We start from the raw sequence: 144,179 nt of genomic DNA, 5'->3' as shown, positions 1-144,179 counted from the left end.
TTCCTTCTGCGTGGCAAACTCCTACTCATACCTCAAAGCCAGGTTCATCTGCTTGAAGTTGTTTCTGACTCTAGGCAGTTATCCATTTCCCTTCTCATGTTCCCACAGCAGTTTATTCATATCATTATCATTGAACTTATCAGATGGAATAGAAGTTATTTCTTTACGCTTCCCCCTTCTACTCGCTGTTCCACTAGATTGTAGAGAGCTGGTCTTTACCAAATACATTTTTCCTCTTTCCTTCTGTTGGTAATGTGGTGCATACACTTAACTGAGTCAGTGCTAAAAAGCAAGACAAAACAAGACATTTTCCTGACAAGATGGAGACTTTTGGATTCATAAGTAGCCAAGAGTGACATTCAAAGATGGCTTAGTGGATGACGGGGACCATGCTACCTGCATTCCTTCTTTTCTTTCTCCAGATTTCTATCTATCCTCATTCATCCTTTCCAACATCCTCTCAGATTAGAAAAGTATCCCACTTCCTTTCCAGAGTTAACCCTTGTATCTGCACTTTCGATCTGTATCCTTCCATTTTCTTTGGGAAACTTCCATGTTGACTTCATGTTTTCTCCTTCCATCCTTGCCCCCACCCCCAATGGGATACTCCCTCGTTCCCACGCTCATCAGTCACACGTTCAACAGGAAAGTGATGCTCTCAATGCTAAGGTGATGGAAGAGAGCATCACACCACATCTGAAGGTCAAGAAGAGGACAAATACTAGGAAAATCGTGTAAGAAACGCCAGTGAGAACTTGTTTTTTCAGGAAAGTTAACTTTTATAGTATAGACTCTGCATTGTTTTCACTGCTGTTGTTACTGTTGTTGTTATGAAGCTCTTGGGGAGAAATTGCCCATCCCTGCTCCACCTTGGAACGCTCCTTTTCATCATGAAAGGCTAGATATAGATGGAGGAGAGAAGGACTATGATTTCATAACCCACCCCAGATGCTGAAAACATTTGCAAGATTTAAGAATAAGCTGAATATTTCCACTGGGGGTAAATAGAGCAGCTTCGACACAGGAGGACAAAAGAGAGTTCCGAGAAGAAACAAAGGGTTAAAAAGGCTGAAGGGAGCAGCTGGGAGGAGAAGGGCTGCCCTGTGCAGAGAGAGCAGGAAGAGGCCCAGTGGTGGTCCTGGAGCTGCCTGGCTGATGGGGACTCCTGGAAGTCCCGGCTGATGCCCTAAGTTTTCACATTGCAGTGACATCCACTAGCTGGATGAGGGTCACAACACCCAAGGCCAAACTTAAACAACAAAAAATAACCCCAAAACTGTCTTAATGTGGTAAAATAGTTATAAGTTGAAATGTGTCATTTTAACCATTTTTATGTGCACGATTTAGTGGCGTTGATTACTCTGCCATATTATGCAATCATCACCACTGTCTGTTTCCAAAACCTCTCCATCACCCCAAACAGCACCTTTGTAGCCATTAAACAACGGCTCCCTATTCTCTTTCCAGTGCCTGGTGGGCTCCCATCCTGTCTCTACGGATGTGTCGATTCTAGGGACTTCCCGTAAGTGAATTGTGTATTTGTCCTTTTTTCTTTGGCTAATTTCACTTAGTATAATATTTTCAAGGCTCATCACATTGTAGTCTATGTCAGACCTTCCCTTTTTTTGGCTTTTTAGGGCCGCACCCACGTCATATGGAGTTTCCCAGGCTAGGGGTCAGATTGGAGCTTCAGCTGCTGGCCTACACCACAGCCACGGCAACGCAGGATCCAAGCCACCTCTGCGACCTGCACCACAGCTCACAGCAACACCAGATCCTTAACCCGCTGAGTGAGGCCAGGGATCGAACCCATGTCCTCCTGGATGCTTAGGTTTGTTACTGCTGAGCCACAGCGGGAACTCCAGAACTTCCTTTTCTAAAGACTGAATTCTATCCCACTGTATGGATGGAGCACATTTCCCCATTCATCTGCTGCCCAGTGGTCAACTTTTTAACTCCCTCAGAGTTTGTATTTTATTACTGGGATCTTGGAGGAAAGAACGATTTGAGCCTGTGGAGTGAAAGAGTGAAACGGTGTTTGTATGAGGGTTTAGGATTTAGTACAAGGAGATGCTGTCCCTGTGCCCTGCCCCCGTTTCAGTGTGGGTGAGGGACAGCAGAGTGGCAGGCCACTCACGAAGGTCACCTGACCAGAATCCCAGTTTGATAGATAACCTGCCTTCCCTGTGGCAAGAACCTATATTCTGGGTCTTTCAAAACTATGCTGCAAGAAAACTATATAGTTTTGGAAAAGTCACCTCTAGGTGGAAACCAATGAAAATCCCTCACCCTCTACCGTGCTTTGTGCTTTTAATTGATGCTGGGGCTGGAGGGCTTACACCTTGGCCTTGCATGTGGCTGTGCGAGCGCCCCAGCTGTAGGCGCTGACCGCTGTCTCTTGCAGACTCACTCTCTCTGCCTTTGTCCCCAAATCCCAGGGACTGTGGACCTTCAGGCTGCAGGCTCTATTCCCAGAAAATGTTCTGGCAAAGTTGGGATAGCTTTAGTCGAGATTCCTGTAGAAAGAATACTTGCATTAAGTGGAAAGTTTTCACTAAGTCACCCCGAAGCTCCTCACCAGCTCTAAGAATCGGAGATTTTATAGGATAAAATGTTTACTGTTTTCATATATGGCTGTATTCCCTCGACTTAGCTGAAAGTCTTTATCGTTTACATATGCGTTCTAGGCGGATGTTAAATTTTCTTTATGGATTTGTTTGAAATCAATGGGTCGTTACTTGCAGCTTGGATAGTTTTCAGCTTATATGGATTATCCTGGCTTCCCTGTTTGTTTTGGCAGCGAAAAACTCCTGATTAGCAGAAACTGTTGGGTTTTCTCGACTACTATTCTCGGTTCTTGGTAGAAAGAGCATTTGTGACTGGATACTGAGCAGACTCTCTGACCTTCCAGGCTGCTTGGAGTTGGGAATGACTGAGTTCTAAATATAAGAGAAGCATGATCTGAGAAACTTCCTTGTCCTTAAGGGGATGTGGCTTGCCATCCATCCTTGCTTTTTCCTTTCTCTGATGGCAACGCAGATCCTGTGACAAGGTGTATTGGACTTCAGAGCAAGTGCAATACTCCAGGGTGGGTGAGTGACAGCTAGATGTGTTATAAGCTTCAAGTCCCCTTCAAGGAGATTAAACCCCAAACCCTCTGGCCACGTCTCATTGTAATGTCCCTTCCTCCACCTCGACCAGCTGGGGCTGCTCACTCCCTTCTAGGGAAGGGATGTGGCCCATTCCTCACTCCGCCTCTATGGAAGGTATCCTGTGATAAGGTATCCTGCTCGAAACCAAACAGAACGTCAAATATGCCCCATACAAAGATCAAACACAGAGTACGGGGCTGGGGCAGGAGAAATTAGGTCTCCACTCATGGCAATAGAAAAACCACTGTAAAGTGAGGTGGGCCTTTTTTTTTAACCCAAGCATGTGCACGTATATGCACACATGCTCCCTCTCTCTCTCTCTCTGAAAATGTCCTTTTGCTTTAATAACTTTGTAAAATGCCCACCGTTTCAATGTTTTGTTACAGCAGGGCAGGGACTGAGGACATTGCAATTTTATCTTTCTGGAACAAACTCTATCAGAAGGAGCCTGGGTGCCCACAAGAGACACTCCTACCAGATGCGCCCAGTTTGTGAGACAAAAAACTTCAACCTTATTTAAGCCACTGTTATTTTGGATTTTCATCTTTTTAAGTAAAATTGTATCCTAAAAAAACATAACAGTTTTGTCTTTTTTCTTTTTCATAATCCTATAGCTAAAACCTTATCTCCCGTGCATCATGTTGGTAACTGCTGTTTAGATATGTAAAGCAATAGAGCTACATATCAGAAGTAAATTCAGCTGATGGGCCCTGGGTCCTGGACAAAGATTACAGAATGAAGGAGCCAGGCATGGGGACTAGGAGAGAAGAAAGGGGAGCGAGCATTTATTGAGCATCTACTATACACCAAGTATCTTGTCGGGGGCTTTGCATACAGCACCTATTTCATCCCCGACTTAAGCATTGTTATTCCTGATACCTTCACAGTTTCCTCTGTCCCTGTCTTGCTGTAGCAAAGCCTTGGAATGGTGGATGTTTTACGAATTTTTAAAGTGAACACACATTTTCAGAGAGAGAGAGAAGTGCTCAGGTGAAAAAAGAGGGCCTGATTCGGAGTTCCCGTCATGGCTCAGTGGTTAACGAACCCGACGAGTATCCATGAAGACGAGGGTTCGATCCCTGGCCTTGCTCAGTGGGTTAAGGATCTGGTGTTGGTGTGAGCCGATGTGTAGGTCACAGAGGCGGCTCTGATCTGAGGTTGCTGTGTCTGTGGTATAGGCCGGCGGCTGCAGCTCTGATTCGACCCCTAGCCTGGGAACCTCCACAGACTGCAGGTGTGGCCCTAAAATGACAAAAGACAAAAAAGAAAAAAGAAAAAAAAAAAAAGAGGGCCTGACTCACTCTGCAATTGTCTTTATTCCCCACAGTGCGGAGCTGAGTGGAGACACAGTTTGATCTACTGATTGGTCTTGGGCAGGATACCTTATTTGCATGGGGAACAGGTTAGATGGTGGCCAGGTGAGGAATGAGGACTTTCCTTGTCTAGCAGGGAGTGAGCAGCCCAGGCTGGTCAAGGCGGGGGAAGGGGCATTACAGTGAGACTTGGCCAGAGGCTTTGGGGTTTAATCTCCTTGAAGGGGACATGAAGCCTATAATGCCCCCATTTTGTATCTGAGGTCCCTGAGCCTTAGCAGGAGCGTTTGGCTACTGACTGGTAAGGGCAGGGCTAGAGTTTAGCCGCAGATCTGACCTCAAAGCCTGGTCTTCTCCTCTGTGCTGGGGGAGGAGGTGTGAGAGTTATGGATGTGATGGATACCTGGAGTGGGGGCATCACCCAGGCTTGCCAGGGGGTGCTCTTTATGTGAAGGGCTCTTGGGGAAAATGACTCAAGAGTGGACCTTGAGATGCTGTACTCCCTCCAGCCGGACCCAGAACATTTGCTTTAGGTTAGGAGAGTCAAGGCCCAGGACTCTGTTCTTAGGTCCTGTTTCCTGTTTCATGGAGATCAGGCGCTTTTAAGTGTAATGAAGGCTGAAGAAGCTCAAGAGTTCTAAAACATTTTCTTATCCAGGTCTTTGGAGGAATGGGTGATAAAAACAGAGAGAAAGGGCTGAATTTGGGGATTTAATGAGGAGCAATATTCACTCTAAAGCCAGATTGAGGGAGAAGCCCTCCTGCAACTCTGAAGACCCTACAGGGAGCCTCATTTTTTAATCCCAGGGCAGCGAAGAAGCTGCCGGAGAACAGTGCCACCATGTGGTAGAGGGAAGAATAGCAACAACTGAGAAAAACAAAAAACCAAAAAACGCCAAAACACAGCAAACAGGAGTGATCAGCAGGTTGCCTGAGACATTGGGAACTGTGGAGGAAAGGAGGCCGTCTGGACGTGAAAACAGGGTGGACAAAGGCTCATTTTCTCAGTGAAGTCCTGAAGAAGGGTCAGTGAAGCCTGGGAAAGTAAGGATTATATTGAGATGGTTACTTTAGCCTTCAATTATTTCCAAACCTAAGAAAGCTAGAAAAGATACAAATTAGAGATTGTACAAAAAATTCTCTAGACGGTCAGGAAGACTTCAGTTGTTTCCCCGAGTGAGATGCATGGACCATAATCAACCTTCTCCGATGGCTCAGGAGGTTTGGCAGAGATTTGCCTTGAGTCAGGGGAGAAGGGAGGGCTGAGGTGAAGAAGGCACTCAGCCCTGGAGTCTCCAGTTTCCAGAGACACCATCCCTGGCTGAACTAGACCACGTGGGCCCAGCAGTAGCTCCACTGCAGTGGTACCCACGGCCTGGCTCACTGCCTTCGGCCCTGAGGAGATACCCTGGGTTGGAGGGGGAGATTAGGAAATCATTTTTCACTGAGTATATGGAGAGTGTCTAGGAGGAGGCTGAAACTATAACGGTGTCAAGGGCCGATGTGGGCCTCTTAGTCCCCTTAATCTTTAGGAAGTGCCCATTCTTTGGTAAGGACAATTAAAACAGTGTTGTGTATCTCTTTAGAAAAATGTGCCATTTAAAAAACTGACGTGGAACATATCCTCCAACCCCAAACTGTGTACTTTCCATGCAAAGGTATCTTCAAGGCCCGTTCTTTAGCTTCCTTTTAAAGTAGATGGCAGCCACTAAAGCCCTTCCATATGGAAATTCAGGTGCTTACATGTGATGCCGGCAGAGGGGTTATTTCAATAGTGAATGAAAAGATAAGCAATCTGAGAGGGAATTTCAGGAGTTTCCTGATGATGGGCCCTTCTTGCTCTGGGCCCAGGCTGGTACTCGAAGATCAGGGGAGCTGCCTGGGTAGAGGCTGTAGAAGGAGACTGCCCCGAGTCCCTCCTTAAAAGGAAGGGAGCAGACCTGCCTGAAGCGAAAATACAGTGTAATCATAAGAGGGGGAGTTCCCATCATGGCTCAGTGGTAACAAACAAAACCTGTCCACAATGACGCAGGTTCAATCCCTGGCCTCGCTCAGTGGGTTAAGGATCTGACGTAGCCCTGGGTTGTGGTGTAGGTCACAAATGAGGCTCAGATCTGGTATTGCTGTGGCTGTGGCTAGGGAGGCAGCCGCAGCTCCAATTTGACCCCTACTCTGGGAACTTCTATATGCTGCAGGTGCAGCCCTAAAAAGACCAAGAAAAAAAAAAATCATAAGAGGAAACTGTCCAGATAGCGGCAAGAGACTACAAGGAGATGGAGAGATACGGAAGGGACCGTCCCTGTGGCTCTTCCTCCTCCAGCTCTCCTAACTTCACCACCGTGATGCCCTCAGACCCCTACCTACCATCGTGCACAGCAGTGTCTTATGTTTCGTGGCCAGCTTCGTCCAGTGAAGGGCTTCCAGCACGGGAACTTTTGTAGGGGAACTGATAGAAGTTAGATGAGAGGAAAAAGCACCGTAAATCCCTCAACATTTGGGAAGACTTTCTGCCTCGGTTCAGAGGGGGCTGTAAGGAGCCTGAGAGGAAACTTAGAGAAGGGAGGATGTCGGGAGGAGGGAGCCTGGGGGCGAGGCCAGAACATAAAAGCCCTGGTGAGGAGGTGAGTTTTATTTATTTATTTATTTATTTAATTTTATTTTATTTGTCTTTTTGCCATTTCTTGGGCCACTCCCGCAGCATATGGAGGTTCCCAGGCTAGGGGTCTAATCGGAGCTGTAGCTGCTGGCCTATGGCAGAGCCACAGCCATGCAGGATCTGAGCCGTGTCTACGGCCTACACCACAGCTCACGGCAATGCGGGATCCTTAACCCACTGAGCAAGGCCAGGGATTGAACCCGCAACCTCATGGTTCTTAATCGGATTCGTTAACCACTGCGCCATGACAGGAACTCCGAAGAGGTGAGTTTTAGAAGACTGGAACTGACCAAGACAAAAAGCAGCTGTTGGTCCTGAGTGTGAGCTGGTGGTGGAATAGTTAGGTGGAGGTGGCGGAACATCAAAGCCACAGTGGGGCTGCCAGAGGCTGAGAGCCTGCGCTCAGAAACCCAGTTTGGAGAGAGGTGGCTTTGTGCTGTGCAGCTTTCTGCAGTCTGAGGGCTGCCCCTGGGCTTTAGCTTGTTCTCCTGGGAACTACACTTCCCTCCTACTGTGCTAGGAATTTAAAAAATGGATAAAAAGGGAGCAAAGCAGTCTCTGATTTAAAAATAAAAAAAGGCAAACGATCAACTGTTTTTGAAGTGTGCAACTCCCTAGGTGGGATAGCTGGAATATTAAGACATATCCGGCGCTGCTTCCTGTGGATTTCGTGCTCACCTGGATTGGGCTTCCAGGTGCCAAACCTGCAGGAGTCATTCCGCTTATATAGAACAGGACTCCGAAGTAGATAAAAGTATACTTTTAGTCTCGGGACATCTTTTCCTCTGGTGATGAAGACAGGCCACTGTTGGGAGTGCCCATGGTGGCGCAGCAGAAACCAGTCCAAATAGTATCCGCGAGGAAGTGGGTTCGATCCCTGGCGTCATTCAGTGGGTTAAGGATCCAGCATTGCCGTGAGCTGTGATGTTGGTGGCTGTTGTCAGGTATCCAGTATTACTAAATAGAAGTAGTTGGATCTAATGGGTCCTGTCTTTAAGAACGAGAAGAACTGACTTCCTGGTAGGTAAGGGCATTAGAGGTTGAGGGGTCAATTTTAACTCTTGTGTGAATATTATCCAGTGGTATTTTGGGAATGGATTTCTCTGTGGTTTGAGATACGCTTAGGAAGTTACCAGGAGACAGGCTGCGTAGGTAAGATGGGAGGGTCCTCTGTGACCTCTTTTCGAAAGGTAGTTTGTTGAACTTGAGTTAGCATGCAATGAGAGTTACTTGATCTGAAAATTTCAGAAGGTAGGACCCGGTGACCTAGACGGGAATGTTCGGTAACATCCAGAATTCCAAACTGGAAGAGCACCATGATTTTATAAAGGTGTGAGGCACCGATGTACACAGTCACGGCTGTGGACTGTGGCCCTGGACACGGGGACCGGGGAGAAGGGAGCCTGCGAGGGAAGACAGACCTCATGGACAGAAATCAAATACACCAGCGCACTTGTGCTGTTTGGAATCCGCCTCTCTTTGGACTGGTTTATTTTCTTTCTTTCCTTTTTTTTTTTTTTTTCTTTTTAGGCCCACACCTGCAGTATGTGGAGGTTCCCAGGCTAGGTGTCGAATTGGAGCTGTAGCTTCTGGCCTAGCCACAGCCACAGCAATGCCAGATCCAAGCTGTGTCTGTGACCTACACCACAGCTCACAGCAACGCCGGATCCCTGACCCACTGAGTGAGACCAAGGATCAAACCTGCATCCTTGTGGATACTAGGGGGCTTCGTTTCCACTGCACCACAATGGGAACTCCTTGGTCTATTTTCAATGACATTGGGGAAACCAAGGATCACACAGCATGTGCTTCTGTATTTTGTGTGAGGTCAATTGTATTAATTAGAATATAGCTCTGAATATCCCTTTTAGGTTTTTCTACAGGAAAGCCTTGCTGGCATTTATTAGAGGACAAGTTAATGACCTGTCATTTTCTAGGCAGGAAAAAAATTTTTCAGGGCTGATGAAATTTTGCCAGTGAGAAAATCTTGTTCTGCCTAACTAGACACCATCTTTGAATAAGAGTTGATGGTTTGCTTTGAAAGTTAGGGAGGTGCTTAAAGGTGCTCTTTCCGTGAATCATAAAGAAACATCCTGGGGAGTTCCCGTCGTGGCTCAGTGGTTAACAAAATCCTACTAGGAACCATGAGGTTGCGGGTTCAATCCCTGGCCTTGCTCAGTGGGTTAAGGATCCCGCGTTGCGGTGAGCTGTGGTGTAGGTTGCAGATGCAGCTCGGATCCCACGTTGCTGTGGCTGTGGTGTAGGCCAGCAACTACAGCTCTGACTGGACCCCTAGCCTGGGAACCTCCATATGCTGAGGGAGTGGCCCTAGAAAAGGCAAAAAGGCAAAAAGACAAAAATAAAAAAAACATCCTGGAAATGTTAGCAAGACATCGGGGGCATTGAACCTTCAGTAAGTGACAAAGGCTAGGTGCTCTAGTCATTGGGACATCCCAGTTCTGGATGAATGGGAGTCTGAGCTTTGGAATTTGATTTCAAACAGTACTGATGGTACAGATGCACACGGCTCAAAGCTTCATAGAAGAGGGGCCATTCTCCCCTCTAGCTACTTGGTTTAGGGACCAGTACTGCCCCATGCCCCTTGCACATGAAATTACTGTATGTTTACTGCCCCCTAAGAATCACACAACAGCAAAGTCTTGTTATATAAAGGCTGTGGGATGTGGCTCATTGAAAAGCATACAGGGAGTCCCCTTGTGGCACAGTGGGTTAAGGTTCTGGCCTTGTCACTACAGTGGCTTGGGTTGATACTGTGGCTCGGGAACTTCCACATGTCCTGGGTGCGGCCAAAAACGAAGAAAAAGAAAAAGAAAAGGAAAAAGAAAAGCACACAGGCACACAGAGAAGGAGCTGAGACTAGGGCACGGGTCTGTCTGACTCCAAAATCCATCACGACGCTCAGCTGGCCATTTTTCATATCTCTTTTGCAGTTCTCTAACCAGGTCCGTCTCTGGCCTCAATGCAACAAGAATCATGCTAGAATGGAGAGAGAAAAAGCACTCATTTGTTCCTGGAGAAGCCCACAGGGCAAAATAACAGGGGAATAGAGTTCACTTTTACGTGCTGGACAGAGGACACAGACTGGGGACACCCGGTGGCCCATTTTGAACTTTGAAGGGGTGGCTCTGCGGGGCTTCTCTTGCTGTTCTGGCCTGTGAGCTTTCCGTGGTGTGTGATGGACTCGGCGTGTGAGAGCGTTTAGTATTCACCATGGAAATGAAGTCCAAGGCTGGGTGACAGATGTTCCTTTTTGCCTTGAAGGAAGACAAACACTTCGTGTAATAGACCAGAACGCACACATTGGATTCTTCAGAAGGGAAGCATATGGGTACATCCGCCCCCCTCCAAAGAGATCTTGTTTATCTAAAGCCTGGCTTGCGGGTGCCATTAATTGCAGGTGACAGCCTTTCCCCTTCCCAGCCCTGCTGACTGGCAGCTGCTGCAGCCCCTTAACCTGAAGCCCCTGCCAGTCCAGGGCCCGGAGTCAGACGTGACCATGGAGCTGGGTCATCAGGAGGCAGGCTTGCTCTGGTGGGCGTGCTCTCTTTGGAGGAGGCGAGGTATGTGGGAATCTTCCAGGCCTAAGGTTGCCTTCACCTCCCCCAGCCGTGTGGCCTGTCTGTGGACTGCACGCCAGGACCCACTCTGGGGCTGACACTCCACCTGGACTCGGGAGAGCCTGGACCTGCCTACTATATTCTCAAAGCCTGATTGGGTCTTGCTCTGAAATCTAACAAATCGACTCGAAACATCATTTCTCTACCTTTCATCATCCCTCTGCCCCAAACCACCCATCAGATTGAACCCCTTTGGGCTCCGAGTTTGATCTGAAGAATGACTCTGTGATTTGGACTGCTAGCCGCCGTGGCCTTGTGTGGTCGGCTCAGGTAGTTGTTTCAACTCTCCTTTGTGTCTTTCCTGGCTTCTCTTTCATCTTTTTGGTTCTTGCCCTATTGTGGTAATAGTCCAGCCCATCTCTTATTTCAATCTTGCATGACTCAATCATCTATCACTTATTTTTGAGAGCATCACACATGGTGCTAGGCCTGATGGAGCAAAGATGAGCAGGTCACAGGTCTTCACAAGACCTCTAAGTCTAAGGGAACAGTTAGATTCCCAAATGGATGATTGCATATAATCTGGGAAGCACAGGGAGAGATGTGTGTACAAATAGAAAACTACAAGTGGGGTAGGGGGAGGTGAGCTGATAGCTCAGAAGCGCATACAGCACAAGAAAGACTTTAGGGTATTGAAGGATGCGAGGGAGGTCATGGAAAGGAGATTCCAGGCAGAAAGGAAGCGTGAGCAAAGATTTGGAAGTAAAAATAGCATTCTGTGTGTAAGCAATTTGAGGATCTTTGTTATGCCGGAGAATAAAGATGGATCAGTGGAAAGGTAGGCAGGGGGCATGTCATGAAGAGCTTTCTTTCCTTTTTTTTATTGTCTTTTGTCTTTTGTCTTTTTAGGGCCTTGCCTGCCGCATATGGAGGTTCCCAGGCTAGGGGTCTAATTGGAACTCTAGCCACTGGCCTACACCACAGCCACAGCAACGTGGGATCCGAGCCGGGTCTTCAACCTACACCACAGCTCACGGCAACACTGGATCCTTAACCCACTGAGCGAGGCCAGGGATTGAACCCGAAACCTCGGGGCTCCTGGTTGGATTCGTTTCCACTCTGCCATGACGGGAACTCCATGAAGAGCTTTCTAAGGGGGGGGGGGTGACCATATAATGTTTAAAACCCAGGCACTTTTGAGAGCAAAGGAAGTCCCAATACTTATTCTAAAATTCTAAAATTAAACATGAGACCATCTCAGAAAAACTGGGACTCACCCTCTCCTTACTTCCGTGACAGGTAAGGGACTTGAACTTAGGCTGCAGGCAACCGGGTTGGCGGCCCTCGGTGTCCGCGGCGCATCCTGTTTCTGAAGATGTCCCCACCCCACAGCTACCCTCCCCGTCCCAGTCAGGCGTGTGACCCGGACTCTGCCAAAGGGATGCTTGGGTCTGGGACTTTGAATCTGGAGCGTGAAAAGAGACTGAGCCCACCTGCGTGGCGGTGAGAGGAGCTGGGCCACCGCCCCAGGATGAGGGGCCAAGAACAGGGTTCCGAGCCCACCGCGTCTGTATTCCCGGCTTGGCTGTTCTTTGCCTCCCTCCATCCATGTCTGCTTTCTGAGTCAGGTTCTCCAAAGGCAGCATATTGCTCCTCTGACCTCTGTGTCCTCCTTCCAGAACATTCTTTGTCTAATTAAGGAAACTAGTTGGTGTCTGTTTTGTGTAACTGAAAACATTTGTTTATAAGGTGACATCATGGGCTTGTTTGGGGTGGGTCACGCTGGCCACTGTTGGCCACTGCGCGAGGGTGAAAATGAGGGGTTCAGGTGAATGCACTGCCATCACAGGGGTGGGGTGGTCCTTCTGCCATGTTCTGAGAACTGTTGTCCTTTTGCCACATTCTGAGAACTGTTAAGACCACTCACGAAATGCTGAACAATCATCTTCCTCACTGAGCCAAGCAGAAAGAGACCAAGGCCTCCGGTTAATGTCCTTCTCGGAGGCTTGAGTGACCACAGAAAGTGACAAAGGGGAGAGGTGACCCGAGCTGGCCCTCCATCGCTGCTGTCGGCCACGCTGACAACACCGAGCAGGGAGTCGGATTGAGGACTGCAGGGATATTTGGCTTGAACCTTTCCAAGCCTGCATTCTGCTGGCCGTAAAGACAAGACACAGCAACCCTGAGGTGTCCAGGGCCGTTCCTTATGTGGGTAGTAAATTGCCTTCAAGAAGATGGGATGGAAAGCTGCATTGGGCAAATCATAAATAAAGAGGCCATTTTTATCCCATCTTTAAGGGCTGGGATTTAAAAAAATTCAGTGCATGTTTTTTGAACTTGCCTTAATTAGGAGAGTCCCTAAAACTGTGTTTCCCATAACTTTCCTTGTGGCTTGTGCATTGCCTTTGTAACCCATTAAATTTTATGGCATCAGCAGGGATTTGAAGCACCAGATTTAATCAATAGTCATTTCTCCCGCATCAGCACTTTTGCACAGTGCCCTGGATATCAAGCAGTATTTTAGAGCCTTGTCTGACCTTTAGCTCTTAGACTGTACTTTCTAATTATAACGTCTTCTGTTTGAGGGTGATATACCTCTAAGGTCAAAGGCTATTAATAGCACTTGTGAATTTCCCCCAAAGGCTCACAAAAAAATGTCCCCTTGTATGGAAATCAGGATTGTCCACCGGTTTGGATCTGGGTAGAATCTGGGCTGGTTGTCTGTGCCTCCTGATTCAGCAATCTTTTTTTGTTTGTTTGTTTTTTTAATGTTACACCATCCCAAATATGCTCTTTGGGATTATGACTCATCAAGTTTTGGACATGCTAAGCCCTCTGATTTGAGGAAAATCAGTTGGTATCTCTCCCCACTCACATTTTCCCACTGCCCCCCCTGAGCTGGCAGCCCATGCTGCCGCCCTCATTGAGAAAAACGGGCTTCTAATGGCAGAAGTCAAGCCTCGGGGACCCACTGTGTTCCCTCAGGGACAGCTTCTTGTCATTGCCCCCAGTGCCACCAATCATCAAATTTTAATTACAGCCATGATTTATTCTTCTCGCCCACCATGTAGCATATTAAATGCTGAAAAGAAGAAGTAATTAGGGTTTTAAGTTTCTGTCGGTACTCTAGTATTTCACTATGAACTAGTAAAATGGATTCCTTGCCATGCTACTGTGAGAGGTCTGAGATCATTAAAATGGCTAAAAGGGTCGACCTTGAGAGAGAGGAAAATGAAAAATATAAATAACACACAAACCGGATAAGCAGGTCTAGAATAAATTGAAGGTTGATGTACGTGCAGGAACAGTATTCTTACTTTTCCCATGGCAATTTACCAGAATTCATGAGCATTTCGCAACAACAAATGTTCACCAAATCACCCTTGGGCATAAATCTACTAACTTCTGAAATTAAAATCTCGAAGGAACAGTCAGGAGTCATATTCAGCCGATTGCTTGAGTCTGGTCAACCTTTGACGTTGTCTGGCTGGGGGTTAGGAAGGAGTCTCGGTGGATGGTGGAGGGTCACTGGGTTGGGGGTGGGTGCTGGGTGCTGAAGAGGGGAGGGAGAGGGAGGGCTCTGCGGGTTTCTCCCCACAGGTGTCTCCTCTGTTCCTGGGAAGGTCTTTCTGTCTTCTGGCCCAGCCCTCTCTGCAACTCAGGAAGGATGCTGCTTGCTGAATACCTCGCAGAATTGGGTCATGGCTGTGGGTAGGCAGCATAGCAGGCAGGGTGATATTAGGATCTCAGATTTTGAATTCATGCGGTCACACTACTGGGCCGATGGCTGTCAGTTTGGTTAGCTATTTGGGAGGTCTCCGAGGCAAGCAATGAATAAAAAAGGAATAATGTGCTGCGTACCACCTGCTGTTCTTTAAACTATAGTTAAAATCCCCCTGATAATGTCATTTCCATTCATGTTTTTTTTTTCCTTCTGTTAGGATATCTTTGAAAAATTGCTGACTTGGCAGCTGAAAACGTTTTCTTAGCAAGTCCTTGGAGAGTGTAATTGTATTTAAGTGCCTTTTTCTTATCTTTGCCTTTAAAATGGTTCTTCCCCCCCCCCCCCCCCGTTGGAGGAAGAAGAACAAAAACAAATGGTGCATCTTTACTTTCCGCTCATCATTATTTTTGAACCTTTGGAGACCAGCGACCTTCTCCACGGCGTGGGATTTTAACCTTAAATCAACAGCATGTCAGCACTCATCAGCGAGGCGCGGCGTGACGCGCGTGTACGCGGATGGGTCTGATGACTTCTGCATTGTTATCAAGCAGACATGAGCTGGCAGCCAATAAGTTCCAGGAAGAAGAGTGTTTAGTTACCCCCAGCCCCCTTCCTATCCATTTAGGCTCCAGGGACACAAATACTATATGTATTTTGCTAACACTTTCTGACCTCAGTTTATCAAGAAATCCGAAATTACATGTTTGATGTTTTTTGTGGAACCACTATTTCCAAAGTGATTTTTTTAGGCAATGGTTACTCATGATTCTCTTTGCCTCTGGGGAGAATTGGAGGTTAGGAAGAGCAGTGTATTTCTCTGGGATAAATAGGAAGAAAATAGAATGCCGATTTCTGGTTGGCCTCCAGTTCTCTTCGAGGCCTTTGGACACACTTTCGCTCTCCTCTCCAGGGCTCATGCTTGGCCCACAGTCCTGCAGGAGAGAATTACAAAATTGCAGAACTGCAAGTAGCCTGCCCTCACTTGTACTTCGTTCGTGATTCAGGACAAGAGGCGTTAGCTCTTGAGGGAGCCCAAGGAAATGATCTGGTGTTTTTCTCAGGCCTCCGTGCTCAGGCCCACAGAGAAGCAATTTTCCCCTCCTGCCCCTGGTACCTGATGGGAGCATCCACAGCAGAGCAGGAGCCCAGGAAAAATCCACCAGAGCTGGCATTTGTTACAACATACTGAAGCGTTAAGTGCCAAATGAGATGGCTGCCATTTCCTGCCCTCTGGCTGACAAGCAACAAATGCACCGTCAAATAGAGGGTGGACATTAGAATCCGGGAGGTGGAGTGAGGTGGCCATTGAAGATTCTGCATCAAAGAGCAGGGGGCCAACCCTGGGGCAGTGGGCATCTAGGGCAAGTCACCCAAGTGAATGGCAAAGTTTTTTTTTTTATTTTTTTATTCTACTCTATATTCTTGTGCAGTTATTTAGCTAAAAAGAATGTCAGGGAACACCTGGGTTTAGGTCTTATCACTGCCTTGTTAGCTGGGCAGCCTTGGGCAAATTACTTAACCATTCTGTTTCTTTCTCTCTTTTTTGAATATATATATATATATATATATATATATATATATATATATATTCACATATTATACGTATATTATTTTTTAATTACTCAATGAATTTTATTACATTTATAGTTGTACAACAATCACCACAACCTAATTTTATAGTATTTTCATCCCAAATCCTCATTGCATTCCCCCCACTCCCCAACCTGTCTCATTTGGAAACCATAAGTTTTACAAAATCTGTGAGTCAGTATCTGTTCTCCAAAGGAGTTCACTGTGTCCTTTTTTTAGATTCTACATGTAAGTGATAGCATTTGATGTTGGTGTCTCATTGTCTGGCTGACTTCACTTAGCATGATAATTTCTAGGTCCACCCATGTTGCTGCAAATGCCGTGATTTCTTTCCTTTTAATGGCTGAGTAATATTCCATTGTGCGTATGTACATCTTCTTTATCTACTCCTCTGTTGATGGGCATTTAGGTTGTTTCCAAGTCTTGGCTATTGTATATAGTGCTGCAGTGAACATTGGAGTACATGTGCCTTTTCGTTTCTTCATCTGTGAAGAAAAAAATGATACTTTACAAGATCATTTAGGGATAAAATACATGTTTATGTAATGCTTCTGGTACATAGTAGATGCTCAATTAGCATCTCCACGCTTTCTTTTCTTATGTTTTAAGGCCAATCACATTAGCCTTGCTGGACTGGTCGTCCAGAGACCATTCTCTACCCCAGTTAGAACGGGGCACCAAAATTACTGCTCTGGGTTTCGTAAGAACTACTAGCTTCTGTGCCAGACTGCTAGCTATTTCAAGTAATAAAAAAAGATAGGAGGTAGGTTTTTGGAAATGAGGTGTTGTCTCAGTGCTAGGGGATAGGAAGTGAGACCTGGCAAGTTACATAAAGACAGGGTAGACCTTGTTTTTTAGGGAAGAATGCAACGGTGTGTGATAGAATAGAACCAGGTGAAGTAAGCTAATGAGTGCAATTTTTGGTGACCAAAGTGGGGCAGGCTCAGTCCTGATGAAGGTAGACTGGAAAAAGTTGCCTTACATCTCCTTTCTGATTCTGGATCTTTTTTTTTTTTTAAGGGCCACACATGTGGCATATGGAGGTTCCCAGGCTAGGTGTTCAATTGGAGCTGTAGCCGCTGGCCTACGCCACAGCCATAGCAACACCAGATCTGAGCCACATCTGCAACCTACACCACAGCTCACGGCAATGCTGGATCCTTAACCCACTGAGCGAGGCCAGGAATCAAACCTGTGTCCTTATGGATACCAGTCAGATTCGTTTCTGATGAGCCATGACAGGAACTCCTGTTTCTGGATCTTGACTTCTTGTTGATCAGTTTGTAAACTGAGGTGGGATGTGTATTTACTGAAAACATGCACACGTACTAAAGGAGGAATCCTGTCCTTTGAGTTTGGAAAGAGCACGGCAGGTGTAGAATTTGCAAGAGACCTTAATAGATCGACCTTTTACATTTAGTATTTTAGAATCGTAAACACATATCTCTTGGTCTAATTCTCGTAGAATCTAGAATCCTTCCTGTATTACTTTCTTTCCACTGCTATAACACATTATCGGAAATTCAGAAGTCCAAAAAGGATCTTAGGAGCCAGGGTCAAGGAATCAACAGAATTGCATTTCTCCTGGAGGCTTCAGGGGAGAATCTGTTTCTTCGCCTTTTTCAGCTGCCTGCATTCCTTTTTTCACGGCCCTTCGTCCATCTTCAAACCATTATTTCAACGTTTGCATCTATCATCCCATCTCCTTCTCTGACTCTGACTCTTATTGCCCCCCCTTAGATGGACCCACACAGATAACCCCAGATAACCTCCCCATCTCCAACGTTGTAATCACACCTGCAATGCACAGCCTTCCCCCACCCTTTTCCATGTAAAGCCATGAATTCATAGGTTCTGGAGTTTGGAGTGTGGACATCATTAGGGGACCATTATTTTCGTCTGCCATACCTCCCTGAACCACCTCTTCCTTGTGGCGGTGGATGCACCTCTCTTTTGAATTCCTTCTGAGGCAACCCCTTCTATTTTGTAACTTTAACATTACCTCACTCTCTTTTACTAGTTCAGTGAAGGAATGAGTGGATGGAAGAAGCCATGTCCTCTTTTCTTCCTCTTCTCTGGCCAGCACAGAATAGCTGGGAATAACATTAGGAAGGTTTGCTAGAGTTGGGGTCATTACCTTGAGTTTGACAGGCTGGTTTCCAAAAGAATAGTAGCTTGGCTAACCCCAAGTCCAGAGGGCCATGCAAGCTTACAAATACACTGATTTTACTTCTGTGGAAGTAACCAGGCATCATTATCCCTAAGAACAACTTCTGTGATTAATTGTAATGCTTGTACATACAACTGGGTAGCCTACATACACATTCTTCCATCGTCATTGCAAGGGACAGCACCAACATTGCCTTGAGCCAGTTCGGATAAACACCAATAAGGAGTAATTTATTTATTCATTTACGTGCTGCAGAATCAGTGGGGAGGCTTTTTCAACCCAAGGCTGTCCATTTTCAAAGAGGTAATGGTACAATCAGTGGAGGATCCCTGAGGCTCTGACAAAGCCTGTGTTCTTTTCATCGTTTGGTTTTGTTATAGACTTATTACTATTCAAACAGTTTCAGAAAGCTCTTGCCTGTTGACCGTGTCTCCAGGTAGCTCTCAAGTCTATTCCTCTGATGTACAAGGTATGCCTAAAATATAATGTTGTCCTATGTAAAATCTATTTTCCCCCAAACGTGTAGAATTGACTTTCTCACACAGTACCTTACACCTTCTCGTAGGAAAACTTCTTGTCATTGAAAGCCTGACCTATGAGACTGGTCCTGATAACAATCCCAGAGTCTGTGCAGCTACGCTAAGTGGTCACAGACTGTGACCCTTGCTGCTGCCACCTGCAGCCACTGGACAGGCTCAGCCCCTGGTCCTGCTGCTCTGGCTGTGGCCCCCATCTCAGTCTGATGGTATTCCACATGCATTTTCCCCCGAATTTTATTACTCCCCATGTCCTTATGTGTGTGTGTGTCTTTTTGTCTTTTTAGGGCCTCACCCATGGCATATGGAGGTTTCCAGGCTAGGGATCCAGTTGGAGCTGAAGTTGTTGGTCTACGCCACAGCCACAGCCACGCAGGATTCAAGCCGCTTCTGCGACCTACACTACAGCTCATGGCGATGCTGGATCCTTAACCCACTGAGCAAGGCCAAGGATTGAACCCACATCCTCATGGATGCTAGTTGGGTTCATTAACTGCTGAGCCACGACAGGAACTCACCCTTGTCTTTTTAACATCAATTTCACTGAGTTATTGTATACCTAGAATGTGTATATCAGTGTAACCATCACCACAACTAAGATACAGAACATTTCATTATTGCAATAAATTTCCTCCTTTCCTTTTGCAATCAATTCTTTACCACCCTCCAGCCCCCAACAACCACTGATTTGCTTCCTGTCACTATATATTAGTTTGCCTTTTCTAGAATTTTATGTAAATGGTATTATATTGGATATACTCTCCTGTGTTTGGCTTAAAAAAAAAAAAAAAAAAAAAAACAGGAGTTCCCATCGTGGTGCAGCGGAAACGAATCTGATCAGGAACTGTAAGGTTGTGGGTTCGATCCCTGGCCTTGCTCAGCAGGTTAAGGACCTGGCGTTGCTGTGGCTCTGGCATAGGCCGGCAGCCCTAGCTCCGATTAGACCCATAGCCTGGGAACCTCCATATGCCACATGCGCGGCCCTCAAAAAGACAAAAGACAAAAAACGAAAACAAAAACAAAAAAACAGTGTAATGTTTTTGAGATTCACTCATATTGTTGTGTTTATCAGCAGTTTGTAGTTTGCTACTTTTTATTGCTGAGGGGTATTCTATGGTATGAATTTAGCACATTTTGTCTGCCTGTGCATCTGCTGATGTATATTTGGGGTGTTTCCACTTTGAGGCTATTATGAATAAAACTACTGTGACTATTTGTATACATATGGTTTTTTTTCTTGTTTTCTGTTGTGGTCATTTTTCAGTAAATACCAAGGAGTGGAATTTCTGGATCACAGGTAAATAGGCATTTGACTTTATATGAAATTGACAAACCGTTTTCCAAAGTGGTTGTATCATTTTATATCCTATAAGCATCATCTAAAAGTTCCAGTTGTTCCACATGTTCACTGGCAGTTGGTATAATCTTTTACCTTTTAGCCATTCAGATGAGTGTGCAGTAAGACCTCATCCTGGTTTTAACTTTCCTTTCCCATAACTAATCATTCAGACATCTTTTCACATGTTTATGGCCATTCCGTTATCCTCTGTGAAGAATTGTTAACATTTTTTCACCTGTTTTTACATTGGGTGATATTATTATCGAGTTGCAAGATATCTACATGTATTCTGGGTGCGTCTTGTTAGATATATGCATTATAACTGTTCATCCCAGTCCGTAGCTTGACATCTTATTTTCTTGACATGGAGTCTTAATTTTGATGCTGTTTAATGTTTTACTTTCCTTCCTATTGCTCTTATAACAAGTTACCATAACCTTAGCGTCTTAATCCAACACAAATTTATTATTTTAAAGTTCTGGATGTCAGAACTGCAGACCACGTTGGCAGGGTTGTGACCCCTCCTGTCACTGTATACTGACTGACCCAGATTCCCTCTGGATTCTGCAGGGGAGAACTTGCCCCATTCCCACTTCTAGAAGCTGCCCGCACATTTTGCCTGGTCCTGCCGCATCCCTCTTTCTTCTGCTTCCGTCCTCACTTTGCCTGCTCTGACTCTGAGTTGCTTACCCACCTCTCAGAAGGATCCTTGTGATTGTATTAGACCCTTGTGGACCATCTAGGGTCGTGGCCCCTTTCAGGATCCTTAATGTAATTGATCACACCAGCAAAGTCCCTTTTGCCATGTAAGGTATCATAGTCACAGATCCCAGAGATCAGCATCCAACACGTTCTTCTGATCCATGAGTAACAATGAACCTTCTGTCACATAGCGCGGGGCTCTCCTTACAATGGTGCTGCAGACTGATAGGCATGCAACTACATTCACCTGCGAAGCAGGGATCCGATGAAAGAAAGACGGTAAAGAGCCTGTTTTTTTAGTTGGGCAAAATGCCTAATGAAGTCTTGCTATACTATTAGCCACAGCAGAGTCTTGGTAGGTGAATTTTAGTATCTTATAGGTTACCCTTAACAGTCTCCCATCATAACTGGAGAATAAGTAGCCTGATTAATAAAATATTCTGGGGAGTTCCCATCGTGGCTCAGCGGAAACGAACCCGCCTAGTATCCATGAGGACGAAGGTTCGATTCCTGGCCTCACTCAGTGGGTTAAGGATCTGGGGTTGCCGTGAGCTGGGGTGTAGGCCAGCGGCTACAGCTCCGATTGGACCCCTAGCCTGAGAACCTCCATAAGCCGCAGGTGTGGCCCTTAAAAGACAAAAAGAAAAAAAAAATTCTGGTCAGTAAAGATCCTTGCTTACATTTCGAATTTAAGAAGGGTAAAGCAGGGGAAGGAACCAGTGATTATTTAGTGTGTCCAAGGTACTTTTTACTGAACTATGTACTTTACAAATGTCCTCTAGTTAAATCTCCAGAACAATCCGGGGATGTTAGGATGAGAATTGACAGTTCCCAGAGAAGTAATACAAGTTCCTTATAATCACATAGTTAATGGAGGAGCCGGTATTTAAACTTAGGGTTATCTTACACTAAAGTTTGTACACTTTCTCTCTCCTTAAGAAAATGACTAAACTCTCTTATTACTAAAACTTATCTCAACTTCCTTAGCTCATTCACATAGACGCTATGATCTTGTCATAGCCTGGGGGTGTGACTGAACGTGAGTTGCTATTTTACTTGAAAGGGGTAGAGAGGTGAGTTGATGTGGATAGAATTTCCCAATATACTTTAGATGTGTGGTATCCTGTTAATATAAAACTTGTGTTGGCAATTGTCGGGATTTTCGAATGGTTCTTAGATATTGTTATCGACAAGGATTTCAGGAAAGCCCCAGATCAGACTGCAAGGTGTAGTCACCCCTCCCCGTGCATGAATACGCTGTGAATATTCCCGAAGGAATTACATGCGAAAGGAAGCGTGACCAAGGGAAGCAGGATGTGACAGTCCTGTTAGCTTTGCCCACAACTCTCAAAGCAGAACTATGTGGAAGATATGGTTGTGGGGCCCTAATGGGGCTGGGGAATTCCTCTATTTTTGTATTCTTTTAGTTCTTAAAACAAATTTTTAAATCCATAAAGCCAAGACAGTTTGTTGTTTTGTTTTTTTTTCTTCTTTCTTTCTTTTTTTTGTCTTTTTAGGGCTGCACCTGCAGCATATGGAAGCTGCCAGGCTAAGGGTCAAATTGGAGCTGCAGCTGCCAGCCTAGGCCACAGCCACAGTAATGCAGGATCCGAGCTGCGTCTGTGACCGACACCATAGCTCACGGCAACGCCGGATCCTCAATCACTGAGTAAGGCCAGGGATCGAATCTGAGTTTTCATGGATACTAGTCAGGTTCGCTACCTCTGAGTCATAACGGGAACTCAGAGACAAGCCAGTTTCGATACAGTTATTTTTTGGAGGAACCGCCCATCATAGCATCAGAGAACCCATCTCACAGTTTCCCACCAAAGGTGACCCTATTCATGTTACCCTGAAGCCATTGATGGCGTTTCAGCTGAAGTCGTAATGCCTGCTGATGTCATGCCCCACAGTTTCTGAAGTGGTTCAAAACACGGCATGAGTTATTTCCAAGGCCACTTTGCAGATTTAGTTAAAATTCTTTCTCTTTCCCATGTCAAATTATACCCAGCTCCAGTGTCCAGCCTAGCTTAGCAGAGAGGTTTACAAAGTGCATGTGGCAAAATTCTCCAAGTAATGGGATGCCAAAATTAGAAAATGCCCCAAATTGGAACAAAATGTAATTTTCTCCTCTTGTTGCCAAGCGAAATTAAGGCCCCTCAATGGAAGCACTTTTTATGGGGGGAAATTAAAAGTTCGTGTATTTCTCAATGGAAGATACTTGAGCGTCTATGTGGGGTTTGGGTTCTTGGGTATAATCTGGTTTATTCTCCAGTGAGGATGGTATAATCTTACAGCATCTCCATAGTTGGGTCAACCCAACATGTACTGTCTTGTATGTTCTACTTTTCCCAAATCATAAAATATGAAATAAAAATGTGACCATGATTTCTATATTGATAATACTTGTTGGTCATCTAAAAGACAAAGGAATAATTTAAAACGTATAAAGGCACTTGGAGAAAAACATAAGAAACTTGAGAAGAGATACATGAGTACTACACAAATTTGGGGGGATTGAGGAAGCCAGGCAAAAGTCTAATAAATTCCTCAGAGGCAAATTGGTAAAAATGAGCCAGGATGGGGGTTTTGTCCAGGCAGAGATAGGAGTCTGAGTGCAATGGACCAAAAAATGCTGGGCAGAATCCAGAGGAGACTTGATCTGAAATTAGATGCCTTCGAGAACATTTTTTTTAAATGGGAAATTATAGGTTATAGCTATAAATGCCAAACTGGTTTAAAAAAATAAGAAAATACATTATCTCACAGAACTAGACATTCAGAGGTGAGAGAGATGGTTGACCCACAAGCATTGCTATCTGGAGCTGGAACTTGTTGATATTTCTGAGAATCTGGGGTCTTTCTGGCTCTCTGCTCTGTTGTTTTCAGTGAGTGTGTCATCCTAAAGGTGTCATCCTCTTATCATAACAAGACAGCTTTTGTTGGCAACAAGGGCTGCTTGCATTCTTGTTCATTCCAGCAGAAAAGAAAGAGGAAAACCTCATTCTTAAGCAAGGTATATAATTCGTCCCCTTAACATGATTGAACAAACAGGTCACACATCCTTACAGTGGTCAAAGCTATCCCTGGGTCATAGGCTGATTGGCACATGGGATGATCTATAATATTCTCTGAAAGTAAAGATGGGGTGGATATCTGAGCAGCAATGGGACTCTGTTGAGAAGGGAAAGGAAAGACTGGGTGTCAGGTAGACCAGAGTGTCCAATGATTAAGAACCAAGTAGCCCAGGGATCAAGTTCAAGAATTCTCAAGCAGAAGTCAGTGAAACAGAGCACCTGGGTACCCCACTGGGTGTCCAAGGGCACTCACCAGAGCGGATGCCACTGGGACCTGCTCTGAGATGTATAGGAAGTAGATATTTTAACCAGCCATGTGGCGATCAGAGAGGGGTGGATACAGAAGTATAAGGCCAGAGAGTCTGAGTGTCAGGCAAAGGCTGTAGAGCCTAAGCCACCAGGTCAGAATCTGGGAGAACTGAGAACAGCTTAGAGGCTGGTGAGAGGTGAGTTCATGAGACGGGTTGAATACTCAGGATAAAATCCTGAATATGTTAGAGGCTGGCTTTTCCATGGTGTTGGAAAGGTGGAGCCGACCGGAAAAATTTCAAGATCGGGATGGTTGGGAGTATGGTTTCTCAGAGTGCATCAGAATCGTCCAGAGGGCTTGTTAAAAGTCAGATTGCTGGGCTCCACCTCCAGTGTCCTGTAGATCTAGGATAAAGTTCAATCATTTGCATTTCTAACAAGTTGCCAAGTGCTCCTGGTGCTTGCTAGTCTGGGGGGTCTCAACTTGAGAATGGTTGGGTTACAGGAATTGCCTGCGTCAAGAGTTGTTCAACTGGTGTTTCTCCATGTGCGGACGAGGGTCGTCTATGTGAGTCACCGGTAGAGCTTGTTAAAGATGCTGGTTATACAGGCCCCACTTCCAAAGGTTGGGATTGGTCTCTTTGGAGAAGAACCTAGAAATCCATTTTTTTTGTCTTTTTTGCCATTTCTTGGGCGGATCCTGTGGCATATGGAAGTTCCCAGGCTAGGGGTCCAATCGGAGCTGTAGCCGCCAGCCTACGTCAGAGCCACAGGCAATGCAGGATCCGAGCCTCGTCTGTGACCTACACCACAGCTCTCGGCAGCCGGATCCTTAACCCACTGAGCAAGGCCAGAGATTGAACCCACAACCTCATGGTTCCCAGTCAGATTCGTTAACCACTGCGCCACGATGGGAACTCCCCTAGAAATCTGTTTTACGCAAATGCCCCAGGAGAGTCTTAGGTCAGTAAGGTTTGCAAACCACTCTGCCAAACTCTGTAAAGCTCTTTCCAAAGCCTGACCCACCCCGGGGTGCTCTGCGTAGTGAGCAGGCAGTCGCAGTGTCCTATCTTTACTCTCCATGGGTATCCCTATGGTAACAGAGTTATGCCCTGGGATTTTTGGAACTTGACAGTGAAGGGTTCAGGTGTGGCATGTCCCCATTGTCTGGGGTCACTTTCCATGTGGGGGACCCCAGACAATGGGACTCAACCATTTGGGGCTTTAGGCCCAACTTTGTAAAATGGAATGATGAGACAAGTATTACCTAATAGTCACTTAAGAGAATATCTGATGCTTAGTAAGTAAGCCATCAGTAAACAATAGCTCCTCTCTTAGTTCCTCCTATTTCTCATTCCCAGGAGTGTTATATGCTGATTGACTCACCAGACTCAGCTCTTCCAGGGTAGGGGAAACTGTCTTCCCAGTTTTCTCTGCCCATTGACCTGAATATAGGAAGGCATCAGCGGGAGAAATACCAGAGGAAAAGATGAAAAGGACTTTGGGACCTAACAGCAGAGAGAGAGAAAAAAAGAAACTAACAAACTCTACTCTGGGGAGCACTAGTGACGAGTGAGTACAAGAGGGGATTCCTTTTGGAAAGCTGTTTATTGCCTGTTTGGTGACAACTCCTGTCCTCGTTCACAATGCCAGACACAGCCCCCTGTTGCACCCTTCAGGACTCTGTGTACAATAGATGTTTGTGTGCACATACTTAGAGGAAAAAAGGAAAAGGTAGTCAGGAAAATGAGGAAAACTCTTTTTTCCAAAGGGAAGTTTTATTTATTTTTTTATTTTTTTGGGACTTTGTAGGGCTGCACCTGCAGCACATGGAGGTTCTCAGGCCAGGGGTCGAATCAGAGCTGTAGCTGCCAGCCTAGGCCACGGCCACAGCATCGCCAGATCCAAGCCGTGTCTGTGACCTATACCACAGTTTGCAGCAAAGCTGGATCCCTAACCCACCAAGTGAGGCCAGGGACCGAACCTGCATCTTCATGGATTCTGGTCAGATTTGTTTTCACTGAGCCACAACGGAAGTCCAGGAAAACTCTTCTGAAACTCCAAACAGACCATAAAGCCTGGAGCTATTTTCCATGTGGCCTAAAACCCTGGCACTGTTTCTTTGACTTGTTTTATTTCCCCGCATCTGTCTGGTCATACGCATGAGAAGGGATAATATTTTCTCCTGAGTTCTTGCAGCCCAAGGCCAAGTAGGTGGACTCTGTAAGGAGAGTAAGTGAATGTTTTGGTCTCCTCTTTTCAACTCATCAAATAGGCTTTCTCACAGAGCCATTATTTTCTCTTGTCCCTTTAGATTCCTTTTGTGAGTGTCTTCATGTCAAAATGTGCTTGCAATTTAAAGGACAAGATATCCTGCTACTTTGGGCTTCAAAAAAATCTTCTCTAGCTCTTATCTTGCTTGTGCTGAGGTTGTTTATTATACATATAATATCTTCTCTTTATGAGCTCTGATCATTCATAATTCCAAATAAACCTGAGACAACAGGACTAAAATTCAAAACAAAATAAAAACAAAAAACAAGCCTTCTATTTTCTACTCACATACACTGGCATTTCTGACCAGAAATCCAAAATCATTATATTTTCAAACTTGAAGGAAATTAAAGTTCAAGAAACAGAGGCTCAGAGTATTTGTTATACAATAGTGTGGCTCATTTAGTGGGTGTCAGGAAACAGTGAACGCACAACCCCATAGCTAATTAAAACCCTGGAAGGATTCAAAAACCCACACCTGTGATAATGATTATACCAAAACCTAATTCAAATCTATTCCACTTCTGTGGAAATATATATCATTTTACAAGGTGGCAAAATAATTGATCAGAATAAGTGTTTCATTGATGAGGACCCTGCTTCCCCAGCGTGGGGCAGGATAATGAAAGGCCCACCGTGCATGGCTTCTTTCCTAAGCATGGGAATGGCTTCATTGTGACTTGCTTGAGGCCATGCCTCCTGCCATGGACGAAGGCAGACATTTGTAATCACTTTTGCTCCATGTATTTGGCACTTTCCAAATTCCTGGAGAGAATAAACCTGAGCTAGACATTTTCCAAGTATTAGGGTTTTTTTTTAAACAACATTAAAATTTTAGGGTTTTTGTTTGTTTGTTTCCACTCAAGTTTTTTGGCTCTTACTTAAAAATGTTGTACAATGCACATAGCAAATGATAAAGGACAGTCTTCTGCCCTGCCTCTCCCCACCCCCAAGTGAAACCCTTTTAACTCTTTTTTGCCCTCTTTTCTGGTATTAACCTTAATATACTCGTATTACTTGATTCCTAAGTTTTAGAGATTTTTCTCCTGATTTCTTCTTATGATAGCTGAGGATTTGGCTTTCCACTACCCTCCTTATTTCTTCCCTTCCTTTTTCTTGCTACAAGTAATAAGACCACAATTTCGGTGAAGTCAAAATTCAGCATTTACATTCTTATAATGATGTAAGTAAATATATTTTACCGAATAACCTACTATTATACTATGATTATATTTTCCTTCCTATTTTGTTACAGTATTTCCTTGGAATTTAAATGTGCTTTTGAAAATGTGCTTCTTGTATTGTACTACATGTCTTGTTAGGATATGATGTTCAGTGGGAAAACTGTTTTGTTTCGTTAAGAACTGTACAAATTTGATGGCAAAGGACTCACTGTGTCCATCAATGCGTCCTTATATTGCTCAGTTAACTTTAATAGAGTAGAGATAGCAATTTTTGTATCTCAAACCAGTTTCTGATGGAACATCTGGTAACTAGAAATTGTGCCTATGAATTAACACGTGGGCCTTCATAAAACTGTAAATCCCATATTAGTATTTTTATTTGGGTGTTCTTAACTTCATTATTGAAAACATTATTCTTTTTGCATTTTCTGAATGGCAGTAACAGAATAGCTGAAATTAATTTGGTGTAAATACCTCAGAAATACTGATAAAAGTCTCTACCTTGTCATTTTCTTACATACGGCTCCATTCTCCATGAAGTCTTTTTTTTTTTTTTTTTTGCCATTTTCTTGGGCCGCTCCTGCGGCACATGCAGGTTCCCAGGCTAGGGGTCCAATCGGAGCTATAGCCACCAGCCTACGCCAGAGCCACAGCAATGCGGGATCCGAGCCGCATCTGCAACCTACCCCACAGCTCACAGCAATGCCGGATCGTTAACCCACTAAGCAAGGGCAGGGATCGAACCCGCAACCTCACGGTTCTTAGTCGGATTCGTTCACCACTGCGCCACGATGGGAACTCCTCCATGAAGTTTTTGCCTTGTACAGAACCCAGAAACTTGCAGCTTTTTGAATAAATAACTTCATTTGTAGCCCTATTTTCTCTTCTTATATCTTTATCCCCAGCAGGTAAGGAAATTAGGTTTATCATGAAAAATTCATCAGTGTATTTGTAGGAAAGCCTTCGCATTAATCTTATTTAAGCTGTACTTCACATGTTTTTGGTCATCATCTTCCGAAAGGCCATGCAAAAAAAGCTTTGTGTATCAGAGATTAGTGAATTTATTCATATAAGTGCTTATTAATAGACAGGTTAAAGTGACATAAAGATGAGTAAAATGCTTTCTCCTAATGACAAGGAAAATCATAATAATAACTCAATTTAATATATTTTATAAAGATTTTAATTTTTTTCCATTATAGTTGGTATCAGTTTAACACTAATCATCTCAAATCTTACCAGTAGGTTGGGTGAAAATATTGAACTAAGTAGCTATTTTAATGAGGGCAGTCATAATTTTTACCTCGCAGGGATTTTGACATAATCCTTACCAGCTCATTTTACCAGCCTCCTAGGCCTGGCTGTGGCAAGGTTGTATTTTCCAAAGATGACTAGATGTATAACCCATTCTCCATGTGCTTTTTTGAAGGGAGACACTCCTTGCACCAAGAGAGGCGGTGTGTTCTCTCTCCTTTTGACTGTTTTTTGTCAAGGGGGTAGCACCTGCCTCTTGGGCTAAGAGTGTACAGCAGAAGTGATGCTGCAGAGCATCTGAGCCTAGCCCATAAATTGGATGCAACTTGGTCAGATCTTGCTGTCTCTTGGGCTAGGCCCCTTGGAAGTCCCTAATGGTCAGCTTCTCCGAAGCCACCATGCTGGAGAGACCATGTGGATAGACCAAAGGGAGATAGAGAGAAATACCAGAGGATGCCCAGAGGTTCCAGTGTTCCCAGCCGGGGTACCAGACATATGAATGAAAAGTTAGCCCAGGGAGTACCTGCCCAGTCAAATTCGAAAAGTATGTGAGAAAACATTAAATCTGGTTGTTGTTTTGCAGCACGAAGTTTTGGGGGTAATTGTGCAGCCACAGTAAATAGAATACTGGCCCTGCTCCATGGTTCCCTCATTCAGAGAACAGTATCATCGTTCATGTGGAAGTTCCCAAATTTTCCTTTCACATTATTTCAGATTTCTCTGAGATCCAGATGGGGCGCTCCAATTGCATATGCAGATTTCCTCTGTCTCAAATGCACCCATTGGGAGATAGTGCAAATCATATAGCAATAGGCTGTAATGTGAGCTCTCCGTTCAGGGAGCGGAGCCAATAGCAGGCAACAATAAAGCAGTCTGCCACCATCCCCAAAGCTGTGCGAGTCTATTAATGCCATAGGAAGGGAAGTGTTTTCTCTATGTCCACGCTGCGACACAGAAAAAGAATTAAAAGATACCCATCGAAATATTAGCCATCCACTGGCATGAGGCTAGAAATGTAAAACAGATGAAGGAACACATCGGGTCTTAAGCCTCTATAGTGTTTGAATCTTTTACAATCCAACTCCAAGCAACTGAGGGAGACAGAGGCTGAGAGGTGCTGCCTGCCACCTACAAGGTCATTCAGCAAAGTCACAGACCTAATTCAGAATTGCCTGCAAGGTGTTTGGTCTAGTACTTGCCTTCGCCCATCTGTATGTGCCATGCATATTTTCCTACTGTCATCTGAGCATGTACAAAAAAGAATGACATAGGGACGGTATTTCCGGCTGTTTTCCTTTAATCCTGGGCTCTGTATATGAGGCCATGTTTACTTCCGTTTTCCGGTTTACTCATGTCCTCCTGCAGGTTATTGACAAAGTGTTGATGCCCAGAAGATTATAAAGCTCTTGGGTGTTACCCAGGGAAAAGCAGCTGTATGCCAGCTAGAATTCACCCACGGTCTTTTCAAAGAAATTGGCACAAGCAATAGATTTCCTGTTTTCCTTCATAGAAAAGTCTATTTCCAGGATTGTAAAAATGTCTGTGGATTTGTAGTGGACATACCTTGGTTGTAACTGAAACTGTCGATTTGACTGTCATTAATTTGCAAATTGTCTCAAGATATTCCTTGTCTTTCTTAGTTCTTATAGTTACAAAACGAAAAGAAAAATACAGACGTAACCACTTAAAAAAGAATTCATATTCAAAATGGGGAATTTACCAAAGAGGTAAGTTCCAGAGTTAGCCTGTATCGTTCCTTGCTTTCTAAAAGGTTTTCTCCAAGAATTCTGCTGAATGGAGTGAATCCAATGTACATAGGATTTTATTTATTGATCACAAGGAAATAGGAAGTGGTGATGGTGGAGAAGAGAAGGCAGAGAAAAGACAAAATGTTTTAAGAAATCATAGTGATTAAAGATCAATACGAAATGAAACACAATTTGGAAAAGAGTTAAGCCAAGAGAAAGATGTTAAATTCATAATAAGTTTTGGGAAAATGTGATGCAAAATGAAAATGTTTGCTGTTTGTAAGATGGAAAGCGCCCTTTCCTTTGTAATAAAAGCTATCTCTTTAGAGGTATGATAGCGTTCTTTGCGGAAACGACCCGCCGTGAATGATGAGACTGATGAAGGGCTCGATTTCAGCCAGTCACAGGCAGAAAACAAAGCCCCAGACGACTGGAGAGAGCCTCGGTATTGTTGCAGGCAGGATATGGCTTCACTATTCTACCGTGCACGTTGAAATCTACACGTCATTGCCAAAGCACAAAAGGTGATCTATGCATTTGTATGCTGAATAGGCTGCATTCGGAATGCCTTTTGGTGACTTTGTTGGAAGAGCGTATTTAGCGCCTGCTTTCATTTTTACTACTGAAGCCAATTAAACCATCTATAAGGCCCTAAACAGCCAAAGCTCTTCTTTTCTCTTTATTTGTCAGTCAGCACTAGCCAGGCTCCCGCTGTCTACTGCGGCCCCTCTGTTTTGCTGGGATGGCAGCAGCAGCACAGGCCATATAGGAAATACTGGGCTATGAATTAGAGAGAAACAGATTCAGGAATCTAGGGAGTCAAATTTCTAGCTTTTTACATAGCCTGGGAATCTGGCCATAGACTCAAATCTGACATAGAGAGACATAAACTCAATCAGCTCCACCATACTGTGTTAGAAAAATCTGCCTTCCCTCTTTCCCAAATGGCAACATCCTTATTGCTATTCTCCCCCAAATGTAGGAATAATATATATTCTTTGGGGAAAAGTGACTATGTATAAAATAGAGGGTGAAATTCTCTCTCTTTCTCCCCCAGTGTCATCACCTCCTAGACCTAACCCTTTGTTAATATTTTGTTACAAGTATTCCAAATATTTTCTGTAAGTGGGAACACAATTTTGTTTTTCTTTTCTTTTCTCTTTTGTGCTTTGTAGGGCTGTACCCGCAGCATATGGACGTTCCCAGGCTAGGGATCCAATCAGAACTGCAGCTGCCAGTCTACACCATAGCTATAGCAATGCCAGATCTGAGCTGAGTCTGAGACCTACGCCACAGATCACGGCAACGCCAGATCCTTAACCCACTGAGCAAAGCCAGGGATGGAACACGCATCGTCATGGATACTAGTCAGGTTCGTAACTTGCTGAGCCACAATGGGAACACACTTTTGTTTTCCTGAAATGAAAAAAAATACAATACTTTTTGTTGTGCGGTGTCATCTTTTACCTTAATACCATGCATTGGGCATCTCTCTGGGTTGATATCAACAGACCTACAGTTCACTCTATAAACAGCAGTGTTGTTACTTATTTACCAGATCCTTTAGTGAGGGGCATTGCCCCGTTATAAATGGGGCCACCAGGACTATTTTTTCACGTACAACTTTCCACAATTATCCTTTTGTCTCCTATATAAACCCCCCCCCCACCCCCATGTGGAACCTTGGGATCAAGAGTATGCATGATTTACATTGCTGTGCAGGTTGCCACTGGCCCTGGAGAAATGCTGTACTAAATACACTCTCAGCAGATGGGTACAAAAGTGTTACATCTCCCACCGCTTTGCCCAAACTGGATATTGTCAACATTTTTAATGACAGATAGGCAAAGACCAATAGCTAATTTTTCTGTAATTTAATACAAGAACAGTCTTCCCCCTTACCCCCCCCCCCCCAAACCTAGATCTGGGTGTGTTTTCTGCAGGAAAAGGCTCTGTCCTTTAGTTCTGGGACCCCTCCCCCACTCCCATCCTCTGCCCTGTCCCGATCATTCGTGCACTGGTGGTCCTTGTTGGACTCTTGCTGAGCTCTCTTCCCCCAGCTAAGCAGAGGGGTAGTTGCTTTCTGTCTCTGCCCTAGCGTCTCATATGTATACACACACAATCACAAATCGCAGTCGTGGTCATTCCACAACATACGCATACACACAATCTCTCTCTCTCACACACACACCACATCACACACAAACTCATATGTGCAATCATATCATACACACCACATCATATGATAACTGTGTCATTAGGCAATCAACATGAAGTCAGTTTCCTGACTAGTTCAGAGGTCTGTCACATTCCTGGGACAATTCAAACGCTTCCAGCGGCCTTTGCTGGATGTCATCCTCGTCCTCTCAGGTCTCTGGTATCTTGCTCCTGGAGCTGAGCGCTCTTTCCTCCCGCTGGGCACATTTGCACTCTCACAGCACAAAGGCCGCTGGTAGGAAGGTGAGAACTAAAGTTCTTGGGCACCAACTGAAATTGACAAGGAATGGCTTAAATCTGTTCTCTCTCTCGCCCAAACCAACATATGTTATTTCCCCTTAAATCTTGTCCCAGAGATTTTGAGGAATGAAATTGAGGAAAGGCCTAAGCAGACCCAGTTTTGTCTGGTTTCTGCTTAAAACATACTGGTTTACCATTAGCCCAGTGTTTCTTTCCTAATGCACAATTTTCTTTATTGATTTTTTCCCCCTCTGTCACCAGCATTGCTCAAAACGGAACGGCAAAAATATGCTGACCTGTTTTCTTTCCTCAAAGGTTCTTAGCAATGAGACTCACACAGAACACATCCATCAAATCTACTACTTAATTAAAATACAATGTTAGGCTGGGGAAGTATAAATAATCGAGCTTGGAAGGAATTTGTGTAGGAATACTCCTTCTCCCTCTAGTCTTCTGTATTTGAGCCTGGATCTAACTCTTTGGAAGGGAGTTTGCATAACACAGTTATGGGCCAAATGGACCTAGGTTTGCATTCTACACCCGTGTGAACTCAGGATAATTTTCCTTTCTGAGCTTCAATTTTTATTTTTTTTTTAGGTGTTTAAAATGGGGTTGGAGTTCCCGTCATGGCTCAGTGGAAATGAATCTGACTAGTATCCATGGGGACATAGGTTCGATCCCTGGCCTCACTCAGTGTGTTAAGGATTTGTCAGTGTCGCAAGCTGTGGTGGAGGTCTCAGATGTGGCTCAGATCTAACATTGCTGTGGCTGGGGCGTAGGCCAGCAGCTCTGCTGCCGGTGCAGCCCTCAAAATAAAAAAAAAAGACAAATAAAATAAAATAAAATAGAATAAAATAAAATAAAATGAGGTTAATAGAAGTACCACTAGCATAAGGATTAAATGAGTACTTCGTGAAATATAAGACTTCCCTAAATGTAACAATAGTATTAGGGTAATTACAATATTATTCATTCAAAATTGTTTATTGGGCATCTCCTGTGTACCAATACTGTATAAGGAATTAGGGAGAATATGGTGATTAAATTTACTGCCAAAGAACACAGTTGCTGCTCTCCAGAAGCTTTCTCTGTGATGAGGAAGAGAATCTAACACACATTTTCTTTCTTCTTCTTCTTTTTTTTTGTCTTTTTGTACTTTTAGGGCCGTACCTGCAGCATATGGAGGTTCCCAGGCTAGGGGTCAAATCAAAGGTAGCTGCCGGCCTTTGCCACAGCCATAGCCAACGCCAGATCCGAGCCGTGTCTGCAACCTACACCACAGCTCACAGCAACACCAGATCCTTAACCCACTCAGTGAGGCCAGAGATCAAACCCACAACCTCATGATTCCTAGTCGGATTTGCTTCCTCTGTGCCACTATGGGAACTCCATAACAAACGTTGTCAATAAATGATAAGGAGAAAAGAAAGTGCAGCGTGTATATGGGGTGCTCATAACATCTCATAGCTCTGGCTAGGACACATCTGGGAGGACTTCCTGGAGGGAGTGGCACTGGGTTTTCCTTAGGTTACAGGGCATCTAGAGAGATGTGTTTGGATGCGCATTTTAATTTTCTTCTATGGAATACCTGACTTCATCAATATCGAATTAATCAACATTCATGGACCCCCTAATGTTAACTAGGCTCGAAGAGAACCCAGACATGGGTCCCACTCTCAAGGATTCTGTCATTTCCCTTGGGACATAAAAAGTGTGTATTGTGTGTACATCATGACAGTAATCACTGCTAACATTTATGGTCAGTGTGCTGCATGTTAAGCTCTAAGTACTTTGCAGGGATTGGTTCATTTCATCTCCACAGTGAGATCCATGAGGAACACGCCATTGTTCCACCCATTCTCTGGATGATGAAACTGAGGCAGGTGGACTTAAGGACTTCTCCAAGTTCGCACTGTGAGGGAGAGGTAGGATGAGGTACATGAACTGTGGAGGTGTGAGGATAGGAGGGAGGAAGCGAGTCCTAGAAGAAAAAATCCCCTCGCATTCTTCCTTTCCTCTTTAATATGTGATTTCCAACACAGCCGTCTTCATTCTTTTGGTTTTAGTCACAGAAGGGGTTTTCCTCTTGTTAACATGCAAATACCAGAGAATGGTGTTAACCTATAGGAGTTAAACCTCATTCTGGAAAGTTCATCAGCTCTTTAAGGTGGTGAGGAATCAGGAGAGAATCTGAGACCCTGGATGAGAGGGAGGATCCCTGGACCGTGACAACGTGGGTTCAATCCCTGGCATTGCTCAGTGGGTTAAGGATCTCTAGTTGCTGCTTGCTGCAGTGTAGGTCACAGATGCGGCTTGGATCTGGCATTGATGTGGCTGTGGTGTAGACCTCAGCTGCAGCTCTCATTTGCCCCCTAGCCTGGGAACTTACGCCGTGGGTATGGCCATAGAAAGAAGAAACAAACAAAAATTATGAGTTAAAAAAAAAACACAATGTAGTATTTATATTTGCATGTATATATGTATGCATAATTATACTTGTATGTATATATGAAATATATGTGTATGTACATATAAATATTATATATAATTTTGCGTGGGTAGAAGAGGATTTTGTTAAGATTCAGTCCTTGTGCACCAGTCATTTCAATCAGCCCAAGTCTATTGACTTCCGTATCGAATGTCTGTCATCACGGTTGTGTTTTAATCTAAATTGACCACTTGGGCATCTGTTAACCTTTGAACATTGCTTTGTGATACAGGTCCAATCTCCAATCTTTCCCAGTTCAGTCTTGTAAGCTTGTGCTTTTCCTGACATCATTCTAATGTGCTAGAATGCGGGAGGTCTCTCTTTTCTCCCGCATTGCAGGCATCTCTGTCTCTTATGTGCATCTATTACACAGCCCCGCTCTGTGCTCTTTCATCCTGCTGCCTGCTCAATACCGTATTAAGGAACTGAAACTCTAAGAAGGCACATCAGGGCAGAAATGGAGAAGCCACTGGAAAAGTACCATTGTCTGGGGGTGAGATAAATACCCTTTCTCAGAGAATTCATTATAAATGATGCTGCCTTCCTGAGGGAAGATTGATTTGCTCAACGGAATGGAGGGAAAATGACAAAGAAACACTGGGAAGCCGAGGGAGTGGTGGGAGCAGGATGAGAGGCTACTTCAGAAAATTTAGACTCTGTGTTTAGGCCAATGACTCCAGGGTTTTAGAAGAGGGACTAAAATTAAATCAAGAATCTTTGCCCTGTTCTCCTGAACGCTTCATGTGATTGCTTTGGAGTAAAGGATACTATGCGAAGCAGCTGGAACTATTGGGAAGAATTATTTATCAAGAACTCTTTTTTTTATTGTAGGGAGTTTTACCCCCGTCTCTAAAAAAAAATTTACCATCGCAGTTAATGTGCAGTCCTCTCAGAACTATAAAATAAGGCAAATGGGAGAGCCTACATTCCTGTGGCGATAACTGGAGTTGAAACATTTCATATGCTCCGGAGGAGAAAATTCAGGAACTAAATTGTACACAAAGGACAAAGGAAGATACGCAGCATGTCACCCTTCCCTCTGTGCTGACTTCGATCCCAGTCTTTGAGCTGAAATTAAGCTTTGCCATAGAAACACTAGAGTAAGGGATTCTTTAGGCTAAAACCATATTGCCAGAGAAAATAGGGGATGATCTGAAGTGGGAAGGAGTGTTTGGTGAGGGTTGGAAGAAATGCATTTTCCTTTATTATTATTATTTTTTTCTTTTTCAGCTGCACCTGTGGCATATGGAAGTTCCTGGCTAGGGGTTGAATCTGAGCTGAAGCTGTGACCTACACCACCGCTGAGGCACCAGATCCCTCACCCGCTATGCCGGGCTGGGGATCAGACTCATGCTGTCAGAGATAATGCCTTATCCTTAACCTGCTGCACCACAGCAGGAACGCAAGAAATGTATTTTAACAGGAAGAATTCTGAGATGAAAACTCAGATTCTTTCAAATCCCTGGTGAGCCCTTGTGACAAATGCATCTTTGACACCATGTCCTAACTCTCTCATACTTAAACTCTTCTGATATGTTGACGGGGGCCGGGGGAGAGGGGGTGTCCCAGGGCTCTTCCTTTGCTTAGGCAAAAGGTTCCGTCCCCAAACACCCATTGTCCCTTGTACAGTGGAGAACTGTTTAACCTTGTCTGTTATAATGATTGGTGTCAATACCTAGCTCAGGGTTCAGGCTATGGTCAAATTCAGTCCACCGACTTTTTCATCAATGAAGTTTTGTTTGCTTGTTTGGAATTCAGCCAGCCATCCCTTCCTTTTTGCAGTGTCTGTGGTTGCTTTTGCATCATAAAAGGAGAATTTAGTTTTGACAGCAGTAGGACGCCCACAAAACTAATCGTATTCACTATCTGACCCTTTAATAGGAAAAGTTCGCTAAACGGTGCTGGTTGATTAGAACATGGTGAGGCCAAAGTTTTAGGTTTTAATTTGCATTTCTTACTTCCAGCCCTAGAAAGCTGCCCTGTCAGTGCTTGTGGCTGGTCACATGACGGTGCCTGCTACCTCTGACCAGGTATCCACAGTGGTTCTACTGATGGCCTAGCAGGGGAGGACTAAGATAATTTTTTTAAAAATAGTGGGTTGAAAGTTTTTTGTTTGTTTGTTTTCTTTTTAGGGCCGCACCTGTGGCATATGGAAGTTCCTGGGTTAGGGGTCAAATCAGAGCTGTGGCTGCTGGCCTACACCACAGGCACAGCAACACCAGATCCGAGGTGTATCTGCGACTTATACCATGGCTTGTGGCAATGCCGGATCCTTAACCCACTGAGCAAGGCCAGGGATCAAACCTACCTACGTCCTCACAGATGCTAGTTGGGTTCTTAACCTGCAGAGCCACAACAGGAACTCCTGAAAGTTTTTATAGACACTTTACTTGCATTTTGAATGAAAACTCTGAAATACATTTGGTGCTTCAAAGAGGACAATAAGGTATTTGGGAGATGATTGAATCTTGATTACATTGGAAAGTGAATTAATTATTCACTACGTAGGTAAAATAAAGCACTTTCCAAATAAGCATAATCATTTCCACTGCACTTTTCTCAACAAAAAAGACTGATTGCACGTTTTCAAAATACAAGGCCACTCCCATCCCATGCTAAGTAGATGTGGTCATATAACTGCAACACAGCTGAATAATTACACACAGAAATGCACAGTTTATAGATAAACAACTTCACAGAAGATGTTGCTAATTAATTGTGTCAATTGTATTAGAGGCATCATTCTCCAGCCTCCAAAATGGGACCTGCCTTTTGGCCCTTAGGGGGTCAGTGTGGTGAGTATAAGGGAAATGATAATTTTTTAGAGTATACATATCTTCAGTGAACTGTCCTCTAAATCACTGAGGACCTGGTTGCCATTTTCACATCCCGGAAAAGTGGCTGGGGCCCAAGGGGTTTCAGCGTTTGGGGGTGACATATTCTGTAGCACAGAATATTATGCTTCGTTTGAGGTGAGTATCTCCAATGGCTCTCTTTAGCTTTCAGTACAAAGTGTTCCACAACTCCGTTCTCTCTCTTGAGCCCCAGTGATCCCATCCTTGCTCCACCGTAGATCCTTTCTTGCTTGCCTTGTGGGCTCTGGGTCTCTGATTCTTTGTCCTCTGTGGTTCAAAGCCCTTGCATTTCACATAGGTCTCATTTAGCACTTCCTGTGTTCCTACTGACACTGTATGTTCTGAGTGCAAAGGCTGTCTTCCATCTGCCTTGCAGACCAAGCAAGAAGCATAGCGTCCTACATACAATAAGCTCTCAGGGAACTGCTGCTGTCGAGGGCACCATGTTTAAAGGTTTTCCATTTTGCTTATTCTGAGGGTCTTATTCTCTCCCGATTTATCTCTGGATCAAATGGCTGAACCTAGTCATGTTGCCTTTTGTCTGTGTTCCCTCCCTTTTTATGCCCTGTTGGCACCCAATGTGTCAGCATCATTCTTTCCTCTGCCAGAAGCAAGCCCTACCATGCCTTTCTTTGTCCCTTGATTGTCCAGTCTTCCTCCAGGAAACCTTCATGGATTTCCTCTCGTCATTTGCACCTTGTCAGCACCATCTAGGGGTGAAATTTATCTCCAGAACAATCCTGTAATTATAGCTTATTCTTATTTTGGCGGGTGGAGGAGGGGCAGTGCTCATGTTTGTGGTTGTGGCCGAAAAGTGAAGGTTGGACAAACAATTCCTTTGTCATCGTGCTGCTTCCTGTGGGTCCCAAGTACTCCTCACCTGTAGCTCTGTTTGGACACTTCTTTACTCTGCATTATATTATAGTTGCTCATCTCTCCACCCTGACTGGACTTTCAGGATTTTGGAAAGAGAGAGGGTGGGTACATCTATGGTACACCAGTTTGGCAATGGGGCTTAGCTCATCGTAGGTACTCAGTGGCTATTTGGAGTTGAAATAACACAGTCTTTTCTGCCCTGGAGCTGAGTTTCTCTTGTGATTAAGGACTATTTCTACAAGGCAAAGCACTGCTGTTCTCAAATAGAATAAAACCATCATCTGGATTCACTGCCAGCCCAAAGCCTTCTTCAAAACGATCAATTTCATTCCTGATTTCTTAAAGCATATGCTCCTAAATCGTTAGCAAGATAATTGCTCAGTAATACTAAATGCTTCAACAAATGTGTAATGTGCTTCACATAGTGAAAAAATAGTTATAGGAAAGTTTATAATTTAGTCGTATCCTTTAGCCAGGTTAACCTCTCTATGGTGGTTTTTTTATTCTGTAAAATGAGGTTGAGAATGGTGGACAAATATTAGGGTCCTTTTTATTTTCGGTAATTCCTCGTGGTTCTCCCTCTTGCCACGGCTCTCCTCTACCCACTATACATGTGGTCTAATATTTCCACAATTCACAGAATTCTCCAGAAGATTTCCTTTATGCATGGGGACAGCTCCTACAGCAAGAAATGGCAAAATTCATGCGGGAGAAGACCTTTAGCTGGCCTTATCCACATGTCCTCTGCATGCTTTCATTGCAATCAGGATAAAAATGGGAAAATCAGGGTGATGGAACAATGATTTTCGTGGCAATTTAAGTCATTTTTTTTTAAACAAAAGATGCTAATTGAAGCCCAAGATGTAACTGTATAAACTTCCCTTTGCTGAATGAGATGTGCCCATCAGAAGTATCCATCTCAGGTTTCCCTAAACAGAGTACTCACTTGAGGTCTCTACCCTGGATCACCGCAGAGCAAGACTCAAAACTGGGCTGTTCAAGAGAAGGTGATTTTCTAGGAGCTCCTTGTGGGGGTGGCATTTCCTGGGGCAAGTTCTTGGAAGTGAGCAAGGGCCAGCACCATTAATGAAGCAGACCCTGCAGGTGCAAGCCCTGTGGGTTTCAGTTCAGTTTCACCCTTGAGAGGTCAGTGACAGCCACCCTAGGGGCACATCTGCAGGCCTCTGGGAAAGACATCGGGTTTAGACTACGTGGGAAAGAAAAGAAGTTCAGTTCGAAAGTTGACTTCATTACCTTCGCTGCTTTCAGAGAGCTTCCTCTTTGCTCTTCTCACCTTGTTTTTTACCCACGCTGCTGACCAATTTTGGCATTTGATTCTTCCACAAACTACTGGTTCCCAGTTTCACTTTCTGTACCTAGCTGAGAAATACAAATGGGGTTAGATCTCGTTGAGAAATATAGGAAAATTCTCTCTGGTTTGGAGTCTTGCCAGACTCGGCCGATAGTTTCCATGAGGGCAAGGCTGCTGCTGTTTGTTTCTGTGTCTCTGTCTGGGCAGCTCAAAGAACTTGATACAGACTGTCACATGCATTTCACCCAAGGCAGGTTGGAGGCTTGCATTATTGTAAAAGTTTCTTTAAAGCTCTATTTTTTTTTTTTCTTTTTACGGCCTCACCCATTGCATATGGAGGTTCCTAGGCTAGGGGTTGAGTTGGAGCTATAGCTGCTTGCCTACACCACAGCCACAGCAACTTGGGATCCGAGCTGAGTCTGCAACCTACACCACAGTTCATGGCAACACCAGATCCTTAACTCACTGAGCAAGGCCTGGGATCCAACACACAACTGCATGGTTCCTAGTTGGACTCATTTCCACTGCACCACCAGGGGAACTCCAGCATTTAGTTTAAAGAGGACCATGTTATAGAGGCACAGCCATTTGACACATCCTGGGAGATTGGGCCCTGACTTAAAACCTCTCCAAACTGATTGGACGAATAGCTTCAGGTTTTGCTGATTCCATTCTTTTGTTCTTGGCTCCTCGCATTTTCATTTTTTGTTTTTCAACGTCATTAGAGACACTATAGAACCTTAAACAGTCATGCTACTGCTTCTCCTGCCACCTAATAAGAATATTGTGTTAAGAATTAATAAATCTAAATTATTTCCTTGCTCTGCTGTTGGGACTCTTCACTGGGTGCAATAGTAGGCATCTCTAGGCCTGAGTTTCTTCACCCACACAATGAAAATGAGGAACCATATCACCTCCAAGACACCTTCCAGCTCTGCCATTTACAGAAGAACACAACATGTTTGATCACTTGCTGTGCAGGAAAAAACATGCAAAGACTATCGGAGTTTCTTTGTCTGAATCTCCCTTGCAGGCCCTCTCTCTCTGTCTTAAAATCTTAGCTACAATTTAAAAAATCTTGTTCAAAACTCCACATGCTTGTGGTACAGAAGAGTTAGGAAATATAGATAAACAAAAATACTAAAAATTATGTCATATCACCACTCTTGGATAACTACTAACCCTGTGATATATATTCCTTCTGACATTTCCCCAGACTTTTCTGAAAACACACACACACAGACCCTTTAGTCATGTAAGTGACATCTTGAAGGTTATTAAGGTTGAGATGCATTAAGAAACCATCACCACTAGGTGTTTGAGATACATCCAGAGATTGGAGGAGGAACAGAATGGTCCTTGGCTTCTTTTTTGGGGTCATGTGTCAGTTCATCCAGTTTTACCTCAGATGGGCTTCCTCTGGCTGCCTTCTCCTTTTTTTTTTTGTTTGTATTTTTTTATATTCTACATATGAGTGGTATTATACAGCATTTATCTTTCATGGTCTGACTCATTTCATTTAGAACAAAGCCTTCCAAGTCTATCCATGTTGCTGTAAATGGCAACATCTCATTCGTGTTTATGGCTGAGGAGTTTTTTTTTTAGTTCATTGTGTGTATGTACACACACACATAATCTTTTTTTCTTTTAGGGCTACACCCACGGCACATGGAGATTCCCAGGCTAGGGGTTGAATCGGAGCTGCAGCTGCTGGCCTACACTGCAGCCACAGCAATGCAGAATCTGAGTTGCATCTGTGACCTATACCACCGCTCAGGGCAATGCTGGATCCTTAACCCACTAGGCGAGGCCAGGAATCGAACCTGCACCCTCATGGATGCTAGTCAGATTCATTTCCACTGAGCCACGATGGGAATTCCACACAATCTTTTTTATCCATTTAATTCTTGATGGATAAAAGCTGCTTCTGTATCTTTGGTCTTCTTTTTGTCTTAGACTTTTCACCTTCTTTCCCCATCTCCTAGTTTATTCCTTTAATTTATTTCCTTTCCTGGAGAGGTGGTAGCAGCACCATTCATCCTGTGCCTCTTGGATAGGACTTTTGTTTATTCAGAGCTGAGCATTTACAGAGTTGGTTATAGTGATGCCTTTTATGGCATAAATTCAGTACCTTACTAAGTTAACAGGTGCTCTGCCTCTTTAAAAAGACACAAACAAAACAACACGGAATAAGAGAATAACTACAACAACAATAATGGCAGAATAACAAAACTCCTCCCAGAAAGGACGCGAAGAGAAAGAAAAACACAAGGTGAGGAAGGAAGAAAACTCTGACTTGCTTTGTATTTACATTTGTAAATACTTTCGCAACATACTTTCTGTCTCAACAATCTTTTTATTTATTTTTTATTACTCAATGAACTTATTACATTTGTAGTTATACCATGATCATCACAATCCAATTTGATAGGATTTATTTACATTCGTAAATACCTTCGCAACATACTTTCTGTCTCAGCAATCTTTTTAAAACTGTGACCACACTTTATACGGTTTGAAATCCACTTTTTCATGCAATAAAGCCACCGTCTACATCTCTCCGCATCATCTAATAAATACCTAAATTATATATTTAGTGGTCGAATATTCTTGCAATGAGGAGAGATAAATTACCTAACTTACCTCCATTTCTGTTTTTGCTGATATAAACAACGATCACATTGGATGAACAAACGAGGGTAGTGGTTTCGTTATTCATGTCAGAATCCTTTATGTTCATGATCAGTGTATGCCACTATGCGCCCACAGTCCTGGCAGACATCACAAGAGACTACGACCCTGCAGCTGGGCTCACAGCACAGTGCCCCAGCGATCCACAAGTCATTGATGGCAGATGACAAGCAAGATGAAATCTAGGTCACTCGACTTCTCTGAGTCCCCACATTGCCCAAAGCAGGAATGAAGTAGCATTAGAATCTATCTCCTGTTGATGAGCATAGTAAATTCTTTTATATTAGCATGTTTATATGAATCCTTCTAAGCTGGCCATAGGCAGAAAGAGATAGGTTAGTGTTATGGACTGAATGCCCCTCCAATTTATATGTGGAAGTGCCAACCCCCAGTATGACTCTATTGGGGGATGAAGCCTTTACGACATAAATAAAGGTTAAATGAGGTCATAAGGGGGAGGGGGGGCTGATCCAATAGGACTGGTATCTTCATATAAAGAGACAGGAGAGAGCTCTCTTTCAATTTCAGTCTCTCTCTCTGTCTCTCTCTCTCTTCTAAATGAGGACATAGGGTGAAAGTGGCTGTCTACAAGCCAGGGAGGGAATTCCCTGGGAACTGAATATGTCAGTACCTTGATCAGGGACTTCTAGCCTCCAGAACTGTCAGAAAGTTATATATCTGTGGCTCAAGCCACTCAGTCTATGGTATTCTGTTCTGGGCGCCCAAGCAATTTAAGACAGTTGATACACTATTACAAAGTACTACTAAGTTAAGGAGAAAACATCAGGTTTTCCCCTGAAAGATGTAATTCCTTTGGCTAAACAGGCAAACATGTTTCCATTCGTGAATCAGAAATTTTGAAATGTGATTAACTCGATGCATCACCTGAACAAATCACAGAGTCCGTAGGATTGAACCGGTGAGAGAGAAACGTACCTGCTCGGTTCAGCCTCCCACGAATACAGTAATAACTTTTCCAAATGTTGTGTAGACCTCCCTGGAGAACCCTGATAATACACCAGGGATTCTGATTTTCGGACTGTGAATTTTCACACTCTGTGTTTTCATTTAATGATAATCTTGCAAACGAAGTGTTCGTATGCAGGATCACTTGAATGTTCCTTTCCTATCAGATGGCCATCGTGTAACTTCAGTGTTGGAATGTATGATAGGGTGATGATGTCAGAGCCAGTTGAGTGTCTCAAGTGACAGCATTTAGTTTTTAGGATATTCTTGAAGCTTGAGTACAGACTTCTACGTAGGGTTACCAGAAAAAAATGCAGGAGGCCCAGTCAAATCTGAATTTTAGATAGGCAACAAGTAATATTTTAGCAGAACGACCTTCTAAATATTTCATGGAGCACAATGCTTTGTTTTATATCTGACATCCAAATGTAACTGGAGATACTGGTTTTTATTGGCTGAATCTGGCAATCCAGATGTTGAGGGTGTATTTCCTGTGGCCCAAGACTTCTCAGGTTTGAGGGTGTCGTTGGCATTTACTTGTGCATGTGACTGTGTGTGTATTTTAGGCAGATAGGCCGTGCTTCTTGGTTGCTCTATTTTTTTCACAGTTACTTGTACTTCACCTTTCTGCATCCTCTGTTTCATCAATCTGGGAGTTTTTTTTTTTTTTTTTTTTTTAAACGTTAACCAAACTCTCAAGAGACCTCTTTGTAATTCAGAAAGTTGATGTTGATTTACATTATAATCGAGGTTTCTCTGTGGCTGGATTCACTTAGGAAACCACATGGCCTAAGAAAATGGAGCTTGAGCAATTCAGGTTTACAGCAAAGGAAATGGACCTTTAGGAATAAGTGTGATTGATATATATTAGCTTGACAAAATCTCTTTTTCTTTTTCCCTAGACTCTTGGATTGTCTCATAATTTGGATTAAAAAAAATAGACTATTTCTTTTACTGGACATGACTGAGGCACAGAGCTAAATACTTTCTTCCAACTCTCCTTTCTGTAGTCTCTGCACGGGCCCCAAACTCAACTTCTACTTCAGTTTTCTACCTCACTGAAATACCTTCCAAACATCTTTACAATGTCAACATCCAATTTTACAGTGACTACCTTTTCAATGGACTGTCTCCTAATTGCTTCTGGGATGTTTTCTAGGTGCCAACGGCTCTTACTCATTTTATGTGAATTACTTTTGGTCTCAGAGAGTGTGTCCTTTTTATGTCCTTGCTCTTTCCACCTGTTCTCTAATTTTTAATGTCCGGAGTTAAGAAAATAATAGAGGATATTTTAGTTTCAGACCATAAGTGGTCACTGTCCATTCTCCAAATGAAGTGTCATATATATTCTTCTTAAAGCTGGCATTATCATTATATGCTCATTTCACATAACCATTGCAATTGTCTTATAACCCATAATGTAGGCTCATAAGTGAATTTTGATTCTATATCCACAGGAAAAGAATTCTTTTCTGTAGCATATGCATTAAAAACCACATGACTTTTTAATTTCATTCTTTTCTTTTCTAAGTGCTCCCATTTACTATAAAATCTAATCTAGGTGGTGATTTAGAAGAATGGAAACTATTAAAGTAAAACCAACCAAAAATTAAAATTATTTTATAGAGGAGGAGTAAGAATCCCATTATAGTTTCTTAGTATAAGTACACTCTTAGAATAATTCACAATGCAACATATAAAGGTAAAGAATGACAGTGGTTTTCCCAAATACTTTAATATATAAATATTGTATTTCATTCTAGAAAATGAATTTTCTTCCAGAGTTCAGATTTAAAACTGATATATTTCCTTTAACACTCAATCTGAATTCATGCAACTGATTGGAAACCTTAAAAAAATAAGTGAGCGCCATTAAAGTAATTGCCATCTGAAGTCTTGTTTGGCCCAACTTATCTCTAATATTGTCATAAATACACACATACACACACACATGGATACGCACACATCTTTAGATGCCCAGATTTTCATTTAGGTTTATTTAATATTTATTAAACAAATAAAATAAATAAATAATATTTAATTTTATTTAATAAAGATACTTAGGACACATAACCCGTCCAATCATGACACTATTTCTCATTTTTAATAATTATACTTTATTTAAGCAAGTACTTGGGCATTTAGAAGATGCCTAATAATAGGCGTCGGGCAGATATAACTGGATTTTATTTCCATTTTCTAGGTGAAAAAAGTGAGGTTCACAGAAGTTAGGTTCTTTGTGTACCTGAACAGTGACAGGATAGGAACTAAAAGGCTAGTTCTTTTAACTCCAAATTCTGTTCTCCTTTCAATATGGTAAGAGTTGTCACGAGCTTTATAAGAGCGAATGAGTGAAAAACACTTTAGGGTATTAGCTGGTATAATATATTCTCCAACTTACTGTTGCCACACCTGCCTTCGTATCAGATTCCCTTGAGAATCTATACTTGAAAAAATATTCCCCAAGCGATTCTGATGATCAGCTAGAGTGGAGAACAACTTAGGTCAAGTCCTCAGCACCCTGTGGGTTGTATGTTTCATCTGAACATGTTTCCTACTGCCTACCTTCAAGTTGTAAAATCTCATTCTCCTCGTAGGAGGACGTCATGCCATTAGAAAATGTTATCTTTGCTTTTACACCTTCGCAGGTAGGTGATGTATTAGATGCTGTTGGCATTATTCAAATATGAGGGAGGTAATGTTATCACTGTCTTACAGACTAGGAGGCTGAGGTGCAGGGAGAATAAGTTCCAAAGGAGCTTCCATTGGACAAGTTGATTATTAGTTCATTAAGGATAATGATCTGGAGTAAGTGAAGCATCTTCAAGTTCTGTCATCAAAAGTTATCTTTCAAAAAGAAAGGCACATAGCCTTTTTCATTTAAACAGTTTCCCTTAAAATATTTCCAAAAATCCCTCTTTCTTATAACTAACACACACACACACACACACACACACTCACAGTCATTTAGGAAAAAAAATCTGAAACCTGGTGGTTTTAAAAATTTTCTTCAATAGAATAATTTATCTATGTAATTGAATAACAACTTTAAAGAATTTTCCCAGATCATATTTTCTTTAAACCATAAATATTTTAGTTCATCGTGGGAAGAAGCATTTACTTTTGATAAAGTCTGATGGTTTGAGTAACATACTTTGCTTTGATCCCATTTTCTGCCTAGGGAAGAATATGTCTTATTCATCATTCCATGTGTAAAGTTTTATTGCTACTCCAGAGTTAGAGGAGGAGCAAAATAACCAAGGACAACAGCAATTTGAGGGCGTACCCAAGGGCAGGGAAGAAGACATGGGATGATTCTAGACTTAAAAATTGTATTTTATGTGCAGAGTATCTTCTAGATATTATGAATTTGTTTACACACTTAGCTGAAAGGAGAACCTTAAATCAAGAAAATCAAGGGAGTTCCTGTTGTAGCTCAGAGATAACAAAACCAACTAGCATACCTGAGGATGTGGGTTTGGTCCCTGGCCTCGCTCAGTGGATTAAGGATCCAGTGTTGTCGTGGGCTGTGGTGCAGGTTGCAGGTTGGCTGGGACCTGCGTTGCTGTGGCCATCGTAGGCCAGCAGCTCTAGCTAGGATTTGACCCTTAGCCTGGGAACTTCCATATGCTGCAGGTGTAGCCCTAAAAAGACCAAAAAAAAAAAAAAAAGAAAATCAAGAAAATGGTTTTAACCGTATTGTGCTGAGTTCAAAGCCATTTCTTGGATTCAACTATAATTTGAGCAAAACAGTAATAGTTACAGCAGATGCAGCTGTCCTTCAGCCTGTCCTGAGTCTTACTGTGCACAAGTTACTGAATCAGTCTTGTCCATAAGACCAGTCATCCTTGTCTCACGATAGAAATTACAAAAATCAATGTGTCACACCTCGCTTCCCAGGAGAGCAGTGCTGAGGATCTTATCCATCAACAGCAACTACAACAGATACCATTCATGTCCCCTGCCCTTTCTCCTTTGTCCCCTCCATCTCCTCCATCTCTCACAGGCTAAAGAGGAGAAGCCTGGTGGCTGGCCCCTCAATGGGCCTCGCTTATCCGACAACAGTCAATTAGCATTTATTGGACCTTCATGATGAGCCTGGCCATGAGCCAGGTGTTGGCTCCCATCTTACGAGCCTTTGCAGTAGTTATTCCCTCTGCCTGGAATGTTCAGTTCATCAGTCTTCACCCGACGGGGTGCATCTTATCACTCAAAATCTGAAATTTTCAATTTCACCACTCCAAAAAGATCGTCTTTCAATCCGAAGTAAACATCAAGTCACATTCTGTCATGCCGTCCTCTTTTAATTCTCTGCATAGCACTTATTATTATCTTCTTTTTTTAAAAAGCATATTTGTCATTGTCAATCTCCTATGTCAACCACAATTTGTGGAAACATCTCTGTCTTTGTTGTTACTGTGTCCTCAGCACCTAGAATATAGTCCCGATACATAAATATTTGTTAAATGAGTGAGAAACTTGGGATACATGGTGGGGCAGAAGTAGACACAGTTCCTGATGTGGTGGGGCTGCTTGTAGTTTAGAGAGGGCAATAGACGTTAATCAAAGAATCCTGCAACTTACACAAATGCACAGCTCTCATTATTGTGGAGAGGGAGCCATTCTAGGAAGACTTAGAAATGAGGCAACTACAGCAATATAGAGGTCACATTAGCATCCCTGAGAAAGGGCAACAAGGTGAGATAAAATCTGAAAGAAGAGGTGAAAGGAAGATGAGATGAGTAGGGAAATTGAGACTAAAGAATCTGTCTGTTCCAGCTTCCATGGCTGGAGGGATCTGCCCTTTCAAAAAGCCAGTGTGCTTGGCTTACAGAGGGGAAGTGGAAGGACGGTTTTGAGATGAAGCCGGGCAGGCAAGTAGGATCCAGGCCTAGGCAGAATCTTGTGAGGGATGCTAAGAATTTGTATCTTTAGCCTAGAATTGATGCGGAGCCTCTGATGAGTCTTAGATAAAAGTGGAATGATGTGATCAGGTTTTCAATTTGAAAAAAAAAAAATCACTCTGTCTTGTAGAGAATAGTCTGCTTCGTGGTGGTGTAGTTGGGAAAAGTAATGCCATGATTGAAGCAGGAGCTGTGGGCAGTTTGGATCGGGATTCTACCGAAGAGATAGAGTGCATAAACAGATCCATGAGATAGTTTGGAAGTCATATCAATAAGGCATAGCTTTGGGGTAGATATGGGGATGAAAGAGAAGGAGGTGTTAAGATGATTCTTAAATTCCTGACTGACTTATCAGAATCGAAGCTCATGTCATTCACTGATAATGATCCCTGCAGAAACACCAAGAAGTGGGGTATGAAGCCAGAAACAATAAATTGGATTTTGTGTTATGTTCTGTTTTGAAGTGCCTTCGAGATATCCAGGTAGACATGTTTAATTGGTTATGTGAGTCTGGAATGCCAAAGGAAGCTCTGCACCTGAGGAATATTCACACATTTTTGAGAAACGTGTGAATAGGTGAAAGTCGAAGTTGTTGATATGGATATAATAGCCTGAATATAGAAATTGGAAAGATAGAAAAGCTAAGATAGAGATATGAGGAAGGGCCATCATTTAATATCATTTAATTATTGGATAGAGAGGGACGGTTGTACAAAGCAGAGAGAAGAGGAAGTGCCAGAGAACAGGCATATACAAGGAGAGAGTTGTGTGATGGAAACCAAGGGTGGATTCATCTGTGTCAAAAGTTTCATAGAGTTCCCTAGTGGCTCAGTGGGTTAAGGATCCACTGTTGTCACTGTGTGGCTCAGGTCACTGCTATGGCTCAGGTCGCTGCTGTGGCATGGGTTAAATCCCTGGCTTGGAAACTTCTGCATACCACAGGAATGGCCAAAAAAGCTGTGTAGAAGCTGAAAAAATGTTTTGTCTATTTCCCATACTGTCTCATACACTTATGTTCATTGCTGTACCCAGAGAAACTAACAGCTTTGGCCTGTGGAAGGCTTTGAACAGATACTTTTTTAAATTGTTACTTTGTTTTATTGAAGTATAGTTGATTTATAATATTGTATAAGTTTTGGGTACAAAGCAAAGTGATTCAGTTCCAAATATATAAACTTCAGATTCTTTTCCATTATAGGTTATTACAAGATATTGAATGTAGTTAGCTTCCTGTGCTATACAGTACATCCTTATTGTTTATCTATTTTATATATAGTAGTGTGTATCTATTCATCCTCTACTGCTAATTAATCCCCACTTTCCTCTTTGGTAACCATAAATTTGCTTTTTATGTCTGTGCATCTGTTTCTGTTTTATACATCAATTTGTATTATTTTTTTTGAGATTCCACATGTAAGTTATATTATATAGTATTTGTCTTTCTCTGTCTGACTGACGTCATTTAGTAAGATAATTTCTAGGTCCATCCATGTTGGTGCAAATGGCATTATTCCATTCTTTTTAGTGGCTGAGTAGTATTCCATTGTGTGTGTGTGTGTGTGTGTGTGTGTGTGTGTGTGTGTGGTGTATGATATCTACTTTATCCATTCATTTGTTGATGGACACTTAGCTTGCTTCCATGTCATGGCTCTTGTAAACAGTGTGCTAGGAACATTGGAATTGGGGGGTGCATGTGTCTTTTCAAATTAAAATTTTTGTTTTGAACAAATAATTTTTTAATCCGTGAATGAATACTGACAAGACGTGTGACATCTTCAAGGAAAACAGATATAGGGAATTAAGGGAAAATGAGAAATTCATGACAAAAGGTGTGACTGAGGAGAGACGTAGAGATTTCTGCAAACATCCACCATGATGTTTGTGGCCAAGGATTAGGTTTAGACTTAAAGACTCTAAGTAGACTGCCTTTCCATCTGCTAAGCATTGTATGGTTATAATGGCAAATTCCAGAAGGGACAACCTGGTAAAGAGGAGCAGGGAGAGCCTGTGTCATCCGGGAGGGCCCACAGAGAAAACAAACTGGAAGTGTCTTTGGCTGATAATTCCTGGAACACCCTTTGATCTTTAGGGGATTCCATAGCTGCTGCTCTGTAGCCATTTTAGGGGTAGGCTTCAGAACTTGCTATGAAACATTGCTTCTTTGGCTAAATATGCATTTATTTTATGCATTTATTTTAATCACTGTGGTAAAGACTTAGATTATACATGGTGCTGTCTGTGACAACCCCCAAGCCTCACCAGCTTAACCGGTGGAGTTTGTCTCATTCATACCATGTTTTTGTGTAGATGTGTGGTAGAGCGGGTGGCCTTCCCTAAGTTGATGTACGAACTTGGGTCCTTCTCTCTTGCAAATCCACTGTCCCTTAAAGCCATGGAGGCCTCTGCTGAACCCTCTGCTTGCAGCTGGCTGGTGTGAGAAGAGTGAGCATTTTGACAGAGGGTTTTTTAATGGGCTGGACTGAAAGAAGCATCCACCTAGCTCACATATCCAGGGTCAGAACTCAGTCCTGGGGCCACACTCTACTACCAGAGAGGCTGGGCTGTGTATTCAAGTGAAAAGGAAAGCAGACTTGGTAAACCTGTCCATCTCCTTCCTAAGGGCCTTTTTTTTTTTTTTTTTTTCACATGTTCTGTTATTTTGAGAACCTAGTTAAATCCTAGTATCATTCTTACCTGAGAGTTATCTTTCTTCCACATATTTTCTTTAAACAATTTCTGGTGCCAGCCTCCACTTTTACTTAAATGTCTTCTCTCCTCAAGAGAGAAAAATATTTAGGAATGATTTGCCTCAGTTGTCCAATGATTATTTTCCAGCCCAAAAGAACCCACCTCTGGCAATCTGTCTCCAAAATTACTTTTCTCTGATTTACATTTGAGGGTTTTTTTTTTTTTAATACTTTTATGAGGTTCTATTTCAAAAAGATTTTGGGGGAAGGGTTTACAGTTTGGCTTTTTTCTAAAGCAGTGGTTCTTAAACTTTCAGAATTACCTGGAAGGCTGGTCCATGCCCAGAAGTTCTGATTTTCTAGGTCTAGGGTCAGGGCTGAGAATTTGCATTTCAGACTAAAAGATTCTCAAGCTGCTCATTCAGAAACCATACTTTGAGAACCACTTTTCTAAAATAAACTGCTTTTTATGTTTTCAAGAGGACATCCTGCTTTCCATAACACAATAGGAAAATACATTTTAAAATCAGAAAAAAAGCTTAGAGGTAGAAAATCTTAATCCTTATTTTGGACCCGCCACTTTTCGGTGTGTAGTAGGCAGGTCCTTCTACCTCTCAGCTTTTCCATTTCTTTATTTATAAAATGATGATAATAACTTCTACTTTGCCTGGAACAAGAGATTTTTGCCCCAGGCTAATCAAAAGCAGAACAGCCAGGAAGGTGGCTTGTTTCTACAGAAAAAAGATTTACAGCCCTTTAGAGACCTTCCAGGGGTTGGGGGAGGGGGGGGGTCACTGATTGCCCATAGGGAAAACGATTATGTAGCGTCCACAAATGAGGCTACCTTCATTTTCTGGAAGGCAGTACACACCCAGCCTTTGGACTGAATTTCAAGGCAATATGCCAGCATCAGCAATGGTGCTGAAAGGTCAATGCAGCCTTCCTGTGATGTCCCACACAGCTCTGTGACTGAATCACTGTGTAACTTTGGAAGAGATACCCAGGCCCTGGTCTGTCTCATTCAGAGGGTGGCGGGGAGGCTGGGTGTCCAAAGGTTGAGAACCTTCCTGAGGGGAAGAGACTGGCTCTGTCCTGCTGAGCGAACTGGAGAGCCCTGTGTTGTCCAGTGTACAGACGATGCACAGCAAAGTGTGATTGCATTGGGCTATTACATTCCCATGCAGTGAGCACTCTATCACAGGACAAATGAAAACATCAGAGCAGGCTTTTTAAGGCCCTGTGTTATGATGTTGAATGATAAATGGCTTGCAGGTGATTAAACTGCCTCTATAAGTTTAGGCCCTCACGTCTTTTGCTTTTCAGGTGATGTCATCTATCTTTGCATTTTTTTTTTTTTCCCACCAGAGAGAAAGCACACATGTTGAAGTACTGCAGAACGGTCCAGATAGAGAAGTAGGTTGAATAAGATGCTTCATACTTGATTTTCCTGGTCATTTAGAACAGGATCAAATCTAACGTAACCATGCCATAAGAAATGGGGCAGCTATAGGAGTTCCCTGGTGGCTCAGCAAGTTAAGGATCCAGTGTTGCCTGAGGCTTGTGTCACTGCTGGGGTGCAAGTTTGATCCCGGGCCTGAAAATTTGCCCATGCCATGGGCATGGCCCCCCAAAAGAAATTGGGCAGCTATAAATAATCTTGGGTTTTAATACCTGATTTTGAGGTTTTGGTTTGGCTTTTTACCACTAGGATAGAGGCAAGTAGGATGGTAATTGCGAGAAGGAAGTGAAACAGGCTAGGTATGAGATTCAAAATGCTGCTATGGCCTTTGCTGCTTTCTCTGTATATGTCCCTTGGGTTTCTATTGTTTCAGCAGAAAAACGGGCAAAAACCAGGTTGTTTATATGACAAAACATTGCCTAACATTGCTCCCTGAGCTCTCCATGTTTACAATTTTGAGAAGCTATTGTTAACATACTGACATTAAAATAATTCAGCCTAAGTAACATTTATCCCAGAATAATTTTTGTTTGGCTTGTACATAACCACTGGATGACTTCAGTGATTTCAGAAAGAGGCAGTTTAAAAACCCACAAACTGTGGAGCTTCTGAGGAACTGAATTTCATAGCTGAACAAGCACCTTTGGACCAAGACCTGTGATTTTCTTCAAATGCATTGATAAGGAAAGAGCAACTGTGAATTGCTGTTATTTTGATAATTTTTACTATCTGGAAATGATGAAAAATTTTCATCAGATGCTGTGATCAATGTTTTCCAATACTTCTCTTCTCCTAGAAACTTCTTTTCTGATTGCCTCTTGTCTATGCCTTTTGGATGACCTAGGTTTGGCTTAGGTGATTGCTTCTGGAAAAACTGTGTTAGCATCCCTGTGGTGGTATGGAGGCCCCTGAGGAGAGAGGTGGGACAGGATTCTAGTTCAAGTCACTGCAGTTAGTGGGAACCTAGGCTTAGAACCGAAGAGATGAAGTATCCCCGAAGTGTGACAGAATGCCCAGGACAGAACTGGCCTTAGACTCAGGACAAGGCTAAAACAACTTATGCCAAGTGAGGGTACCTTCCCCAGGTTCCAGCCGTCCGTGATAAGAGACTGATAGGAGAGCCACACGTGGGGTTCCCAAGCCTGGGGCAGGGTCTTGGGCTCTGGCAACAAAGGTGGGCACCATACTGCATTATATTGGAAATTCACTAGAGGCTTCAATTTTTATTGTTTTACTGCCAGGAGGAGAGGAGACAAAATAGGTTCACCTCAGCTGGATGCAAACTGAAAATGCGAAAGATTGGCTTGTTGAAGATAACAGTCCTTTCTCTCTCTTTTTTAGGTGTTGGTGAAGAGACAAGAGAGGGAGAACCCCCTTCTGTTCTTTAGGAATTCTTTTAAAAGTATCTCGTTCTCTGTCTTCGATCAAGACTGAAGATATGGCTCCACACATCATCATCATCATCTTCTGCCCTTGAAATACAGACTCCAGAACTGGGTGCGGCATGGCGTGAGTTTGCTGTCTAATCAGCCCCAGAATTCTATGTTAAACCCCACCCTGCGTGTCCCCTGGCTTGACGTCAGTCCACCATTGCCTCTGATTGTCAGCAGGAGTCTAATTATTTGGGCCAAAGCATTTTGCCTGGAGTTTACATTTGTGTTCAAAGAGAACTTCAGTGGAAGGAAAAGAAAGCCTTCTTGGTATTTTTCTTTGGGGTCAGCATCTCTCCAAATGAACCCTCTCTAACGCCTCACACTTCTCCACTAGGTACATGGTCTTAAACTTTAGTAACTAACAAGAATGGGAGTGATAGACCTTTAATTAGCTTTCTAGAGATAGAAAAAGTCATAGCTCTTAAACCCAAGCTGTGTCTCATGTAGAATTTCAACCTAAAGAACAGCTCTAAGGATGCTGCCTTTCACACAGTGAAACTTAAGGGAAGCCCTGGTTTTACAACGGCTGGTTATTGATGAAACAACTAGACAGTTTTGATGCTGATTATTTCTGTTGTTGCACTCATCATCTTAGGTTTGGAAGAGTTATTAAAGAAATTAATGCTTTTGGAGTGGTTTAAGGTCACTGGCCAGTACCCTCACCCTCCCAGCCCTGGCACCATCTTTACAACGTCTCCCCCAAGTGGTTGTCTTGCCCATGATAGAACCTACTTAATGACAGTGGGGAGAAAACAGACTCCGGCATCCAGCAGACCGTTAGATTTTGGAGTTATTCCTTAATATGGTTTACTCAAAACTGTACTGCATGCCAGCTTAGGAGAGCACCTAAATATATAAAGAGATAACTTGATATAAAATGTGATGAATGCTTTGATGCAGGCATAGATAAGTTGTTTAGAAATAACTACGTGCATGGGAGAATATGGGAAAGAATTTGTCTTGAAGGATAAGTACATCTGCTTGTGCACTCGTGCTTGGGTGTGTCTGAGTGGTGTGTGTGGGTATGTGTGTGTAGTGTGGGAAAAGATCTCCAAAGAAAGGATAAAGGTGAAAAGAAAGATATGGAATCTAGGAAAGGCTGAGTTAAGACATGTTTAAGATTTTGGGGAGTTCCTGCTGTGGCATAGTAGGTTAAGGATCTGGCATCATCACAGCTGTGCTCAGATTCGATCCCTGGACTGGGACCTTCCATATGCTGCTGGTGTGGCAAAAAAAAAAAAAAAAAAAAAGACATGGTAAGATGTTCCGAATGGCTGGACAGACGGGTTTATGAGGAAGAACAGTGAAAGAGATGTCTTGAGCCAGGCTATTTGGAGCTTTGCTTGCTTGATCCAGAAGTTTAGATTTTATCCTGTATGAAAAGGAGAGATTTTAATAGGCTTAAAGCATGGGAATGGCTTGATCAATTTCAGTTTTATGAAGATAACCCCAGTGGCAATTTTGAGGACTCATTTGATGGAAGAGAGCAGCCTTCCAAGTGGATACAAAGCCCTCTGCCTTGCTGGCAGCCTATGCGTCCTATTTTTGGTTCAGAAACAAGGTCACTGTATATACAGCCAGCCTGAACTGGTTGTGGTGAATTAGTGTAAAATGTTATGTCTAATGTTGTCTGAATACCCACAAAGTGAAATAGGAAATTGGCATTGGGCAGGGAAATAAAAATTGACTGGAAATACTCTCTTAAAGAATTTGGAGAGGAGACATGGTGAGGTCACTGAGCAAAGTTTTTTTCCCACGAAATATTCAACTTTAATTTGGCTGGACAGAGTCTGAGGCACATTCTCAGTAATTTGATAATTTCATCAGTATGTTATTCTGTGACATCCTTATGGACCCCAAAGTCATTAATAAGACAAAATGAAATCACATAAGTATTGCATTTTGAAAGAAAAGTTCAAAATAACATTAGGAGAGGCATCGGCAATTTGTTATGTATTTAACGATGTGTGTTCTATCAGCTGGAATGTGGGGATTCCGACTCTCAAACCAGCATAGAGGATGCATTTTTGATCATCTTTCATTTACTTCTGTCATATGAGGTTTCCTGGATTGCTGGCTAACCAGTGACCATTCTCCACAGGTCATAAACAAATACTCCTGAGATAGGTAACGTCACACACAGAAATCCATCTGTTTCAGAAAAAGATGAAGGGGAATATGCTTGGATTAAAGCCATGAAACAAATCCGCAAATATCCTCACTAATTGAACATGAAAAACAGGCTTGCGATGTTTATTTTTATTCACTTTACATGTTTATTGAGTAACATCTCTGTACAGGGGGACGTCAATCTGTTACCAACAGACAGCAGAGTTCAGGCTGGACCCGGTTGTCTTCCCTGCAGGGCGGGTTGGCTCCCGTGCTCTGTCATCGCCCAGAGGTTTCCGGATAAAGAAATGGATGCTAATGAGAATTCATCTCTGGCATTATGTCAGTGGCACCCATGATTTGGCCCACATGAGCACGTTTTCCTGCAACTGGTCTGTGGCCACATCCTATCATTTTATATTTGCTGCCTGCTCCATCAGGCTAATAAAGCAGCTGTTCCTTATGCATGCCATGCTCTGTAGTGTGACTGACGGATAATGGCAGCATTTGAAGACGTGTGAGAGATTCTCCATTATGCTGTCAGCCTCTCTGCCATATTCTATAAAAACGTTTCCCATGGAGGACGATCCAAAACAAAAGTAAGTTGTTTTAGGGTCAGAGCCAATCTGAACCCTGTAAAGATGAGAAGGCAGGGGGAGACGAGGAGAAGCTGTTTAGAAGAAGACGTGCTTATGGGCATCAAACGTACGCACAAAAGATACCTTTATGGGGGGCATAGCCCTGCATACATGGATGTAGATTGAGAATCTTGCGGAGCCTGTGATTCAGTCTGAGCTGGAAGAGTCCTTTCCAGGAGGTCTGGAGACTGGTTAGAAGAAAGACAAGGACAGATGGCTGACATACTCTGTGTCCAGGGCTTTGCTATGACCTACTGCCTGCTTTAGGTCACTGGTTCTCAAGTAACCCTGAGAAGCAGGGATTTCTATTTCCGTTTGTGGGGGGGTACATGGGAGAAACAAGCTCTGAGAAACTGTGTAACTCTCGTCTGTCTCCCAACGAGGACAGTTCTGTGGCCTTTCCACGACCCTATTCATGCTCCCAGCTGGATGGCTCCCCAGGGAAAAGTTCTTCCTCTATCCAGCTCTGGAGACTCTCAGAGGGGACTGGACAGGGCTCCAACAATTTGCTCTTTGAGGTTTCAGTGGTTCAATGGCTGGAGACTGTTCATTCCCAAAATACAAAAGCAGACGTCAGTGTAGTTTCTTCCTATTAATAAATTACATACCCCGGTTTATAGTAGCAAATCATGTGGCAATTTAAAAATCATGTTTATCATCATTATTATTTCTTAGGCTTCTTAGAACACAATCTGATAACTTCAAGCTTAGCATATTCCAATAAAGGTATTAACTGCGTTGGCAAGTGTGTCTCCTTATTGCTTCTTACGTTGAACTCTTGATCTCCTTCCACTGACTCAAGGCCATTCATTAGCTCCAGGGAAGGTTTTTAGAGCATGGTTTGCAACAAGAGTGAATTTCTTGGCTTGTGAGTTGCAAGAATCTGGAATTTGAGCATCAGAGGGCCTTAGTCCTGAGATCAGTGGGCAGAATTTATATAATAGATTTGGAAGATTGTACTTTGAGTCAGAGGCACTTTTTCTGATACCCAGACAGATGAAGCTTCTGTGTGATGATGAGACAGAGGAGACAAATCAGAAGGGATACAGGGCATTACTGATGGGTTTCCTGAGAAGGATCCAACTCTCTTTCCAGACTCTTGGGACTTCATAATTTTAAAATGTATTTTTAAACAAAAATTGTTTAAAAATCTTTAAAATATATATCATGATTTGATATCTATATAGTGAAATTATTATAGTCAAGCTAATCAACAAGCTATCTCCTCACATAGTTGTGTGTGTGTGAGAGATAAGAGCCCCTGAAATCTATTGAAAAAGACAATGACAGGCTTTTCTGTAACTTATGAAATATACAGATTCAAAAACTGCAATCCTAAGGATGATAACTAAAAGGAAATCCTCACTAGACATATCAGAGTGAAACCTCAGAAAATCAAGGACGGGGAGTTCCCGTCGTGGCTCAGCGGTTAACAAATCCCACTAGGAACCATGAGGTTGCTGGTTCGATCCCTGTCCTTGCTCAGTGGGTTAAGGATCTGGCGTTGCCGTGAGCTGTGGTGTAGGTCGCAGACGTGGCTTGGATCCTGCGTTGCTGTGGCTCTGGCGTAGGCTGGTGGCTACAGCTCCGATTCGAACCCTAGCCTGGGAACCTCCATATGCCGCGGGAGTGGCCCTAGAAAAGGCAAAAAGACAAAAAAAAAAAGAAAAGAAAAGAAAAAAAAATCAAGGACAAAAAATATTTTTAAATAATAAAAACAGAGAAAAAAAAAGACAAATTTCCTTAAAAACATCTAGAAGACTTGACTGAGAGATGACTTTACAGGATTAATGGAAACTAGAAGACTATAAAATTATATATTTAATGTGCTGGAATGTCAGCCAACTAAAAATTCTATTTTATTGAAAATGTCCTTAATAATGATTTGAAATAAAGATACAGATATAGGAATACTTGGAGTAAAAGAAATTAGAGACTGTTAATTATCTCTAAGATAATGTTAATTTTTTATAAGAAAATAAATTATAGATAGAAAGCCGGAGATGAAGGGAAAAGTAAAAACAATAAAAGGGCAAGTATTTGGTAAGTCTGAATGGATATTGGCTGAATAAAATGATAAAATATCTTGTGAGATTTAAAATTACATATATAATGTGTATAAAATATATAATATGCATATAACATATAGCAACATAATTTATATATTTAATATGCAATTAATACATGTGTATATTAACATATTCTATTTAATAATAAAAATTATATATGATGGTAATATACTATAAATGGGGAAGGGGTAAATGTTTTCATGTATTCCAATGTTCTTGCATTATGTATGTGGGGAGAAGGGAAAAGTTCATTTAATATTCAGTTTTGGTGAGTAAATAAAATGTGTGGTTTTTTTGGTCTTTTTTTTTTTTTTTTTTTTTAGGGCCATACCTATGGCCTATAGAGGTTCCCAGGCTAGCGGTTGAATTGGAGCTGTAGTCTCTGGCCTATGCCACAGCCACAGCAATGCCAGATCCAAGCCACGTCTGTGACCTACACCACAGCTCCCAGCAACACCGGATCCTTAACCCACTGAGTGAGGCCAGGGATTGAACCTGCATCCTCAGGGATGCTAGTCAGATTTGTTTCTGCTGAGCCATGACAGGAAATCCCAAAATATGTTATAATTTCCACAAAATAATAGAAAAAGGGTATAAAATTTTCAGGGCGGTAGAGAGGAAAATGGACTAATAAAAAATTCTCAAACAATCCAAAGGAAAGTGAGACAGGAGACAACAGGAACTTTGATAGGAGGCACAAATAGTACATAATAAGATGTTAGGTTTAAACTTAAATACGTTTTTAATATAATATAAGTGGACTAAATCTCTTAGTTTAAAGATGAAGGTTGGCAAGTCATATAAGAAACAAATTAACATAACGTACATAACAAATGAACTTATTTACAAAACAGAAGCAGACTCATAGACTTTGGGAAAAACTTATGGTTACCAAAGGGGACAGGTGGGGTTGGGGGGAGGGGTGGACTGGGGGGATGGGATTGGCATATGCACCCTGCGGTATATGGAATGATTGGCCAATGGGGACCTGCTGCTTGGCACAGAGACCTCTACCCAATATTCTGTGATAATCTATGTGGCAAAAGAATCTAAATGAGAATGGATATACGTCCATGTACAACTGAATCCTTCTGCTGTACAGCAGGAGTTATCACAACCTTGTAAATCAACTATACTTCAATAAAACTTTAAAAAAATGGAAAAAAATCCTGAAATAACATAACATGATTTGGGAAACATCTAAGTATTAAAGCTACAGAAAGGCTGAAAACCATTATCAGAAGCAGAGATCTCACAAAATGATAAAAAGTCAATTCACTAGAAAGAGAAAAGAATTCTAGATTATGTTTGTCTAACATCATGGCCCTAAAACATGCAAAACAAAAACTGACATTATTATAAAAGGAAATGTACAAATTTACATTCAGAACAGGACACTTTAATATACCTCGCGGTAACTGATAGACCATGAAGATGAAAAATCTTGCAAGATTGTAGAAAATTTGAATAACAAATTATCAGATTTGACCACTTATATATAACAAATATAAAAATATACAATATATGGATAGAATGTAAAACATAAAATATAACATATAGTATATATTTATTTAAAACATACTGACTACATATAATATATATCATTTAGTTACTTAACATGTTTTATGTACTTTATAATTACATATGATATTTAATCTATTTAATGCACATAATAGAGCAAGTTTCCTAAATTTGTTATTCAAAATTTTTACTGACATATTAGATATAATAATATTGGTTAATTTTATTTGCTAAGTTTGTAAATATATATGCATGACACAGGCCAAGTTTACTAATATATGTACATATACACATACATGAAAATCCCTGTAAGTTTCTTAATTTCGTGAGATCATTTTGTTGCCATGATGTTATGTTACACCAAAATTTGTGTTTGTATTACCACCATAAACCAAATATTTAAAATCATCCTGAATTTTAAACTGAGTTGACAATAGCATTCACAATTAGATCATTCTTCTGCAACACAGTGATCTACCAAAAACTTAACTCTAATTTCTTCAATTGGATGAGAAAATCAAATCATTATTGGAATTAACTTTTTTCCTCTTTAAAGTATCAGGAAATAGTATTAGGAAACTGGCATCATTTAACAGTCTGCAAAGTCCTGGGGCTGCTAATCGAGCAAATCCGCTCCCAGCATTGCTTCACTTCTTGTGCCCATGAAAGCTTCAAATCAGAACAAGTGATGTTCATTTATTTAGAAGGATAGGCATTTGCTCTAAATGGAAAGATAAGCTTCACAGAGGCTTGTCTTGTGTAAAAGCACCTTCTTCAGCAGCACATGTTGACTTGTTATTTTCTGACTCAGTTTTCTTAGCTGTTTTGGAAACAGAAGCTGAGAATTCCTCACAGATTTGTGCCTTTGTATGTATCCAGTGATACCACTACAACCTTCATGGTGGTTGGTAAATGTTGACAGTTTTTGCAAGTTCCATGGTCATCATTAACTTTCTCAGAGATAAGTATGTAGCACTAATTTTTCATTCTTTTGAACTCATGCCTGCTCACAGGATTATTATAAAGTGAAAAGTGATGAAAAATAATAAAACAAACAGCGATGAATTTATGTTACATTGAAAAAATGACAAAAATCGTGGTAGCTGGTGTGTTGAGACGACTCTCCTTTTGCTTTATGGCAGGAGTGCTCATCATCTATTTTCTGGGCACACTTCATGGAGACCTAACTTGTCACTGTCCATTTTCCACTGACTCTGCTGATGGAGAGCCTGTGACTTCACGCATGTCACCAGCACAAGGTTTGGCCTCATTAGCCGGTGGGCCAGACTGTTGTCAAGGGCATCAGTGTTCCTATTTGAGTGCAGTTGTTTTATCAGTAAACACCTGCACATTTTCCTTGAGAGGATAATGTTCTGTTGCGTATGAGAAAGACTTGGAAAAAGAGAAAGGGCTTAATGCTAACCATGTGTTAGAGTTTATGGCGCATGTCTCATACACAAGATGAGATCATGGCAGAAATTGGAAATACACAATAGAGGTCTATCGAACCCACTAAACACCATGCCCTGTAGGTGTTTATTAGACATGTTGCATCAAATTAAGGAAATTCCATTCAATTCTTTGTCCCACTTTTTACTCTCTTTTCTTTTCTTTTGGCCACACCTGTGGCATATGGAAGTTCCCAGGCTAGGGGCCAAATCAGAGCTGCAGCTGAGGCCCGCGCCACAGCTACAGCAACACTGGACCTGAGCCATATCTGTGACCTACAGTGCAGCTTGTGGCAGCACCAGATCCTTAACCGGCTGAGCGAGGCCAGGGAATAAACCTGCATCCTCCCGGACACTGTGTCAGGCGCTTAACTTCCTGAGCCACAATGGGAGCTCTGGTCCCACTTTTTATTTTTCCAAGCCTGATCAAGAAAAAGAGTCAAAACATGAATAATAATAATCAGGAATAAGAAATAGGACTTTACAGTGTATCCTGTAGTAATGGAAAAAATAACATAGGATAGTATGTACACCTTTATGACAAAATCTGAAAATTTGAATGAAGTGGAGACACGCCTGGAAAATTATCCTTTACTGCAATGGACATAAAAAGAAATAGAAAATATGATTGGTTATGTAACCATTAACAGAATTAAAAATCTAATTTTAAAACTTTCCACAGAGAAAATTTCATGCCGAGATGGCTTAATTATTGAGTTCCAGCAAACTTTTGGGACACAAGTAACTTCTCTCTTTCACAAAACTTTTCCAGATAGTTCAAAGACTAGTCTCCCTGTTCATTTTATGAGGCTGTCATATCTTTAATAACAAATAGAAAGGATAGTATAAGAAAATAAAAGGGTAGGCAAATATCTCCTACAAGTATAGATGAACATATCATAAACAAAATATTAGTAAATGTAATACACACAAAAATAATAAAATGACAATAAAGAAAAGGGAGGAGTTCTCATTGTGACTCAGCCATAACGAACCCAACTAATATCCATGAGGATGCGGGTTTGATCTCTGGCCTGGCTCAGTGAATTAAGAATTCCACATTGTTGTGGCTGTGGTATAGGCCAGCAGCTATAGCTCCGATTCCACCCCTTGCCTGCGAACTTCCATATGCCGCGGGTGTGGCCCTGAAAAGACAAATAAATAAATAAATAAATAAAATAAATAAAAGGGATAGTATACTAAGCCAAGTTGAATTTATTCTAGTATGAAGTTGACATAGAAAATTAACAAAATTTATTGTATTTTCATAGTAAAAATGAGAAAATTGGAGTTCCTGTTGTGGCACAGTGGAAACGAATCCCACTAGGAACCATGAGGTTGCGGGTTCAGTCCCTGGCCTTGCTCAGTGGGTTAAGGATCGGCGTTGCCCTGAGCTGTGGTGTAGGTTGCAGACGCAGCTCAGATCTGATGTTGCTGTGGCTGTGGCATGGGCCAGCAGATGTAGCTCTGATTCAACACCTAGCCTAGGAACCTCCACATGCCACGGGTGCGGCCCTAAAAAGCCAAAAAAAAAAAAAAAGAGAGAGAGAGAGAGAGAAAGAAAATATCCTGTGGTAATTTTAATAGGTGAACAGAGACATTTGTCAAAATTCATTATCTTCATTAAATCTTAAACTCAGCAATGCAGAAATGAATGGGGGTAGGAGACCATACTTGAAATAATTTTAACCAATTTCTTTTTTAACCAAAAAGAATTGGTACAAAACATTTAAAAAAAGAAAAAAGAAATGCTGCCCACTCAATAGATGAGGAAATCTAAATGATCAACGTATGTTTTAAATGGTATTTAACCTCAATGGGAATCAGAAAAATCCCATCAAAACTTCAGTGAGAAACCATTGCTTACCTGCTAGACTGCAGAATATTTTAAAGTAGGACAATTCTTGGGCGAGAACATGAAGCAATAGAAACTTTCAAAAACTGGTGGCTGTGAACATTGGTGCCAACTTTTGGGAAAATGCCTTGGCACTATCCAGCAATGTGCAGATGTGCATATCTGGAAATTCTTCTCTCAGAGATATACTCTGTTACTGAAATGCATACTTATGTGCGCTGTGGTACACCTGACAGGAATGTGCAATATTGCTTATAATAGCCTTAAATGGGATCCTGCCCAAACACCTATCTACAATAAAATGCATAGACAAACTGTTTATTCATCTAATGGAATAACATTTAGTAGTGAAAATTTAAAAACTACAGCTGGGTGCAACATAACAGCAACAGAAGAAACAAGACACAGACAAAAGTAACTCACGTTGATTAGGGATTCCTGCTTATGTGGCAAAGCTATGAAACAAATCAGGGACAAATTATCATAATAGTCAGGAGAGTGGTTACCCCAGGGGAGCCAGTTTGAGATCAGGGAGGACATGGTGGGGAGTTACTTACCCTCCTGAATTCGGCCCCAACAAGGGTCCTTCTGGCTGGTATTGCTTGAGCTGATAGAACAAGAGTTCAGTTCAGAAGCAAAAGAAATCTTTATTCTTTGATCAGAGAATGGGTGCCTGCTCTATTCTAGAGTGTCCTTTCTCCAGGAAGGCTGTGGGAGGGGACGCTTGGTAGGGGTCTCATCAGCGAGGAGGGGGCGGAGTTCTGGAGGGGCAGGGGGCGGGGTTCTGGAGGGGCAGGGGGCGGGGTTCTGGAGGGGCAGGGGGCGGGGTTCTGGAGGGGCAGGGGGCGGGGTTCTGGAGGGGCAGGTGCAGCAGCGCTGCTTCCGGCTCCAGGTGGCAGTGCTGGGAGCAGAGTCTCTGCACTCAGCCCGCTGCCGCCGCAGCCGCTGCAGCCGTCACCGCCATCTTGAACTGAGGTGTCCTGCGCCACTTCTGCAGGTGTTCCGCCAGCCGAGGTGTTGGGGAAGCCTTCTCCGCCCTAGGAACCCTGGTCGGAAGCCCCAGGAGCTAAGCCTCTGCACTAGCCCTCTGTGAGCAAGTGAAACAAGATTAAGCACAAAGGAAAAGGAAAAAAAAAAAAAGGTTAGACTTTATTACTTAAATTTGTTTTTACCTATTTTTGTTTTTATTTCCTGGGAATTATTAATGGGCTTGTGACAGTGGCATTCTCTGATGTTGGTGCTGTTAAGTATTTTGACCTTGATGAGTTTACACAGGGATCCACGTTGCTCTAATTTGTTAAAGCAACAACAAAGTATAGCTTGTTATACTTTGACAAGCTGTACAGTAACATTTATACAGTTTTCTGCCTGTCATATTTCATAATTAAAAAATGTTTAAGTAGGAATTCCCGTCGTGGCACAGTGGCAATGAACCCACATGAGGTTGCAGGTTCCATCCCTGGCCTTGCTCAGTGGGTTAAGGATCCAGCGTTGCTGTGGCTGTGGTGTAGGTTGCAGACGTGGCTCAGATCTGATGATGCTGTGGCTGTGATGTAGGCTGGCAGCTGTAGCTCCGATTGGACCCCTAACCTGAGAACGTCCATATGCCGAGGGCGCGGCCCTAAAAAGCAAAAAAGCAAAAAAAAAAAAAAAGTTTAAGTATACGCAGGGTATAGAGGGAATACAAAGAAGGAAGGAGTCAGTTCTCTGGGAGAGAGTAAGTCTTCTAAGGGGGTTTCCCTTGAGAGATTTGGAAGTGGCTCAAGGAGCAGGAGGGTCCCCTCAGCATTTAATCCAAGCCACAAATGCCTACTGGTTTGTTAGAGTGTCCATACCAGGAAGACTGTTTGAACTTGGCTAAACCTGGGAGTGTGGCTGGGAATAGAAAGATGTTGGTGATGAATACACTGGCCAAAAAAATCAACCCAATTAAGGTCCATAGGCAATGGATAGAGTGTAGTTTAGTGCTGTCCTGGGCAATATGGTTTAGCTGTGCGACATCACTGGTTCATTTATTTAATAATTAATCCAGGGGAATTCCTGTTGTGGCACAGCAGAAATGAATCTGGCTGGTATCCATGAAGACACAGGTTTGATCCCTGGCCTTGCGCAGTGGGTTAAGGATCCAGAGTTGCCATGAGCTGTGGTGTAGGTTGCAGGCGTGGCTCAGATATGGCGTGGCTGTGGCTGTGGTGTAGGCTGGGGCTACAGATCCGATTTAACCCCTAGCCTGGGAACCTCCATATGCCCTGGGTGCGGCCCTAAAAGAGACAAAAAAAAAAATCCATTCACTTAAATATTTTCTGAGGATCTGCTGTGTGTTGTGCACTTTTCAGGGTTATGGGGAAACAAGAGCATTTAAGACTAAAGCATTTTCACTGCTTATGGTTAGCATGGGGGTATTAAAGGCATCTGCTTACTTCCTAGAGTAGGTTGAGTGATTTGTGATCCTGGATTCATTGGAGTCCCTGTAGAATAGATGTTTGTTTCTGGATCTCCTCTAAAAAGGCCACACCAAATGTGTTCTTCAATGTAAGGTCTATTAGAATATGTGGGTTTTCCTCAGCCGTACCCATGCCATCTGGGGCTTTACCTTGTCCCAGGTTTTCACCCAAAGGGCTCAGGTGAATTTGGCCAATTTTTCAGTTTGGAAAAATAAGACGGTTTTCATTTACGTAAGTACTTATGTGTTTCCACCGTTGCTGATTCCTTCAGATTTTAATTTTACCTTCAGCAGAGCTTGCTGAGACCACAGAGGAGGGGAAAAAATGTGTTTGTAATAGTTTTCTTTATAGGAGACAATTTCAAAAAATAATGAGAGCTAAAATGAAACTAATCTTAAGAGTATCTCTGAACTAAATATGGTTGCAAACTCTAGACTTTGGATTACTTTTTATTCTAGAAGTTGTAAAGTGTTTGAATTGTCTTTTTCTTGAGAAATTTCACCCTCCAATAATATAACATTTGTTGCCTGGTGAATTTCACTGGCTAGATCCAATTCAACCCCTAGCCTGGGAACCTCCATATGCCAAGGGTGCAGCCCTACAAAGCCAAAAATAAACAAATGAAAAGGCGACTTGAAAAAAGATTCAGGAAGAAAAATTTGTGTGTATTTTCTGCTTTAGATAGATTGGTATATTGAAAGAGGAAAATTAGAAAAGAGAATGTGGAACAAGTTCTGACGACAAGATCTGATCTTTCTCCAAGTTAAGAACCATTAACACACAATGTCATGGTATCGGCTCGGGCAGAGAGACCTAAACCCATGCATGTTCTAAATGGGTGTCCTAAGATGATATTTCCCATCAGAAAACATAGAAAATACCGAGGTCATTTGTGAAGGCTTAGAAGCCACAAAACCATGTACAAGCCCTGCGATATCCAGCTCATCTGGTTAAGTCTGGAAAGAATGAAATGTGTGATTCTTATTTTGAATAAGCGCTTGACATTGCTATTCGATAAAATTACAAGCTAGAATTCCGTACCAAGTCACATTGTAATTAAGCTGTTCTAATTGAAGACTTTATCTTTTTTAATAGTTACCCGTGCCTTTGGTTTATTAGTAAACATTATCTAATGAAATACTCTATTGTTTAGGGAAGCTTGAGTAAAAGGGAAATTGTTTAGGGAAATGAGTAAGCAATGAATAGAATCTGCAATAAAATGTTGTCTCCTAGCAGCCAGGCAATTATGTGCCTTCGCAGAATAAGTGCTGAGTCACAATTTTGTGCACGTAGAGGGCATCTCTAGTGATTCTGAGGAGATTGGCCATTGGTGGTGCTTTCTGGTTCCCTGTGAAACACTTCATTGAAGAGATTCATGCGCACAACGTTAAAGAATAAAATGGTTTAGTTTCCACTACTGGTCATGAGATGATGCTGGGTGCACAGGTTGCTACTTTGGCTGCTGTGGTTTCTGGCCTTAGGGAAACTATCCTGAGGTCAGTTTTACCATGTTGGGCTTGATGGGCCTTTCTGGAAGGGCCGTAGCCCAACCCTGATTACAAGGACTTGCTGGCTGAGTGTACATATCCAAAAAAGTGCTTAGCTCCCAAGAGAGTGCTCTCCGCTTCCATCCAAGGGGTCACACAAACAAAACCAGGGTGTGTGTTTTGAAAAGTAAGGATGTGCTTAATATTATAAATAGGAATTGCTGTATATTAGTTACATATTGCCATGTAGCATGTTACCCTGAAATTTAGTGGCTTACAATCAGCATTGGGAGTTCCTGTTGTGGCTCAGTGATAACGAACCTGACTAGTATCCATGAGGATGCAGGTTTGATCCCTGGCCTCCATCAGCGGACTAAGGATCTGGCATTGCCCTGAGCTGTGGTATAGGTCACAAACGAGGCTCAGATCTGGCGTTGGCTGGCTGTGGCTGTGGCCCTAAAAAAACAACAAAAAAAAGCAAGCATTAATTGTCTTACAGTCTCTGTGGGTTAGGAATCTGGTGTGGCTTAGCTGAGTGCCCCTGGCTCGGGATCTCTCACAAGTCTGGAATCCAGGTGGCCAGGGTTGAAGTTATATCAAGGCTCTAGCAGCGGTGGATCTTCGAAGCTCACTCAAGTGGTTGTTGGCTCAGCTTGGCTCCTAGTGGGCTCTTGGACTGCAGGCCTGAGCTCCTTGGCACAGGAGGCTGTCCTGAGGACAGCTCACGCCATGGCCCCTGGCTTTCTTCAGAGTGAACATGCAAGAGAGGGAGGGAGGACAGCCTCAAAGGGAAGCCACGAGCTCTTTGTAACCTAATCCCAGAAGCCACATCCCATTGCTTGTACCCTCTCCTACTTGTTACAAACAGTCACTAGGCCCAGCCCACACGTGGGGTGGGGGTGGGGGTGGGGAGGGGACTTCACCAGGGCCTGGATACCAGGTGGTGAGGATCCCTGGGGGCTGCTTCAGAGGCTACCACCGCAAACTGGGATTCTTGGCAAGTGTGAGTGATTTAAGACCCTCTTAGCCAAATTCCTGCAGCCGAGAGTCTGGATATTCTTTCTTCATTGGGATGCTTGTCCCAAATCTCCCAATTTCTTCATTTTTCATGGATTCGCTACCCACCCACCCACCGCCCGGAACACTCTCTTTGAACATTTGTTCTGTAAAGACATTAGCCATGGCCTTGAATTAGAATGGGAATGTGATCTCAGACAAGGGCACACTAGCAGTAGCCTGTGTTCTCTTGACCTCTGATTTTGAGGGGTAGAAAATCTTTAGAACCACCTTAGAATAGGTACGCATTTATTATCAATTTTAAATGCAGGAGACTTGGAGTCTAGTTAAGACCCCAGGCCAAAAAATTTGGAAGATTTAACCTTTGGCTTCATTTGACTTGTAGGCAAAACTCATTATCCTTCAGCCACACATTCCCATTGTTCTTGGAACCTGCTTTGTGGGCGATGGCACATGAAGGGGAAAATATCTCCATCTCGCTACCACCCAGCTGCTCTATCTTTCTGACAAATGTCAGGCTGCAGTCAGTTGTGGACATTTCCCTCATTAAGTTTGGATAATTCATTGCTGAGTCTTGCTGCTTTCTTTTGAGAAAGGTAGTTTATAAAATACATTTTGTAAATAAAGATACATCTGCTTCATCTGCTTTAAGAACACATGCTCAAGTTCAGGGCTGCAATTTGGCAATGTGTTTTACATTTGTCTACTTTCGTAGGAATAGAGCAAGGTCAACAGTTTAATTAGTTCAGCATTTATCAAGCACCAAGTGCTGCCAAGCTTGGGGCCAGGGCCCAGGAGTACAAGGATGAATTATACACATTTCTGCACTTGCAGAGTTCTCAGTCTTTTGGGAGAAACAATCAGGTAAACCAATTACAACAACATAATGTGATAAAATAGAGCTGCCTATGGATTGCAAAGAGGGTACTGGGAAGGGGGTGTCTAACTCTGCCTGGGAATTTGTATTCTACAGCATCCTGTAGAATACAGACCTTAGGAGTTCCCGTCATGGCTCAGTGGTTAACGAATCCGACTAGGAATCATGAGGTTGCGGGTTTGATCCCTGGCCTTGCTCAGTGGGTTAAGGATCCAGCGTTGCTGTGAGCTGTGGTGTAGGTAGCAGATTCAGCTCGGATCCTGCGTTGCTGTGGCTCTGGCGTAGGCTGGCGGCTACAGCTCCAATTAGACCCCTAGCCTGGGAACCTCCATATGCCATGGGAGCAGCCCAAGAAATGGCAAAAAGAAAAAAAAAATAGAATACAGACCTTAGAATGTGTGATGTGTTCAGGAGGAGAAGCAGGTATGCTTGTAAGCTATGCAATGTTTTTTTCAACTGCTCTATCCCCAGAGGGAAAAGAGAATTATGTCTTCACTGAATTTTAAAGTTTTTTTTTAAATAATTACTGAAGTATTATCTTTAGAAAATGGAACATAGTTTAATTTTACCGGTGTAATGCCCTTTGAACAAATCACCTTCTGAATGTCAAATTGTCTTTCCTAATAAACTGTTTAGCCAGGACATCCTTTCCCAAGGAAATGATCTGTTTACATCTCTGGAGGTGATTCTAAAGGAGTAGAGTGTATGCATTTGTAACTTAAACCCAGAAGTGACATTTGTGCTTAGCAGCATGTACAGTGATGTAAACGTTCAATTTAATACATTCACTTTTGCATATAATGTTGTTTTGACTTTAATGAAAAATACCAGCAATACTAGCATATTAATTTTCTAGGGCTGCCATGAAAGTACCACAAAAAGTGTCAGCGGAGCCATACTTCCTTAGGAGACTCTAGGGGAGAATCCTTCCTGCCTCTTCCAGGTTCTAGTGGCCCCAGATGTCCCTTATTTGTAGTAGCATCTCTCTAATCTGGCTCTGTCTTTCCATGGTCTTTTCTGCCTGTGTCTCCTGTATGCTCTGCTCTTGTTACGCAGACACAGGCCATTGGACGTAGGGCCCCCTCGAAATCCAGGATGACTGCATCTTGAGGTCGTGAACTAATCTTACATTTGCAAAGACCTTATTCCTAGCCGGACGAGATCAGGCACATTCAGGGTGGGATGGCCGTAGATCGCAAAGGCCTTATTTCAAAACGAGTTCACATTCTAGGTTCTGCGTGGACATGAATCCGGGGGAACACTTTTCCACTCACTACAGTTAGATTTACCAAAATAGTAAAAGATATGTTTGCAGCTCAAGGATACAAGCTTTATCTTTCACATTAAAAAGATATTCTTTATATTATTTTATACTTAGTGGTAGAAAGAAAAAGAAGTGGGGGAGTTCTCGTCGTGGCTCAGTGGTTAACGAATCCGACTAGGAACCATGAGGTTGTGGGTTTGATCCCTGGCCTTCCTCAGTGGGTTAAGGATCTGGCGTTGCCGTGAGCTGTGGTGTAGTTCGCAGACGTGGCTCAGATCCTGCGTTGCTGTGGCTGTGGTGTAGGCTGGTGGCTACAGCTCCGATTGGCCCCCTAGCCTGGGAACCTCCATAAGCTGCGGGAAGCGGCCCTAGAAAAGGCAAAAAGACACACAAAAAAAGAAAAAAAGAAAAAGGGAAGTGGGGAACAGGCAGACTTTAAGGACAGTTAGGGAAGATCCAATAGCAGCAAGGAGATTCAACGTGCAGAAAAATGTGAAATGCTTAGGACCAAAATGTAAAGCAGGAAGTGCTGTGATAGCCTAAATTCCCCAACATAGTTCATCCAAAAATGGTTACAGGTATTTATTTATTTTATTTATTTATTTTTTGGCTACACCCATGGCAAGTAGAAGGTCCCAAGCCAAGGGCTGAAAAGGAGCCACAGCTACGGCAACGCCTGATCCTTTAGCTCACTGCACCAAGCCAGGGACTGAAGCCACACCTTCGCAGCGACCTGAGCTGCTGCAGTTGGGTTCTTAACCCACTGCACCACAGAGGGAACTCTGGTTACAGATATTTAGATTGGAAGTCAGTAACTTGATTCAAAATAGGTAAGTTAGTTTACCGAGTGGTGGAAGGGAAGGAACCATTGATAAGTCCTAAACCCTTGAAACGCTAAGCTTTGACTTGGCAGTTTGAAAGTCTGCCCATTTTTTTCTGAGATACATGTCTGATAAGCCACCAGCTCAGTCTTCTCTATACCTATGTTTAATTAAATGAGTCAAATCAATAATTATTGAAAAACTATTTACAGGGGAAGATGCTGTATTGTACATAATGAGATACTAAACTCAGCCCTTTCTTTGAGCAACTTAGTTGTTAAGACAATTTGAATACAAATGAAAGGATAACAGGCTAAGCAGTAAAGGGCTGGGTTAAGGCTTTCTCGAAATTCTGAGGGGGTGAAAGCTGCTGTGGGTATTTTGAGTAATGGGTTTAATGCAGGGACTCAGAGGATTATGCAGATGTTGGAAGGGCAGGGAGTGCTGGCTTTTAGGGTACCTGAAAGTGCAGAGGTCGCCAGGAAGCTGTCACCGATGAGTTCAGACGTTTGCAACACTAGGCTGATTCTCAGATCATGTTTCTTCCATGAAGCGCTCGGTCCGCTGGGGGAGATAATCAGGTAAACGAATAATCAAAATACAGTGCCATCAATGATGTGGTACAGAGTGCAGAAAGGGCATGGAGCAGGGCGTGTCCCTGGCCAAACCTCCTCACATTGCCATCTGAGAGAGCCCACTCGCCTGCCTGCTGATGCTGCAGGGAAGTGGTGACTTGTCCACTCCTGGCTTCTGGTTCAGTCCCTTATAGGTAGACTCCGATGAGCCCTGCTGAAAAGAGCCACCTTCTGAATGTCCAAGTGTCATTTCTTGCATGCATCCCCTCCTGTGCAGGAGTGGGCTTGAAAGGCAGTGACCTTGCTGAGAAATCAAAGGCCAAGTGAAGCCACTCAAAAGAGCTGTAACGTGGGTCCTGAAGAAAAGTGAGATTTGGATTAAAAAGCAAGAATGACAGTATTTATTCCAGGTGGAACTAGGGTTTAGGAGATCCTGAAATGTGTTCAGGGTTCAGGGATTGTAGCAAATTGACTGAAGTCAAGTGGAAAGTCAATGACGGATAAAGCTTTAAAGATAGGGTCAGATTGTGGAAAGCTCATTGCTGGGTTTAAGGGATGGGAATTGATTTTAGATTAGTGAATCCTAACTTGTGGGCCTAAGGCTTCTGGGGGCCCCGGTGTTACTATTGTAAGGGACTCTCTGGTCTGTACACATACCAGACATAGCTCATACGTGGAGCAGATAGGCCTGTCACATGTGTATGAGCTACTGTTTGGACTTGACTGTAGGTGATGTGACTTAGCAAAAAACAAACTAATTGCGTATGTCAAAATTTTTATAGCATTTTATCATCTATTTTTTCAATTAAAGTGTTCTAATAGTAAGACTACTATCATGTGGTGATCTGTACAGAATTGTTGACATTGTAACGGGGTTTTCATACTAGTTTAGGATCTAGTTTAGGATCACTAGATCTAGGCCATCTGAGTCCTCTGAAGGCTTCTGAGCAGCATAAAGACAAAGTGAAATGATGGTTTAGGGAAATCAATCTGATAGGGCTCTATAGGTTTAAACATGGAGACTAAAGGCAGCTAAACCCGTAAGAAACCTCTTGCGGAAATTAAGTTTGAGCAAAACCAGTGCACTGAGAATAAGAAAACCTAAAGCAGGATGTGATGTGTGACAGTGGGTCCAAATAAAGAATTGTGCACCAGCTATGGCCTTATGCCTCTCGGCTCCAAATCCACACTTGGATGCCTGCTTTGTGAGAGTGGAGCTGGGCTCTCTTTGCCAGCTGACAAGCTGTTATGATTTGTAAGTGCTGTACTGTGGGGACACTGGAGGAAGGATTTTCTTTTTCTGAACCCCATGTGCACCTCTCTCTGGATTCCTGTAGCACACGTGGCTTCTCCAAACTCTGGCTTTTGTCATCTGTGCAAGTTCTCAAGCACCCGATTCCTGTAGCATCAGTGCAGCGTCTCCTGGCACCTGTTCAGGTGGCTTTGCTCACAGCCACGAGTGAAGGACCATCTTGTGGATGGATGGCTTCCTCCAGGTCCCCAGAGGGCAATTTGCCAGCAGGTTCTGCTGGCACAGCACCTCAGTAACTTCTCTTCTATGCAATGAGCCAAGCTGCTCCCTCTCCAGTGAGAGAGAGGTTCAGCCCTTGTGGGGAAGACTTTTTTGTGAGGCAGTAGTCCAGCCCTAAGGGCAGTGGCTGCTCCTTTATCTGCAGTTTCTGTATTGGCGTTTTCTTTGCTTCTCACTAGCCAATCCCTTGTTGAATTTAATAAACACTTACATTAAACATTGCCCATAAGTTCCTGTATAATCTTTGTCTCCTGATAGGACCCTGACTGATAGAAATAGTATCTAATTTTGTTGGACATTCATAATTACGCAGTCTCTTCCACATTGTTCTTTATATCAAGATATAAAAAGCTATCTGTTCTAGTCCATAGGGACATGTTATTACCCATATTTTTCTTGCTGCCCCCCCCCCCGGGGGGGGGCAGTGAAAGCAACATCATAGAAGCATTTTGAAGGCTGCGAACATAATGCGTTCCTTGAAGAAGTTCTTTATAAATAGAAAGTAATAAATTAATATTGTTTTTGAAATCTTTCCTGCAGTTGATAACATGGTGATAGAAATCTTATTTATTAATTCTTCTAGTCATTCATTCAAGTCTTCTCTGTTAGAAAGTGGCACTTTTTACATTATTGATGAAATCCATCTGGGATTATGACACTCAGAATTTCATCATTAAAACATATGTTTATAAACCCTTTAAGAATTTTAGCAACAAAATATCAGTTGCTGTATTTTCATATTATTTAGACCTCCAGGTTTAGGAAGGCCAAAAGTCTTTTGAGTGTAACTTATTTTGTTCACCAATGCATGCTTAAATATATCCCTTGGCTTGAAAATTATTGTGTAGCTGAGGTTTGGATAGATTGACAAATACTACACATGAGTATGTATTAAGATATCAGTAAGTTGGAGTTCCTGTTATGGTGCAGCAGAAAGGAATCGGACTAGGAACCATGAGGTTGGGGGTTTCGATCCCCGCCCTTGCTCAATGGGTTAAGGATCCGGCATTGCCGTGAGCTGTGGTGTAGTTCGTGTCTGCAGACGTGGCTCGGATCTGATGTTGCTATGGCTCTGGCGTAAGCCGGCAGCTATAGCTCCAATTAGACCTTTAGCCTGGGAACCTCCATATATGGCAGGTGTGACCCTAAAAAAAAAATCAGTCAGTCAAAGGCTGTGTGTGTGTGTGTGTGTGTGTGTGTGTGTGTGCGCGTGCGTGTGCACGTGTTGAGTGGGAAGCTGGGAATGTTTTTTTTTTTTATTTAATGACTGAAAACAGCCCATATTACAAATTAGTAAATTTAGCAACATAATGCTTTTATTAAGAAAATGATATTAATGTTCTTGTGAGAGTGAAGGCATTTATATATTATCAAATTTATAGTTAAGTGAAGTCATATATTATCAAATGTATGACACCTTCTATACTAGGCCTGATGAAATTGAAGTTTTTTTTTCTCTTACCTTTTAAAGGGCTATATACCAAGTTCAGAACTATAGAAAGTCTATAGAGAATGCTTATGTGGGGTTTCCAAGGTTGACAGTCAGTGTAGAACTCAAGGACACCTAACCTTGCTTTGTTAGATGTATTAGAGAATGTTCATGCTGTTACCCATCATGTTTGCTAGATGGCGCTAGAGTTCATATCTCTTACCTAGATTTCACACACCTCCTCTGTCTAAATGTTTTTGGAGAGCAGTCCCTTATTTTCAGAGTCATTATTATTGGATTTAAAAATCTTACTACCTTATTAAGTGTCCACAGAGTGGAGTTCCCATTGTGGCTCAGCAGTAACAAATCGGAGTAGTATCCATGAGGATGTGGGTTTGATCCCTGGCCCAGCTCCATGGGTTAAGGATCCAGCGTTGCTGTGGCTGTGGTGTAGGCCAGTGGCTACAGCTTGCATTGGACCCCTAGACTGGGAACATGCATATGCAGAGGCTGTGGCCCTAAAGAAAAGTATCCAGAGTGTTACTTTGTCTACCATCGTTTAAGATGTCATTTTCCTCTAGCCAGTACAAGAAGAGATCTGACAACACAATATAAAAATGTTTCCTTTGAATATTCATATTTAGAGAGAAGAAGACTAAACTTGTGCAGAAGGAGAATTTTCAGAAGAAAAATTCTTAGTGAAAATTGAGTTTTCGATATGTGTCTATACTTGAAAATTGAGTAGGCGAATGCAATAATTACATGCTTATTTTAAGCTTTAAAAACATCTTTGTCTCAATTATTTCTGTGTTTTAGTTAAAGGGCCTCTGTGACCTGTATGTGCACATAAACACAGTCTCTATTAGCTAGGAGAGGGATTTGAAATGAAGGAAAAAAATTGCCTAGAAGGATAGTTTTTACTTAACAGTCATAATAAGAAAATGTTACATTTTTGAAGATGTGATAGCTTGCATTTGTTAGTTTCTTCATTTGTTTCAGTTAAAAATCATATTATAAAGATGCATATATTTACATATAGCAAAAGTCCTCCTGACCATATGTTCTGCTATCCATCGTCTAGTTTGACAGTGTAAAAGTTTCTGCTGTTAACAGGTTGATGTCTATTCTTCAATAGATTTTCCTAAACGTGAAACATAAGCATATGTTTTCATACTTGTAGATTATCTCCCTTTATCTTTACATGTTATCTTCTGATCTGTCAATAATACAGGTCTTTGTATAACCAGCTGTCCCTTGATCTATTTACATGAGAAGAAAAACCATCTAGAGTCCAAGAAAATAACTAACTGTAATATGAATCTTATTTCAGTGTTGCACAAAAATATCCAAAATGGGAAAACATTTGCAATGCATCACAGAATTTTTTTCAAAAACTTCTTTCCCCAAGTCCTTATTGTCAATATTGTTCACACCAATAGGAATGATTGCTTTCAAGATTCACTCCTTTCTCACTCCAAGCTTTCTAAGTTTTCCACCTAATTCAATGCAGACCAACCATCTTGTCTTCTCTTTTCATCTCTCTCTGGTGTAGTTTTTTAGTAATCAATCTTTTTTTTTTTCTCTTCAATTTCTCAGATTCTGCAAAACAAAGTAGGATCTTGCAGCTGCCTTGAAAAATAAGTCAGCTTCATCTCTCTTTGTGATGGAGATGGAGAGGGAAGAAGATGGTAAACATCATATGACATCTTTTCTTTTTATCCCTCTGAAAACATACACATGCACACACACACTCTCACATGTGCAGATTCTCTTTCCCTTTTTTAGCTGCATAAATGGAAAGTCATACTGTAACTATGTATGTATTGTTCTGTATCTTGCTTTTTCTGCTCAACAATTTATCACGGACAGTTTTTCGTACCCATACACATCCATGCACTTCCTTAAAAAAAACACCCACACTCACACATTGTTGTAATCTGTGCATTGATGAGTATGTATGTACTTTATACATAACTGTTTCCCTACTGATATTTGGTTAATTTCTAATTTTCTGTTATTATTCTAAGAATACTCTGGTAGATGCATTTGTGTATTTCTGAAAACACTTAGAATTGAAATAACTGATGTGTGAATTTAAAATTTAATTGGCAATACCGTATTGCTTTTCTAGGGTCCTGATTTATGAGCCCATCAGTAATTCATGAGTGTGCCCATTTGCCTATTATCTTGCGAGTACTGCTTACTATCAATCTTTAACGTTTTCCAATCTGAATATTCAAATGATTAAATATCTTCACAATTTTTATCAAATCAATGAATGTGTATTGTTTATAAAGTAGAAGCATACATTTATATTTAAAAAACCAACACTTTTTTTTAGTGTTCTTGCTCTGAAATTCCTAGTTAGTCGAATGTTGAATGTCCTGAATTGATTCTTGTATCGGACAGGTTTGGCTGTGATAAATTTCTGTTGTGAATTTTCAGTACTAAACCCCAGAATTGTTTGCCTCATAGTCATGTTCAGAATGAGTTGTGTGAGTTTACTTCTGCTCCACATGGTCACACAGGTACCCAGCTGATGGAGGCATCACCATTTGTTGCAAAGCCTGTTACCAAACAAGGAAGCGAGTGGAGAATTTTCTCTATCTCAGCCTGGAGGTAACACATGTCTTTTCTGCTCACATTTCATTGGCCATAACTAGTCAGATGATGCTGAGAAACAGTGCAACATTTGGTAAGTATAACTATCTTTACTGCCAACCTATAGGGCCCTCATTTTCCCACATCTGGTATTTTGTTTTATTTCTTAGAGTATACTCATAATTTAGTCTTTCAGTCTTTAAAATGTCAATCCTTTTAAATTTTGCTGTCACATTTTTAATTTCTAAGAGTTCTTTTCTTTTCTTTTCTTTTCTTTTCTTTCTTTGCTTTTTAGGGCTGCACTTGTGGCATATGGAAGTTCTCAGGCTAGGGGTTGAATTGGAGCTACAACTGCCAGCCTATGCCACAGCCATAGCAACATGGAATCAGAGCCATGTCTGTGTCCTACATCACAGCTCACAGCAACGCTAGATGCTTAACCCACTGAGTGAGGCCAGGGTCGAACCCACATCCTTATGGATACCAGCCAGATTTGTAACCCACTGAGCCACAGTGGGGACACCCCATGGTCTGTTAAAAAATATTTATTTTCCTGTGGTTTCATGAATTCAACATATATTCTTATTTCTGAGAAGGTATTAATTTAAATTTTAACTTGTTTTCTTTTTGCCACATACTAATGCATTGCCATTGTTTTTTCAGATTTCCCCTTTCTGTTTATTTTTCTTGGTCTTTTTCTTTCCTATTTGAGGCTCCCCTAAAGTGTCTAGTGATTCTTGGCTCCTTTTTTATATTCAAGACACTAGAAAGGTGATTGAAATCTTTTTTGCAGCTAGGCGGGAGGGGTAGGGAAGAGCTTCTCAAATGAGATGCAGAGTGGTCAGATGTGGGAAGTGTGTGGGAATCCCTGACTATTAAATATCTGTATTTGTGTATTTTTTCTGTTGGATGCTCCCTTCCTCCAGAAGAAGGAACTGAGTATTTGGGAGTGAATAAGCCTGCTGTCGGGGCTCTGGTAGTCAACTGGGGCAGGGGAAGGAGTGTGGGAGCTTACCATCCAGTGTGGACAGAGTCTCTTAGCTGTGAGTATTTGGGAATGAATCAGCCTGCTGTCAGGATTCTGGTAGTCACTGGGGCAGGGGAAGGAGTGCGGGAGCTTACCATCCAGTGTGGACAGAGTCTCTTAGCCACCCTGTTCTGTCTGGGGTTGTGGCACAGTGGGTAGCTTTCCACTGGCATCATGCTTCTGCATCCATTGCATATGTGCTTATAGAAGCAATTTCCCAGCCAGAGCCTATATAGTCCAGTCCCCCTTATATCGAGGTGTCTGCAGGTGCCTAGTCCATATATCTTTGCATGAGAAAGGCTTTATATGCTTTCTTTTTTTCAGCTGGTTGTAATAGAGATAAACTTTAGGCAAAATTTTGAATTTACATTTTGAAGATCCTAGATTTTCAGTTTGAATGCCTAGCTGACTCTGTACTGATGAGTTTTCTATTGCTGCTATAACAAATTACCACAAACTTAGTGACTTAAGATTTGTTATTGTACTGTTCTGAAGGTCGGAAGTCTAAAATGGGTCAGCAGGGCTGTGTGCCTTTTGGAGGTTCTGGGGAGACTCTGTTTCCTTGCTTTTCCCAGCTTCCAGAGGTAACTTGAACTTCCTGGCTCGCGGCTCCTTGCTCTCATCATTCTGACCTCAGTTTCTATAGTCACATCTCCTTCTCTTACCCTGACCTTCTTGCCTCCCTCTCAATACCCTTGCGATTACATCGGGCCCATCTGGATACCCATGGTAATCTCTCCATTTCAAGATCTCTAAATGGATATCATCTGTAAAGTCCCTTTTGCTGTATAAGGTAATATATTCATAGGTTTTGGGGGTCAGGACATGGGCATGTTTGAGAGGCCTTATTCCACCCATCACAGAATAGGACTGTCCCCTCCACCTGTTATGTACTCACTGCTGTTATCTGAGCAAGAAAAGCTCCAAACAGCTATCCTGCAAAAGCAATGAAATCTGCTATAACTCAAAGTATTGTTAATGCAGAGTTGAAATGGGGTTATGCCATAACAAGAATTTAAAATGGTGACATTGAGCTGGATGTTAAATAGTGAATGGTGAGAAAACATACATGAAAGGCTATAAAAATTGGCCTCAGATTTTATAAAATTCTTGTTTGGGATAACATGGAGGGCAGACAGACCGAGTTCATACTGAATCCCCATAACTTTAGTGAACGTGTCTGGGAAGAGCAAGCATATTAGTGGGTATTGATTGTTCATTGTTGCATGAGCAAAATATTTAAAAAGAAAAAAAAGTTCTGTGCAAGCAGAATTAAAGAGATGAGAGAAAGTTCAGAAATTGGTCACCTTACAGAGTTGGGAGAGCCAGCTACTTCTAGACACCAAACTTTAGGAGACAAAGATACCAGAGACTTTGAATGGCAAACAACCGTTAAGAGTTTTCAGTTAAACACATGACTCATCCAACAGCAAACATCACACGAAGGATGTCATTACCTTTTCAAGCTATTGTTTCAGAAGGCCCCAAAGTAAATCCCAGTCAGTTGGTAGAGGAAGTCTTGAGAAGCACCAAGTTATGGAAAGCTTGGATTTGTGACTTTGGAGGTGATTATGGCCACCAGGGAGTGACTGGTAGCAAATAGATCAGAAGCCTATGAAGATTTTGGGAGAATTGTATAACTTAAAAAACTATGTACTTGGCCTAGAAAAAGCATGTGATGGTAAAAATAACCATCAAACCCACAAGATTTTACTCTCAACTGAGAAACTGATGCCCGGACTGCATAATCCTTAGAAGCTCTGTTTGCATTCATTTTCCTTTGCATGCATGGTACCAGTTCCAGTTAGTTTCCCGAGAAAGAAGATTCAACCCACTAAACAACTTTTCATAGGGAAAAAAAATCACAACAGGCCAGACAGCCAGAACTCTAAAATCCTAAATCTCATTATACTTAAAAAGGAAGGCTAGTCTCCCCAAAGAAATTACACCTGGAGTCTTTTAAAAGGAGCTAGAGTTTGCCGCAGAACTTTCTTGGAAAAGAGCTGGAGAACAGATGGCATGTATTCTGAGGCTGTCACAGTTTTTCAGACCTTATAAGAAACACATGCCCGTTAGGACAGTCCTCAGCATATTTGCTTTAGATTTATCTGATGGTCTCTGTATGACAGATTTTATCAGCTGGCATAGGGCCATTCTCGATGAGTTGTACTAAAGCACTGAGATACCGTATGACAATCTCATGAGTCACTGTGGCCCCAAAATAGATCAGTGGTTGGTTCCTAGTGACTGGGATTGGACTGTGTCACAAAAGATGACTGACTGTCCCCACAAATATTGTAGAGACCCCTTATCATGGTGATCTGATGACTACCTTCAGAATAGTCCCTGATATTACACAAGGTCCATATTGGCCCATCAATTTCTCTTCTCAGAAAGAGGAATTACTTAATTAAATTCAAGAATTAGAAACACTGGGTCCCGATTTACATTCAAACATTTAATCAGTGAAAGAGAATTTTGGACAGCTTTCCTCTGCCCCTAAGTTTCTTCAATTTATGCTTTACAAAAGCCCCCAACATGTAGATAATCCTACATGCAATGGTTCAGTGTATGTAGGAGAGCTGGACAGTGTCACTGAGGTCATGGAACTTACAGGAGAGGTTTCTGAAATTAGGTAGGTGATAGTTCAAAATGTTTCGGATTCTGGCATCTGCAGCTAGAATGTGTATTGTCTCAGGAGAAGAGAAGAATATTGTGCTTACATCCTTGTAGACCTTTCAGGATCTTTTATATGAATAAAAATACCCAGGAAACAAAGACATGATGAAATTAGGTGATTTGACCTATATCCCCATATCTGGTTTTGCAAGCTCTTTGGTTTGGGATGGGGTCTTTTCTCTTGGTTCCTATATTATGTCTGGATGACAAAGTATGACTACTATTCTTTAGTTAGTATTTATCTGGTTTTCAGTGCCAAAATGTATGGTTTTCAGAGCCTTGAATGCTGTGAAGAGGTCATTTTTCTTATCAATGATCCAATTAATGAACATTTCACAAAAAATAAAGAAAACCTGATACTTATTAACGTTGGCGTGACTGCCAGCGGAAGCTTTATACTCAACCATCATCCAGCAGCGCAGAATGGGATTGATCACTCGTTCACAGGATAATGGTCTAACCCTTCATTGTAGGAGGAAGACTGACCTGTTCTCTATTGCTGTGTGACATTGTCCCCCCAAACCCTACCCAGTGTTCTGTGATAATCTATATGGGAAAAGAATCTGAAAAAGAATGGGTGTGTGTATATGAATAGCTGAATCACTTTGCCGTACAGCCAAAATGGTCATAGCATTGTAAATCAACTCTACTTCAATAAAACTTCAAAAAAAACCTTAGATGCTGAAAACAACAGATATTTATGATCTCACAGTGTTTGTGGGAAAGGACTCTGAAATGGAGTAGCCGAGTCCTCTGCTTCAGGGTCTCACAACGCCATGGTCAAGGGTGGGACTCTAGTCTCATCCGAGGCTTTCCTGTGGCAGGACCTGCTTCTAAGGGCATGTGATTATCAGCAGCTTTCAGCTCCTTGTGGGTGGTTGGCATAAAGACTTCAGTTTCTTATTCTCTATCAGCTGGAGTCCACGCTCAGGTTCTTGTCCAGTGGGCCCTCTCCACCTGCTTCTTTAAAGCCAGAGAGGGAGAAAATAGAGCAAGAGGGATGCTATAATCTTATGTAACATAATCACATACCTCCTGTTACCTTTGCAGTATTCATTTGGTTAAGAGCAAGCCATGCCTTGCCTGGGCCCCGGGGTGCCCAGATATTTGGTTACATGTTATTTGGGTTTGTCTATGAGGGTGTTCATGAAAGGAACATTTGAATCCGTACACTGAGTAGAGCAGATCCCCCCTCCCCCCCAGGTGGGTGGACCCCATCCAATATGTTGAAGGTCTAATAGGATAAAACCGGACTCTTTGAGTCTGGAGTTCTCAGTTTTCACAATCATGTGAGCCAGTTACTTCTAATAAATTATAGATATCTATCTATTCAGACTACCCTGACTAATGTCATTACAACTGATCTCTGGGTTTTGCAGCTCAACTGGTACCAGAAATGCTACAAAGGAAGCTTTGTCCTTTTCGTTCCTTGGATTTCAGACATCCAGGATTCTTGTCTTGAGATCATGTCTATAAAAATGCTTAATAAGCTAAAAGTCTGCTGTAAACACTATTATTTTTCATGTCACCTTAGTAGGAATTTCTTTTTTTAAGAAAGCACTATCTAATGAACAATAAAATAACTTTTATAATGAGGTAAATAGTAGCTGAAAATTAAAGGTAGATAGCTTTTCTAATATCACATGAGATGGTCAGTCAGCTACGTAAAAACCTACTAAAATTCATAACTATCTCCACTGGTCAGTTAGCTGAAGAATTATCAAATCTCTATTTCATTTTAGACGTATGAAAAAGGTCTGAATTGCAGGAATTGGAGAAGATGTCAACAGCTAAAATACTTACTGCTCTCAGGTAACCTTTTCTCTGCATCTTTCCCAAGAAATGGCTCAGTTTTGGGTGCCAAATTTGGTTCATCCATGGCCAAGAAAATTATGGACAAACACCAAGAAATCTCAAGACACCAACGATACATGTGGTGATTTTAAAGACCTGTTTACCCATTTTCTCGGTACTCTTCACTTTAAGAAAAGAAGCCCCCTTTCCCTTGAATGTAGGCTAGACTTAGTGACTTGCCTTGAACAGATGGAATGCAGCAGAAATAATGGTTTGTCCCTTCTGAGTTTAGGTATTAAAAGCCTACAGCTTCCATTCTGGGTCTCTTTCTCTCTTCCTTTCTCTCATTTCACTCTGGGGGATGCTAGATGCCTTGTTGTCTGAGCAGCCCTGGGGGAAGAGGCCCACAAAGTGAAGCACTGAAGTCTCCTGACAACAAGTGTGTGAGCTGGAGAGTGTATTCTTCAGCCCCTTCAGATGATTAACCTGCAGCTGACAACTTGACTGCAACCTCAAGAGAGATCCTGAGTTGGAAGCTGCTAGCTATGCCGCTCTCTGATCCCTGACTTTCAGAAATGTGTGTGATAATAAATGTTTGTTGCCTTAAGCTGAAAAATTGGAGGGTAATTTATTATGTGGCCATAGATTACTAGCAAGTTTATATAAATCTTCAGCTGCTCCTAGATGCAGTAAAATATTTCAGGTTTAATAAGTTTCCTGTCATTTGAAATATCCTTTTTTCCCCACGAATATAAGAAAGTTTAAAATCCTAGATTCTTACCTACCTTCAGTTTCTTTTCATGAGCTATCTAATAGAAAAGCCTCGTTTGAATAGAATTAGGACTCTACATAATAAGCAGTGAAACAATGGCTCACTTACTGAGAGCGTATTAGGTGCTCAATTCCTAACTAAGCATTCTACATAATATTTCATTTATTCCTCTCAACAGTATAATGAGGCAGGTATCATCATTTGCTCAATTCTTACATCTGAGAAAACGCAGAGAAGGGAAATACAATCCCCTTTTTGTGGGTGTGGCTGAAACCTATGACCTGCTCCTAACCAACAGAGTATGGCAAGAGTGATGGAGCTGATATTTTCTATGATTGTATTTCATTACATATGAGTCCCTCTCAGCGGAGTCTGCCGGCCTTGAAGGAACAACTGGCATGTTGTAAATTGCCCATGAAGAGAGTCACGCAGCAGAGAACGGTGAGTGGCCACTAGAACTAAAAGCGGACCTCCAGTCAACAGCCAGGAAGAAATGGATCTTCAGTCCTACTGAAGTCCATCTTCAGTCCTATAAGAAAATGAATTTTGCCAACAACCTGAAATAACTTGAGATAGATTCTTCCAAGCCTCCAGATGTGAATGCAGCCCCGCCAATACCTTGACTGCAAACTTGGGAGATTCCAATTAAAGGATCCAGCTAATCCATGCTAGACTCCTGACACATGATAACTGTGAGATAATAAATGTGTGTTATTTTAAGCTGTTAAATTTGTGGTAATTTTGTTATACATCATAGAAAACTAATTCCCATTTAATGCTACAGGAATTGCCTGCCTTCTGTTCTTGGGGGAAATTTTTTAAAAACTTTATTAAAATATAAATGCATAGAGAAAAGTGTACAAGTCATAAAGATGCAACTCAATACACTTATGCAAACTGAACACAACAGCACCCAAATCCAGAAACAGAAAATTGCCAGCTTTCCAAGGTCCCTTAAGGAAGATTTGAGTGGCAGGAACTACCTGAATGCAGGGCTTAAGCATTGTCTGTATCACGGAAAATTGGATAAAACTTTCCATCATTGTATCTTAGAGTTTATATTTAAGGAAGATTATTTTTTTCTAAAACAAAGACTAGACTAGGCTGTATCTGAAAGCTGGTGTTTGTTTTGGGAGATGTCTGTGTTTAAGGATTCCTGAGTAAGAGGTTGTATACTCTTATTTGTGTGATACTTTATGGCTTTCAGTGGACTTCCACGATTATTATTTCATTGTACTCTCCCAAAATCCCTACTGAAAACTACTGCCAGCTCTTCACTCTATAAGTGAACTACAGTTACTCATCATTGATTAAGGATGCTGAGTGTGAGTATTCAGGGCTGACCTTCACCTGATAGACGGAGGTATAGGTTACTGGCTGGTTTTAGCTGCAGTCCATTCTGACTGGTTGGTGCCCATACTCTATATATGTTAAAAGTTTTGGAGCTCCCGCTATAGCACAATGGGATCAAGGGCATCTTGGGGATGCTAGGATGCAGGTTCGATCCCCAGCAGGACACAATGGCTTAAGGATCTCACTGTGGCTTGGGTTGCAACTGCAACTCGAATCTGATCTCTGGCCCGGAACTTCAAAGGCAGGGCTACCAAAAAAAAGAAAAAAAAAGTTTTGACGAGCAACTCTTGTTTTAACTATATTTAAGATAAAATAAATTCACTTTGAGTGAGGCCATGGAGCGGACGTGGTCACAGGTTTTCAACAGTGTTCCTCAGAACTCCCCCACTTTCACAGAGGAGGTGCCGGAAGAGATGGTGGGAACGGGAAAGGCGAAGTGGGAGGTGAAAGAGAAGGTCATGAAGGAGGAGCGCCACACTCCGTGCAGCTTCAACCTGAGCCGCTATGATTGGGGTTCTTTTGAATACTGGCTCTGGATGGGCTTTCACATGAAGTAAAGGGTTTTATTACTATAAAAAAGGAAAACCACCTATGTATAGCAACTATTCCATCTTACAAATTAAGAAACTGAAGCTTACAAAGGTTAAGTGACTATGAGAAAATTACAGTTATTACATCATTAGGTAGGAGCAAAATCTGGATATGAATTCAGGTGTTTGAATCTCAGGCTTTTTCACTTTCGGGTGCTCCATCCTTGACGCCTACAGAGCATAGGATAAAGAGCTACTTCAGTCCAATGTAAACATGATTTTAATCTTATCTGAATATGGTTCTCCATGAATATGCATGCATAGTTAAAAACTATTTATTTCTAGCCAACTGTTTTCCCTGAAGAATTCGAGGTGGCTTGCAACAACGAATTAGGAATTTGGGGGAGGGAAAGTGAGGTGGCGCTAGAGTTGCAGAATACCTCTTCTTAGGTCTGGATGGTTGTAGGGGTGGACTATAAATGGATTGTGAGCTTGGGAGGGGTCAGGGTAGAGGAAACCCGAAATAGGGTTCTGGCATCTTGAAAACATATGGAATCAAAAGCTGGGGGAAAAGCACTAAGAAAATCTGGACCAGCAAAAGTAACTGCCCCAGACTGCCTGTCAGCTATTACTGTTTTTGTTGTGCATAAGGCTTGCTTATTTCCCTTTGCTCTCATGTACTCTGACTCCAAGTGCCTGAACATAATGTCGAGAGTTAAACAAGAGGATGGCCTCCATTCCCAACGTGCCTTGCATCTGTCAGTTTAAGAAGAAACCACAGCCTTGCTTTAATGGTGTGTGTGTGTGTGTGTGCATGCATGAGCGTGCATGCCCACAAACACTTTTATTAAACATATGCTCCCAGCCACCTCCCACTTGGCAAGATCGCAAGTATGTAATAGCTACAAACTATAAAGGAAAAAATAAAAGAGAACTTAACCAGTTTTTTTACATGATAAAAAAAAAGACCTCCTAAGCCACTTTAAGTATTCGTGTACACATCCTTTGATGTGCACGCTAGCTCTTCTTCCGTCTCTGTGTACTCTGTGTACATCCCACACAGGGATGAATGCTGCAGTTGTGTGATGCAGACTTTGGAAATCTGTGTTTACATTTGTGTTTCCAACTGAATATGCTAATAGTGTTTAATCAGCAATGATGTCGCTTTATGTCAATGTTTGGTGCCTGTATAGACTCAGTGAGAAAAGTGTTGTGATAACCAAATTTTTCCTCACATCAAAACTTGGAGACCATCCCAGTTTTTTGAACAGCCATTTGATTCCAAAATATGATGAAATCCTTTATTTTTCTCAGGATTGTTTCTGTTTTTCAGCAAACACTGAATATCCCCTTTGTTTCATTAAGGGCTTGGAGGGCTTGGAACAGATTTATTCTTGCAGAGTCCTGAGGTTTTGGTCATCCAGGCAAGCTCACCAGCTGAACCTGCAGGAGACAACTCCAAGGTTGCTCATGCCTTAGGGAGAAATGGCTTCAGGTTTCTCAGAGTGTTGAGGGTTCTTTAGTGCAGAAATTCAGCAGCACACTGGCCAGGAAAACAAGAATACATCAGCAGTTGAGTACCATGGAGATGGGAAATGACAGACATTTAGTCACAAATTTACAAAACAATTTTCTCTATAACCTCCTAATAATCTAGCTAAAGGAGGTATAGGGCTGGCACAACATTTGGTGAGCTTCTGACCTAAGCAAAACGGATATCCCATAGATAAAGTATTGCACTCTTAGAGCACAAATATCCCTCTCTTCTGAAACCAAACCAAACCAAACAAAACAAAAAAAAGAAAAAAGAAAAGGCAAGAACAGCAATCTCAAACTTCAAACTTAGTTTTTAAAAATAGAAGTATTTCTTATTCTTTGTGTAGGTTCAAAGTTGGTTGGGAATCCTTTTTTTCCTGGTGCATCTGTGAGAACCCTGTTGGTTTTTTTTTTTTTTTCTTTTTAGAGAAACGTGACATACTTTTTAGGGAGTACTGTCATCTGGAAAACAATTCACACTTTGCATTTTAACCTTGTTAAATGGTATCCAGAGTCTCTTTCATGCGGCTTCTCTCACAGGACATGAAACATTTTGGTTCTTAAACACTTATGAGTGGTCCACTGCTTGAGAAGTAGAGAGAGCTTTCATTAGTGCTAATGGGAGTTATACTTCTGCACCAGGAGAGAAGAGAGCCTGAAGATTTTAAATTATCCTTGATGCAAATCTTCCAGCTGGAATAAATTACCAGGGATGCTTAGGGGGAAGAGGTCTAAATATCCCCTAAAGCCATAGTTTAATAGCAAAGCAGTACTTCTGAGCATTGGAAGTGGAGTCAACAGTAACGGCTTTGCGGCTATCACCACACTAAATAACTGATATTGACTCTTGAAAATTGTTATTGGATTAGTACTGCACTTGAATTCCATTATTTTCCAAAGGGCCTGAGAGATGGTTGTCTATCTTGAATAGTCCACTAAAATGGATTCAATTTGGTTCTGCTTTCAAGGCCATTTATCTTATATTCTGTACATTTCTCATTGGCAAGCACTATAACAGAGATCTTCATTTTTGTCTCATAATAACCCTTGCTCAAAACAGAATTCTCTGTGTATTTCTTTTTTGGGGGGGCACATATTTTACTTTCTTGTTTTTAAAATATTTATGTTTTATTTTGCTTTGGGAAGTAGTATCCCCATCTCTGAAAACCACTTTCCCTGTCGTTCATTTTGTGACCTATCTCTTATCTTCTTGTTTTAAAATCTGTTACATTTTGAGAATTTTTGCTTTGAGAATTATTGTCCCATCCCTATGAAAATAACTGAAAAATTGGACGAATTTCTTCCCTATTCTATTGACCTAAAGGGTCATTTCCTTCCTTTTGCTTCCTGTGACAACCTTGTCTTCATTTGAAAAATTCCTTCTGTCTTCAAGTGGAAACTAAACATGCTAAATAGAAGACAAGTTACCATTAGAAGTAGTGAGAGGAAGGTAAGATGCCACCCAGAGAAGACGGACTGACTAAGAAAGACCGGTCAGGTGGTGAATTACTGTGGTTCTCACTATCTCTGACCCCTTCACGTTCCCACTCCGCGTTGGACTTGAAGTAGTGTGTCCATCCAACTGAAAAGAGGTTGACGTAGATAACCCAGATCAACAACGAAAATGTCCAACAGGAAATGTTATTTTCTGGAGCAGGATGGTCGTACTCATTATTCGGGACACTGTTTCCCCTCTGGAATCAATGTACCCAGAAGCCAAAGGAATAATCAGAAAATTGTTTGGCAAGCATGTGATCAGTGCAGAGGAAGCTGGAAGAATTTGAAGGTATATTTCCTCCAAGCCAGGGAGGAGGCCCATTGAAGCATACCTGCTCTACAATTCGGTAATCTACGTGGGGAGCTCACAGGCTCCATACTCCCTGTCACCCTTTCCAAGTGGGCTGGACACGACTGCTAATCTCTGAATATTGGAGTCTTTTTTTTCCCCCCATCTGACCATCGTCCTTCAGTTCATTTAGTCCTTCTTTAGACATGGTACAATTCAACTGAAACAGCTTTTGCTTGCCATATCATCATCACTCTGATTTCAGTTTTGAGTTTTCCCAAAGTCCACAGATCTATTACGTACAATCGGTAGGTTAATGCAACCATCATATATCATTTTTCTAGTTCAGAGGACGCATTCGTTTTCTTCAGTTTTAAGTTCATGGGGAGAGAATGCCTAATTGTTAATCGTTATATACGGCCACAAATCTGCTTTAAGATATTTATGAATTTTTTTTTTACTTTTACTTTTTTGCTTTTTAGGGCTGCACCCATGGCGTATGGAAGTTCCCAGACTAGGGGTCAGTTTGGAGCTACAGCTGCTGGCCTACACCACAGCCACAGCAACGTGGGATCCGAGCTGCATCTGCGACCTACACCACAGCTCATGGCAATGCCAGATCCCCAACCACTGAGCGAGGCCAGGGATCGAACCAGCAACCTCATGGATACTAGTCAGATTCGTTTCCAGTGTGCCACAGTGGGAACTCCCTACTTTATTAATTTTTGTGAGTGCTTGTGGTGTGCTGGGCACTGGGCTGGGATTGTGTGAAACAGTCTCTTTTTATAGGTAAGAAAACTGAGGATCAGAAAGCCTGAGGAACTTGCCCCAAATCTCACAGGTACATGGGAGTGGGAATCCAGCCAGGTCTCTCTGGCTCTTTTTACTGGGCGCCACAGCCTCCCATACTTTGTTTTTGATGTTTTGTTTAAAATTACTAAAATAGAGAGTGGCATTAAAGGCAAAGGAAGATACTGCTTTACTGCTTTCTCTCTAGTTCTTTCTTGGGAAACTGATGTCATCTAGTCCCTGGACCTTATGTTCGCTTTAACCGCACCTTTGGATTTGGTTAGTATCCACATCTATAATCAATGAAAATGTAGTGTGAAGGCCATGAAAAGACATGGAAGAAACATACATGCATGATTCTAAGTGAAAGAGGTCAGTCTGCAACGTCTACAAACCATATGATTCTAACCATATAACACTCTGGAAAAAGTAAAATGTGCAGAAAATAAAACACATGGTTGCCAGGGGTTGTTTGTTTGGAAGAGGGGGTGAACAGGCAGAGCCTGGAAGAGTCTTAGGGCTGAAAGTTGAGAGTTAAGTTTTCTTTGGGGCAAAATTAGAACTTAAGCCTGGGAGACAGCATCTCAGGCAGCCCTGAGAAACCCCTCCAGGGTGGTGAGGGAGGAGCTACGATATACAGGAGTTTTTGCAACCAAGGGCAGGTAGCGGGGACCAAAGAGGTCTGGGCCCACTGAAATCATCCTTTGCTCTGCCCCTCCACTATCTGGGCCAGTAGTCTGAGTTTCCATAGCCTTTGGGACTCAACGGCTCTCACCCTTGGAGGTGACCGCATTCACAGATGACTGCAACAGTCTTTGTTTGATCCTTAACTACAGCCTGTTTTCAGATACTTGAAATATTCCCAAAGAGGAAAGGGGGACTATCAAGATATGATAAAGGTGAGGGGGAGGTGCATGCAGCAGGCACTCATTTTACCAAAGTTGGTTGCTGATCTCCAGAAGGTCACTACCAGCCATAAGGAGCAGACATGACCACGAAGGATTTTAGTCTTTTTCTAGATATGAGGAGATGCAAGAATTGGGCACATAAACTCTTCTCCTAAAAATATCTGACTCTCTGAAGACCTGTTCTTCCAGTTTTCCCAGAGCACAGAGAGCCTCACTCCTGGTCGGCAGCTGCAGTGGCTCATGACTTAATCCATGGAGATGGCAAGAGCCAAACTTCAGTCCACAGGCAGTAAAACTACTCCATACAATAGTATGATTGTAGACACATATCATTATACGTCTGTCAAAAGCCATAGAAAGGCCACCACCCAGAGGGAACTCTATCTAGAGTGAACAGTGGACTTGGGATAATAATGGTATGACTGCAGATTCACCATTTGTAACCAGTGCTCCTCTACCGAGGGGTGTTGATAATGGGGGCTCTTCTACATATCAGGGAACAGGAGGTAGACTTCTGTACCTTCTGTTCCGTTTGCTGTAAACCTAAAACTCCTCTAAATATAAAATCTATTTTTAAAAAATTCAGTGGAATGTAGCAAAAGGAAGTGGGTGTTCTTTGGAAATGATGTCTGTTCTCTCTTTGGAGTAGACGTGGTGCCTCAAGTTACACAATTCTACCCTCTTAAGCCTCCTTCCTCTTCTTCCACTCACCCATCCTCCTTGATTTCCCTCACAAAGTCTTAAGAAAGCAAAGCATCTTTGTGTGTGTGTGTGTGTGGGGGGATCTGCTGTCGTGGAAAAGAAGGAAAATATGATTATCATTTAAGCCGAAATGCAGAAGAATCCTTCTGGTTTCTCCCCTTTCTACACTGCAAGGTTTCCTTGGTGGAGTAGGGGGTAGTGAGGAGGAATTTTGGGGGTAGCAGGTAGGATAAAAATGAAATTCCTGCAATACGTGTGAAGAGCTACATCCTTGTCATCTGATAGTTTCCTATATCTTAGCCCATGTTGTTTTTATAAGCATTAATCATCAAGAAATATAACTCCTGGGAAGGTGCTTTTTATTTTTACCCCCAAATAACCCAGGATTTAAAGGTTCAGTACCACATTTTATATGTCAAAGATCACAGCTCCAAAAATCCATCCAACCAGGCAGCTCACACTGTTACTGGAAAGGAACATTCAAATATGGGAGCAAGCCCAGTGGACTCTCTTACCTTTTAAGAACATAAATGGACAATTCTTCAATGCACATTGCTAAAATTAAACGAGCAGCATGAGATGACCAATAGAAAAATAATGACATGGAATACCCAGGGTGCATGGTGGTGAGGTGGCAACTCCATAGGACATAGGAAGAAAAAATAGGCCAGGCCACCTAGGTGTTGTTCTGTGGTTGGCAGGCGAGGGGTGGGCAGCACTGACAGCTGGGCTGCAAGTTGAAGAGGATGGGAGAGTGGGAGGGCAGGCGGGCTTGACTACAAGCTGATTCACTTGCACATGGTCTATGAGCTGGCTCATGTCAATCTACTGCCCACTCTCCCCTCCTCACACTGGGTAAATGTTCATTTTGGATGTGATCTGTCAGCCAAAGCCACTGGACACTGAAGAGTTGATCTGCTCAGACAGATTTGTTCTAGGAACGTATAGGTAGCAACCAAAAAAAAAAAAAAAGTGCAAAGAATGCAGCACTCTGGAAATTTTCCTTTAATGTGATACTATATTTTACTATATTTTATTTTATTTTATTTTGGTCTTTTTTCCTTTTCTAGGGCCGCACCTGTGCCATATGGAGGTTCCCAGGCTAGAGGTCTAGTCAGAGCTGTAGCTGCCAGCCTACACCACAGCCACAGCAACGCGGGATCTGAGCCACATCTGCAACCTACACCACAGCTCATGGCAACGCCAGATCCTTAACCCACTGAGCGAGGCCAGGGATCGAACCTGCAATTTCATGGTTCCTAGTCGGATTTGTTAACCACCGAGCCATGATGGGAACTCTGAGATACTTTGTTTTAGTCTTGTTGGAATGAAACTTACTTCTCAGGTCAAGGCAGGTGAAAGGCATTCCAAGGTAGACAAGGAAGGATTTAAGGAGAGGCCTGGAATATAACATGTGTGTCATAGAATTTACCAATCCCCTTTAACCAACCATTTGCTGGTGTTTTGTTCATGGTGGTTTCTGAGAGCTCTTCCTGAACACTGGGAATCCCTAGGGGTGTTTTCTCCCCTCCATCACACGGCTTTAACTGTGTACAATATGGCTTCTTAAAGGTTTGATAAGAAAAGGTGAAGATGTAAAAAAAAGAAAAATCAAATAGGATTTAATTAAACAGCTACCAGTATCCATGTTCCACAAAAACTGTGCATGTGATTTGTTTTCGGTGAGATGATTGAAGAGGACGCATGCTAAGTAAATACAGTGCTCATGTCGGTGGACTCTTTGTTGAAAGGATCCTGGCTGGGCACATGTTTATAGAGGGCTGTCAACATTGTCACTTGCAGAAACAAGACCCCAGATTCAGACGTTTTTGAAACCTGGCTTTTACTATTTACTCAGGATATGCATACAGGCTGAGAAGAGGAAACGTCCACCAGTCAGAAGCCAGTTTTGACTATATCAGTTTTTAAAAATTCTTTTCCCATAGAAAAATGACCCAAGAGCAACATTCCCCTTTCCAGGAGTTGTTTTGGGGTCCACTGAAGAGGGGTACCCTGTACTCACACAAATTTACAATGCACATTGAGGAGTGATTCAAGCATATATTTTGAAAACATGTGGAAGAAGTTTAGGTAAATTATAAATCTAATCAGAAATGCACATACACATTTGAAAACCAAAGGAGTCACACTAAACAGATAAGATATTCTGATTTAGGGAGTTTTCGTGGTGGCTCAGCAGAAACAAATCTGACTAGCATCCATGAGGACACAGGTTTGATCCCTGGCCTCACTCAGTGAGTTAAGGATCTGGTGTTGCCGTGAGCTGTGGTGTAGGTCACCCACAAGGCTCAGATCCTGTGTTTCTGTGGCTGTAGTGTAGGCCAGCAGCTGTAGCTCTGATTCGACCCTTAGCCTGGGAACCTCCATATGCTTCAGGAGTGGTCTTAAAAAGCCAAAAAAAAAAAAGATACTCTGATTTAGATATGTATTGGATAAGAAAGGGAGTCATAGTTTTCCTTTAGAAGTACAAAGGGAATATGACATTAAGGTGATAAATCATTAAGGATAACTTTTATTAGTTGAGTTTTAACTTTCAAAATATGTAGCATAAAGGAAGGGGTGGGCTTGGGTGAATTTACCATAAACCACCACCGTGATATTTTTGTGCTGGCATAATTTAACTTTATAACTTAAAATAATTTGGTTTATTTTTTCCCCATTTTAGATCAGTAGATTGGCACTACTGAATTTATTTTAAATGCTGGCAGGAGGAGCTCACATGGTCTGTTCTAAGTCACAAAGCTAGCTGTTTCCGGAAAGAGTATTAGACTTTGAGAGAAGCTATGAATAGAAATTCCACTCTGTTGTCCCAGTTATTGGCAAGCCCTATTGTAATATCATAGTTTGCTGTATGTTGGGCTAAGTGCTTGTTGTTTAAATAAACTAAAGTGACTGCAATGTGAACATAACTACGTTGCTCTGGAAGCGTTTATTCCACGTCTTATGAAGAGTACAGATAAAGCAAACCCTGATTTGATATTTACAAAGGGCCAGATGTCCAGAAGGTGGCACTAGTGAGCAATGATTAAGGGCATGGGCACCCTTCTGGCTGAGAAGATGGATTACCTTTTCTGAAAGAAGAGGGAACTCAACGGCCCAGATGTGCCAGATACATAAAGACATCTAAACAAATGAGAAATATTTTTCACAGACTGATAACTTGAAAGTCAGCTGGAGGAGGCTACATCTCCCGAACCCTCTGTTGTCTCCTTGTTTCATTGGACCAACATGCCTGTTTAAAAATGTGACATAACTGGAGATTTCTTCTGAGAACTTTGAGAGAGGGGGAAGGCATGACAGTTGGATTAGTCAGGCTAGCCTTTTTGGAGTGATCAGTGCAGCTTAACTCAATATTGTCAAACATTCAGTTGTTATGTGTGTGTATGCTCACTTTTTTTTTTTTTTGGTCTTTTTAGGGCTTCATCCGCAGCATATGGAGGTTCCTGGCCTAGGGGTCAAATCGGAGCTGCAGCTGCTGGCCTATACCACAGCCACAGCAACAGCAACATGGGATCCGGGATCCAAGCTGCGTTGGCGACCTATACCACAGCCCATGACAATGCCATATCCTTAACCCACTGAGCGAGGCCAGGGAGTGAACCTGCGTCTTTATGAACACTTGTCAGATTCATTTCTGCTGAGCCCCCATGGGAACTCCTGCACCCATTTTGTTATGCATTTATAAACTCATATATACATAAACTATATACATGTACAGGTATACATATACTATATGCATGTATTTTGAAGGAGGATTTGAAGGAAAATACTGATCAATAGATTTCCCAATGGAAATTAACTCATGGGTAAAATCTATAAAGGAGGGGGTTGTATGATTGTGTTGGTTATCTATTGCTATGTAACACATTGCCCCTAAATTAAGAGGCTTAAAAACAACCTAAACATTTATTGTCTTTCACCATTTCTGTGAGTTAGGGATTTGGTAACAGCTTGACTGTATTGTCACATGAAAAAGTAAAACTAAATACAAATAAATAAAAAAAAATCAGAATGTTCCTGGAATGGTTAAAAAGCTTTGCCAACTTTTGAGACCAATGTGAAAAAACTGTCTTCTTTTAAAAAATATCCATCTTCTACCTTAAAAGAGAAGGAAGGAATTTATAATCTGTGAACATTCAAAAACATGACACAAGTCACTGCCCAGAGCTTTTCTTCTTCTTCCTGCCAAGAACCTCTTGATTGAACTCGACTCTTCATTTGAGTTTCTTATTATTATTGACAGTATTATTGTAACTGTCAGGTTTTGCTACATGGAGACATTTGTTTTTACACACAGGATCATTCATGTTTTAGGTTGGCTTCATACTTAGCTGCCTTACATTCTAGTGTATGATGACTGATTGGCCTGAGCTAGGATGATGGAGTGTTGGAGGGAGGAGTCAGTGTATAGTAAGGTGTTGATCCACTATTACGAGCCCCCATCTCAAAACCTTTTGTTCTAGGTCTTCCTTTACCACTCATTTCAGCTTTTCTACTCCTTTAGCACCTGCTTGACATCTGAATCTTAATTTGGTGATCAAAGGCATTCTAATATATATATATTTCTAATATATAGTTCTATATTCTATTCTATATTCTAGATGTATTCTATATTCTTATATATATTTCTTTGACCAAGTAGAAGAATATCTGACCAAAGTAAATTTCACAAGGGACCCTGGCCACTTGTGACTGATTGGAGGCTAAGTCTAGGACTGTGAAACTTATGGCATGGAAAATAATTTCTATGTGTAACAACCACAGAAATGTTTCAAGAGAACTCTGCAAATTCAAGTTGTATTGATTTATGAGTCACAGCAAAGTCAGGCACCATAGCATTTCCTTCCCTCTAGGTCTGTGCTCTCCTAAGACCCATATTTGAAAACATTCTTTGTCTTATAATGTTGACATTTGATGTGCTGTGGCAAAAATGAGTGTCGCCCATTTTAATATCCACTCCTCTTCTTGGAGCGCCCAGTTTTTCCTAGGCATGTGACTGGCTGGAATAAGGGCTGCATGTGCAGCTAGTTATGCTCCTATGTCTAAGGAAGGTCTAGCCAAAGGGATACAAGTGGAAGTGTTGTGGCAGCTTCTGAGAAACTTTCTTTTTTTCTTTTTTCTTTTTTTTTTGGTCTTTTTAGCTATTTCTTGGGCCTCTCCCACGGCATATGGAGGTTCCCAGGCTAGGGGTCCAATCAGAGCTGTAGCCACCGGCCTAAGCCAGAGTCACAGCAACGCGGGATCCGAGCCGCGTCTGCAACCTACACCACAGCTCACGGCAACGCGGGATCGTTAACCCACTGAGCAAGGGCAGGGACCGAACCCGCCACCTCATGGTTCCTAGTCGGATTTGTTAACCACTGCGCCATGACGGGGAACTCCTGAGAAACTTTCTTAAGACAGGTGGCAGGTGTACTTTGATCCTGCTTCCCCCTACTTTCTTCCTGTTGTTTAAAACTCAGGTATGATGGTTGGAACTCCATGTTGGGACCAAGTAGAAGTAATCATGACATATAATTGAAAGCGGTCCAAGTCCCAGGTGATAAGAAGCCACTGCATCAGCTTTTGTTTGTCATCCTGGACTTCCTGTGGGAAGGAAACGTCTGTCTGTCAAAGTTAATTTATTTCAGTGGAAAGCCACACTGTTAGAGCTTTATGAGGTTCTGTATAAGAAAGGGGTCTTAATGTGCTGGTAACATATGTCATTTCCAGTCCTTCTCTAAACTATGAGGAATAACTTTGGCAGTTTTCATGTGATAGTCAGGGATGTGTTGCTTTAGCAGTGTTGCAGGGAAGAATCACACACCTCAATGCAGTCTGCTCCACAGATGCTCCAGATGCTGTCACTTCTGCTGCCAAGGAAGCAGCTGCTTCCCCCGATTCCCCGTTGGTGGTGGTGCACATTCCTGGAGGATTCATCACAGGACATGCTCTCGTTTTTTAGGCACCAAAATGAGGAACACTGATTTCGATCTTTGCGATTCATTAGTGCTTTCATGTTTGTAAAAGGGCATCGAAAGTTTTTACAGCAGCTGTTCTATGGCATTAGGACTTCAGTGGTAACGCAGTAATTTTTTCATATTGGAAGACAACAGATATGGGAAATTTAGGAATCTTTATGTGGTCAAGTGAGTCCAAAATTTTGCAGGCAAAAGATGGAAAATAGACTTGGAAATAAATATGCAAAACATGGAGCTTATAATTATTTGACTCAAGCTGCAATCCTCTTCAAATCAAAGCTCGTGTTTAATATGGACGTTTGAATAGTATTATACCTTTTAAAGTGAAATAGTCTAGGAGTTCCCATCGTGGCGCAGTGGTTAACGAATCTGACTAGGAACCATGAGGTTGCAGGTTCGATCCCTGGCCTTGCTCAGTGGGTTAAGGATCTGGTGTTGCCATGAGCTGTGGTGTAGGTTGCAGACATGGCTCGGATCCCGCGTTGCTGTGGCTGTGGTGTAGGCCGGCGGCTACAGCTCTGATTCGACCCCTAGCCTGGGAACCTCCATGTGCCATGGGAGCAGCCCTAGAAAAGGCAAAAAGACAAAAAAAAGAAAAGTGACATAATCTATTGCTTGATTAAATGATTGCATGTGTTCACTGTGACTATTTTCTGTAAAGTCCTTATGAAATATTTATTATGTATAAGACTTATGCACTAGGTTGGAGTAAATACAAATATCTAAAGCAGAAAAAAGAGCATGACTATGGGTTAGTTATCATGGTATTATTGGTGTAACTGTTCACTAAAGGCTTGATGGAAGTGTGCTGGGATTTTCATAATAATTTTTAAGTGATATGTAGGATTTTTGGTGAATATTTAGGATCATTTGGTAACTTCAATAGATGCTTGGAAAAAGGCTATATTTTGCAAAGTCATGGATATTATTTGATTATTTACATTTTTAATTGCTCGACACTGCAGATACAGTGTATTTTATCATGTCTTCTAACTAAAAAATCATACTGCTATAAACATGGCTGACAACTACATTTAACTCACGTTATGCAAGTGTGAAATATGGCTTTTCTTTTGCACCTGTAATCAGTGCACTGAAAACATTTTTTTTTTCAATAGATGATGGTTCTAAAGCCTTTGCTAAAATGGAGTCAACTATTCCTCAATGGAGACGTGTGAGATTTTTTTTTACTGTTTCTTATATATATTTTCTACTTGATTTTCAAGAGAGCAGTTGCTTGAGAATCCTAATAGCGAAAGTGATAATAATGCCTACTATGGCCAAAAAAGTTTAAAAAATAAAATGTAGATATTTCAGTTAATGAAGGGGTTCAGAACAGGCCTCCGCATAAGGTACCACTTTGGCAAGAAGATTATTTTGATTTATAGGTGATGGAGACCGTATGGGCTCAAGAGAAATTACTACCTTTCCCTTAACTGTATGTAAGAATTTAAACTGGGGATTTTTTTCCAGGAAAAGGGTTATTACCAGAGATAATTTTTATCTAATTGGTCCCATTTTATGGCAAGGCAAACATAAAATAACCAAACATCTCTTCTTCTTATCACCCTGTGAATGGTCCTTCTGTCCTTGGAAGCCGCAGGTCCTTATCCCACTTCTTAGCTCAGGATGATATGCCTACCTGTTCTTACCTTTCTATCTCTGAATCTCTAACATATGCAGGATTCCCATACATATGAAATTAAACTTGATTTTCTCCTGTTAATATGTCTTATGTCATTTAAATTATTTGACTAGCCAATGAACCAGATAGAAGGGAAGATGAAAGGGGAAATTTTCCCTTCCTGACCATTTCTTAAGCTCACAATACTGATTAATGGAAACATCTGGTTTGAACTCTAGTCTGTATGCAATAAAATTGTGCTGTTCCACTACATGGTACTATTTTCCATCTGATTCTAGACTTCCACTAATTGCAGAACCCTTTGAAGCAGCTGGGATATTATAAGGCTGTGGCTTCATTTTTAGTGGGTTGAAATATTTCAAGACTTTGTTGTGGAGGCCAGATTTTTTTTTTTTTTTTTACCATTTGATGTAAGGCAGTGTGCACTGATAATGCAAGCGAAGTTACTTAAGAAAGCAAAAACTTAGACCAGCCATCTGACCACACTCTAAAACCACATTCATGATCTCTTTTTCCCAAAGAAGCCTTTTGTTGTTTAAAAGAATATGTTAAAATATGATGTTCTAAAATTGTGCTCACTAGGAACATGTACAATTTTTGGTAATTTATTTCCAAGAATTTCAGGTGAGAATATTTTAGGAAGGCTCAATTATGAAAAGAGGATGACTGTGCTAGTCAGTTGGAGCAGATACTACAGGGATGGGTAAAAGTACCCCATGATAATAGAAAGTCATTGGGATTGTTTGTAATGCATGAACTGTCTGTGGAGTAGGATGTTCACCTGGTAATGAGACAGCAGGCATTGCCTTTGGCTTGCGTGTTTAAGGCTTTCTGCCTAATTTGCAGACTATTAAAAGGAAAACTTGGTAGAACATTAGAAAGCATTCCTTTTGGGCATAGAGGGAATATATCTCAACATAATAAAGGCCATATATGAAAACCCACAGCTAACCTCATAGTCAACAGCGAAAAGCTGAAAGCATTTCCTCTAAGATGAAGAATAAGACAAGGTGTGCAGGCTCACCATTTTTATTCTACATAATTTTGGAAGTCTTAGGCATAACAATCAAGAGAAGAAAAAGAAATAAAAGGAATTCAAATGGATAAGAAGAAATAAAACTGTCAGTGTTTATAGATGACATGATGCTATACATAGAAAGTCCTAAAGATGCTGCCAGAAAACTACTAGAGCCCATCAATGAGTTTGGTAAAGTTGCTGGACACAAACTTAACACACAGAAATCTGTTTCATTTCTATACACTAAACAAAATATCAGCAAGAGAAATTAAGGAAACAATCTCATTTACTATCATGTCAAAAAGAATAAAATACCTAGGAATAAACCTACCTAAGGAAGCAAAAGATCTGGACTCTGAAAACTATGAAACACTGATGAAAGAAACTGAAGATGACACAGATGGATGGAAAGATATACTGTTGTTGGATTGAAAGAATCAATATGGTTAAAATGACTATCCTACTCAAGGCAATCTACAGATTCAATGCAATCCCTATCAAATTACCAATGGAATTTTTTGTAGAACTAGAACAAAACAAAGTTTAAATTTGTATGGAAACACAAAAGACCCTGAATAGTCAAAGCAATCTTGAGAAAGAAAAATGGAGCTGGAGGAATCAAGCTCTGAATTCAGACTATACTACAACCTAGAGTCATCAAAACAGTATGGTACTGATACAAAAACAAATATAGATCAATGGAACAGGATAGAAAGCCTGGAAAAAAACCCATGCACCTATAGTCAACTAATCTCTGACAAAGGAGGCAAGACTATAAAATGGGGAAAAGAGCCTATTCAATAAATGGTGTTGGAAAACTGGACAGCTACATGCAAAAATGAAATTAGAACATTCTCTAACACCACACACAAAATTCAAAATGGTTTAAAGACCTCAATGTAAAACTGTATACAGCGAAAATCCTAGAGGAAAGCCTAGAACATAAATCACAGCAATTTTTTTTGGAATCTCTCCTAGAATAATGGAAATAAAAACAAAAATAAAAAATTGGACCTAATTAAACTTACATGATTTTGCACAGCAAAGGATATCATAAACAAAATGAAAAGACAACCCACAGAGTGAGAGAAAACATTTGCAATAGATGCTACCAACAAGGGATTCATTTCCAAAATATACAAACAGCTCACACAGCTTAATATCACACAAAACAAAACAATACCCTCAAAAAATTGGCAGAAGACCCAAATAGACATTTCTCCAGTGAAGACATAATGGCCAACAGGCCTATGAAAAGATGCTCAATATTGCTAATTAATAGAGAAATGCAAATCAGAACTACAATGAAGTATCATGTCATAATTGTCAGAATGACTATCATTAAAAAGTTTATAAATAACAAATGCTGGAGAAGGTGTGGAGAAAAAGGAACCCTTTTACACTCTTGGTTGAAATGTAAACTGGTGCACCTACTATGGAGAACAGAAAGGAGATTCCTTTAAAAACTAAAAATAGAGCTACCATATCTCTAATTCAAAAAGATACATGCACCCCAATGTTCATAGCTGCACTATTTATGGTAGCCAATATATGGAAGCAACCTAAATGTTCACTGGCAGATGAATGGATAAAGAGGATGTGGTTTTATATATATATATTAGAATACTATTCAGCCATAAAAAAGAATGAAATAGAATGAAATAATGCCTTTTGCACCACATGGATGGACATAGAGATTATCGTGTTAAGTGAAGTAAGTCAGAAAAAGCAAATATCATATGATATCACTTGTGTGTGGAATCATAAAAAGAGTATAAGTGAACTTATTTGCAAAACAGCAATAGACTTACAGACAGAAAACATTTATGGTTATTAAGGGGGATAACGGAAGGTGGAAAAGGGAGAGATAAGTTGGGAGTTAGGAATTAAATTATACACGCAACTATATATAAAATAGATAAACAACAAGGACCTACTGTCTAGGAAACTATATTCAATATCTTGCAATAACCTGAAAAACTATATATGTATGTATGTGAATAAATATGTATATATATTTGAATCGCTTTGCTGTACACCTGAAATTAACACGTTATAAATTAACTGCACTTCAGTTTTAAAAAACAGTTTTTTAAAAAAGGAAGAATTGCATTCCCTTAAAGCCATACCCAGGAGGAGTCATCCATTCCCTTAAAGCCATACCCAGGAGGAGTCACATCCGTCCTGTGATCCTCAGGGTATGATTCAGGGCCTGTTTAGAGACATTCCCTTTTCTCCTGCCCCAGTCTGCAGTATTGCTATTTTACCGTGGTTTATTTTGTATCATGATTCCTATTTATCTTGGGTGAAACTTAAAGGATTTAAACTCTGTGAGGTAGTTCAAAATGGAGTCACAGTGGCCAATGTGAACTTCTATGTTTAAATCATCTTCTGTAAGACTTAGAATGATAAACTGAGAATGTGACTTTATTTTTATTTTTGCTTTGCATGGCCGCACCTGTGGCATATGGAAATTCCAGGCTAGGAGTCTAACCAGAGCTACAGCTGCTGGCCTACACCACAGGCATAACAAGGCGGGATACACACCTCATCGGCAACCTACACCACAGCTCATGGCAATACTGGATCCTTGCTCAAGGTTGGATCCTGAGTGAGGCCAGGGATCAAACCCGCATCCTCATGAATAGTCATCAGGTTTGTAACCTGCGGAGCCACTGCGGGAGCTCCCTGAGAGTGTAACTTTAGATAAGAAATGTGATGAGCCGTAGTACGTGGCACTGGAACAGAAGGAGCAACTGAGAGAACCAAGACCCTCTCCCCTGGGATAACTGTTACTCTTTAAAAAGGGTCCACTGAGCCTAGTGTCCTGAAGAGTCTTCACTGGAGGACCCATCTCCAGGCTGGTGGGAGCTGTTCCAGAAGGATGCTGCCCGTGGCCCTGTTGGAGCAGACGGCTACTTCCCACTCAGGCTTGTCAAGGGACCCATTTGCAGACGGCTGCTTGTCCTGGATGCCTCCTTCCTGGACTTCTCCTTGGAGACTAACTTGTGCTCTGTACTAACTGCAATAAACTGAGTGATTTATAAACTGAATATTGGCTACATTTCATGTCTCTCCAATCCTGCCATTCTTTGCCTGTCCTTGCTGCTGGGCCCGGTGACAAACAATCCTGGTGCAAACGTAAGGCAGACAATGTATTTCCTTACCCCCACAGAAGAGAAAGCATGACTCAGAGGCTCCATCTCTCTCTCAGGTGTAAACATTAAGCCTCCTGGTACCCCTCTGTTGCTTTTATGTGCAACTGAACAAGGCAAGGCTGAAGATGGGTTGGCCAATGAGTGTACTTCAAAAAGCCTGGAGCTCTGTAATGCCTTGAGCTCAGAGGAAGCATCTGGAGACCTGAGAGTTTTACCTATGCAGATTTTAAAGTCTCACATTTCATAAGAGACAAGTCATTTAGCTCTTGTTTTATCGTTAGCAATCTGAAGCTATCATTGAGAGAGAAAATATGACCTGTGAGGTTTCATGGTGTACGAAAAACCTTACCCATTTTTCAGGTTACTCTATTTAATCAGTGAAATGAGATTTCTTGGGAGATAAAACACCACAACCACTACATGTACAAACAAATAAATCAATAACTTCCTTCAAATAGCTTATCATGAGATAGTCATTTGTTTCTTTTCAAATCAATGATTTGCATATTTGGAACTTGATTTCTTTGCAAGTTGATAATTGGGTGTTTAAATCAGTATGAACTGCTGTTGAATACAATCTTTCCTGTATTGGGCCCATTCTCCTAAAGAAGTAAGGAGTTGATTATTCTTTCTATTTTGATATTGTTACATTAATTATACAAGGAGTCCCTTAGCCTGAGATGGCTTTAACGCCCCAGCAGCCTGTGTAAGCAAACCAAAATCTCAGGCTGTAAGGGCCTCGAGGTTATGAAATTAAAACCTAAGGACCATCAGTCACGAACAGCCAACTAAGGCTTAAAGCTATAACCAGTCATTTCTTTACTTTGCTTCTGCCTTCTGTCTATAAAAGTCTCTCCCCAAGCTATTGCCAACTGGCATGCTACCAGCTACTTCTGGTTTGGTGCTGCCTGATTCAAACAGATTTTTTTCCTCAAATAAATTCTTAAAATTTTTAATATGCCTCAATTTATCTTTAAACAGTATTAACTGATTTCACGCTTCTCATTTCCGCAATTGGGCTGATGAGGCATTCGATAAAATCATATATTCTTAGAATTTTCCTATGACTTTGAACTCTGAGACTCAGTGGATGATTAATTTTTTAGCTGTGTAAGGTATTATTAGTACCTGCCTTATAACATTGATATGAGGATAAAATTAGTGCAGGCAAAGGGCTCAAAAGAGCTCCTGACACATAATAGGTGCTCAGTATATTGGTTGTAATTACTATTTCATTGCTATAGTCCTGATTGTCATTGTATTTCACCTGAATAACAGCAATAACCTATTAACTTTTTTTTTTTTTGCCAGTAATCTAGTCTCCCTCCAGTCTTTTCTCCACAGAACAAATCAGAATGATCCTTTTTAAGGTGCAAATATCCTTATCGTTGTGATCTGGTTTCTCCTTAGCTCTCCTGCCTCATTTTATAATCCTTCTGCTTCAAAATCCACAACTCTTAATTTTATTTGTAAATATAATGCTAAAAACAGGAATTGTTATTTTCAAATTGTTTTTATTAATAATCAATTAATTCATAAATTAGTGGATTAAACTGTCCCCTGTAATAACCTCATTTATGTTTTTATTTATTTATTTATTTATTTTCTTTTTAGAGCCATGTCAGCCCATGGCATATGGAAGTTTCCAGGCTAGTGGTTGAATTGGAACTGCAGCCGCTGGCCTATACCATAGCCACAGAAACTTGGGATCTGAGCCACGTCTGCAACCTACACCATGGCTCATGGCAATACCAGATCTTTAACCCACTAAGTGAGGCCAGGGATCAAACTCGTGTCCTCATGGTTACTAGTCAGGTTTATTACCACTGAGCCACAATGGGCACTCAACAAATTTAGTTATTTAAATTCCTTTAAGTGGAGTTCCCATTGTGGCTCAGTGGGTTAAAGACCCGACACAGTGTCTCTGAGAATGTGGGTTCTATCCCTGTCCTCATTCAGTGGGTTAAGGATCCAACATTGCTGCAAGCTGCGGTGTAGGTCATAGATATGGCTTGGATCTGGAGTTGCTGTGGCTGTGGTGTAGGCTGGCAGCTGTAGCTCCAATTCAACCTCTAGCCTGGGAAACTCCATATGCTACAGCCATGACCCTAAAAAAAAAAATTTTTTTTTTAATTCCCTTCATGGAGTTCCCGTCGTGGCACAGAGGAAACGAATCCAACTAGGAACAATGAGGTTGCAGGTTCGATCCCTGGCCTTGCTCAGTGGGTTAAGGATCTGGCGTTGCCTTGAGCTGTGGTGTAGGTTGCAGAAGCAGCTTGGATCTGGTGTTGCTGTGGCTGTGGTATAGGCTGGGGGCTACAGCTCAGATTAGACCCTAGCCTGGGAACCTCCGCATGCTGCAGGTGCGGCCCTCAAAATATGACAAAAGATAAAAAAAAAAATTCCCTTCAGTGTTTCAGACTACATTAAAAATTTTTAAATGTTTTGGTCTCAGACACTTTTTAAAAATGTAAATGTGCTGTTTATTATAGTAAAATATGTATGACAAAGCTTGACATTTTTACCATTTAAACTGTATAATTAATTCAATGCCCTTGAGTACATTCATATTGTTGTGCAAATATAATTTTGGCTAAAACTTTAAAAATAGTCTAAGTACTTAAATTTTATAAAAGTGATAAATCAGACTTACAAATGTAAATAGGTTATTTTAAAAATTCATATTCTGTCCACAATTTATTTCTTTTATATTCCTTACATTAAAATAAAAATATCAATTAGATATTTCAATGTTAAATCACAAGGCTATTATGTCAGACTCTTTTAAACTTTTGGAACTTTTAAAAATACTGTGAAACAAAACATTTCAGGCAATTTAGTTATGAGAATATGTCAAAGTTTTATTACCATCTTGATGCAAAAGAAAAGGGTCCAAGAAGACCGATTAAAATACTCATTTTCTATAGGGGCGTTAAACAGGAAAGAAAAAAATAGTTGCATTGTCAGTGTTAGATTTGTCAAGAAAAAAGTTCAAAGATTTAGAAATGTAGAAAGAGACGACTGTCTTTTCAGAGGAATGTTGAGGATTCCCTTTAGAGATTATATGACTTTATACGGCTGTGCACCTTATATTGTCTTTCTATGACAACCTGACAAATCTGTAAGAATTGAAATTAAATTATAGGGAACTAATATTTCTCAACTTATGCTCATTCATAGCAATACAAGTGAGTTATGTCTTGGAGAGAAACAATTCAATTCTCCTCCGTAGAAAAGATCATCTCAAACATTGTATTTTAAATTAATCAATTTTTATCTGTTAGCATATTCATTTTAGCCGTCCTGGTTGCATGTATATATATCTGTGCTTCAGATTCTCCTTTGAACCAATTTTAACACCTTATTGATTTCCTCATTAATTAATGAATTAAATAAAATTTTTGGCAGTATTCATCTTATATTTTAGAGTCTTGTTCTTAATGTTTTCAGAATTCATACTTTGGTAGATTAGACTTGTAAAAAAGAACATCTGATTAAGTCTTTTGACTGAAAATTGACAGTATTCTGAAAGTGAAGTAGTTACTGGTAGAACCACGCCTCAATCCCTACAAGGTTCATCAGAAAATTGTTTATGCATTTTATAAAAAGTGGGGATTTTATCCACAGAGGAAGTTGTGAATTGTAGAATGGAAAATATTTCTTTTCCAGACTAGTTTTGGAAAAAATTACAAGCTTTTATAATCCTTCCCAAAATCATTCCTAACATTTCTTGGGTTGCAAAACACTTACCCATTTGAAACCCAGTCCCCCTAAAACCAAGTTGCCTGACAGAGTTTATGATTTTTCTCCCTATCCAAAGTTTTATTCTCTCTCCTGTCTCTTTCTTTTTTTTTGTCTTTTTTTCTGCTATTTCTTTGGACCGCTCTCGCAGCATATGGAGGTTCCCAGGCTAGGGGTTGAATCGGAGCTGTAGCCACTGGCCTACGCCAGAGCCACAGCAACGCAGGATCCGAGCCGCGTCTGCAACCTACACCACAGCTCACAGCAACGCCGGATCGTCAACCCACTGAGCAAGGGCAGGGACCGAACCCGCAACCTCATGGGTTCGGATTCGTTAACCACTGCGCCACGATGGGAACTCCTCTCCTGTCTCTTTCGACTTCAATCCTGTGCTAACTGAACACTAATCCACCAGAGTCAAATGAGTAAAACTGCTGTTGTGCATAACATCATTAAAGTACTAAAATTGCTCATCATTTTCATACAAACACAGGTTATTTCTCCAGGGCAAGATGAGTTCATAGACCCTGGAGCTTTGGACCACCTGATCAGAGAACCATAAACCAGAGACATCTTGAATCCAAAAACTACAATTAAGAAATATTACAAAAAAGTCACAGATGATGATCACTTCTAGCCTAACTCAGACTCCAAGCTGGAGAGGACTTGAGGCTTTCTCCCCATTCTCTTTGCTTGGTGGCCTGCAATAAACTCTGTACTTTCCTTCACCAGAACGCAGTGTCAGTAGACTGACTTTGCTGCAGGTCAGGCAAGCAGACTCAAGTTATGTTCTGTTCTCTAACACATCTCTGGCTGTCAGTGGAGTGAGACACAGAAAGCTCCAGCTCAAGCCACAGGCAAACATGCTGAGCACCCCCATGCCTAAAGTTTTTTTTTTCAAGCTGTGCTTCTTCTGTTTTTGTATACTGCATATATTTTTGCTTATTATTATTTTTGCCTTTCTACTTTTCTACTTTTCATCCTCTGATATTGGTAGATAGACTTGCTCATTCTTTGGACTGGCTGCAGTTAATCTCTTTTCTGCAGGGTTACATTCCACAAATCTTTTTATTGCCTAATTGGATTCTTCATTCTTACCTTGCTCATTGACACCCTCCTTTCATTCAAAACCATTTGGGCAGAACCACACGCATTCCCTTAGCACACCAGGTCTCTTGCCCTCTGATCGTGTACCTAAACCTGAAATTGTCCTGACTCTACTTTGGAGACGAACTTCATATGGGAAGTTTTTCCTGCTTTAAAACTCAGGGTTCCCATCATAACTGTATCTATCTCTCTTGTAGGGCTTCCACACTATCGTGTAAATACCTATTTCCTGGCCTGTTGTCTACGAGACTTGAATCATCCTAAGCGTAGTAACAACGTCTTGTTCACTATTGGAGCTTTCACCCTAAAGAGAGCCTTCTAATAAGTCACAGAGTTGTTCTCTGAACTTTGTAGTTGTTCAGAGAACAGCTCTGTGACTTTCTGCTCTTACAAGAAATATGAACATTTTAAGGATAAATCTGCGCTGCTGAAGCTACTAAAGAATTCAAGGCAACTTTAGTAGGATTTCTGCTAGTCTTGTCAAAGTGTTGACCTTATCTAATTAATTCCTCATCACCCATGGTATAGAATCACTACCTCTTTTATGTAGCTGTCCTGAGGGTACCAAAGGCAAAAGGAACCTGTGAGCCTTATAGTACTGGATGAGAAATCTAAAAACAAAGATCGAATTTTCTGCTTTCATGGAAAGCCACACCATCTCTTTTCTGCCCACACAAAAGATTTATAGCACAATAAATGATGAAATAATTTTAAGATGTCATATATCTGCAGCTGCTACTTTGGTGTTTTCTACCACAGGCAGGCACATACTTGCCCAGAGTCTTTGCTGGTGTCCAAGAGAAGCCCTGACTGATATCATTTCCCTAGGTGAAGATTGGTTCCTCTTTTTTGTTTTGTTTTGCTTTTAAAAAAATTTCTTTTGAAAGTTTGCTTTGAATCATGCAGGATTTCCAGTGATTGTGCCGCAATCCAGTGGGCTATGGCCTGGAGACTTATAAAAAAAAGTTAGCATTTTATGGTGTGTTGTAATTTTCAGGGTATCAGCCACAGGTGATGGTACCATATTGCTGCTGAGTTACTCCCTGATTAGTGACAGTCACAGATGCTCTTGCTGCATTCTTGGAATCACTATCCAAACAAAAATAAAACTAAAGTGCTCTTCTTTTAGTTACGATAAATTTTCAGGTACCACACAAATCGTGAAAATAGTCAATGACAACAGAGACTACCAATTGCTTTGTAGTTCTGTACTTGAAAAAAAATCAGGGGTTGAATACGCACACCAAATAGAATTTCTCTCTTTTATATTTAAATTTGTGAGGAAATGATTGCTTAAAGAAGTGAAATCATGCCAAATTATAATTCTATATTTTCAATTGTGCAGAACACTTTTATAATCCTAGCATTCGGGCAGAATTGATACACTTTTCTGCAGTACCTTGGGTAATCATGGCTTGTGGATGTTATGTTTTGATGGATGAGATTTGCCTTTGAGATCTATTTCGATGTCACAAAGCGTTCCCCAAAGAAAATTCTAAGAAGCCTTTGTTAAGAGTCCTCTTACTGGGAGTTCCCTATGCTCAGTGGGTTGGGGATCTGGCATTGCCATGAGCTGTGATGTAGGTTGCAGACGTGGCTCGGATCCCGCATTGCTGTGGGTGTGGTGTTGGCCAGCAGCTACAGCTCCGATTCAACTCCTAGCCTGGGAACCTCCATATGCCGCGGGAGCTGCCCAAGAAATGTCAAAAAGACAAGACCCCCCCCCCAAAAAAAAAGAGTCCTCTTACCAACTGTGAATTATTTGTTTTGACTATTGGAGAAGCCTGGCATTTATTTTGTGTAATCCTGTCCTTTCTCTAACCAGGCACCTAAATGTATTTTTCTAGTCTTATAGTTTGTCTGACAATAATTTAAAAATGCATTTTGGCATGGTGCCGTATCTCATATAATTAATAAAATTGTTGTCTTACTATCTATTCTAATGATGAGAAAATATCTGTAGAGTGAAAGTAGTTACCTGGTAAAGAATGCCATTTTATAATCCATTGAATAAAAAGCTGTTATATGAAAGTAACTGAGACTTTCTTCTTTCTTCTAATTATGGCTGATCTTATTTCACTTAGAATAATAGACACTAGAAAGAACAATCATTGTAATTTACTTTTTTTAATTCTCAAGATTAAAAAATATATAACCTAACACTTTAAGGGTAGGAATGAGACAAATGATTAAATTAAGTATCCCAAGGATTAGCAAAAGCTAACCTGAAAGTTAACAACTACTTTTAGAAAAAGTGACAAGGAAACCCATCCTCTGCATGTCCCTTAATGATCCCTGCCTCCTGGTACTCATGGTCGGGCAGCATCAGGGTTTGTGAACAACCAGCAGAATCCTGTCCTAGTGATGGTATGTCACTTTCAAGGTTAGCCTTTAAAAGACACTGCTTCTTCTGTACCCCAGCCTTCCTCTTTCTGATAATGTACCCTGATGCAAACCAGCTGCCATGTGGTAAGGATCTGAGACCTCTGGCTAATAGCCAGTCAGGAATTGCAACCTTTGGCTAACAGCCACATGAGCAAGCAATGTGGGCAGCAGATCCTTCAGCCCCAGTCAAGCCTTCAGATGACATCCAAACTGCAACCTTCTGAGAGCCTCTGAGCTGGAACTGCTCAGTTAAACTACCGTGGAATTACTGACCCACAGATAATATGAGATAATAAATGATTGTTGGTTTAAGCCACTGTGTTTTGGAGTAATTGGTTCCACAGCAATAAATTGCCAATGTAAAAAATATCAGGAATCTTACCTTGGTTGCCCAAAATTTCACATATGCATGCCCATATATACTCATACATTCATAAAAATACATAACATACTCAACTACTTACATTTTTAAACTCTCAACTTTTCCTTCCTGATAAGACATAGAAATGGGAATAAAGAATCAATTTTGTGATAAGCACTTGTGTTGTTAGCAGCTGAGGAAGTAAAGTCCATGAAATATGAATGTTATAATGGGGTGTGTGTGTGTGTGTGTGTGTGTGTGTGTGTGTGCACGTGCACAGGGGCTAGACCCCCCTTCCAGGATATCTCCTTCCTGGAAGGATGGAATGGATCATTGAGAGACTCAGTCATACAACTAGGGCATTAGGAAATAGACGTTATCTTCTCAATCGAAGGCAGACAGCCCAAGTCCAGGGACCATTCTGTTGGTTTCTGCTTGGGTGGGTCTCGGGAATGTTTAAGTAAAGCATATCAGTTTCTAAGACTGTCCTAACATGACACCACACACTGGATGGCTTTAAATAACTGAAATGCATTCTCTCATAGTTCTGGAAGCCAGAAGTCTGAAACCAAGGGAGCTGGAGGTTGTACTCCATCTGAAGGCTCTAGAGGAGAATCCTTGTCTCTTCCAGCTTCTTGGGGCTCCAGGCATTCCTTGGCTCAGGGCAGGATAAATGCCTTCTCTGCCTGTGTCTTCAGCCTCAGTCTTTTCCCCTGCATCTTTTTATATCCTCTCTTCTTAAAAGAATGTTTGTCCTAAATCCAGGATGATCTCATCTTAAGATCCTTAGCTTAACTACATCTTCAAAGACACTTTTCCCAAATAAAATCATCTTTACAGTTTCCAGGGATTAGAACTTGGACATGTCTTTTTGGAGATAAGATTTGGAGGCCACTATTCATAAAGCAACTCACTACTTGAAGCAAGCATGGGATTTGTCCATAGGCTGTGGTGGCTTGAACGCTGTTCTCTCCTGAGTCTGCTGGGTTAGAGCCATAGAGTTATTAGGTAAACAGCAGCAGGAACAGCAACGGTGGTGAAACAGGGTCATATTTTCAGAAAACTTTCCATATGTATCCTTTAGGCTTAAAGGAGGAGATCAAAGTCTTACTTCATTAGTTCCCGTTGTCGTACAGTAGAAGCGAATCCAACTAGGAACCATGACATTATGGGTTCGATCCCTGGCTTCACTCAGTGGGTCAAGGACACCGCGTTGCTGTGAGCTGTGGTATAGGTTGTAGATGTGGCTTGGATCTGATGTTGCTGTGGCTGTGACATAGGCCAGCAGCTGTGGTGTAGGCCAGCAACCGTAGCTCCGATTCAACCCATAGCCTGGGAACCTCCCTATGTCATGGGTGTGGCCCTAAAAACCAAAAAAAAAAAAAGGGTTTTACTTCATTCATAAAAAGGTAAATGATGAACTGGGAAGAGATGCTGTGGATGCAAATTGAAATATATATTACACAGTGAAATAGCAATCATTTCAGTGAAGAAATTTCTGAATCTCTGATTATTATAGAGAGAAAGAAGTCCCCTTTCTTACTTTTAAGTAAAAATTCATTGTGGATATTCATTTAAACCAACTCACCAGCCCACCCCATATACTTTAGAAGACAATTCTGGGTACGGAGAATGGCAGTGATCACTTGGGCAAGTGTTTAGCCACTAGTCAGACCTAATAAGTGTAATTTACCTATACCATCTGCAGATTTCAAATGTTCGTGGACGTTTTCTTTTTAAATCTAATGTGTTCCTTTTTTTTTTTACATTTAAAAAAATTGTAGTTGACTTACAATGTTCTGCCAATTTCTGCTCTATAGCCAAGTGCCCAGTCATACAGATAAATATGCATTCCTTTTCTTACACTGTTTTCCATCATGGTTTCTCCTAAGTGATTGGATATAGTTCTCTCTGCTGTACAGTAGGACCTCATTGCTTATCCATTCTAAATGTAGTAGTTTGCGTTTGCTAACACCAAACTCTAGGACATCCCACCCCCTCCCACCTCCCTCTTGGCAACCCCAAGTCTGTTCTCTGTCTATCAGTTTGTTTCGGTTCTGTAGATAGGTTCATTTGTGCCATATTTTAGATTCCACATATAAGTGATATCATATGGTATTCACCCTTCTCTTTCTGACTTACTTCACTTAGTGCGAGAATGTCTAGTTGCATTCATGTTGCTGCAAGTGGCATTATTTCATACTTTTTTATGGTTGTGTAGTATTCCATTGCATATATGTACCACATCTTCTTAATCCATTCATCTGTTGGTGGACATTTAGGTTGTTTCCATGTCTTGGCTATTGTGAATAGTGTTGTAATGGACATAGGGGTACATGTATCTCTTTGAATTATAGTTTTGTCTGGATATATGCCTAGGAGTGGGGTTGCTAGATGATATGGTAATTCTACATTTAGTTTTCTGAGGAACCTCCAAACTGTTTTCCATAGTGGCTGTACAAATGTATTATTTCTAATGGTACATAATTTATAAAATGTTTTTATTTCTCAGATCCTTATGCTAAGATTGTGCACTGGGTATGATTATCACCATTTGTGACAGAAACTTTGCACAAGTGGCTTCAATAATTTCTCCCGTCCTGATACACCCCTCTGCAATGTTACTTTGCCACCTCTTTCATCAAGATGTGAGTTATTTCTTTATCCCTTGAATGAAAGATGGTCTCGTCTCTTGTTTAAGGCAATAAAATGCAGTGGAAAGGATGCTCTATTCCTTCTAAGCCTAGGCCTTAAAAGATTTTGCAGCTTCTGCTCTTAGCCTTTTGCAATTCTGGGCTACTTTTTTTAAAAAATTCTTTTCTTTTTTTTTTTTTTTTAAGGGGCACAGAGCTTCTACACCTTCTGCAGGTGCAGCACTCTCCTGAAATCTGGTAGCTCCCTGACTCCCTCTTGGGTTTTTTTTGTGTGTCCTTTTAGGGCCAAAGCCATGGAATATGGAGGGTCCCAGGCTAGGAGTGGAATCGGAGCTGTAGCCGCTGTACTGCAACACAGCCACAGCCATGGCAACCCGGGATCTGAGCCACGTCTTCCACCTACACCACAGCTCATGGCAATGCCAGATCCTTAACCCATTGAGTGAGGCCAGGGATCGAACCTGTGTCCTCATGGATACTTGTCAGGTTCGTTAACCACTGAGCGATGATGGGAACTCCTGGGCTACTTTTTTTGAGGAGACCTATATACTAGAAAATCTGTCTTGTGCAGCATACATGAGAGTTTCTTGTACATGGATCAGATCTAGAAGTAAAGATAGGTGGACAATCAATATATAGGCTTAGTTGCTTGGGGGATAAAAGGCATAACACTATATCAGCGTAAAGGATAGAAAAAGACCTTTTTTTTTTTTTTGGCCTACCCACAGTATGTGGAATTTCCTGGGCCAGGGATTGAACCTGAGTCATAGCAGTGATCCAAGCTGCTACAGTGACAATGCCAGATACTTAACCTGTTGCACCACAAGAGAACTCCCAGAAAAAGGACCATTTTTGAGGCAAGCGATTAGCAAATTCTTTTGAAAAAACTTGGGTTTATCAATAGCCTTGATATTCTTTCCTCTATTATAAAAAATGAGTAATTTACAAATTGATATATTTTCCACATGTAGTAATTTTGACTTTAATCAAATTAACCAATCCATTTAATTTATTCATATATTTTCACTGTATTATTTTGATGTTTTAATTTACATATGTATTATATATGTATTTAATTTTAACTTTCACAATAGCCTGCTTCACCCATGAGTGGTTGCCAATTAGGGGAATGGATGACAGTGTCTAAGGTGACAAGAGTAGCAGGGTTTTTGTTTTTCAAATATCTTTTGGCCAATTTCATTTCTCCTTGAGGTTTTTTCAAGACACAAATCACCTCTGGGGCGATTGTGAGTGCCACTGTGGCTCTGATGTAAGCTTCTTGCTGCAAAAGAGATTAGTTGTGTATAACAAGAATCTAGATACACCTTTGCGGTAGATTGATTGCATCAACAGCCCCAATTCTTTATTTTGCTTTGTGACTTTGTAGTTCCTCTCAACAAGAGGCAAAGTTTCTTTCTATCCCTGGTAATTTGCCAATTTGAAGTATGCAGACATTGGAAAAGGAGCTTGTTACTGCTGCTTCTGCTCTTGAGTCTGTGCCTTTTGCTCTTGTTATTCTGTTTTTTTTTTTTTATTTTTTGGCCACCCCATGGGATATGGAGTTCCAGGACCAAGGATCTGATCTGAGCTGCAGTTGCCATCTACGCAGCAGCTGCAGTGACACTGGATCCTTAACTCACTGTCCCGGGATGAGGATAGAACCTGTGCCTCAGCGCTTTAGATAAGCGACAGCGGAACTCAGCGTTTGTGCCTTTCTTAAGAGAACACACCCAACTTAGCTTGCTGGAGGGAGTTAGAGACACGTGGGGCAGTGCCCTGCCTGACTGCCAGCCAACCCCATGTGGGCAAGGAAGTCTGCTGATAGCAGTCAGCCCGCCTAAGTCTAAATTGCTTGTGCACAAACTTGTGAACTAAATAAAGACTGATTTGGAGGGTAGTTTATTAATAGTATTGTAGCCACCGTTAACTCATGCGAAGCTCATTCAAGATTTGTTTCTTTTTCTGTGGGGAGTGAGGATCCCAACTGATAGCATCAGGAACAGTTTCTTTCTCTTAGATTCAGATGGTTCAACCACTGGATTCCAGAGGCCTTATAATTTGGTTAGATAGGACCATAATCGCAAGTTTAATGGTGAGGGTCAATAGGGCATGTGTTTCAAGGCCACTGGGACGCGGCTCAGGTGCAAGAAGCAGTATTAGGCCAAAGGCAGAGTGTTAATTGCCAGAGGACACATACTTAGGCATATATTTTTGATAATGGAATGCAGTAAAACTTGATTACAATAAATCCTGGTGGACTCAGGAAAAAAGCTGTAAGTTTCATTTTGTAATGTCCCAGTTGCACTGACCTCTCAGTTAGGTCGGCAGGGATATCATAGCTCCATTCACAGACTTTCTTGGTACATAAATTGTTCATTGGGAATTTTCAGCATATTTTCTTATTTTTAAGTTTTTTTATTCTTTATTTAATGATTTTTATTTTTTTCCATTATACCTGGTTTACAGTGTTCTGAAAATTTTCTACTGTACAGCAAGGTGACCCAGTCACACATACATATGCTCCATCATAAGTGGCTAGATTTAGTTCCCAGGGCTATACAGCAGGATCTCATTGATTATCCACCTCAAACTCAATTCACTATATGATCATGTTCTTTTTGCCTATTCTAGAAAATTTCAGTAGGTAAATTTCTTTTCTTTTCTTTCTTTCTTTTTAGTTTTCAATTCTGCCACTTCTGACTATGGCATTTCCTCCCATTAAAAAAAAATATCAAAGTGCTACAATCTGAAATTTTACCCTTTACTTTTAAGATTGAAAATGTCATTTAAAATTCATCATATGCATGATATTTAATGGTTCTGTAATGTTTAGTTGCATGAATACCATAATTTAAACCATTTCCTCCTTTTTCCATTTTGTCACTATTCAGAATACTACCGTAGTGATTTTTTTTTGTTTGCATTTCTGATTATTTTTTTACAATAGGGTTCCAGAAGTGGGATTACTGATTCAAATGTCATAAACACTTTAAATGTTTAAAGTCCTGAATACCTACTGCCAAAGTTTTTAAGAAAAGTTGTATTGCTTCCTGAAGTGTATGAGAATGCCATTCTTACAGCAATCTTGCCAGCATTGAGTATATTCCTGAAAAATTACTCTTTGATAGTGTGTGTGTATGTGTGTGTATAATGTAATTTACAAATCTCAGTAATGCTCACATTTTACATTACAAAAATAATGACTTGTCAGATTAAAGACCACCTCAGTGGTCGTGATGGAGCTAGAAAATCAGCAGCAAATTCCCCCCACTCCTCCATGCTTCTCAAGTGGCCTAGAACAATAGTTTGGGATTGGAATCTAATTTCTGGGGCATATTTTGGAGCATTTAATTTTGGTATTCTAGGTACTTAGAGAAGTGGAAATGAGGTGACAGATGCCACAGGGAAAGTAGCAGCTGGCCCCAAGAGTGAGTATGTCTCTGCAACATCTCAGAAGAGGTGGAGATTCACTTACAGATAATAAGACAATGTTATAATGTTTGAAAGCTTGATTGTTTTAATTCTTGAAAAGAGGAGACAGTGAGGTACAGTGGGAATAGTGGAAGATTCAGAACATGACAAACCTGGTTAAAATCCTGTCTCTGTCACTTGGGAGAAATGTGTCTTAGGCAACCAATCTGGGCCTTATTTTCCTTGTTTTTTAAAGAAGACAATCACCACATGGGAAGATTATTGTGAAAAATAAGTGTTACAGTGTCAGTAAATAACAGCACAGTGTAAATCCACTTTATAATGACAGTTACCAAAGAAAAGGAAATTCTAGTGGATTTGTTGCCAGAAGGGAGACTCTTTCCATGGCCCGAGAATGGGCTCTTGCCTTACACTTGGAAATGAACTGCCAGGGGAGACACACCTGCTGACAAAGCAAAAGACATTATTGGGAAGAGGTGCCTGGGCAGAGAACAGTGGGGTAAGGGAGTCCAGAACTGCTCAGTCACATGACGTGCAGTCTTAGGTTTTATGAGAATGGGGTTGGTTTTCCGGGTTGTCTCTGGCCAGTTGTCTTGCTCAGCCCATACTTGCCCTTCCTGGTGGTGCTCTTATCTCTCAGCCAAGAGGGATTCCCCACCAGGGATTCTGGCAGGTTGGTTGTCTCCTCCTGGTTACTCCTCAAGGCAGCACCATCGTCCTTATCAGGACCTCCTGCTGTGAGGCTCCTCAGGCAAGCGGCTATAATCATGCCTGGCAGTTTCAGTCAATGGTCTTCTAACAGACTGGTTGCTATTTATGGCTTAACGATGAGAATCTATACATTTTGAAGCTTAGTAATGTTCGTAATGCTTGAGGCAACTTACAAAATGTTGTAAACTAGAGGATAAGATTTTAGGACTCTGGCGGCACTTGGGCATTTTCCTATTGACCTGCAGTATAATTTACTTTCCTAGTGGTAAGGCCTGAGGGAGCAGTAACCAGAACAAATACCAGGGCTGCCTCACCTTGCTGCATCTGGAACTTCATCCCTAGTGACATGGCTCTTATCAGAAGCCATGTGCCTGGAACTACACCTAGAGAATTTTGGGCATTTATTGGGGTGGTCCTAACTGAGGGCATTTAGGAGAAAGGTAATATCTTGGTGTGCCAAGCTGATTGGGAAGTTGGGGTGGCGGTATGGCTACAGCCAAGCCATGACTTTAGAGAGAATCTGTCTCTGTGTTTAGAAGACTAGAAAACAGCACATATGGTCTTTACCTCAAAGCCATAGTGGTTAAGAGACTATAATGAAAACCTCTGTGGTTAATAATTATCCAAAAATTGATAGAGAGGTAAGCTTAAATGAAGATATAAATGGGTTGAATTTCCCAATGCCAATCTGCCAAGTCTAGACTCCTTATTTTATATTCACAAGAAAAGAAATGTAGGACGTGTGTTGGCATGTTATGCCACATTTGATTAATTCTGACCATCATTAGGATTGTCAGTAATTCCTGTAGCTAAATTTATTGTGCAGATATAGTCATTGATTATTGAGCTAGGAACATTGATGTGTCACCTATGCCAGAGGCAAATCATTTCCACTCAATATAGAAAGGCAGAGTCTGCTATCCTATAAAATTCTTTCAATAAAACCCTCTATTAGAACTAGCCCTACTTAAATGGACAATCATAATTAGGAAAGGGACTTTGGTTTCCCCAAAGAGGAGTCTTCTACTAATGAGGATTAATTTGAGAATTAGAGAAATTACTTAGAATCAGAAATAGCTGAGATGAAAAGGTTTTAAAGATTTGAATTGAGGTGGATGACTGTGTCTCAAAGATTGGAACTGTTCTTTGTGAGAAATGTCATTAACCCAAGTGAAAGATTAGCAGAGGATTATAAAGAAGTAGATGAGGCAGTTTTCATTAAAATACAGTTTCTTTGGACTGATTTAAAGTGAGCAAAGTGCACTGCTCTTGTATTACTCATTGGTAAAATATTAGTTGAACAGAAGAAGCCACATAGACTTAATTTGTTTTGTTTTTCTTTTTTTTCTTCTATATTATGTAGTGTTTTCATTCCACAAGGGGTGTTCTTAGGGCTTCACTGCCAATGAAACAGGAACTAATAGAAGCAGACACTTCTAGAGTTGGATGGGATTTGGATTTGACTTTCTACCCAATAACAGCCCCCCAAATAGTAAGTGGGTGTCTCTGCTGGAATAAATCCAGTCTTGGGGGAATTCAGAGTCTTAACAATCTGCCCATTTCCTTTGCTAATAGCATCAAATGTTCGAAAGCTCTTCTTTTGTAATAACAGAAATTATTGCTGTACCCCACCTGGGGTTTGCTTTGGGCAAGAGGAGACTGAGCCTTCTATTACCTGTTTCCGCTTCTGCTTTCAGAGCAACTGTGATGGAGGGGAACACAGTGGTCTGATATTGAGCCCTTATAAGAACTTTGTTACTTGTGAGTCCTAAGATAAAAAGTTTAAGTCTGTGAGATTGTGATCTATAATAATAAATACAGACTAAGGTGTCTTTTGTTATGCCAATGAGATGATTTTTAAACCCGGATGAGTGCTTGCCTGTGGAGCCAATCCTGTGATGAGAGGGTTGAAACTTTAGTCTACTTCCCTGACCTTCAGGCAGAGGAGAAGGGCTGTAAGTTGATCAGTCTCCAATGGCCGATGATTTAATCAAGTATGCCTAAGTGATAAAGCCTCCATGACCCCCCCAAAGAGTTCAGAGAGCTTCTGCATTGGTGAACTCAGGGAGCATCCCAGAGAGTGGCATCCTTTCCCTGTACCTTGCCCTGTATCTCTGCTTCTGGCTGTTCCTGAGTTACTTCCCTGTAAATAATTAATAAATAGAAACCTCAGTTAAATAGAGTTGGGAGACCAGTAAATAGAGCTCTCATGCCCTGCTGTGATAACAGAGCCCAACAGGAAGAAGAAAGACTCCTCTTCGCTCCTGGCAAGGACTTGGACCATGGGAAGCTACGGACTTTTTGTTACCTCCCAGCTTCCTTTTCCTCTCTATAAACATATTCTCATGCCATTGCTTTTGGGGGCGGGGGAGGGGTGCTTGCACAATGACAGACCCCAAATTACAATTCTCTGCTGATCCTGAATAGACCCATCTTTGCTAGAGAAATATCCAGCACTTCATTTATTGCAGGCCAACATCCTTTTTATAATAAAACAGTAATCTAGTAAATAAAATGTTTCTCTGAGTTCTGTGAGCTGCCCTAGCAAATGACAGTAGTAGTCCCTCGTTATCTGTGGTTTCACTTTTCTTCCTTTCAGTTACCCAAGGTCAGCCGTGGTCTGAAAATATTAAAAGAAAAATTCTAAAAACAAACAATTTTTTTATGAGTTTGAAATTGCATGCCGTTCTGAGTAATGTGATACTGTCTCCTGCTCTCCTGCTCCATCCTGCATGGGACGGGAATCATCCCTTTGTTCAGTGTGTCTATGCTGTATATGCTGCTACCCACCTGCTAGTCACTTGGTGGCCACGTGTCTCATCAGATCGGCCATCACGGTATTACAGTGCTTGTGTCCTAGCAATCCTTACTTTACTAAATAATTGCCCCAAAGTGCAAGAGTCCGTGATGCTGGCAATTTGGATATGCCAAAGAGAAGCCAACAAGTGCTTCCTTTAAGTGAAAAGGTGAAAACCCTCGACTTAATAAGGAAAAAAATTGTATGCTGAGGTTACTAAAATCCATGGTAAGACCAAATCCATCCATGACATTGTCAAGAATGAAAAAGAAGTTCATGCTGGTTTTGCTGTAGCACCTCAAACTGTAAAGGTTATGGCAAGTGCATGATAAGTGCTTAGTTAAGTTGGTACAGGCATTCAACTTGTACAGTACTTTGATATATAGAAAGACCACATTCACATAACTTTTATTATAGTATATTGTTATAATTGCTCTACTTTATTTACTAGCTGTTGTTCATCTCTTACTGCACCCAATTTATACATTAAAACTAATTTTAAGTATGTATGTATGTATTGGAAGAAAACAGCATATGTAGGGTACTATCTGTGGGGGATTTGTGTGTGTGTTGTGTGTGTGTGTGTGTGTGTGTGTGTGTGTGTGTGTGTGTGTGTCTTTTTAGGGCCATACCCGTGGCATATGGAGGTTCCAGGCTGGGTGTTGAATTGGAGCTCTAGCTGTTGGCCTACACCACAGCCACAGCAATGCGGGATCTGAGCCGCATCTGTGACCTACAACAGCTCACGGCAACACTGAATCAACCCACTGAGCGAGGCCAGGGATTGAACCTGTGTCCTCATGGGTGCTAGTCAGATTCATTTCTGCTGAGCCATGACGGGAACTCCCTATCTCTGGTTTTAAGCATCCACTGGCAGGAGGGTCTTGAAACGCATTCCCCACAGAGAAGGGGGGCGGATATTGTCATTAAACCCAAGGACAAGGTGTTGTTGAAACCTCGGATCTCTTGGATTGGATGGCCTATTGGGATCCTGCAGATTGGTCTAAAGCACAGGTGACAACCTGGGCTGGTGACTGGTGTCTGAAGTCAGGGTGCGGGGCAGTCTTATAAAACTTAGTCCTTAGCCTGTGGAATCTGTCCCTGTCTCTGGCTAGAAAGTGTTCAGATTGAGTTGAACTCTGGGCCATCCGCAGAGTGTTCAAGAATTGCTTGTTGGTGGTGTGGGAACCCCCCACACACACACACACACTCAGAATAATTGGTGATTGGAACTTTTAACATTTTAAGTGGTTCTTTGAAAAATCATGAAAGCAAGACCCCTAAGAGTGTCCATGGAAGGGGAGAAAACGAGAAAAAGGAATAAAGTTTAATTAAGGAATAAGAACTCGGTTTTGATCTGGTGGTGATCCAAAGGCAGCAGGTTATAATTCTGGGAATCAGGGAAGAAACAAGCATATAAACAGTGTCCAAAAACGTGGTGTTGGACAGAAGAACGTCAAATAACAGACATTCAACCAAGTGAATTTTAAAGATCAAATGCCTTATTCACCAATGTGTGAGTCCGGAAGCCTCCCATCTAGCAGGTAGAGAGGAGCTCCAAAGCGATGCAGAAAGGAGAGGTTTCTGAACACAGGACAAGGAGGTTAACACAAGAGATTATTTCAGGCTTAGACCACCTGTCCGTGGGGAAGGCAGGGGTCTGTGAGGCAGATGACCTCATCTTCCTTTGAGGGATGGAGAGGGTCCAAGTGACAGATGACCTCACTGGTGCTGGTCAGAAAATTCCTGACTGACCGGTTAGGACTCCCCTTCTAAGGGAGGGTGAAGCTTCAATTAGGCTAGTTATTAAGCCACCGTTTGCTGGTGTGGCGTAAGGGAGTCCATTTTGGGCCTGTGGTTTTTGATCTTTAATTATAGGCTTTCCCCCCTTTCTTCTGGGGTGTTACGCAGTAAGGCTACTTAGCAAACCAAAGGTTTTGGTTAAAGCCTGTTTCATAAGAGCGTTGTGGAATGGAGCCTTGTGAAATGAAAGGGCGCTGGCTCGGGTGAGAAAATCTAGGACAGTTGTAGGAAGAGGGTGAGGCAACCAGAGCAGCGCATGAGGAAAATCTGGAGCAGGAGTGACAGGGGAGAGGAGAGAACACCCCGAATGTAGGCAACTGCTTGATTTTAGTGTTCAGAAGCTTCCTAGAATAAGCTTAATCTCCCCCAGGGGGAGAAGATGGCCACTGCCCCCTAAGACCCCCAAACTGGGGAAGGGTGCACCCAGGGCACAAAGGAGACGTGTGCACACAGGAACACAAAGCCAGGGGGCTGGGCAGTCTCCAAGGAGAACCGGACCCCCCGTATGGGCTGGCACCCCAGGTTCCCACAGGAAACAGGAAACAGCTGCTGGCAGCTAAGAAACATTTACAGCTCCTTCTCCGCAAAGAAAAAAATTCAGGGGGTGTGTGGGCAGGGGCAAGAGGGGAAGCAGAAGACGCCTCAGGGGACTGAGGCTCCCTCACTGGGCGACTCATTCACTCATTCAGGGATGGGTATATGTGCCCTGCTGGGCCCACCAAAGGCTTAGTCCTAGACTAAATTGAATCCTCCTAGAATAAATTCAATCCTGTGGCAACAAAATTACTCGTTAAATGTTTAGAAGCAGCTCTGTCTTTGCCAGATCAGAAAGATGCAGCTTCTGAGAGCATCCCACCAACACCTTGACCCCAGATCGTCTCCTCTCACCGTCTTGGTCCTCTGGACATGCTTCTGTTTCTCTGTATCCCTCTTAAGGCATCACACTGAGAATGGAGCCCGCACTTCCCAAGATGGGTTTTTTTCAGTGAGAGGATATATGTGACTTCTCTTTTTCTGAGTTCTATATTTCTAGCTATGCAAACGGAAATGGAATCAATCTTTTTCTGAACTCCTTGTTTTACTCCTAACATCCATCTTGGGTTGACCCTAACTCCCAGGTTTCTGACACAGAGATATTTTCTGTTCGTATTTCCTTATCCCCTCGGTGTGAGTTCATATTTTTTAAAACTGAATTTTATTATGCACATGGGGTCCCTCTTTATTGTCTTCAAATCAGTTTGGGCACTGATTTATGTCCTATTAAGATTTAGGAAGGTTGCCAGATGTATATACCTCATTTACTTTTTACTTTTTTCATTTTTACTGAGGTATAAGTGACAAACACAATGGTAAGATATTTAAAGTGTAAATCGTGGTGATTTGATATATATACATTGTGAAAGAGTTCCTATCATCTAGTTAATTAACACATCCATAACCTCATATATTTCTCTCTCTCTCTCTCTCTCTTTTTTTTTTTTTGGTGAGAACATTTAAGTTCGACTCTTTAGCAAACTGCGGTTCTACGACACGGTGTTATCAACTATACTTAGCTGGGTACCATGTTATCTATTAGATCCTCAGACCTCATTCATCTTATAGCTGAAGATTTGTACCCTTTTACCAAACTTTCTCTATTTCTCCCGCCCCACCTAGCCCCTGGCAACTACTTTTCTACCTTTTTTTTTCTTTTTAAATACAAATGAGGAAAAAAAATTAATAGATGTATAAAGTTGTTTGAACAAAAATGATCAGGTTTCCAGCTTTGATGATACAACCTATCGCACTGCGGTAACAGGAACAGCGCTCACTGAAACAAACATTTCTATAGGAATAATGCATCAATAGCTCTCATTTGTGAACCTTAACTCAAGCAGTTGCTAAAGTATTCCTTTTGCCTCATCAGAACCAAGCTAATGGTTCTTCGCCTTCTTTTAACTGCATGCAGCTGCAAACTCAAGATTCTATGACCCTGACTTCAGCCCCCTCTTCTGACACCTTCCACCCCGTCAGAGGTATAGAGGGCAGAACACGAGATTGGAAGTAAAGCAGACCAAACTGGGGACTCTGGTTCACTGACACTTAACAGCCAGAGGATGCTGGACAGACCGCTTAACTCCTTCAGCCTCTTTGTTCCCATGTAACATGAAAGAAGTCATCCCCTACGTCAAAGGATTTTTGTGACCATTAAAGACCTGGCAACCACGCTTTGAACATGGTAAGAGCTACACAGGTGTTTGTAAGTAAATTATGCACCTGATTCATTGCCTGCACATAATAAGCACTCAGGAAATAACTGCTATTATTCAGTCACTCCGCAAATATTTCTTGAGCACCAGACCCTCTTCTAAGCACTTGGGATGCAGTCATGATCAGAGCAGACCATGTCCTTCGCTACTCGCTACTCTCTGAGTTCACCTTATTTCCCCTTATGATGCCACATATAAGTAATGTCATGCAGGGTGTATCTCTGTCTGATTTATTTCACTTAGCATAGTGCCCTCAAATTCCATCTATGTTGCTGTGAATGGCAGGATTTTTTTCTTTCTCATTGCTTATTAATACTCCTGTGTGTGTGTGCATCTTCATTCATTGACTCTTAGATTGTTTACATTATCTTGGCTGTTGTAAACAATGCTGCAGTGTACATGGGAGAGCAGATATCTCTTTTGAGATCTTGTTTTCATTTCTTTTACTTTATTTCTTTTACTTCATTTACTTCATGTACGCAGAAGTAAGATTTCCGGATTGTACGTTGTACTATTTTTAGCTTTTTGAGGAGCCTCTATACTATTTTCCACAATGGCTGCTCAGATTTACCATCCCACCAATAGTGCACAAGGATTCCCTTTTATCCACGTCCTCAATGATAGTTTTCATCTCATCTTTTTGATGATAGTCATTCTGACAAATGGGAGGTAATAGCTCATCGTGGTCTTAATTTGCATTTCTGATGAATTAATGATGTTGAGCACCTTTTCATGTACCTGTTGGCCATTTGTGTGACTTCTTTTGGAAAAATGTCTCTTCAGTTTCTCTGTCTTTTCTTAAATTGGATTTTCTTTGTGTGTGTGTTTTTTAGGGCCGAACCCGAGGCATATGGAAGTTTCTAGGCTAGGGGTCAAATCAGAGCTGCAGCTGCCAACATAGGCCACAGTCACAGCGACTCGGGATCCGAGCTACATCTGTGACCTACAACACAGCTCATGATAACACTGGATCCTTAACCCACTGAGCGAAGCCCGGTATCGAACCTGCATCCTCATGGATACTAGTTGGATTTGTTACTGCTAAGCCACAACGGGAACTCCTAGATTGTTTTGTTTTGCTGTGTTTTGTTATTGAGTTGTATGAGTTCTTTGTATGTTTTGGATATTAACCCCTTATCAGATATATGATTTGCAAATATTTTCTCCTATTTTGTGTATTGCTTTTTCATTATGTTGATGGTTTCCTATGCCGTACTGAAGCTTTTTAGTTTGATGTAGTCCCTCTAGTTGGTTTTATTTTCTTGTCATTGAAAACACTGAAAAGAACAAGGCAGAAGACAAAATAAGGTGTGTCATTCTCTGGACACAGTCATTCAATCAACTCTATACATTTATTTACCCATATGGCACCAGGTTCTCATATCCGTCTTATTCATCCAGGGATTCTAAAGAAGAAAGCAGCCTCTAAATTAATAGACCTTCATGTCATATCATCTAAAATTTGAAATTGCAGGTAACAAAGAGATATAATGTTTTATTCAAATGGGAATACACTGTAAGGATCTTCAATCATTTACAAATACTGTGACCCTTTCAAATGGAAGTTATTAGCATCCTTTTTAAATAGGTTTTTTGAGTTTGTCAAGTTAGGACTTAAGATTCATTTTCTTCTCTGAGTCACTGGTAGGCTCTCTTTTTTTATCTGAGTGTCATGAATTTTGTCTTTCTTTTTTTTTTTTTTTTTTTGTCTTTTTGCCATTTCTTGGGCCGCTCCCGCGGCATATGGAAGTTCCCAGGCTGGGGTCTAATCGGAGCTGAAGCCGTTGGCCGATACCAGGGCCACAGCAACGCTGGATCCGAGCCGTGTCTGCAACCTACACCACAGCTCGTGGCAACGCCAGATCGTTAACCCACTGAGCAAGGGCAGGGATCGAACCCGCAACCTCATGGTTCCTAGTCGGATTTGTTAACCACTGCGCCACGATGGGAACTCCTAGATTTTGCTCTTACATTAAAGACAGTCTATAATTTAATTTGTTAAGAACTAAGATGTAGTATTTGCCCAGGTTCTGTCTGGTAGTTGCCTTTTTCATTTCAACTGGCATGTAAGCCTTCAGTCAATGACAAAGTCTTATTTAAAATTAAAAAAAAAAATTTCAAGTGTTCCCCTCCCCACTGTAATTATATTAAGCAAGGCAGTATTCTGACTTGCTTAATATAAATTTTATATAAACATTATTTATACATTATTATAATATATTATAGATTATATAAGTAGTATATAAACCTGGTCTTGTTCTAGCAGGCGGATATAAACAAAGTTTTAATCTATCAGAGTCTCAGTTATATATACATCATTATCTCCTTTTATTAGTTGGTGTTTTTAGTTATAATCGAATTCATTCTAGTTAGTTTAAATGGAAAGAAATTTATTAGAGTATTAATTGGCTCAGAGAGTTTCTGAGAATGCTCTGAACCAAGGCGACACAAGTAGAACAAATTCCCAAACACATCATCACTCTTGCTGCAAAAGAAACCAAGGAATTGCAGTCCTCCCTTCTGTCATCCTACACCCATTCACCAAACCGCTTCCAATTCTTTACATCTTTAATTTCCTTGATTAATGTCTTATAGTTCTCAGCATATAAGTCCTTTACCTCCTTGGTCAGGTGTATTCCCAGGTATTTGATTTTTTGGGGTGCAATTTTAAAAGGTATTGCATTTCTGTATTCCTTTTCTAATATTTCATTGTCAGTATACAGAAATGCGACTGATTTCTGAATGTTAATCTTATATCCTGCTATTTTACTGAATTTGTTGATCAGTTCAAGTAGTTTGGGGGTTGAGTCCTTAGGGTTTTCTATATATAGTATCATGTCATCTGCATACAGTGACAGTTTTACCTCTTCTCTTCCTATTTGGATGCCTTTTATTTCTTTTGTTTGTCTGATTGCTGTGGCTAGGACTTCCAGTACCATGTTGAATAACGGTGGTGAGAGTGGGCATCCCCGTCTTGTTCCAGATTTTAGTGGGAAGGCTTTCAGCTTTTCTCCATTGAGTATTATATTTGGGAAATGTAGACAATTTTCTAACCTCTAAGGGAGACATGCTATAAAGCGGCTGGAGTGGTGTTGAGAGAATCAATCTGTGGTGTCTGTTGCAGTCACCCTTAGGCCACCTCATGTGCATATGTGTTCTTCCCAGATTTGAACTTCCTGATAACAATGAGAGCCAGCAGCATTGTTCCTCTTCAAAGAAACAGAATATAAAGGAGCTATTCTTTCCAGAACTGAAGAAATGCTGACTTTCTCTCAAAAGAGGAGGCTCAAAATCTCATTTAGATGATAATCGTAACTCCTCTAATTCAGTCGCTACTCTGTATGGATATACTTAATATATGTTATCGAATGTATAAGGTTTGTCTTCACCAGCTCATCCTGTATAAAATAGTAGGGGAAGTGGAAAGGCAGAAAATCAGTTAACGGATAAAGGGAAGGAAATTCCTAATTCTTAATATCTTCATTCCTTTGTCCATTACCTAATTTCTTTGCACTCAGTCAGCCTTCTAGGGGCCTCCTTATATTAGATTGCTATAGCTTTTCTAAAGGTTGTTACTGGATAAGGTGAAATTGGAGGGTAACCTAGAGGAGCCTGTTGGTTCCAGACTTAACCCCTCCTGCCCCCACTGCACAGTAGCCTCCCTATTTCCTCTGGACAATCAGCATCAGTTTTCCTACCCAACACGGTAACTTCCACCCTTTTGGTTTAAAGACATCAGGTGAGAAGACTGGCCAAATTGCCGTCTCAAGGTAGCGTTCAGTGGAATCAATACGTGCTCTGTACATGAACAGCTGAAATTTTCAGCAAGTGGAATCAAATATTTGTCATATTCTCTGAACTTATCTGAGTAAATTTCTAGTAGATGATCACGAGGGAATTCAGATCATTGAATGCCTTCCTTGAAGTTTTGCATATCTATCTGTCTGTCTATCTATCTATCTATCTATCTTTCTATCTAGTCTCTGATAATTACGTTTCAGCTGCTTCTAGCTAGAAAGTTTATAGTGATGTTTGGTTTTTCCTCTCTATCTCCAAGTGTTCTCCATGCTTCGCTTCTCAAGTTTGTGACTCTTCATGTACATTTCACTCTAGCAAGTGCCTGGGTAAATAATAGTTGATCCATACATAGGGTATTTAACCCTGATTTCAAATTTGATTTACCTGGAAAGAAGTAAAAAACAAATGAAAACAAACAAACAGAACCTCCAAAATATCTGAACAAACCCCAGATGAGAAACTGCAAATACAAAGAAAGAAAACCTATTCTCGGACTCTACTCAAGACCAATTACATCAGAAGCTCTTTGTTTTTTTCTTTTTAATTTTTTTTATAATAGTTGATTTACAATGTTCTTTTTTTTAAAGTTATGTTGAATGTTTTGTTAATTCCTCTTTATTCTTTTTTTTTTTTTTTTGCTATTTATTGGGCCGCTCCTGTGGCATATGGAGGTTCCCAGGCTAGGGGTTGAATCGGAGCTGTAGCCACCGGCCTACGCCAGAGCCACAGTAATGCGGGATCCAAGCCACGTCTGCAACCTATACCACAGCTCATGGCAACGCTGGATCGTTAACCCACTGAGCAAGGGCAGGGACCGAACCCGCAACCTCATGGTTCCTAGTCGGATTCGTTAACCACTGCGCCACGACGGGAACTCCGTACAATGTTCTTTGAATGGGGCTTAGGCATTAGAATTTTTTCTTAAAACAAACTATGTCATTCTAATATGTAGCTAGATTTGAGAAATGCTTTAAAAGTATATGCCTAGAGAGAGGCCCCAAAGTTTTTCATTCTCTACTTTTAATTAAAGCAGCTGTCAATTTATACTAAACTTTGTAAGCACACATGTACACTTTATTATATATACTTAATATTTGCTGTTTACTAGAGATAATTTTTAAAATAGAGACAAAAAGAAGGAAACAATAATTACTCTGATCTCTTCACATGGAGGTCACACTGCTGATGTTTTGATTCACCTCCTTGTTGATAAACACAAACACCAATAATTGGGATCATGATACAAACTTAATTTTCATCTTTCCTTTTGCCCTTAATATTTTATTTTGAGCTGTTCTTCAGGTTATTAAATGCTCTTTGAAAAGAGGAGTTTTAGAGGCCATAGGATAGTCTACTGGGTGGCTGAGCCAACATGTATTCGGTTTTATGGACATTTCCGAAGTAGAGAGAATTGTGGAATGAACCATCGTGCACTCCTTATGGAACTCAAGCTTCACCATCCTGATTTTATAGCTCAGTTATGATTTATGTCCTTTCCGTAGATACAGGGGAGTAGTTATAAGGCTGTCAGCCCTAAATGATCACCTTAGTTTGTCCTTAGGAACCAATCTGTCAACGGCCACTAAGGATGTTCATGTATAGTCCAGCCTCCAGATTGAACCTGGCTCCCTTGATGCAGGCTCTTTGATGCGGTTTCAGAGTATCTTCAGTTGCCCACTGACTCCCCTCCCCCTAAATGCTGAACTCACCATATCTTAATGTATTTATAGATGCAGTTCTTAATCTATAGTATGTAATATTACACATTATTTTATGGGATACTTAGATTGCATGTCTTTGGTAGTTTTCTTTTTCAGTTATTGTTATAGCTATGTAATTTTTAAACTGTATATCTTTACCTGCAAGCTTTTCAAACTGATGGATTTTTTAAAAATAGCTCTACTGATATATGAATGATAATACAACGAAATGCCTATTTAAATTATATATTTGATAAAATGTGAAGTGTTTATACAGCTATGTCTGACTGTTTATGTCCCCCAAGATTCATATATCAAAATCTTTATCCTGCAGGTGTTGTTAGGAGGTGGGCATTTGGGAGGTGATTAGGTCATGAGGATGGAGGCATCATGAATGGGATTAATGCCCTTATGAAAGGTCCAGAGAGATCCCTTGCTCCTTGTACCATGTGAGTTACCGGTTATGTACCAGGAAGAGGGTCCTCATCAGACACTCTGTTAGCACCTTGATCTTGGATTCCTCAGCCTCTAGAACCATAAGAAATAACTTTCTATTTTTTATAAGCCACCCAGTCTATGATATTCTCTTAAAGCCGCCTGAACAGACTAAGATAAGGATAGAGGGAAGAAAATTTGGAGAGGCATAGAGAAAGTGAGCTGGGAAGAGCCTGGGGCCTGAGGTCAGGTCACTTGGGTTCAAATCTCAGCTCTTCTGCTTATAGCATTTATGACCTCGGGGAACTGCCTAATCCATTTGGGCTTCGGTTTCCTCAGCTGTAGAATAAGGATTGCTATTATTTGCATTCTCTCCTCCTCTACTTTTCTTTACTTATTTTACTTCTAACTAGCTAACTAACTAATTGTGTGTGTGTGTGTATATGCACATATATATTTTAACCCCTTCTTTTTAGATTTTACTGGACTGTAGTTGACTTACAAAGTTGTGTTAGTTTAGGGTGTACAGCAAAGTAAATCAGTTATGCATAAACATGTGTCTATTTCTTTTCCAATGTAGGCTTTTAACGATATGTGTGTGTGTATGTATATAATTAAATACATATATTTAATTTTTTGGCTTCTAACTACACACACACACATATATATATATATTTAATTTTTTGGCTTTTTAGGGCCACACTCATGGCATATGGAAGTTCCCAGGCTAGGGGTCGAATTGGAGCTGTAGCTCCTGGCCTACACCACAGCCACAGCAATGCTGGATCCTTAACCCACTCAGTGAGGCCAGGGTTCAAACCCACATCTTCATGGATACTAGTCGGGTTCGTTAACCACTAACCACAACGGGAATGCCATCTCAAACACTGCCTCTTTCAAGCAGCTTTCCCTGACCTCTGCAGACTTTGCTAAGTGGGCTTCTTCAGTACGCCTTTGATACCCTCCACTCTGTTAACTCCACGTCTTATATCTATATCTTGTAAGTGGTGAGCTCTTTGAATGCATTTATTGTGTCTTATTTATCTGTATCCCCAGTGTCTGGAACTATTCCTAGATCAGCAGTTGCTTGGTAATTGTTCTCTCAAAAAACAAAACAAAACAAAGCAAAATGAATTGGCAGGATTCCTTTCTTTCTCCTTGGGGAATAATATCCTGCTGTGTGATCAATCGATCTATCTATTGTCTGCCTATCTATCTATCATCTATGTGTCTATGTGTCTACCTATCACATCTTCTTTATCCAGTCACCTAAGATAGATGTTTATTTCCACATCTTGGCTACTGCAATAAAGGTGGGAGTGCAGTTACCTCTTTGATATCCTCTTTTCATTTCCTTTAGATATATAAACTTAGGGATATTTTAAAAGAGAAAAATTATTGGGCCAATATTTAGAAATTTTGATTTAAGGGGTATATTAGTTTTCTGCGGCCCCTGTAACTACAAAGTACCACAGACTGGGTGGCTTACACAACAGAAATTAATTTTCTCGTGATTCTGGAGGCTGGGAATCTGAGATCAAGGTTGATTCCTTCAAGGCCTTTCTCCTTGGTTTGTGGATGGCCATCTGCTCCCACTGATTGGATGTGAACTTTCCTCTCTGGCTGCCTGCGTCCTGCTCTCCTCTTACAAGGACGACAGTCGTATTCATTTAGGGCTCACCTCAAGGACCTCATTCCTCATCAGTGACTACTTTGAAGGCTTTACCTCCGAACACAGTCACATTCTGAGTTAGTGATGGTTAGGGCTTGAATACGTGAATTTTGAGGGGACATAATTCAATCCAAAACAGTAGGTCTGGGTGGCCTGGGAAACTCCATAAATAATTCTGAAGATGAGTCCAGTTTGGGGATCTAAACTGCCTTTAACAGTTTTGATACTATTAATATGTTTTAAATTAATAATCAGGCATCCTTTACAAACATGCAAGTAAGTACTCAGAAAGTTTACCTTCTAGAAAGTTCTCCAGAAAAAGCAAAAGGATAAAATAACTAATAGAACTAAAAGTAGGAACATGAATTAGTGAAACTAACCCAAGATCCAGTGAAAATAAAGTGTAATCCTGTGATAAGAAGACTGGAGACTGGCTCTGCACCTTCACCTCTAAATGTAGGTGGGTGTATTTCTTCTCTTTATCTTATCTTATTTTATTCTTTTCTTTTTACAGACACACCTGCAGCATATGAAAGTTCCCGGGCTAGGGGTCAAATTGGAGCTGCAGCTGCTGTCCTTATGCCACAGCCACAGCAACACTGGATCTGAGCTGCATCTGCAACCTATACCACAGCTTGCAGCAACGCCAGATCCTGAACCCTGAGTGAGGCCAGACATCAAACCTGCATCCTCACGGACACCATGTTAGGTTCTTAACCCACTGAGCCACAATGGGAGCTCCTATTTCTTCTCTTTAAGGTGAGGAACAGAAGTTATGAAGTAGGCGCCTCTTTTGTGAAAGTATAAACTAATTGATATTACTTTTTTTTTTCTTTTTAGGGCCATATTTACGGCATATGGAAGTTCTCAGGCTAGGAGTCAAATCAGAGCTGCAGCTGCCAGCCTACGCTACACTCCATAGCCACAGTGTACACTCCAAGCTGCATCTGCAACCTACACTGAAACGTGCAGCAGTGCCGGATCTTTAACCCACTGAGCGAGGCAAGGGATGGAATCTGCCATCTCCTGGATACTAGTCAGGTTCTTAACCTGCTGAGCCACTATGAGAACTCCAGAACGAATTGATATTATCTTTGAAAGAAAGTAACACGTTTTTCTTATCTTACAGCTATGAAAACTAACACTGGTGTTCTATGTTTTGGTTATTTTGAGATTCAGGTTATGACAAAATATCCCATAGGAAATTTACCTATATATTTAGTCTATAATAATCATTACTTTTTAATATTGTTATCATTATTAACAAGCTTTACTGGAAGACTAAGAATAATTATATTAGGGAATTATTCTGTCAGAAATACTGTGATTCTGGTTTTTAGAGGAAAATAATTTGTGAAATCAAAATTTTTTTATTTACAGATCATGAGAGCCTCTACATTCCACTCCCATATATGCTTTTAGAGATTATTGCATGCCCACCAAACACGGTGTATCTGAGGAGCTTATTTTCTTCATTGCTGTTTCTTTTCTTTGTCCCTTCAGAGTGATGCAGGGGGGTGAGTTGTTCCCAACACCACACATCAAGCCCAGCTACTCATGAGAAAGGGGACTCTGTGTCCTTCACCGGGGTCGCTGGAGCCATTATCCTCCCACATAAGCTCTATTAGGGTGTTTTTTAATTCACGGAGTCTGGTAAATGTTTGCTTCCTCTATTGCTTATTCAAAGTCACTGAATATTGTAATTTCTTTCCATTAATCAGCATTATACCTACATGCATGCTGTATGAACAACGGCCAGGAGTAATGAGGCATAATGTTTACTCTGATGCTTTTGGTGGGAATGTTCATCTTGTGAAGAAATGAACTGAAACCTAAAGCATTCTCCCAAGGAGTACCTATTATGCATGCCACTGAATTTGCTTTTTTTTTTTTTAGTTTTCTCCTCCCTTAGGAAAGAGGGTTTCCTCCACCCCTTTGGTCAATCGAGTATGGCGCAAGGGTAATGACAAACCTAATAGATGCTGTAAACCACTACTTTTAATGCACAATGTAATTGAGTCAGAATATAGCGTCTATACTGACAGAGTCCCTGGTGCTTTAACGGTTGAAATTACAATTAGAAAGATCCAGATAATGCTGCCTTCTATTACAGTAAACCCCCGTATTATACAATTTTCCTTCCTGCAGTCTATTCATTCTTTTCTTTTGAATTATGCAGTGTTGTCTTAAATGGTTTACTATTACTTTGGAATAGAATTCACAAAACTGCTGAGAGAATTTAACATTTTTGGTAAAGCAGATGCAAGCTCAATTGCTAGTGGTATTTTTCAAAAGACGGATTCTCTCCAAAGCTTTTATACGAAAGGGCCTTTTCAGGAGCACCCTATGGCAACCTTGGTAGTCAGCTGAAATAGGGTGGTTTGGAGAGCAGTCCAAGGCCCTGTACATGGAAAGATCATTACCCTAATTACTGTGGGTATTTAGAAGCTGTATTTGCGCTTTTCACATTGTCAAGGGCGCAAGGTGAGAAAACACTTTATGGATGGTAGTGAGGGGTGGGAGGTACTCTTAAAATAATGAATGCCTGCATAACTCAGACCTAGTGCGGTGGGAGTGAAATATGCTGTTTTCTCCTTTTGTGAACAAAGATCATCAATTACTGCTATGGACTAGGAAACCTTTATTTGTGACCTAAAGCTATCCAGTGTAATACTCTAAAACTGTTAGTTTCACCTTCTGTTTACTGGATTATTTGTAATTCGTTTCAAAGGACATTCAGTATTTATTATTTGTAATTCGTTTCAAAGGACATTCAGTATGTATGTGTAATAAATAACAAAAATGATTTTGCATTGGTGCTATTACTGTTAATGTTAAGAGCTTCCATTTACTGAGTTCTTTGCTGGGCATTTTACACATAATACAATTCAATTCTCATGTGATAAAATTGGAAGGGTTTAAGAAACTTGCCACATGAACAACAGCCAGTGAGCGGCAGAACCAGGATTTGAACTCTGGTCTTTTCAAAGCCATGATGCTTTATGACATCTCTAGTGAATCTCTCACCACTATCTATTTTGGTGAAAATAAAGATAATTGCCAGTGAATTCTGGAAGAATTGGGTTGCTTACTCTAAAGAGGCATGTAAACATCAGTAAATTGGAAACATAAAGACTTCCTGCTGCTCTAGAGCCGCTATCATTCAGACAGGGTGATATCAAGCTGGACAAAGGAAGAACAGTTTTATTTAAGAAGAAAATAGGTCATATTCAACTAAACAAGACAGGTGGAATGTCTAAAGTCAGTTCACATAAGGTAGCATACCTAGGCATATATTTAAATCATTACAAAAAGAAAGAAAATATAATTCAAAAGAAAAAGTAGCAGTAGTAATAGCCCATTGAACACTTTCTTTATGCAGGATACTGTTCTAAATATTTGGTGTGCTTTAACTCATTTTCTTCATGGAAGCTGGAAGGTATTACCGAAGTGACGAGTACATGAAGAGGCAACCCCCCCTAAAAAATACCAGTAATTTTAATTGAGAGCTTAAATAATTTACCTAAGTGATTGGGGCAACATTGAAATGGGAATTCTTCAATTCTAAAAACCAAGTCAATTAACAGAACCAGGCACTTTGTGGGGGGGGGGGGAAGAAAAGGAAGAAATGATGTACTTGAGGAAATGTTCTATCATAACTTCATAAGACGTTGCTTAAATCCTCCACCCGACTTTCCCAAACTTGCGTTCATCTATAGGGTAACTATGCCCAATGCTGTGGACTTAAAGCTAATACGAATCAATGGGAACCTTATTAAATCTACCTGTCTGGCCATTTGGGAGGCATATTGGTCTTTAAGAATTGACATGTTTTCATCAGCTTATTCAGATAGTGGCTAATTTTCAGTTGTTGTTCACTGGAACAAATTAACGTGGTCTGGGGCAGCAACGATACAGCTCTTGCTTTTTATCTATTCCAGTATACAGAGAACAACAGAAGCAGTATCCCCTTACCTTACAGTGAGAGCAATTCATTATCCTCATCTGGTCTCAGTATCATGTTAACTCTTCAGATTCAAGAAATGTAGTCTTCGGGCACCCAGATTTTCTCACTATTTCACAGGAACAGCCTATATTCTATTGCCTTGATGCCGACCTGCTGAAAGGACTAGAGTGTCAGGTATTCTAGTGCCTTGGTGTGCAGTGCCAGAGGGAGGCAGAGAAATTGCAAAAAGATATGGGGGCCTCCAGCTCCATTTACCTTTTAATGGATCTGCTGTGAAGGGACCTGCTAAGATACCCTCTTCAAAGTAAAAGAAGTTATGCCCTTATGCACCATACTACGAGTAAAATGGCACAGGTTTTGATGGGCTCACTTGGATATTGGAGACATGCCTATCACATGTAGAAGTAAGCGTGTGAATAATTCACTCTGGATTACCTCAAATGCCAGATTTGAGAGAGACACGAACCAAGGCCCTCTCCAGCAGAGCCAACGGATAGTATCATTCATTCTACCATTTGGTTCTTATGCAGTAGTGGATACAATGGTATTCAAATTACGTGTAGCCCCTTGGGGTGCCTTTAGAAAGCACTATTGGGAGAATCACAGCAGAGATCCCTAGAGTTTTGGAGCAAAACTGTGCATTCTTTGACATGTAACTATTCTCATCTTGTTAATAGTTTCTAATTGAGTTTAAGCAGTTGACCCTTATTATGAATTTGGATAACTTGGTGAGCCAGTCCACAAAGAAGAAAAGTTAGGCACGCCTAGCAGCACTTTATTTCCAAGTGAAAGTAGTGTAGATGTAGTGTTAATAAATAATTTTTTATCCAATCAGGCACTTTTGAGAGTAAAAAGGGCACTCCTAATAATTATACTGGAACAACTGGAATAAACCTGTACTTCCCTGGCAAACCAGGAATATGCTTCAACATGACAAAAAGTAATTTCTATTAGCACGTGGCTTATATTCTTAGTGTTCCTTTGCCATCCTATGCCAGTGACCTTGCACTGAAGAAGACAAAAGTTAAAAGCAGATTCATGAATACTGTGCTGGCACCAGCTGGATGTGGACTATTGCAGCTGTGCAGCCCCACATTGAAGAGGCTCTGAAGACTTGGGGGAAGAGGAGGCTTCCCCGCGTAAAGCTGGCTGAATAGTGTGCCTCATGTTCGTTTGTCCAGAAGGACAGATGCTTGAGGTATGCGTTTATAATGACTCATGGGGAGATGCTAATGCTTTGGCTGGATAAAGCAGGAGCTTTGAGTGAACAGACAGGAAGTTTCATGAAAAGAATGTCTGGGAAAGAAATATCTGGATTATTCTTTCAGATTAGGTAGTGTAAGGAGATTTTTTAAATTGTTTCTTTTTAAAATTTTTTATAATAGTTAATTTACAATGTTCTGTCAATTTCTGCTGTACAGCATGGTGACCCAGTCATATATATATATATATATACACACACACACACACACATTCTCTTTCTCACATTATCCTCCATCATGCTCCATTGCTAGTGAATAGATATAGTTCCTTGTGCTGTACAGTAGGATCTCCTGGCTTATCCATCCCAAATGCAATAGTTTGTATCTACTAATCCCAAACTCCCGGTCCATCCCACTCCCACCCCCTCCCCCTTGGCAACCACAGTTCTGTTCTCCATGTCCATGAGTTCGTTTCTTTTCTGTAGACAGGTTCATTTGTGCCGTATATCCGATTCCAGATACAAGTGATATCATATGGTATTTGACTTTCATTTGCAGCAACATGGATTGACCTAGAGATTCTCATACTAAGTGAAGTAAGTCAGAAAGAGAATAAATTTGAATATCCAGAAAATACCCTCCATTACAGAAAAGGCTCTTGATAATTAGGTATACATGGTGACCATCTTGTTTGTAGCCTTTTCCAAACTACACTGGTGCTTACCCAGGGAGATATGAAATAAAGGGGTCATGGTGGCAGACCGTGGTGGCATCCTCTAAGGTCTATTTGACTAATAGCATTGTAGAATGCTTGATTTTCTTGCAGTAAAGAAAAAGCCTTGTTCCTAGGAGCAATTGTTAAATGTTTTGGAATTTTGTATTAATTAATTTGCTTCTCTTTCTCTCTGTGATTCCCTTGCAATTCTACCTATTTAATTTCACTATACCAAACAGTGATGTTTGACTTCTCAATTTCATCCAGTTGTCTCAGACTGTTAGGACGAGGTCAGCTGGTTTTGGGCCTGGAGCCAATGACATAACCAATGTGTAGTTCCCCTTTCAGGGAGAGAGTGAATGCATTTTCATTTTTAAAAAGAGTAGTTTCATCCTGTTGCATGTGAACATTTGTCGTGGTGGTGTAAATGCTTAGAAGTTTAGGCATAGGAAAATGGAATATATTGATGCTATGCAGAGAGTAGAGTGAATATTTGTCTTGTTTATGGTCGTCCTAGCTCCTTCTGAACTCCGCTCTTAAAGCCTCTCTTATGATAGATCATTCTAAGTAAAAGGCAGAAAAGCTTTCCTACTTTCCACTGGCGCAAGACTGGAGGTGGAGAGAAACCACCTGGGATTCAGTACAGAAGAGAGTGACGTAACAGGTCACACACCGAGAACTGAGTCTTGTGACAATAACGGAGAGAAAATGGGCTTTCAGAAGTCTCTCTCTCTCACACACACACATGCGTGCATGCACGTTCTGAGGGTATGGTTCCATGCTCTGGGTGGGCAGTACAAACTGTAGGGCTGTGGTGGTAGCAGTGGAGCCTGTGCTGGGGCATCCAGCAGTGTAACTGGATTAATTTTTCCTGGCTATGTGGTCTGCAGGCCAAATATCTCCGGCCTTCCCTAATGTTTTATGAGTGAGCTCATAACCTTTAATACATTCTTTTTCTGTATATCTTGAATGGAATACATTGATTACAGCTAAAAATAATTTCTGATACAAGGATATTTGAGGTAACTACAGGGACGAGGGTAGGCAGTAATCTGGTCAGCTATCATGGACAAAGTGATTTTTTTTTTTAAAGCAGCCAACTCAGTGTGAAAAAGATTGAGCAATCTCACCCAAGTCCCAACTCATGCAATTAGAATTGTTTCTTATTCGGCCATAAGTTATACAAACCTGTCCCAGTCGAAGAAAATCTCATATTCAGAATCGTAATTTACAGAACAGATATATTAAAGGAATTTTTTTTTTATTTAACCAAAAGATTTATCATATTGAAGAATTAACTGTGTATTTTACTTAACTGGCCAATTCCCATTTGCTTACTACATTGTCATTTATGAAGAAATTCTGTCTTTAAAGACTTCTTCAAGATCTCATCTGCTACATAAGTAGCGATTTGCTTTTATTTAAGCATGAGAATTTAAGTGCTTGGTTGGGAAGTTGTGAAATCACTAGTCCCCAAGGCCTAACAAAGGATTCCAACCAGCACTTTCAAAATTGAAATGCTCTTTTTTAATATCAGCCTTATGAAGAGTGTATACTATTGAGGAATACATTTATTATGTAGGGGTCTTAAATGAAGACCATAAGGTACATATCTAACTAAAAAATTCAACAGAACAAAACAGCATGCCTTTGAACTTCTAAATGTTTTTGTGTTAAAGTGGCTAGCCATTGATTTTGTAGAATCACTCTAATTCGTTTTGTAGTTATTTTTTTCAGTTGTGCATTTGAAAAATCTTTTTGGGAGACCTATGGTACAATACAGGTAGCTTTTACAGTGGTGATATTGCAATAACTGCACCTGCATCAGGCGTGAGTATGTGTGTGTGTGTGTGTTTACGCGGGCTCGCGTGCACACATGCGCATGCATGTGTGTGCAGTACTATATAGCGCCACATTTATAAATACCCCTAAATCCCTTCTGGGTTCACAAGTTCATGGCTGATGTTGAACACCTATTAGACATTTAAGAGCATCGTAAAAAGACTATCTCTGGAGGGCTGTGTTTAGGCTGCATCTCCTCCCCAGCATGTTGAAAGCCCATTAAAACAATTTGATCTGAGCCTTTGTGAGTAGATTGCTTTCCTATTACAGCTGTAACAAGGGTAGTTGTCTCTTTAATTACTAGGAATTTGGCTATATCGGAGATACAGGAGCAGAACTTGGTAATCGTATTTAACCTGAAGATAGATGCAGAGATTTCACAATTTAAAGAAAAGACAGGGAGTTCCGCTTGTGGCTCAGACAGTTACAAACCCAACTAGTATCCACGAGGACACAAGTTCAATCCCTGGCCTCACTCAAGGGGGTTAGGGATCCAGTGTTGCCATGAACTGTGGTGTAGGTCACAGAGGCGGCTCGGATCCCGAGTTGCTGTGGCTGTGGTGTAGGCCGGCAGCTGCAGCTCCAAGTCAACCCCTAGCCTAGGAACTTACATATGCTACAGGTGTGGTCCTAAAAAAGCAAAAAAGATAAAAAAAAATTAAAAAATAAAATAAAGACAGCTGATCCTCCCACCCTGGACAACTAAAAAACATGTTAGAGCTACATATCTTAAAGCTTTCTGTACTAGATTTCAGATTATGTAATAAGCTCTGCTATTTCAGTTTTGTCTTCCAGTTACAGAATCGGATCTTTTTCTAGCCCAGGGATATTCTTTTTCCATAAATGGGATCTCATGCAATAATGACTCAAATATTTTTAGGTTGCACTTTATAGAGTTTTACCATTTCAGAGCAGCAATAGCAAGTGGCTTATTCAATATATTCAATTATTTGTATTCCCAGTACCAATCAAACCATCAAAATCGACCCTAAAAACCCCCTTTCTCAGTTAATAATTTCCTAAATAGCTTTAATTAATTAGCTGCCTCCAGGTAGCCAAAGGTTAGTGGAAAAATTTTAAGGGCGAGATGAAGCAGATACCAGGTTTCACCAGTGAGGAGAAATCGGAACTGAGTTGTCAAGTGTGTTTAGTCTGATTTTGATGATAGCAAATGCTGAACAGGGAGGGTCGTGGTTTTGCCCGGATGCCATTTCATCTAGCCAGAGAAAAACCTACATTAGGCTGAGAGGCTACACGTTTTTTTTCAAGTGTAATCTGTAGATATGGATGTGTTTATGGTAACTACTCAGTTACTCTATGTTTATGTCATTTTTTTAATCTCTCAGATCCCCAAACAAGACGGGTTTCATTCATATATTCTCTAATATTTCTGCGAATAAAATGCCATGGCTGTTTTCCAGCAGAACCAACAGCCCGTATATCTGTTTTAGACTTTATTCACAGGCCTCTGGGAGCACCTCCACGTGGGCTTCTGCTTGCGAGGGAAAGGTGTCAGAATGTCCGGGGCTGAGTGCTCGTTTGTCAGGCCTTTCGCTCATGACATACTTCTCTTGGCGCGATGTCTTTTGCGGTGACTTCCGTCCTGCTCCACTTCTCTTTCCACAGAACGACCTCTATTTCTATTTATAAACCAAATCCTACAAGTTTAACCTCACACTGTTTCCTTTCATATACTCATGCGTTAATTCTCACTGCTTTCACTCGGTCTCCGCCATTGATCCCTTCAAATCATTTGACTCCTGTGCTGAAAAGAATCACCAAACACTTATGAACAGAGTTCAGGCGTAACAAACAAGGGTCTCCGTGATCTGGTTTATTAACCACTCTAGACTGACTTTTTGTACTTTCCTTATGAGAAGTTGTGGTATCTCATGCCCTTGGACCTCTGCTTTGCCTCGCTTTAAAATCCTCTTCTATTTTACCTCTCTAGACCTTATCCATCCCTTTAAGATACAGCTCAGAAAATATACCTTCCAGCATGCGTCGCCTGGGGCCCCAGCCTTAACTAAGTGCCCGTCCTTACCATGGCATTACATTAATATCATATGCTTATATGTTTATCTTGCCCTGTGCTCTTTCCCAGCTTCTGTTTCTGAACCATGTCTGACTCATGGTAACAGCTCAATAAATGTTTATTAAAGTGAATTATTTCTTACCTGCTTCTGGTCTGTTCAGCTATCACTTTTCCTTCTGTGTGTTCCTGGTTGCTAATTGACCTATTTGTGATGACTCTGCCTTACTGTCTAAATCTCCAACTCCATCTATCTGTCTGTCTGTCTATCATCTATTATCTATCTATCGATCTGCCATCTATCTATCATGTATCTGTCTCCTTCTACCTTCACATCCCTCTCTCAGTGTGATGGCTCCAGTACAGTCAGGCATTTCCTAAAGTCAGATGGAGAGTACTGGAACCGTTTTGATTTTGGAGTTTTTCTTTAATGGAACACGGAAGTCAAGAACTCCTTAAAGAAGCCCATCCTGTCTTTTAACTGCTCATGAACTGGCCTATTATGATCTTCACAGGCAGCCTGAGGCACTCTATCTACAATTGGAATCTTATATAGGAAAGATTTATAGGAAGGCTTTTGAAATTAGGAAGCTTTTGTCCCTGATTTAGGAGTCATAACCTAGGGCTTTAACTAATGGGAAAATAAAGACCTAACAATTGCCATAAAAAGTTCTGTTGTAAGATATTTAGCCAGCCTGAGTTCCCAGGGAAATCAGAACCCGGTTTGAATGAAGGAGGGCTGTACCCATTGCATATGGCTGTTCCTAGGCTAGGGGTTGAATCGGAGCTATAGCTGCGAGCCTACACCACAGCCATAGCAACGCCAGATCCGAGCCGTGTCTGTGACCTATACCACAGCTCACGGCAACGCCGGATCCTTGACCCGCTGAGTGAGGCCAGGGATCGAACCCGCAACCTCATGGTTCCTAGGGAACTCCAGAGGGCTTCTGATTTTGAAACCATCACTATACATATATCATGTTCATTGTCAGCCACGCATCCCTCTCAAGCTATAATTTCATGCCTAAACTTTTTGAAAACAAAAAGCTGCGTAATAAATTCAGATTTTTAAAGTTTAACTTTGTGAGGTTTTTTCCTCCCCCAACTACCTCCACCTGTACTAATTTCCCTAAGTGGTATTAGTCACTCAAAGACATTTGACCCACATCGTAGACAATTAGTTCAACAGCTCTCAATAGTTGATGAATAGTTGATGAATTCAGTGGTTTGTAAATTTAATCAGTCTTTAACTGAATGCCATTTCAGTCCCTCAAGTGATTAGTCAAGTCAAGGATGTTGCAATAGTGCACATTCAAAATGAAACACTAGGAGTATAGTAATAATACAATTTCATACCATCAATTCAGATCAGTATTTTACATTGGAAAATGACTTCTCTATGAACACATCACTAGATTTGCAAATCATTGTGGAATATTTTGATTTCTGGAATCAAGACATTGATCCCAGGTGATTTCTCTTCTGAACATATTTTGTCTTTGTCTCTCAGTAGCTTTATTGCATAGCAGAAGTAAATT

The sequence above is a fragment of the Phacochoerus africanus genome, chromosome 6, assembly GCF_016906955.1.
Source record: "Phacochoerus africanus isolate WHEZ1 chromosome 6, ROS_Pafr_v1, whole genome shotgun sequence".
Taxonomy (NCBI): domain Eukaryota; kingdom Metazoa; phylum Chordata; class Mammalia; order Artiodactyla; family Suidae; genus Phacochoerus; species Phacochoerus africanus.
This window is presented reverse-complemented; position numbering follows the sequence as displayed.